Below are 121,896 nucleotides of genomic sequence, written 5' to 3'. Positions count from 1 at the left end.
GCCAGGCGCGTGCCCATTCGTACATTCCGATAGGATACCTCAGATACGAGTCTCGATAGGGAAGACGGCTTTGCATCGACTGGACCAGCGGAGAGGGAGGCAGAGAGGCCGTCCGTGTTTGGCCACGTGGCTGCGGCTCACAGAAGATGTGGCACTCGGCAAGCGTGGTCAGTTCCGTGGGCGTGGGCACCGGGCACCCACCACAGCCTCAGTCTTGGCAAAGCTAGGGCTCACGGGGAGCCGCGGCCCACGGCCTGGGCATGCTTACCTTCAAACCCCAGCCCCGCCCGCGAGGGCATCAGAACCCACCGTGGTGTGACAGCGTCGGAGTTGTGGGGACGTTAAACACAGCGACACGAACGGGGGCCGAGGAATAATCCATCGGAGAGGACTCCTGGCGCCCTGAGAGCCAGCCTGGCGCCCTGCCGTGGTTCAAGGTGATGTTTGGCCACTGAGGCCGGCAGCGAGGACGTCAGACGCAGGGAGCGAGCGGTCAGCCCGGCTCCCGCTCAGATGCCCTCCTGCTGGTCTCCACACACCGCATCCTGCCGGCCGAGCTCACACTGGGGCACCTGCTTCTCCCGTCCTTCTGTCCCCGCAGTCGTGGACAGGCCCCTCTGCTGGTACAGGCGGGCAGCCACGGCAGCCACGCAGAGCAGGACAAACACGACCACGGCCACGGCACCTGGCGAGGGGGGCGAGGGGAACGCGGTCAGGGCGGGAACGGCGTGTTGCGTACCCCAGCCCGCTCCCCGCCGCAGGCCTCTACGCTCCCGTGACCCCGGGGGCCTCGCAGCTGCGGGGGCCTCGAGGCCAGGCGGTGTTGCGGCCTCCTACCAAGCTGTGCATGCCGCTGTCCTGTGTCCCCATACGGTCACGTTGGGGTCAGATTCACCTGGCGTGTCCAGAAAGGAATACGTGCTTGTCTCCCAGACCACGAGCACCACGTCAGGGAGCAGACAGGCTCACATTACCCTAGAGCACAGGCTGCATCAGGCCTTCACGGAGCTTAGTACTTTTGTTAAGGAAACTACACTGGACACGCTTAACACTTATCTTAAAGTACCTGGACCACGGCATTTAGAGCCGCATGTGGGCTGTACATATGCACGTGTGGGAACGGTCTGTGTCACCTAACTCGTCATAGGAATGTAGCGAATACAGGAATTTATGGAACCCGTCATCCAAGATTTCCACTTGAAAATGTTGGACGATTAACACCAGACCTCAGCCTTCTGTGTGTTAGACGGATTTAGTCAAATCTCTAGTTGGGAGAAGTCAGTGACTTTGGGAAGGTTTTCAGCGCAAAACCTACGCAGATCGCAGGTGGGGGAACACTGAGCGTCCCAGAACGAAGCGATCATTCAAGCCATCACACCCATGAAAACGAGATGTCAGGTGTGAGTGCTGGGGACGGACGGGTTACAGGTGCCCTTTACTGGGCACACACACTGGGGGTCGTTGATGTTTCCGTAAGCGAGCATCACATATCAGAAAGTGCGGGTACCGCGTGGAACAGCACATCGCCCCGGGAAGGTGGCTGTAAAACCGTCGTGGGGTCTGCAGACTCAGCCCTGCCCGAACGAGGACCGCGTGTTCCGGGCACGTGCGGTGTCAGGCAGTGTCCCCGGCAAGCTGGGCGGGATCGCAGCCACCGGAGAGGCCGGCCCTTGCCTGCGGCGGGAGGGGGTGAGGGCGGCTCTGAGTCCAGGGGGGCGGTGGTGGCCGTCTGCACTCGGCATTCGTGGGCCCCCACGCATCCCCCCTTCACCTCGGATTAAACAACAGCGGGGAGAATGCCCTCAGTAGAGGTCGTTGCTTCAGAGAGAGAGATTTGATCCGAGCCCCGCATCGAGGCTGCTACCCTCCGCAGTGAAGCAGGAAGGTGGCTCTGCGTGTACGTGCACAGTCACCCCGTCAGCGCCATCCTGGCTGGGACCCCTCAGAGCCACACTCCAGTCTGCCCTTCATTCGGGGCTGCTTTCCCAGCAGGAGTGGTTTCCATCAGGGGTGACTGTCTTACCACCTGGCGAAGCCGGTATCACCTGAACAGGCTTCGGGGCACAGAGCGCAGACCCGGGGACCCCCGTCCTCGGACAGTGGGGCACAGGGGGCTGGGGTCTGCTCTCCGCCCACCCTGCTCCGTCCTGCACGGACGCTCCTGTCTTCCACTGGTCACTCCCTTGCAAGAAGAAATTCCATCTAACGCGCAAATCCAGGAAATGAAACACCCGGGTGGCGCCTACACGGTCAACAAGGGGTGGAAACCGGGGTCACACACGGTGCCCCAGACACACACCCCACACAGACGCACATTATGCACCCTTTGAACACTATGAAAAGAGCATGTTAGCAAATTCTGAAAACTCAGCCCCACGGAATATCCGATCTTTAAACGATTGGCTACCTGCTCTACTCCAAAGCCAGTTTTTTGTGGTGGTGAAAGCCCCTCTCGCCCCTGAATGGCACCGTGTAGACGCCGCACGTGCACTCATCCACAGCCGGGTCCCACCCCGGGTCTGTCGTCTTTGTTTGCCAGGAGGGCGCCTGGGGCACTTGGAAAGTCAGGAGAAGACAGGGAGCCGGGAAGGATCCAAGGTGCCAGTGACCCACACCTTGGGAACGGTTTCCTAGGCTTGAGGGTGGGGGGTGGGGGAATGCCTGGCCGTGGGTGGTGCTCAGCCCGGAGTCTGGCCGGGACGGCGGCTCGGTGAAGCCGGTGCCCTGGCAATGCTGCCCCGGGGGCAGGAGAGGCCACCGGGTCTGTGAGGCACCCAGGAGCCCTTCCCTGTGTCAGTGCAGGACAGACACCCCGGGGCAGGTGACCCAAGGGCACTGAGTCAGACGTCTGGCAATGTGTGACTTTTATGTCCGCGTTGGGTATGTTTCTGCCACTATTTCATTTGGAAATCATGGTTCTAACTCTTTAACTAAGAACTGTGAACCCCCTTCTGTCTGTCAGCCTGTTTTCTTCATAAAAACAACTTCCCGTGGAACGTGCATCAGCACGGAATCTAAACCGGTCCACGCCAGGCTCCCCAAGGACAGCACGGGGCGGACGGAGAATGAACCGGTTTTCAACCCCTTCTGCACAGCCACACGCAGAGGCCGACTCGGACCCACTTCCTTGAACGTGGTGCATGCCCTGGGCAGCCCGCTGGCCATTTGCAACGTAAGACTGTTTCACAGTTAGATATGTTTACGGTAATTCCTTAATGGGCACCTTGATGACACCACCAGGTACATGTACTGGGAGTCTCAGGGGGCTGGCTTGGCTAAGACGCCATCAGATAATGATCAAAATGGTAAGACTGCCCAGGACGGAACAAACACCCGGTGCCTGGGGGACACAAGGGTCTGGATCGTCTCCCGTCAGGCAGACGCTGCCCCTATTCCCGCGGTGAGTGAGCCAGGAAGTTCACCTCCTATCACGGCCGAGTCTCCGTGGGGCCCGTTGGCTCTGGGTTCCCCCTCATCCACGGCCCCGGGGTGTCCTGCAGGCGAGAAAGGAATGTGGGCAGGATGAGAAAATCAGCGGAATCAGCTTGTAAAATTGTGTTGTTTTAACTTGAGAATTGCCAGTTTGCGTGAGGACGCCTCAACTGGCCAAGGGCCGAAGGTCGAGGCTCCAGGAGCCCCTGTGGGACGCAGGCCCACCCAGCACCGAGGTCCTGCTGTTACAGGGCCAGGGCTCGGGGCCCCCTGCCCCTGCCTCGCCCCACCGCCCATGGGGCACCCCTGCCCTCGAGGGCCCACCTGCCCACACACGCCCACCTGCCTGCCTGTGCCCACCTGCTCGCGCGTGCGTGTGCTCCCTCGCCCTGCCACCTCCTTGTCTGGACCCACATTCTGACGAGGCCACCGGCCCCTGCACCAAGGTGCGCCCAGGATGCCCAGGATGCAGTGCGGCCTTCAGTGGGGCCACGCTTTCGAACTGCAGCGCAGAGAGGCAGCCGGAGAAGCCCCGGGCGCCGGCCTGTGCGGTGTCCTCGTCCACGTGGCTGCTGGGCTCTGGTAAGACAGTGTGAGGTTAGTGGGCCGCAGGTGGGGGTGTGGTTAGTGGCACATTTGTGGGGCGCGGGTGGGGGGTGTGTTAGTGGCACATTTGTGGGGTGCGGTGGGGGGTGTGGTTAGTGGCACATTTGTGGGGCGCGGGTGGGGGGTGTGTTAGTGGCACATTTGTGGGGTGCGGGTGGGGGGTGTGGTTAGTGGCACATTTGTGGGCCACGGGTGGGGGGTGTGTTAGTGGCACATTTGTGGGGTGCGGGTGGGGGGTGTGTTAGTGGCACATTTGTGGGGCGCGGGTGGGGGGTGTGTTAGTGGCACATTTGTGGGCCGCAGGTGGGGGTGTGGTTAGTGGCACATTTGTGGGGCGCGGGTGGGGGGTGCGGTAGGGGCACAAGGAACACTGTGTAGCTCATGTTTCCGAGCAGTGTGTTCTTATCCAGGGGTCCCTGCTCGGCTGTGCCCCCTCCCCTCTCTGTCTGCGCCCATTCGATTTATTGATCACTGATCTGGACTATTCTCCACGGTCTTCCCTGGGGGCCGCGGCTTCCTCGGGTCCAGGACCTGCGCTGGCGCATCGCTCAAAAGGAGGCGGCTCGTTCTCCGTGTGGCTTCTCCGTGGATGTGGGCTTTGTGTTTCACGACCGAGGCCGCGCCAGCGCTGGGATCCCTTGAACCCGGGACACAGTTTCGCTGCAGCTCGAGGAGATGCTCTCCTGTTGGTAGGTGGCTCTCTCTCCACATCCCTTCCCTGGGATCCCCCGTCATCTCTGTGGTTTTGGCCCGTGGTTTTGTGTATTTCTACCTGAATTCCAGCATCAGCAGGGACTGTCCTGTCCTTGGGGTCATTACTGACCCTGCGGCTGGACTCCCCACGACTTCTCTGAGTCACACCTAAGCCTGTCACGTGGCGGAAGCCTTGCCCCTCCCCCCGAACAGCTCTATTTTGCAGGGACTGTGGAGGGAGGTTTCTGTCTTCTCTCTCCTGTCTGAGCCCCTTGGGTGTGGACGCTGCCCAGCCTGTGAACTCCCCGGCCGGCAGGGTCACCCCTAAGATCTTCAGGCACCTCTGCTGTGCTCTCAGATGCATCCTGCCGGGTCCCTGGAGACACAAGGTCGGGGCCCCCAGGGTCCCCGGGTCCACAGCCAGGCCTTTTCCAAGCGACCCCGGGAGGCAGGCAGGCAGGCAGGCAGGCAGGTTCTGGCCCCGTGGCTTCTTGGTGCTGGCCTGGGTTCCCTCCCCCAGGAGTCGGTTCGTCCCCACCCCGCCTGCCTGCTCGCCAGGGTGACCTAAGTCTTGTGCCACAAATGCCTGGAGACGTACCATGAGTGTTTTCTTTAGCGTAACCCTTCTCCCATCCTGAATGGGTGTCTTTCACAGGTGCGAACACCTGTTGTACGAGCATATGCATATGCGGAGGGGCTCAGCGCAAGGCTCTGGTGGCCGTCCTGCGTCGTCTGCTCTCCGAGCCCAGGCGGACCACAGGGGTGGTGGGGAGGGCCCCAGGGAGGGTGGTGGGGGAGCGGGGGGTGGTGATCGCCCACCAGAGTTGGGGCTACGGCCTGGGGGTGGGGCCACGGGCCTTTCGTCTGCCCCGTGACTTTCAGGACCGGCTGCGTTGTTTGAAATGTTGCTATTGTAAAATCCTTCCTCCTTTAAGAACAAACTCTGAATCAAATTCTTGACACAAACTCAAATTTCTGAAATCTCAGGTTATGAACACTGCCAAGTCACTTAGATCTTAAGGTAGATTTTTCCTACTTATCAACTAGTGTGAGTTGTGTGTTCCGTGAAAGCTTCTGCTCTTTCCAAGAGCACATCCTCGAGGAAAACGTCTGGAAGAGCAACCAGGTTCCAGGACAGGACACTCGTGTGCAGAGTGTCCCCGTGCTCTGGGAGGACCTGGGGCCAGCGGCGGAGCTCTGGGGTCACCTCGCTGGGCTTCCTGCACCTCTCAGCCGAGGAATGATCAGGAGGCAGGAGCGAGTGGTTCAGCTCACAGGCATCAAGGCAGAAGGGAAAGGATGCTCACGGAGCCACCCTCCCGCGTGAGGTCTGCAGGCGGGCGCGGGTTGTCTGCACTGCCCTGGGTCGGCACCTCGGGGTTTCTGGGCACTGCTCACGTTCTCTTTGTGGTCAAACTGTGTTCTCAGAATTCTCCCAGCTGTGCATTGAGAATATCACACTTTCCTCTGTGTATGTCCTACTTCATGGGTTTGAGACATACGATGTCCTCACAGATGAACGGTTAAATGGAGATGTCCGGAAAGCATCTGATTTTCTGTATTTGGAGCCGTAAAACTCCAGAGATTGTAAGCACACAGTCTGACTTACAATTTCAAAGAACTCTTGGCGTCTGTTATCTCTCTTAATGGCTAATTGCTTAAATTATAGGATATTTTTCTTAAGGTTTATTTATTTTCTTTGAGGGGGAGGGGCAGAGAGAGAGAATCCCCAGCAGGCTCTGAGCTGCCAGCGTGGAGCCCGATGTGGGGCTTGAACTCACGAACCGTGACATCATGACCTGAGCCGAGACCACTCAACCGACTGAGCCACCCAGGTGCTCTGCTTATATTATAGGATTTTAAATTTGAGAAGAAACTTAGAAATAATCTACCTATTTTTACTTTGTTAAACTTTGGATACCACATAGAAGTACATGTCCCTGTTCTGAGAGATGTGGCTGTCCCGATTATCCCATTTTACAGATTTGTCACCAGAGCAAAGAGAGGACGAGTAGCTGGGCCTTGGCCGCACGCCAGCAGGTACGTGAGCGTGGGCTCCCATTTGGGACGAGGAGCCTGGGAGATGGTGGGGGCAGGCTGGCATCTCCGCCCTCCTGGGCTCCACATCCTAGGGCTTCCTCCCCACGAGGCTTCTTCCACACGAGCTAACAGCACGGGGCAGAGTCGTCCGTGGCCTGTGGGATGCAGGCTCCACGCCGTCTTCCCACGGATGGCGGAGGAGGCAGGGTCAGCACCTTCTCACGGGGCCACACGCCGCGTGGAAACCCCTCTGCTCGCTGGGGTGGCTGGGCTTGGAGTGCGACCGCTCTGTGCTCTGATGGCCGTAGACCACGTCTTCCTATCGCTTCAACCTAACAGCGGAAGACTGTCCTGGCTTTGGAAGAGTGTCTCTTGCTTGTTTGGGCTCATTTTTGCTCCTTTGCTTTATGGCCCATAAAACTCAGAATGGACAGAATCCTGATTATACAATCTCAGCGTCACCGACTTAACAGGAGGCTACACTGGTCTGATTGAGGGAGGGTGTTTTCAAAGCTTCCCTACATCAGGCATGCATTTTTGATCACAGTCGAAGCTACAAAATCTGAGTTCTAAAGCGTTTACTTTTTTTTTTTTTTTTTTTTCAACGTTTTTTTTATTTATTTTTGGGACAGAGAGAGACAGAGCATGAACGGGGGAGGGGCAGAGAGAGAGGGAGACACAGAATCGGAAACAGGCTCCAGGCTCCGAGCCATCAGCCCAGAGCCTGACGCGGGGCTCGAACTCACAGACCGCGAGATCGTGACCTGGCTGAAGTCGGACGCTTAACCGACTGCGCCACCCAGGCACCCCTAAAGCGTTTACTTTTAAAGGCATCTTACTCTGAAACAACGGCGTGTCTGAGAGAACGACCAGGGCAGGGTCAGCAGCTGAGGCCGTCAGAGAGGTAACAGTTACACGTGCACGTTACCAGTGAGGACGCTGGATGGTTGTGTCTGGAGTGCCCTGTGCTCGCTGGCCCCACACACCCCCAGAAGGGGTTTCCAGGGGGGACGCTGTGCAGCTAAAATCCGCACTGGAGATGCTCACGGAGTGCTGGGGAGGGAAGGGGGGAAACGCCGGGCTCCCAGGAGAAATGCTGGCTTCTAACCTCGGTGTTGGATGTGTCCCTCGGGAATGGGCCCCTCGCAGCAGTGTCCTTGGCTCAGGGAGTGAGGCCCATCATGCACGGCCCTACCCCAACATGAGGGTCAGTGTTCTTGGGCTTGCAAAATGGTCTGGAAGTTTTGTTGGGCTTTGGGCAAATGTTAAAATAGAGCCATCAAAACGTGGACAGTGTCATTAGACCTTGGTTAAAATCGATGTCCTCATGCATATAGTAAATGAATCCCGGTTGATTCAGCTGTAAACTCTACTGCTGGGCCTGAACTTCAACCTTCCTTCTAGAGTCTGAATAACGTGCCGACGGGTACACAGTTCGTGTGGAAGCGTCAGTATGCTCCGTCCCCCACTGTGGCCTTTACCCGTTTCCCTGAAGGGGACAGATTATCTACTTGCATTCTTCACTCCCTAGACGGGGCCGTTTCTCTGCTTTGCTAGGCAACGCTCTGCACGTTATGTCACACGGCCTTTTTGTGAGTGACTTCAACATTGCATTGAACGTAAGGTGTATTTAAAAAATTTTTTAATGTTTATTTTTGAGAGAGAGAGAGGGACAGAGCATGAGCAGGGAGGGGCAGAGAGAGGGGGAGACACAGAATCCGAAACAGGCTCCAGGCTCCAAGCTGTCAGCACAGAGCCTGACTCGGGGCTCGAACTCACGAACCGTGAGATCATATCCTGAACCGAAGTCAGACGCTCAACCGACTGAGCCCCCCCAGGCTCCCCTAACATAAGGTGTATTTTTAAAAACATTCTCTTGTTGGGGTTTTTTAAATACTGCTTAATGGTTTTAACTTTGTTAAATTATTTATGTGCATATTTCCTGTTGAGCTTAGCTGTGGAGTCTTCGAGGACAGGAATTTGTTACTTTTATCCTCTGTCTGCCATGGCAGCTGCTGTAATTTACGGAACAGAAGCACTTTGTCAACACGCGTTCTCTCCACGAATGATGGCCTGACTCACTGGGAAAGCCTCCTGACCTCCGAGCCTGGAAAGCAGCAATCCAACGAAAAGGAAGCGGGCCCAAGGTCTCAACCTGGACATGTCAGGGATTATCCACGGCTCACTTTGTTCCGGCGCAAACTGTAAACACCCACGGGGGCAGAGGGAAGAGCGTAAGAGAGTCAGGGTCGGGCCTGCCTGACTCGGTTTCTCTGACGGCACAGGCTCCCCTCCACCTCCGTTTTGCCGGGGTCCCCCTTGTCCAGATGGCCCGGCTTGTGAGCAGGAGAGGCTGGGGCACTCCAGGGGGTTTCGGTTGCTTAGGATCAAAAACAAACCTGTACCATGGCTTTAAACATGGAGTAACACACATACTGTTTTAGGGAGAAAACAAAAGTCCACATGTGCTGAAGATGCACCACCCAGTCTCGCCTCCGAGCTCTGTGGCAAAGGACCCGCATCGCCACCAGCGACCACGTGTCCCCACCCGACCTCACCACACTCGAGACCTGGCTTAGGAGCCGGCATCCGGTGGACACCCCAGGCCCAGCAGGCACAGAGCTGGGCCTCACCTGGACCCACTTCTGGGGGTCACCCTGCCTCCCCCCTACCCTTCCCCCCGCCTCCCCCTACCTCTCCCCCTGCTTCCCTGCACCTCCCCCCACCTCCCCCCACCCCTGTGCCCTGTGTAGGGACCAGATGGCACCTCCACAGGCCTGTCTCCCTTGCCCAGCTGGGAGACCGAGCGCTCAGCAGAGGCCACATTTCTTGGGATAAAGTCAGTCCTGGGACTGTGGTACCCACACGCCTATGTGGCTGTACTCCCGCCCTGTTCCTGGAGCCCACTGCTCTGTCGTGTCCTGCCCGAAGCTACGGGTGAGCCTCCCTTCCTCAGGGTTTGTCCACATGTCACTTCCTCTGCAGAGTGTATGCTGCCCTCCACACTTTCCGTACACGACCCCTCCCGCCAGGGCGGAGCCACCCCAGGGCACGGGCCTTGATGTGTGCTGACCGCCCGGGACACCCTGAGGTAGTCGGGATCTCAGACTGTGGGTTTGGGATGAAAAACAGTGACTCTCCTGTGGCTGCCGTGTTCTCCCACGGGAGCCCCGTTCGTGTTCCCTGGGTGTGGACGCAGCTGAGCTCACAGCCAGTCGGCATCAGTGGTGTAACCAGTGCCCATTTTAATCAACTTTGCTATCACAGGTTTACCTTCAAAGTCAGTTTTATAGGTATGTATAAAGTATATGTGCATTTTTATAAAATTTGCTTTCTCATGTATCTCAAGTTTAACTGAAAAATAACTTGTATGAAATATCCAAGCAGGCTCTACCTATCGATCTATCAAGCCCAGTTTGAATTTTCAATTAAACTTGAAATATATCAGTAGCACTTTTGATATATTATTTTTCTTCTATTCAGTGAAAGAACCGGGTAGGACATTACAAGTCACAACATTTTCCGCGTTGACTGAATAATGGGAACGTGTACTTTTAAGGCCCAACACCGACTGTGTTTGAAAACACATTAACACCGAGTTAAAAACCCAGCTTTTCCTGAGATTTATATTTCTACCGTCCGCCCGTGTGTACCCGTGCATGCTCAGGATGTTGAGCTTTCGTTCGCGGAAAATGTGAAAGCCCCAGGAATACAGATACAACAAAGGGAGAGATTAAAAAGTCATCCCCTTGGATAAATATCCCAGTGACAGGAAGCAAACCTCGAGAGCGCTCTCCCCAAAGTAAGGCCTGGAGCCCATGATGTCTACAGTCTGTTTGTAACCGAAAGGCCCTCCTAAGACCTCCTGCTTTCACTTCAGTACTTGGGGACGAGGGGGGAACGAAAGCGGGCCCACGACCCCGAGATGCCCCCGCTCTGCACTGACGCCCAGGCTGTGGCCCAAGAGAGGGGGTCCTGCGGGAAACTGCCCTCGCGGGCGGGGTTGCCTGGCAGGAGCAACTGCCCCTCCCGTGCCGCCCGGGTGGCTTTCTGGGTCTGCAGCTGTCAGTCTGTAATGTGTGAGCCCCGCGTGTCTGCACCCGGTTCTTTGAGGTCAGAGACTCGTGCAGCCCTCGTGCCAACGGCAGAGCGGGGGCCCAGGGCTCCGTGGTGTGGTGTGCACGTGCCTGTCCGTGGGAAGAGCGTTCGCAGGATTATGGGCGCACCGACACCTCGGCAGGTTTCCGCCTTGATCGGCATGAACGGTCTACTGAACATAGACCGTTGTGTTAGGGGCACCGGTGGGGGACACTTACCTGAGATCTTGCCCAGTACGAGGGACTTGATGGCGTTGAATTCTGTGCCGGAGGACAGGGTCACCGGGCTCCGGGCTTTCTGGTCCACCTGCCCCACGAGAAGCAGACACCAACACATTTGTCAGCTGCCAGGGACGCGGCGGTAAGCGAAGGGAGGGTGTGAAATGGCAACGACCCACAGGAAGGGATGGAGCGCCACGCCTGATGGCAGGACCGCAGGCTGAGAAGCTCGTCGACCCACGGGGAGCCTTAGTTCATGACAACTTCCCGACCCCCTCTGCCCGCACCCAGCCCCTGCCCTCTGGCTCTGCACGGTCCTTAGTGCCTCCTGACACACATGAATGATCTGTACTTGGCAGAACACACAAAAAGATGCACAAGTCCACAGCTTTTACCTTTACTTTTCCCAAATGAAACCTAAGGAGCAGAAGCCAAAGGAGCGTCCTCCAGGCAGAGAGCAAACCCGCCAAAGTGCTGACAGTGCATAACTTCACCTACTCTACCATGACTCGGGCCTATTTTGTTAGTGATGCAAGTCTTAACCACGATTGTATTTTATATAAGTCATATCCTTAAATTGTCCTGACATTTGTACTCTTATGGATTCTCCCTGGAGAATCATTTACAAAAATTCCACCTGTAATCACCATGACAGCACAGACAACATTTCATAGTAAGTCAGTTAAAGTAAATGAGGGATTGGGGCACGTGGGTGGCTCAGTCAGTTAAACATCCGACTTCGGGGGCGCCTGGGTGGCGCAGTCGGTTAAGCGTCCGACTTCAGCCAGGTCACGATCTCGCGGTCCGTGAGTTCGAGCCCCGCGTCGGGCTCTGGGCTGATGGCTCGGAGCCTGGAGCCTGTTTCCGATTCTGTGTCTCCCTCTCTCTCTGCCCCTCCCCCGTTCATGCTCTGTCTCTCTCTGTCCCAAAAATAAATAAAAAACGTTGAAAAAAAAAAAAAATTAAAAAAACAAAAAAAAAAACAAAAAAAAAAAACAAAAACATCCGACTTCGGCTCAGGTCATGATCTCGCCATTGATGGGTTCGAGCCCCGTGTCGGGCTCCGTGCTGACAGCTCAGAGCTTGAAGCCTGCTCGGATTCTGTGTCTCCTTCTCTCTCTGCCCCTCCCCTGCTCATGCTGTCTCTCTCTGTCTCTCTCTCTCAAAAATAAAGATTAAAAAAAAAAGTAAATGAGGGAAAGTTTAAGTAGTTCAATTTTATACTGTATCTGGCAGATTCCCATTTTTAAACAAATAAAAATCCTGGACTGTATTTCTTGTCCGCATCACATGGGAGATTAACATGGAAAAGGGACCTTTGTTATACGCTTCATTATCAAAACATACCAGGAAATTAGGGTGTTAATTAGTGTTTGTCTGACTATGTGCTTACCTCTACAAAGACCACTCCTCCCTCCCTGTTAATCTTCATGTGGTGAAGACGCCCGTCCGCCATGTTTTTGAAGTGAAAGTTAAAAACGTCAAGGTCCTGATGGACATCTAGCTTGTACCTAATCTGCAAACTCCCTAAAAGAGAAAAAGTAACATTTTTAAACAACAAAACGTTTTAGAAACTCCCTCTCCATATTCCAGAGAAGTGATTAGCATTCCGTTGTTCCTAGGAGCAACATTTTACTCCTTGAATCTAGTCAGCACAGTTCATGTGAAGCACCGGCCGCTCTCCACGCTGATCACACCCTTTTAAACTCAAGATAAAAGCTGTGAATAGGACCTCCCTTCCCCACAATTCTTAATTCCCTAAAAGAAAACACCCACCTCAAAGACATGCTAGTGCCTGAGGTCCACTCCGTCTTTGCAGAAAGAACGTTAAGAAATGCTGAGCCTGAGCCCTCCCGAAACGCTGAAACCTCTCTATGTTTCTAGCTTCACCTTCTTTGGTTGTATTTCCCAAATTCGGAGAGGCGGGAATTAGCAGGAGAGAGCGGCTGGTCCTGGGCACAGCTGTGCCGCCAGCGGCTGTTGGGGAGCCGAGGGCCTGGGAGGTGGTTCAGGTGGTGAGGCTGCAGGTGGTAACTGCCGAGCAGAGGGGCGTGAGTCTCCAGCAGATGCGCCCCTGCAGCGCGTTCCCCTCGCTTCATCGGGGTCCGGGGGTCCACCGTGCACCCCCGGGGCCCCACCCCCTCCGATGTGACAGTGAAACACTCCTGCATTCAGGCAGTTTGCAACTTACGCCTGCAACTAACATTTCCTCCTTAACCTCCTTCGTATATACCTTGGCTGTTAAGACCCTGGGGCCATACTTCAAATGACTGGCAGTGCTGTTTATTTTGTTTTCATATAGACAAATGTATTTGTTTATGCACACCCTGGAGGTCTTATTTCCAAAATCTGCATGCATGAGGGGCTGCGGGAGTGGAATACGGTAATGGTTCTTTGTGACACGAGTTCCCCGCACATCCCCATGGCTCGGCTTGGCCGCGCCTTCTCCCTGTCACAGGGGCTGGGCCAAAATCCTGTCAGCCAGAACCTTTTGCAAGTTTTCCCAGATACTGAACTAGCACCCTGGCTTTCCATTTGGCATGCCTAAAGCCCTACCCTCTTTGTCCACTGGAAGCATCGCTGTTGGCTAATGGTTGTAAACCTTTCATTTTCAAGTGGATACGAAATACCGGACTTCAGACCCACGGACAGAGGAAGACCCAAGGTTTACCCCGTGGGCAGTCACTGTGGCATGACCTTCCTGTGTTAGCACCCACCTTAATTCTTCCCTTTGCTTGGAAGGAGGAGAAAACGTTTTCCACATATAACTAGACACATCACACTTCCAAGAAGGAGCTCCCAGTGGTGACATTCCTGTTTACCCGAGATTTGCAAATTCATCACTGAATTTTTTAGAAGCTTCCTAATATAATTACTGAAATGACACATTTGAAACAATATTTCTGGAGTCCTGGAAAGCAAAGCAAAATGACACAAAACGGTATTTGCGGAGTAGGCAAGTTTCTCCTCGTCTGTAGCTTGAGAGGCTTGACCACTGAATGAATACCTCATATGTACGGTTCTAACGACTACAGTTTATGTTTGTAACGCCCAAACGAGACTCACCATTTTTGGCCAGGATAACAGAAAGGTATTCCTTGTAGAAGGAGTCCACGTAGAGCAGCAAGCTTGGGGTTCGCACTGTTTGGAAGCTGAATGTGATCGTCTCTCCAGCTAATGTCATGTCCCCGTGAAATGAAGCGGCGAGGGGACTGGAGTTTGTACTTAATGGATGAAACTCATGAAAACTGTAAGTCACTGAGGACCCAGGTCCAAAGTGTGCAGAAATCTCTGAAATGAGAAGCACATTTTGAAGTTATGAGAGATTAAGGACTAATTTTAGGTATACCTGTGGACATTTGAAGTGTTTTCATTTTCAGAACGTGTCAACAGATGGGAGAGCAGAGAACCACGTAGCAAGCGCTCACACATCAGAAATGAACAGCACGGTTACTCGCAGCTTCAGCAAAGTCCTCAAGTCCGAGTGTTAAAACCACATCTGCTGCTTCCTCAGTCGAACGTGGCCATCGAGGCACAGACATCTCCGGTAGCTTCTTTCCTTCCTACGTTTTGCTCAGGGTGCCTCTTCTCCTCGGCAGGCAGCAGTCTTGCCCAGCAGCGGTGAAGGGCGGGGGTGGAAGGTCCCTTGCCCTCCAAAGGCCCACCAGCAAGGGTCCACTCGTGCCCATTTTGTTGCTTACTTTACTGGAAAAGCAAAGCTGTGCCGGGGGTTTCGCTATGAATTTGAGAGAGGGGAGCCGTGCGGAGGCCAGAAACCGTCCCAGCTCCTCCTTCGTCGGTTTATGAGAGTGTGTCATTGACATTCCACATAAGATGAGGCTCCACGAGTTCGTGTGCGTGTGGATGGGGGTGCGGCATGGGCGGTGTAGCCGCTGGGTGTCCACGCATCTCCACGGCTGCGGCAGGGGCACACCTGCTGGCACGGCCACTGCGTCACTGTCTCACAAACCCACTCCCGGACCACCTCAGAGTTGTTTCCTCCTCGCCCATGGTGTCAACCTCTAAGGTAACGTTTGCCTCCACGGGGACCTTCAGACGGCTCTTAGTGGATGTGGGTACAGAGCCATACGGGAGGGGAAAAATACCTTTTTAATACCACAATGAGGGATAACTAAGGACGATAAACACACTCATTTAAAATGTAGAATTTGTAGAGTTTTAGGAGACGAGTGCACCCATGAAAGAATGACCACAGTCAATATTCAGAACACTTCCAATTTTCTTCTGCTCTTTGGGCTTCCCGGCAGTTGGTTTCTTCCTTAGGCCCCACGCTCAGGCAACCACTGATTTGCTTTCTGTTACTCTAAATTGATGGGTGTTCTAGAATTTCATATAAATCACACATTACGTTTTTGTTACTTTATTTTTTTGCCTCAAGTTAATATTTGTATACAGTGTGAGTTAAGCGTTGTTACATATATATACATGCATTCTCCATTTACATACAAATATTCGCTATTTTTTCCCACCATTACTTATTCTTTAAAATACTTTGGAAATTTGGGGCACCTGGGTGGCTCAGTCGGTTGAGCTTCCGACTTCGGTTCAGGGCATGATCTCACAGGTCGTAAGTTCAAGCCCCACATCGGGCTTTGTGCTGACAGCTCAGAGCCTGGAGCCTGCTTCGGATTCTGTGTCTCCCTCTCTCTCTGCCCCTCTGCCACTCATGCTCTGTCTCTCTCTTAGAAATAAATGAACATTGGGGCGCCTGGGTGGCTCAGTCGGTTAAGCGTCCGACTTCGGCTCAGGTCATGAAAGCAGTGTGGAGGTTCCTCAGAAAATTAAAAATAGACCTACTCTATGACCCAGCAATAGCACTGCTAGGAATTTACTCAAGGGATACAGGAGTACTGATGCATAGGGGCCCTTGTACCCCAATGTTTATAGCAACACTCTCAACAATAGCCAAATTATGGAAAGAGCCTAAATGTCCATCCACTGATGAATGGATAAAGAAATTGTGGTTTATATACACAATGGAGTACTACGTGGCAATGAGAAAGAACGAAATGTGTCCCTTTGTAGCAACGTGGATGGAACTGGAGAGTGTGATGCTAAGTGAAATAAGCCATACAGAGAAAGACAGATACCATATGGTTTCACTCTTATGTGGATCCTGAGAAACTTAACAGAAACCCATGGGGGAGGGGAAGGAAAAAAAAAAGAGGTTAGAGTGGGAGAGAGCCAAAGCATAGGAGACTCTTAAAAACTGAGAACAAACTGAGGGTTGATGGGGGGTGGGAGGGAGGGGAGGGTGGGGGATGGGTATCGAGGAGGGCACCTTTTGGGAGGAGCACTGGGTGTTGTATGGAAACCAATTTGACAATAAATTTCATATATTGAAAAAAAAAAGAAAGTAGGTCTTCAGAAGTCTCATTATAAGAAAAAGACTGTAACCACGTGCGGTGGGGGGGGGCAGCTGGATTCACTGTGGTCTTTCTGCAGTATACACGCAGATCAGTATGTTGTGCACCTTGGACTAATACAAAGTTATACATCAATTGTATCTCAGTAAAGTGGTAAAAATGTCACCAGGAACGTTTTTTAAAATTAAAATTAAATGTTAAAAAAACCCATTCCAGAAAAAGGTATGCATAAAGCAATGATAACATCTAACATCAAAATAAATATGAGACTGGTATCGTTCATTACTCTTGAATTATTTCCTTGGCATTAACTATGAGCTCCAGGACAGTAAGCCACACTATGGAATCTGAAGCAGTGAGACCTTCCAGCGTGGTCACTCTATGAGACACTGACATCATGTCACCAGCCCCCACCCCATAGGATAAGGCACACAAACAGAAAAAAACAAAAAAACAAAAACAAAACTCCTCCAGTTGGTATCCATTAAATATGTACATCTTTTTACATATCAATAATACTCCAAAAAGTGATATAAAAAATTAAATGTTAAATCCTGTCTCACACATATATAAAAATATTTTTAGATAGATCATATGCTTAAAAGTAACAGCTAAGAAATAAAATTACAAAATTTCTAAAAGAAAATATTGAAGAATTTCTTCCAAACCTGGACAGACGTAGATTTCTCAGATAAGACTCAAGGGTCACAATTTGTAAAAGAAATCTTTGATGAATTAGGCTTGAAGGTCTTTTTTTTTTTTTTTTTAAGTTTATTTATTTATTTATTTTGAGAGGGAGAGAGCACGAGCAGGGGAGGGACAGAGACAGAGGAAGTGAGAGAGAATCCCAGGTAGGCTCTGTGCTGTCAGTGCAGAGCCCGACTTGGGGCTCGAACCCATGAACATCGAGATCATGACCTGAGCCAAAACCGAGAGATGGACGCTTGACCGACTAAACCACCCAGGCACCCCAAGCTTGAAGGTTTTTAATCCAAAGTTTAACCGATATTGAAACTTCTGCTCATCCCAAAACATTGGCAAAAAGCTAAAAGCAAGCCTCAGACTGGTATTAACAATTGTGATTCATGTATTCAATAAAGGACTAATGTCCAGAATATATAACGTTTCTACAAATCAATAATAATAAGGCAGACAGGTCAATTAAAAAAGGGCAAGGGAGCCTGGGTGGCTCCGCCGGTTGAGCATCTGACTCTTAGATTTCAGCTCAGGTCATGTTCCCAGGGTCGTGGGATCGACCAAGCTCAGTGTGGAGCCTGCTTAAGATTCTCTCTCTCTCTCCCCCTCTCCCTCTCCCTGTCTCTCTCTCTCTCTCTCTCTCTCTCTCTCTCTCTGCCCCTCCCCCACTCACATGCTCTCTCCCTCTCTCTCTAAAATAAAATACCATAAAACCTTGGTTTGTGAGCATAATTCCTTCCGGAAACATGCTTGTAATCCAAAGCACTCATATATCAAAGCGAATTTCAAGAATCATTTGGCTCAGTTGTGATCACGGAACGGTGGGTGTCGGTACCACTCCTATCGCAAGACATAGCTCATTTATTGTGAGAAATAAGTTTAAGAATTCTCTGCTTACACCAATGAGTTAACAAAGCACAGAGCAGAAAGCCGCTTCCACAGGGCGAAAGCATCCAAAGACAGCTAATATATACAGGTCTTAATGGAATCTTGAGTAACATCATTCTCAGGATAGCTCCATTTGTCTTAGTCTGCAGAAAACTTAGATGAACAGCTACTGTGCCTGCAGGAAACGGCCATCTGCTTGGTGCAGAGATGTTGACTTGTCTTTACTCTAACCTCGGACACCATATACCTTTGAAACCCTTTTTCTCTCACACACGAGTTAATGATTACTGTTCCATTGTTTCTTCCTGCACGGCCACCACGTATATAAGCCTTCAAGATCTTAATAAATATGGAGAAAGGACCCTGACTCAGGGCTTTTGTCTCCCCATAGGCATTAGCCTCTCTTGTTTTCATTTCTGCTTCCGCTCTCTTCCTGGACAAGAGAGAACTCCAGACTCATAGCCTGTGACAATTTATCAAGTTAAAATTTATTAGGAATGTTTTTTGGTCTTGCGAACCCTTGCAGAACGAGTTACTCGCAATCCAAGGTTTCAGTGTAAGAAAAGAAGGGGGAGAAAACTTCAATAGGCACTTCACTGGGAAGGTGTTCATGCCAGGAACGATCATCCAGAGTGCGTCAACCTCACTGCGGTCAGGGAGGACGAGTTAGGCACACGGCGCGGCCGTCATGCACCCACACACTGACAACAAGACAGAGTCAGTGAAACTCTCCCATTTCTGGGGCAGGAAGGTAGAAAACCACCTTGGAAAACTGGCTGGTGATTTCTCGTGAAGTGAAGTGAAGATTCAGCTGTGTCCAGGAGAGCGGGTGCTCGTGGCCACACGGACGTGCACAGAAATGCCCAGTGGCTCTGCTGTGACCGTGCAGAGCTGAGGCGGTCCGGGGTCCCTCCGAGGAAGGCAGGTGGCGAGCCGTCATGTGTCGGGTTAATGAACAGAGACAGCAACTTGAAAAAATAGTGGAGCGTGCAGTAACGAGGATAAATTTCACAAACGTGTTGAACAAATCAAGACAAAGGAATTCTGACTACTTGATTCCATTAACAGGATGCTCAGTAGTGGGCGGACGTGCTCTCGGGCCTGCGAGGCGGAAGCCGCATGCTGCACAGGTGGAGTGTGTTTGAACTGCCGTCGTGTTTCCTCAAGAGTCACCGAGACCTTATTAGGTAGGAACGTGTTGTGTATTGGCCACGGAGTTCTCTGCTCAGCTTAGGGCTCTGCAACAGAAACCGTCCAGAACGGGTAGAGACGGAGGCACAGTGGGTGTTTCAGTTACTAATTTTGGTCGTATTTCCCCTGGCCACCTTCACAGGAGAAAGCACTCTGGTCTTCACGTTGGCCTGGTACACTGTCTTTGGAGAGATGCCAGCAAATAATCTTCTAAAATGTAATACCAGAACACCATGGGCCTTGATACACAGGAATAATAAAATGTAGAATATAATTTAAGTAAAATTAGCATTTATATGAACATGACTGCTATTTGTTCCGATGGAAGCGTTAGAGACCGCATCTCAAGTGACTTTATCTTATGCAAGAGCCTGAATCTCCCTGTTTCATATTTATATTCCAATTTAACAACTTTGTATAAAACCTGAATTTTTCTGAATGATTTAGGATATGCTCTGATAGATCTATTTTCAAGAGAATAGGGTCCAAATTGCTATGGACTGCGGTATGGGAAAGCCATTAACTTTTTCCTCCAACTTTTTCTTATAGAGACCTTTCTTCCATGCAGTCTCTGGATGAAAACGGTTATTACAAAAATAAAGAAATAGCAGTTCTGAACACTCAGTGTAATCTTAACAACCCCATGTGGATGTCGCATCCACAGAGGAAGACTCGATACAAACCAGTAACTTTCTTCTCAGAATCGGCAGGCTGACACACAAAAGCACCATGAGTTGTTACCCTACAAGTTACAAATAAACAAAACTAGAATTCCCTTAGGCATATTTACTAAAAACCTATCTTATAGATAGAGCTTGAGAGAGATTTATCACTCAGGTCATGCTCATCACTTGGCAGAGGGACGGTGTCCAAGACTCTACAACACGTCTCATGGGAACCATTTCAAGTAAGAGCTCTGCCTTCACTTGCTGCACTAGCCTGAGGTCCAGAACAAGGCATCTGATTTCCTGCACAGGGTGGCACCCAGCAAAGAGGGCAGGGCTGGGTGGGGGCTGCAAGAGCCTGTACACTCTCCTGATGGGAAGATAAGGTGTTGCCCCTGCTCAGTGGGAGCTCTGAGGTGGAGGCTGAGACCAGACAACCACCTCTTCCCAGTCAGCCATGTGGGCACCTCTGTTCTCAACTGGAAACCGCATTCAACACCACAGCTCAGCCCTTGGCACTTAATAAGTGATAATGAATAAATGATTATGTTCTATGACTACTCAGCTCTAATTCCAGGCAAACGTTATGACTTATTTTATTAATGCACCTATGGGGAAGAATGTGTTGATCTACAGTTGGAGATACTGTGGCTTGTTCAGTGGTCCTGTTGTAAGTATAACTTACCAAGTTGGTATTTTAGTTTATATCTTATTGATTTATTAACTTGGTTAGAGACTCTTTGTGGGAAAGTGGTTCTCTCTAAGAAGAGGGTTAAGATAGGTTGTGAGTGACCAACTGAGCCCACCTTCCCCCTCCACTGGTCCTCTGGGGATTCTGCATGGATAATGCCCAGACATCAAGCAAAGGTGATCTGTGGACACTGGCTTCCTCAATAGCTGCTTGGAATTGAAAGGACAGATGGATCTGAGAAACTGGACATGATGCGGCTGGATATTTGATCTTATTTTCATTATTAAGAATTTATGAAGAAAATATAAATTTCACTAAAGATAGACAACATTTCAAATGGGTGAACAAAGTCAAAAGTTGGAATATTTGGGAAGGTTTGGTAAATCATCCAGCTAGAAATTAAATCCCTCTGTTAGATTATTCCAGAAATCCTGAGATTTTTATTTACATTGCAGCCCATCTTTTATTTTTCTGATTGAAGTAGTTAAAAAAATGAGTTCTGAAATCAAGCTCAAGTTTCTCTTATTTCACAATTGAGAAATAAATTGCATTTTGAGAAAAGCAACCTTTCTGGGGCACCTGGGTGGTTTAGTCAGTTGAGCCTCTGACTCCTGGTTTCAGCTCAGGTCATGATCTCACAGTTCATGGGTTCAAGCCCCACGTTGGGATCTGTGCCTACAGCACAGAGCCTGCTTGGGATTCTCTACCTCTCCTTGTCCTTCTCCCACTCTCTGTCTCTCTCTCTCAAAATAAATAAACATTAAAAGGAAAGACAAACAGCCTTTTCAAAAGGGCCCATTGTGCCTATCTCCCATGATCAACGCCTGTAATTATTTGCATTGACGAATCGGGCCACAGACGTGAGGCTGCATGTCACCAAGGGACTCTGTACACATGGAGGTCTCCAAATGCCTGTACACACAACAGCTGCCCGGTGTGGCGGGAACCAAATCAAAGGGTACAGAGAAACATCCGGACATAGCATGGAGCCATGCCCACATGCCCACAAAGGCTTCCCGTCCTGGGCTTGACCACACGTGGGGACGTCAGGTTGAAGGAACTGGCTCCATGTGGAGAACAGCTTCCGTTTTCCTAGGAAAGTACATCCGTGCATTGGCCGTTGGGGCTGGACTGTCCCCACAGTGCCGCCGGCCCTGCAGGCTTGTTCTACCTGAAACCAGTTCTCAGCAGGACCACAGCAGACGCTGCGGGAAAGACAGGAAGATTTTACACAAAGAGCTGAGGATAATTCCCATCTGGTCCATTTTTCAGTCTTTAGGGTATTTCTGATGTTTTGAATTCTTTAAAATCACCCCACAATTGCACTGCTGAGTTCTGGGCAGACACTGATGTAGAATCTTATCTGAGATTTCGCATTAACACACAAATAAATGATTCCAGAATTTAGGATCAACTAATCCTGTTTGAAAACTGGGATGTGAAAGTGAGGTTCACAGACATTCGGTCATCACAGACACAGAGTGAGAAGTGAAATTACCCCGTGATGTTAGAGGGATTTCATGTCGTATTTATATTCACTCGAAGAAACATCTTTATGTACATTATTCAGGTCTGGCCATGTGATCACTGTTAAGGTGTTTAGTACAGTGTCTTAGGCGCAGAAATGTCAATAAATATATATCTCCATAAAATAGTAGAAAAGAGCAAAAAAAATAACAAAATACTGAAAATTGTGTTTGTAAAATGTCAGGGTAAGCCTCACCCTCTGGGAGGAGCCTGTGAGGCCTGTAGGAGGTGGGCAGGGACCCCTCGACAGTTCAAACCCAGGCCTGCTTCATATTTTGTTAATAGTTGGTGATTCTTTTCCATTCATTGGCATTTTCGATAAAGAGCATCTTCTTTATTTGAAGTGCATGGAGTGGCCCCGGGAGGGCTAATCCCTCACCTGACCCGTCCCACAAACACAATGAGGCCATTTGTGAACAACACGGCCAAACCCGAAACCCAATCAACCAGGGCCTGGGCTGCAACAGCCAACAGGGGAGCCAGGGTTGGGGGGCCGGGGAGGAGGGGTGGAGGTGGGGGTGTGTGTGTGAAGATGCCGCCTGGCTGCCCCTCCTGGTCTCTCTGTAGCGGTTTCTGGGGCGCCCGGGGGCGGGGGCGCTGCACTGAGAAGCAAGGACTGCAGCCCCCAGCGAATGGGGACCGCCGATGTCCACCTGCCGCTGGGCAGTGTCCCTGGGAGCCTGGCTGGGGCATGTCTGGGGCCCTGACCCTCCCTGCAGTGTGCAGGCTCCCCCGTCCACGGTGGCTGTGCCTTTGTCCGGAGGTTAGGGTCTAGCACCAACCACCTGCCCCGCACCTGGAGCCCACAGGTGCCTGACGGGGCCACCTCGGCCCACTGCATGCACCCGGGGGCAGGCCTGACCCCAGGAAGCACCCGGAGGCAGGGCAGGGCTTCAGGCAGGACCCCGGGCGGCACTCACCCACAAACAGCTGGCTGTTGAGCTGAAGACGCAGGTGTCCGTCCTCGGGGGCCGTGTGAGTCCCGGGAGGGAGCTGGTCCACCTGGAGCCACGCCTCCTTTGTGTTCCTCTCCGCGCGGACCAGGTGCCACCTGCCGTCATTGAGGGGGGCTGGCGCCTGCACGGTGACCTCACAGGGCCCATTCCCCACGTCGAAGGAGAAGGCCACCTCCATCGGGGCTGGAGGCATGACACAGGGGGCCGTGTCCCAGACAGGCCGCGGGGACTCGGGGACACAGGGCCCCCACCCCCACCCAGCGGAGGGACATGGGGCAGGAAATTACTTTTCCAGGTAGACCAGGGGGCATAGGCATCTTGCATTTGGGAAAATAACGTTATAAAAAATTAAGCTTAGAATGTGCTATTTGCTTTGATTTGCACTGGATTGAAACCCTAATTACACGTGCAGAAAAACTATAAAAAACACCCGGACCCCGTGTAGAACTTAGCCCAGACCCTCACCCAGTTTATCACGTAAGCAAGCTGTGGGTCAGGAGTTATCTGTCGCAGGCTGTTTGGGGGTCCAGTGAACACTCTGTGGGGACCTAGCTGAATCCAAACCCTGTCTACACCCAAAGGGTTCTTACTCCAGACCTCTGAAGACAGGTCCTTCCCACGGGCTATCAGAGACTGTCAGGCTCATGAGTTCTGCCGCAGGACTAGACATGAATCACTGGCTGGGGCTGATGGACCCACGGAATGTTCTGGAAACTTACAGCGTAGCTCCAGGCTGATGAAGTCTGTGATCCCCAGGTTCTCTAAGAACACCCCAGATGAAGCTCTCGTTTTGAAAAAGAAGGACACGTCGGCGCTGAGCTCTGCGTGGAAAGTGGGGAAGTGAAGGTACGAAGTTTCCGTGTGGAAGGAAGCTGAATTCCAGAAGGACCCTGGTGGAGACAGAAGGGGAGGGTCACACAGAGGAGCCGTGTCCTCCAAAGCCACCTTGGTTGTTGCTGCCGCTCGGAACTTGCCCACAGGACGTCTGGACGGCAAGCTCGGTGAGAGTGGGGTTCGTGAAGACCCTAACCCTTCATGGTGCACGACAGAGTAGCGTGCGGACCGTGTCCGTTGTCACATCACCGCATGGAAGGTCTCCCCTGTATCCAGGCAGATCACGCTGACAACACCCTGCACACTTTACAGTCAGAACCTGAATCTGCTCATCGTTTGAAATGTTAAGCACGTATATAACTGAACTTAACAACAATCCCGCAGAAATCCCGAGATGTTGTCATGACCGCGAGGACCCAGATGGTCAAAGACCCCCCTTGCCTGGCCCCTTCCCCAGAGCAGACACCCCCTGGCCATGCTGTCACCGACACACACTTTGACCTGAGCCCTGATGCAGTGGGGGAAGTGACCACCCCCCTCACACTGGCTTCTGCCACGTGATCTCCTTTCGCTCAAAGTTGATGAAAAATAAATAGCTTAAAACATCTTAAAGGTGTCCCATGGACAAAAAGCACCTTCCCAGGATTAGCACTTCAACAGAAAGCACTTGGGAAGAGGCATGATCACATGACGCGTCGTGACTTGGAGCGACCCCTGGGGCTTCTCTGCACTTCCCTGCAGTGTTTGAGTGTCCCCAGCCTCCACGTGGACCCAAGGTTGGCTGTCGCGCAGCCTGGGCCGGCGACGACCCTGCGTCCGGGCTCCGAGAGGCCACATTCTTCACAGCACGTGATTCAGCCTCACATCCGAATCGCTTTTCCTGAAGAATGAGTTCACACACGGGGTCAGAAAACAGCCACCCCAAACGCCTCTCCGCCCCGTGTCCGGAGGGCAAACGTGGGCCCGGCTCGCCTCCTGGCTGCGTGTGCACAGTTCGCCTCATCTCCTGCTGTGCTGGTCGGCTTTGCAGCCTTCAGTGGGCGTGCAAATCAACGAGTCGATTCTCAGGTTTTCCTGGGACTCACATGCAGACAACAGTGGGTTGTCAGTGGGTTTTCAGTGGAGACGCATTTTGAAGATGTTTTATGTTTCTCCAGAGCATAATTAGTTGAGGACAGAAGTCTGTTTCTCTGCACAGCTCTTCCCTGGCCGGGTCCTAGTCTGCTCCATGAAGGAGGAGGTGCCAGATGACCACCGGTCCCTGGAGTCCCTGCAGCCACGTGGGGCAGGACCACATGCTGTTCTAGTTGAACTCTGAAAAGAAACTGGAATTAGGACGCCCCTAAAGAAAACACAAGGGACCCCTCCCGAACATGGTCACTGGTCATCAGAATGTTTGGCCTTAAAACCCCAAATTAGAGAAAGCAGCTTTAAAAGAGTTCTATCTCTTGTTTCATTTCGATTTTCTAAGTAAATCCAAGAGCAGCCTTGGGGACTGGCTCAAACTAGTGGGCGAGGATGTTTTTGGCTGCACATAGCCAAATGATCGAGTCTATAGGGTCATCTATAATGATCGAGCCTAGGGCCATCTTCCACATGGTTAAAGCCTTCCAACAAATGTTGACACTGAGGTCACCGGGCCCTTATTGGTGGACCTGGATGGGGTAACCCGCCCGCTGCGGTCTCCTGTGCCCTCAGGGGCCTGGGTCCTCTGTGCCCCCGGTTTTCCTGTGCTGAGATGGGCTTAGGAACTCCCGGGTGGGAGCCGTGAGCTCTGCAGAAAATGACCCGCACATGCCGTGCTCTGGGGGTTCGGCGGGAGGACAGAAATTTTATCCGTCCGGGAAACTGTCACGCTATCGAGTGAAGCTTAAAGGTAGGGATTTGATAACAGGCTGCTTGAAGGCAACCTTTATTTCTTGTGTGCACGGGTGTGTGTGAGCCCCCGCGTGCCTGTGTGGTACAGAACGGTTGTAGAATCCAGGCGGTTACTTCCATAAGAAACAGATGTAATTTCATGTATATTTTATATACACAAACTATATAAGTACAATTTAATACTCGGTATGCATGTTGTGTGTAGCGTAGGCATATACAGCATGTATATATTGTGCACATATTACATGTATGGATTCATAGATGAGAGAAGTCGACACACAGACACTGCTTATTTAGGGAAATTAACTTTGCTAGCCTGATGATATTAATGGTGATTTCACAAATGTTTTCTTTTCCAAGCTTTTATTTGACCCGTTAATAAATTATCCCAATAACTAATTATTACATGAAAAGGAACAGAGACCATGTTAAAACTAAGATATTTACTTATAAAATCAAAGATACACAAAAATGAAAACTATCCTTCTTAAAACTGGAAGTATACATTTTGAAATTGCTAAGATGAGAACTATTTTTCTAGTCAAATTCATCTTTCGGGTCAGTTAAGAAACGGGTGAGCACAGCTTCTTAAAAAGAAGACGTTATGGTCGTTATAACTTCGGCTTTGAGAACTGACCTTCCACTTAGTGGCTCCTCTTCTGAAATTTGTAATGTTTTCAAATGTTTTGGAAAATCACAACTGGGATTGGATATAAAGGAGAATAAGAATAAAAGTGGCTCGATTTGATTACCGTTGTCGGCTCGTAGACCAGCTGGAAGAGAGCAAAGCTGTTCACACGTCTGCGTAGGAAAACCCTGTGCAGACACACACGCGGGATACAAGTGACAGCCACGAAAGGTAATCCACGTGCCAGGCAGACTCGGAAGCCGCCTCAGAGGAGATGTGTTCTTCAGGCTCCAGTGCCCACGCTGGCTCCTGGGTTTGTGTGCAACTCCAGCCGCTGCCAGGATTACCGATACTCCAAAGACACACGCAGGTACTTTTGTTACCTGCCGCACCTTTCTTACTCCCGCTGTTTATTCCGGTGCCAGCTGGGGCCAGCAGGTCCAAGGAGGAAGGACTCTGGACCCCAGGGTTTGCCGGCCTTCCCATCTCAGACTGGGTGCAAGACAGAGCGTAAGGTCCAACACTGGGTGACGTTCCCTCGTCTTGTGCACGCACCCGCCGTCTGCCGTGAGGGGCTGGGGCACGGAGGTCGCGACGCTAACGGAGTCCGACAGCCACTCTCACCTTCCCACGCCGGCTGCCCCCTCCCTGCACACGGCCCGGCTTCCCGGTTTCCTCCTGTCAGGCGCTGTCTGTCCAGAATCGCCGACTGCCCCACCCCCCCGACCTTTGCACCCCGGGGCTCCGTCCTTGGCCTCTTCCCTTCCCTCTGGACACACACCCGAGGGTCCTGTCCTCAGACGACTCCCGTGGGCAGCGGCCAGCCTCCCCAACGGACACTGTGTGAGCAGGGCCGAGGCCCCCCTCTCACCTCTCTGTGTTGGCCTCACAGACGTCTGGACCCACGTGTTCACATGGCCTCAACCTCCAGGCCATCACAACCCTTTTCACAATGGCAGCTCCATAATTCTGCACACGTTATTTGTGGAGCAAATGTGAGTGGGCAAGGAACACCGAGGAGGCCAGGGAAATCAGAGAAAAGAATCCGGCAGAAAGCGAGGCAGTCGGCTGCTGTAAGCATTTGGAAGTGGTGGACGTGACCAGACCCTGGGTGGGACCACCACCACGGAGACCCGTAAGGGCTGTCATCCAGGATTCTTGAAAATGGGACCAATCCACCTGCATCCGAAATGGTTTTGATATAGCTGTGCTGATGGAGGAGAGATTAGTGAATTCCTCTCTCTGTCCTGCGAGCCTGTCCTCTGCCACGGGGTAGTTTATGGCTCTGCACGCCTTAAATGTTAACGCGCCCTCTGTAGCCACGATTCCCACGCAGCTGTCCCAGCCCCGCAGACGGACCGGGGAGCCAATTCCGGGGGCTCAGGAATGGCTTCGCAGACCACGGGACGCTGAGGACAGGGTTTCCCGACTGCACGTCTCTGGTGGTACCCCGAAGGCAGATGCTTGGATTACATTTAAAATTGTAATGGAAAAATTATCTGAAAAAGATAGTTGAATAAAATGGGTCACAGAACGCCAGTGTCGAAGATTTTAAGACGGTTTGCTGCTCGGATCATCGGAACAGGAGGACCACCTCTCCCCGCAGGTGCGGGGTTTGCATGCGGACTCTGAGTACAGATGGTGTGACGCAGCTGGGGCACAGGATGTATTTCTCCCCAAGGCTGACGAAATCGAGACCAATTAGCAGAGGTTGAGAAGCACCACCGGCGAAGGCACAACAGCTCTCAAGAGGCTGTTCGGAAGCCCCGAGCCCCTGAGCTGACTCCCTTTGACGTCCAGCAGCTGTCCCCACGGCCGCGGGGCTCAGACACGACGGCTGTCTTCCCTCCCTGCACCCAGACTAAAACCCTGAGAAATGGAAGGGAGAGAAAACATTCCCGACTGTCTCGTGAGTGATCCTGAACTGCGGTTCTCCAGAACCTTCCCTCGGAGCATTTAGCCGCTCTGAACGCCGTGCGTTTCACGGCAATGGTTCACACCAGGCGTCAAGCAAGAGCAAAGCAGCCCTGACCCCTCTCCTGAGTTTTACAAGGGACGTAATTTCACCTTCATCAGCATGCGCGGCCCCCTTGCCTCTCACAGACCAGCCACTCCCCGGAAGGAGGCCGGTGGCCGTTACTCACGGTCCCCCTGGCACAGCAGAGGCCCCAGTTTGTAGGCCGCCGCGGAGCCCGGGCGGGCTGCGTCTGTGACCACGATGCGCGTCACGGGCAGGTGCTCCTTGTGGGACAGCACGCCTGTGTCGTTGGTCCTGGGGGAGAAAACAGCCGCTGATGCACGTGGGGCCGGCAGAACAGCTCCACGTGCCTGCCTATCGGGAAGGAGGGTGGCCCCCCGAGCACTCCACACACAGCACCTCTACCGGGTCCTTCCCAAGAGCAGACGGTGTCCATACCACTGACCTCGGAGAAGGCCGGCGGCAGATTCAGAAGCGGGGTCATCTGGGCGTGCCTGGGGTCACATTCAACCTAATTAAGCAGCCGATCTGAATACGGCACCAGCACTGGACTTACATGAAGCTTTTATACACTCGCACGGCACTAGGTGTCCTGTGGGTAAACCACTGCGTTGGGCGTGTTAAATATTAGCAACACCCACTAGCCTACGTAACACATGAACTAGTTTTTTTTTTTTTTTTTTTTTTTTTTCTTTGCTCAGGACTTTATTATTAATACCTTAAAGAACTATCTTGTTTTTATTTTATCCCTTCTTACTGATTTTGTATTTTTAAAAACGTATTTGAAGCCAGTTGGTGATAAAATTCGGTGCAATAGACTCTAAACTTCAGCCGATGAGATGGTTCGTGGGAAGGTGCTTGAGAAACGTGGGCTGTGCTCACGCTCTGCCTGGGAACAGGGACAGACCCCGCCCTCCGTCCGGGACACACTGAGGACGTGTGGCTGTCGCGCCCACTCTACAAAAGCGAGCATCCGGTGAGCCCCGTCAGTGTCTCTGGGGACGATTCGAGGTGGGCAGTGGGCTGGCGAGGCCCCATTTCTCTGGCACCAAGGGCTTGCTTTCATTTGTTGAAAGACCCTCCTCTTTTTATGAGGGGCTTCAATTTTGTGTGGATTTCTGACCTGTAGACAGTAGAGTGTCTCACTGGAGCTGCTGGGCCCTTGAATCTGCACTACCTTCTACCCTCCGTACATCTGCCGGTACCACCTCTGCTCAGACTGGGGAGAAAGATGAGAGCCACTGAAGTATAGCCATCTTATTTTTTGTGCAGTTAGAAGTTCCTTTATCTAACAGAGAAAAAGAGCTATCAGAGGTAAGAAGTTAGGCATCTCTTTTAGATCAGACTAAGATAGACTGTTATTTAAATTCTTCTTCCTGTGTTAAAAGCCGTCTTGTAGCTGTATTTAGTGCAGATACTGAGATAGGAGAGCATAAATACTGAAGTCTGAACAGTAAGGCCCGGCCGGTCGCAGGAGCTGGATCACTGGCCGAATTTGGCCTCCACTGCTTCACCTGGCTGAGCTTCACGCTGATGAAGAAGGTAGAACTTGGATGTTCCAGATCCACTGATACTTGCCGTTGGGATAACCCAGGGCAGAGGGGCCGGGAGCGAGACTTACGGCCGTGTCTTTCCCGTCTGTGTCGCAGATATGCAAGCTCGTCTCACCGAGGCGGGCGGGCCGGGGAGGTGCAGCGGACGTGGTTCATTAGGGGCTGTGGGTTTTAAAGAACCACTTTGCAGGAACCAGGGCTTTTTACTGAAGGTGTGACGCTTTTAGAAGATCGGGAACATCAAAGCCTCGTCTCACCGCATCCCATGCGTGCTGGGAAGGTCATGAAACAAATCTCTGCTTCGTGTTGGTTCAAAAACCGTGTTTTTGCCGAGTTGAAAGGATCCTGTTCACAATGCAGCGTAACTACGTCCAAGTTCCCATTTTGCTCAGGTGATTGTGGCTTTACCCAAAACCGCCTAGTTAACAGGGCCCACGATTCTTCTGTTTTCTCTGTTTTCCTTGAAGGGCCCGCTGCAGGCAGCCTGGGAAGTGGGGTACTTGCCGCGTGCTCTCACTCGCCGCCGGGCCAGTAGGAGAACCTCACACTTTATGTTTAGCAACTCCTAAAACTATGAAAACAATACTATGACTTTCCAAGAATGCGTTCGGTTGTCGTTTTGCAGGGACTTTGTGGGGGGTGAAGGGGGACTCAGTTTCGGGGTTGGCAAGGAAGAGGGAAGGGGTGGACCAAACTCCAACAGTGATGGTTTCGATCGACTGCGAGATCACCCAGAACAACGCTCACGATCAGCTCTGGAGGCTGTCCCAAATAAGGGGAGTGATTCTGACCTTCTTATAAGAAATTTTACTTATATAAAAATATGTTATCACTAATAACTATCTTGGTCAATTAAACGTTTTACTGTATTAGCAATATCTCAGACGAGACAGTGGCTGAAACAGTAACGTAATAAACACCAATGTACCATCGAAGTTTGATAACTGAAATATTACCAGTGGAAAAGAAGAAACAAAATTATAAGTAATTATGGATGAAATGGTTATGGGTGCAGAAAATCCAGAAGAATCTACAGACTATCAATGAAAGGTAGAAATGTGAGTCTAGCAGGGCCACAGGACACAGGGCCAGTTATGCAAACACTGATTGCATTCTGCATACCAGCAACACAGAAATGAAAACGAAATATAAAATGATACTATTCACATGAGCATCAAAGACAGAAAGTCTCCAGGAACAGGACTAGTGGAAGTTACTTAAGGCCTCGACACCGAACGCTGTAAACACATTAGTGAGAAGATTAGCTGGGAAACTCACTGCCATGAGAACACCAGCCCCCTTGAAGTTACCTACGGCGCTGGTGCGGCCCCAGTCAAGGGGTGTAACGTGTGCTTTGCAGAGGCAGCTGGAACCATGTGAGCGTGAACCCCCAGCACCTTCTTCTCAAGAAAGCCAATATGAATGAATAGACGTACAGACAACCTGGCATCTGCAAAGCTGGAAGTAACTGTAGATTTAAGACTAAAAAGAAGGAGATGAAGGCAGGTGAATGGCATTTTGTGTGATTTGTGCTGCACTGTGTTAGCACTATTTTCTGGCAAGACGGGAATGATAAGAGGGACGAGGCAGAAAAGAGAGGGAAGGTGGGGTAGGCTCACGGTGATCATGCAGGTAATAGGTAAGGACTAAAAGGAATTAAAAAAAAAACCCTACAAACCAGATAGTAATGGGTTAAATACGAAGGCCATAGGGTAAAATCTTATAAGAAAAAAAAGCAAACCTCCCTAATTACTGAAGAAATAGTTTTGTGGAACAGCAAAGAAATATGTATCTTGTGAAAAGGAAACAGCAAATATAACAATCTGCCTTAATAACTACAACATAAAATAATATGATAGGGTTGAACCCAAACACATGAGTTTTATCAATGAATACGAGTGGGTTTAACTCAACTTTTAAAACATAGAAGATTTCAGATTTGGCCCCCAAACTAAGACACAATAGTACACTGTAAACCAGAGACACATCCACACGAAGTGACTCAGAAAGGCCGAAAGTAAGAGGGTGGTGGCCCAGCTGCCATGTCACTGAACCAGGGAGTCCGTGGCAATCTTGGTGTCCCAGTACAGTTCAAACTCAAGGCAGCGTGTGACAAAGGAGGCTTCGTGGTGCCTGAGCCCTGAGCTGCAACACAGTCATCAGTACCTACACTCCACAATATCAGACCAACCACCTTTTGAAGCAAAATCTACAGAAAACGCAAGGAGTTGGGCGTAGAAACTCACTAAGAATAAGATAATTTAACACAAGAGGAGACAAAGATGAGTGAGATACGGAAGACCTGAATAATATAATCAGTGGAGTAAATCCTACGGGTAATATACCAAAATACACCCAATAACTACACCCAATACACCCAATAAAAAGAAGTACAACTTCTTTTCAAGCTCACATGGGACATTTATGAACATGATCACTTAGTAGATCACAGAGAAAATGACAGTAAGTTCCTTACAGTAGGAATATTCTAAATAACACACACCGATCAATCAGAATAAAACTGAAAATGTTAACATTTTTTAAAAGGCCCTTCCATCTGAAAATCTGATTAAAGCTGATGAAGGCTAGCTCACCTGTGAAGGTTGACGAAGCCTTCTAATTAAAATACCAGTAAGTAAAACATACGTAATACCACACAAAAAATGGTACAAGTTGACTCAGTGGAATTTCTTCCAATTTAAATATTAGAAAATTCATTAATGTGATCCACTAAATTAAGGTATCTAAGGAGAAAAATAATTTTCCTATTTCCATAAATGCTGAAAAAAATTTGACACTTGTCAACACTCATTTCTAAGAGACATCCAGGAAGATAAGAATAGGCAGGTACTTCCTTCCTTAGTGTGATTCCACAAATACATACGAGGTATACTCTAGGTCTATATCTCTGTCTATGTCTCTGCTATCAATGTCCGTGTCACCTAAATACCTTGGTCTTGAAACCAGAAGATCACCTAATGGGCACACGGGGGACATTCCCACTCAGATCTCAAGGCCACGGGCTTTGCTGCTATCCAACATATTCTGTAAAAACATGCCTTTGCACATAAGCGATAACCAGTTAGAGGATACAATGATAATTCCAGTTTTGATACCAAGAAAGAAGATAAAATGATCAAGGACTCAATTAACAGAAAATGCACCAAATGAGTAGAGAAAAACTTCCCTGAGAGCCACAATGATGATTTGCACATCCCTTTTGCTTGGATAAGAAAACCCAGCATCATGAATGGGTCACTTCTTACTAAATAAATTTGTAAACTTAATGGGATTCCCATTAAGAGAGGCAAGAATGAATTTTTTAATGAAGGGCTAGCATTTTAAAAAATGGAATTTATTATAAACTTCATACAGAAAGACAAGCCTCAAAGAATAGGAGGAAAACACAAATTTACAAGGGACATCTAGCCCCCTGATTACTAACAAGTTATCACCTGGCCTCAATAATTCAAACACTCTCCTGTATTGCCGCTGGGAGCATAAATTGGAAAGGACGCTGAGGACAATTTGGTAATGTCTAGCAAAACTTGTTACGCATTGCTGAATTGTTTGTAATTTGCCATAAGCAAACTACATGTCCATACACAAGACTTTGCTTGAATAAATTATGATATGTCCACACAATGGAGAGAGCTGTGAAAAAGAACAAAGTGCATAAAATATTGATGATATGTTATCTTTACTGTAAAAAAGAAGAGGAAAATAACAAACTACACAAGTGTTTACTCATTTTTGCAAACATAAACATAGGAAAGATAAACAAGGAAATAATGAGATTGGCGACCTGTAGGAAAGGGTAAAGGAAGGGAAAGAATGGAAGGGAGAGAAATGGGTCCATGTTGGGGAGCCTGGGTGACTTGGTGGGTTAAGCATCCCGCTCGATTTCAGCTCAGGTCATGATCCCAGGGTCATGTGATTAAGCCCTTCATCGAGCTCTGCGCTGGGCATGGAGCCTGCTGAAGATTCTCTCTCTCCCTCTCCCTCTCCCTCTCTCAAAAATGAATCAGAGTTAGAGGTAGGGAAAGAAAAGAAATGGAGATGAAAAAGATAGAAGGTGGAGACAGAGCCTGGTAAGGAGAGAGAGGAGGTAAAAGTGGGGAGGTGAGTTTGGGAATGGACAGGCGATGGAGTTGGAGAAACCTCCAGAGAAATGTCAGCTGTCTCCGCAGGCTTCCTCTTCCTTCCCCAACCCCCATCCCGCACCATGGGCGAGAGGTTCTGAAACTCCTTCTTGCAAATTATAGGACTGAGAATAGAAAAACATGTTCTGTAGGAAATGAGGACCAGGCTTCTTGCTGCTGGAAATAGGGTTACAATTATAGAGAGAAGAAGGTTAGAATTTATCCCCTGGTATTGCACTGGAATTATGCAATCGTGCAATCGTGAGAAGTGATTTTTAAGACATTCCAGTGTCAATGAGCACACCTCATTCCTAGTACTGGTACCTGAGTACCAGGTACCTGAGTACCAGTTCCCAAAAGGAACCAGGGCTCCTTAGAGAAATGGCAGATTCCAAACCTAGGGCAGAGAAAGTGCAAGACGAGTCTGGAACCTGTCATTGTGCCAAAAGGTAAGAAGATGCTCAAAGAAAAGCGGCATTCAAAAGGGCATAGTTTGAAATGACGTCCGCTGGTCAAATCCGGAACAATTGAAGCATGAAATTAAATAATGATAGTACGGGATTATAGCACATTGAATTAAGCAAAAATTCATGAATCTACACTGATAAATAAGTAAACAAATTGTGAAGAAGAGAGAGAGAGGGAGGGAGAGAGATTAGGGCACATGTAAAAATGTGAAGTGTTACCCCTGGGAGATCTGGTTCCAGAAAATGCTTGCTATGTTTTTTCCTAGAATCTTTACCTTTTCGCCTTTGATGTTTGATCTGAAGTCTGCCTCAAGTTGGTTTTTGTGTGCTGTGAAGTAAAGGTCCAGAGTCATTTGTTCGTACGGATGTCTAGCGACTCAGCCCCGTTTATTAAAGGACCCTCTTTCTGTGCTTGGCTGGCCCGTAGTGTGTGAGTCTGTCTGCAGACACACTGTCCTGCCCTGTGATCCATTTATCTTTGTTTCTACATCATGCTCTCTTTAGATCCGGTAGGAAAGGTCCTCCAGCTTTGTTCTTCTTCAACATTGTCTTCACTATTTCTGATGCTTTTCCTTCCATTTAAATTTTAGAACCAGCTTGCTAATTCACATACACATGCGCGGACACACGCACACATATCCCTCCATATTCATTTACAACTTTTTAATTTTTCATTTTGACAAGTTTCGGACTAACGGACACACTGCAGCCATAGTGTAAAGAATCCCCATACACACCTTGTCCGTCCTTCACAAATGCCGGGGTGTGCTGGTTGTGTTTGCACTCTGGTACATCTGCCTGTCCTGAACATCCCTGTGGCCAGTGACTGCCTCCAGGCAGAGAGCAGAAGGGTATTCTCGGCGTGCACAGAGCCTCTGGGCAGCCCTGGCAATGTCCACTACAGTCCTCCCCTTGCACTCCATTGATCCACTTGTGCCCACATTGAATCCACTCTGTCTTGTAACTGACTCTTCAGGGCGGTGGCCAGGAGCGGTCCCCAGTGGGCCAAGCAATGGCCCCTGCTGTTGGTTCTGAGGTCTTAAACAGCATTCACCAGCTCCCTCCACACCACCCATCTTAGACATCCCTCTGCCTTGAGGCGCTGCCGCTGGATAGGCTGCCCACCCAGAAGCGAATCTAATACCGCATTCCTCAGGATCTGACCCTTGGCCTTCTTCTGCCGGGCTGTGGTTGCTGTGATTGCCATTTCCTGGGCCAGTCAGTGCCAGGGACGAGAAGAGAATTCCCTGGGTTCACGGTGTACTCCCCACCCTGTTGGATAGAGGCAGCCCAGCTCAGCATGACAGCCACAGTCCTGTGGAGCCAAGAACACGAACTCTTTCTTTTGCCTGCTGGTTCGCCGGTGTGAGTTGCCCAAAGGGGCCAGGTGGTGTCCGTGGCTCTGGATTAGTGTTGCCCCCATGGGCTCTAACCACAGGACTCCACATGGTGCAGACAGGAAGCAGAAATTCTACAACTGGATCATTGGAGTAATACCCAGAGGGTTCAGTGATGCTGCCCCATAACTGGAAACATCGTTTGCAGTGGGATGTGTCACAGGGACCACGGCACAGGCATCAGGGTGTCCGAGGAAGCTGGCTCATGCCCTTTGGACAAGACACTCGGTCTTATAGCTGTTTGGTGGTTTCTCCCCGGTGGACAACCTGCTTGTCACTGACAGGAGACCACACATACACAGGTCCCCCTATGTCTCGTCCTCACATCTGGTCCATAGGTTGTCCCCAGTTTTCCAGTCTTGCTCCTTCCCAGACCCTGACCATCAGAGCCACTCACCCCCGCCCAGGAGCCCCTGCACATCCACTCTTGTCCTACGTCATGTTGAGGACCGAGGGTCTGCTCTGAATGATGCCACCAGGCACATTTCCTGTCTGTTACTCCTTAGGTCGCCCCCCACCCCACAGCAGCCCAACTTTGTCTTGATTCCTGAGTGTAACAGACATTCTGCTGCCAAACCTATCACATGGATCAAACTTTGTTCTTTTAGAAGCGACTTTGGTGTCCGTGACCCATGCTCAGAGAGTAGCATAGAAAGGTAACCCCCGAGACATCAGAGTAAGGGAAACATTCTTAAATTGATGGTACATTTGAAACACGGATCCTAGAGATTCCAAAACATTTTCACTTTCCAAATAAATAGAACCAAAATCAATATATAATGCAAGTCGTTTAGCCTCATGTTTAGTGAACTAATTTTCTAATTTCGTAAGTTTTCTATCAACATGAGACAATCCTTCTGTTTAATAATGTGGACTTCCATTTTTACATCCGTGATACTCCCTGGGCTTTTACTCCCAAGTGTGGTCTATATCGCGATACGTACGATTTTAAACATAAATTGACTTGACCAACTACGTGATCAGACCATTTGGGCACCTGAGGAGCTGGGTGGAGCCCTTCTCAGAGCCTGTGGCCAGGCCTAAGGTGATGTCCCCCTAGCCATCGTTCCCTGCACCTGTTGGATCAGGGACCCCTAAGTGTCAATCACATCAGAGGGACAGTCTTCAGAAGCTGTCCTGTAACAAGGAGATCTCTTAAGTGCACTTAATTTGGCAGAATTTAAAGCTTTTAAAATTGTTAATGAGGCTGAGGTCACACTGAACAAAAGGTGTAAATGATTCACCGTGGGTTTTTCATGACAAGGTAACGGAATGTTGATGGATGAAATGGCAGGATGTGAGGTGTGGTTTCCTCAACAATAACCCAGGCAGGGGTGAGGAGGCGGGAGCCCACCCGCTGAGGTCAAGGGGAGCTGGCAGCTGGAGATGGGCACAAGGGGTGTGTTCGCGCTGCCGCCCCTGGGGGGGTTTGTCCTTGCCCGGGACCAAGGGGTCAGAAATAAGAAACAGGAAGTGAGGACAAGAAGGAAAGGAGGCCAGAAAATCATCGATCTTCACAGTCCAGATGGACCGTGTCTTGTTTTATCACCAGGCACGTTTCTGACTCACTGGGACGGAATGTAACTGTCTTGTCCCCAGCCTGGACCTGAACACGCACACTCTGGCCGACAGCAAGGGCACGTCTCGCGGAAGGAAATCACGCGCAATTCACCATTGGTCCCGGCCGGCGTCGCAGTTGCAGTGGTACTCGGGGTCAATGCAGCTCCCCGCGGATCCACAGGCGCACTTGTGCGCGTCGGGCGCAGACCCTCCCCAGTAGGCGTGTGTCTCCTGGGAGCGTCCAACCCACCAGCTCAGGGGGGTTCCGTCTGAAAGACAAGTTTGAGAAAGGTGACGTCTGCTTGGCCTCCCGCCACCCCCAGATGACCCTCCTCTCCCAGACCGTGGTGAGAAACCCGCAGAGCCAGGAAACACTCTATCTCAGAAATAATCCAATCTTGGCACTAACGGGATGCTGTTTCTGCGAGAATCTAACCCAGCTTTCTGTTGGTCTGATTACATCCCTTGAAAGACTTGAGCCAGTGCTGCGTCTCGTACCTTGAAAATAAACGAAAGCATCGAGGTCCTTCAGTCGCGCTGTTAAATGATTTCTCATCAGAAAAATTACATGATTTGATGGCGAGTTGCCATCACAATTAAAACGAGAGCCGCTCACACGTGTGGAGGCCGCACGTGTTGCAGATGACAACCCGGCGCAGACAGCAGGTGCCGGACGTGCTCTCCGGGGCCCTGGCCGCAGGTGTCACGGAGTCACTGCGTGGGGCTTATGCCCGCCAAGGCCCCGGGGAGGGGGCGGTCTGGGGGCATCGCTCTGCGGGAAAGCGGGTCTAAGCCCCGGCAGAGTGAATGCCTTCCCCTGCCTGAGCAGTGGCCGTCTTCTCACGACTCCTCCTGAACGCCCAGGGCCACGGAACAGGAGGAACGCTGTCTGCAGGAGCCCCCACAACCCCAAACCCGGAGCAGGCGATGAGCGAGGGCACACGGGGGCGCACCCATGGGGCCGGTGGTGCGCGTGGTCTTTCCTCCACGCCTGTGGGTGGCGTTCTGGCCACCACGAGACCCTGAGCATGGTGTGTGGCACTGCCGTGGTCCCTCCCACTCCCTGTCGGATTCGGACCCTCCACCGGAGACCGACAAGTGCTCACAAGAGGAAGGGTGGCCACTGCCAGCGAAGAGACGTGTGCAGAGGCAGCCAAGAATTTCCTCCCAATGAAGCTGAAAACTCACTGCAGGGAGGCTGACAGGATTTAGCTACTTAATAGCTATTTTGATAACGACGCTTTACGATTGTAATCCCTTCACCATCATGCTTTCAACCCAGAGGAAGCGTCATCGTCATTGGCTGCAACTCTGTCCCTCACCTCTCCCATGAGCAAGGATTATCCTAACATGGTAATAACATCGGGGGCCTCGGGCTGCATTCGTGACTTGTTAGGTGCTCCAGAGATGTGGGTGGCAGGGGGGGTCACACCCATTGGCGCCCGGGGGGCAGGAGAGCCTGACCCGCGTGCCGAAGCCCTGGGAAGCTCCTCCCTTCGATCTGCTCCTTTGTGGGAGAAGCCACCTTGAGTGAGTGGCTTTAGTCTGAGGCTACATACGCTTTTTTGCCATTTTCCTCGTGGGTAAAAAGAGGAGTGGTTTGCAAAATTCAGGGATGAACTGGTATCATAAATCACCTGCAGCCTCCACACCCCGACCCACTCTGAGAAACCAGGAGCTGGGGAGCCGGTGTGGGGTGGGGCGAGGGCGGCAGTGCCCCGGACCCTGCAGGGGAGGATGCGGCAGGGCCTGAGAGCTTCCCAAATAGGGGCACGCACGGTGAAAGCCGTGTCCAGAAAGACGCGTCCTTCACAAAGAGTGAAACATTAGATGGTTTGAAAAGTCAGGGCCAGATGCAGGGGCCCAGCTGGGAAGCCCTGTAGCAGTGAGGACTGACGCGAGGCACGGGCAGATTCCAAAGGGAACGGTGACTGGGTGAGGCGATCAGAAGGAAGGACTGCACAGCCCGAAGCACCACCGAGGGGCAGACGGGACACGGCAGGGAAAGGTAAGCATCAGCCCCTGGATCCAGCTGGACCTGCTCCCCATGCTGCCTCCACCCGCACCTCAGCAGGTAGGGCTGGGGCTGGCAGGGGCCGTCCGCGGGCGGACGCCTACCTCGTGAGTCCTGCAGCCGAGACCTTCTGCAGTAGAACTCCAGCAGCTGCTGGCAGTGCCTGGAACGGGCGACGGTGGCCAGCAGCTGCCCCAGGCTGGCTTCGTACTGGAACGCCGCCCAGTGTGGGTGCTCCGGGTCCGCGCCCTTGACCCTGGTGAGGGCTGAGCCGTTGTGCTGCATGACGGTCCACGGGATGTCTCATGGGCGGAGCGGGAGAGAAAGGAGAGGGGCGTCACTGAGCTGGGCACTCGGCACAGCCGATCACCTTCTAGTGGCAGATACAGAATCATCGCAAATGGGACGCTAACCCTTAAATCACGGGAGACAGTGGTCTTCCTGTGATGACGTGTGTCATGTGTGTCTGAGCTGATGCTTTCGTGAAAGTGAGTATTTCTGGGTATTTAGCAAGACAACATTTATGGGAGAGAAAAAGTATAACTAAGTTATTACTTTTCTCCAAATGCCAACAATGGCTTTTCTGCCAACAAAACACTTCTTCGCTGGAGAATGAACCCGACACCATCAGCGACCTGTGGTCCTCTTGTGTGCATTGACTGCCAGGCACTTTGCAGGTCACTGTGGCATCGTGGGGTTGCAAAACTCAGACCTGAGAGTCAAGGAGATGTCACATTCCTGGACCTGATGTGTGATCCAGCACTGCAGGGAGAGATGCCCTGCCTGTGACAGTGCATTGTCCCAGCCATTTCTGTCCACCCAGGTGCACCTCTGTCTACTTGGGGCATCTGTCTACCTGGGGCCCCTCTGTCTCTCTGGACACACCTCTGTCTTCCTGGGGCACATCTCTGTCTCCCTGGGGCACCTCTGTCTCCCTGGGGCACATCTCTGTCTCCCTAGGGCACCTCTGTGCTCCCTGGGGCACATCTCTGTCTCCCTGGGGCTCTCTGTCTCCCTGGGGCACATCTCTGTCTCCCTGGGGCACATCTCTGTCTCCCTGGGGCACCCCTCTGTCTCCCTGGGGCACCCCTCTGTCTCCCTGGGGCACATCTCTGTCTCCCTGGGGCACATCTCTGTCTCCCTGGGGCACCTCTGTCTCCCTGGGGCACATCTCTGTCTCCCTGGGGCACCTCTGTCCCCCTGGGGCACCTCTGTCTCCCTGGGGCACCCCTCTGTCTCCCTGGGGCACATCTCTGTCTCCCTGGGGCACATCTCTGTCTCCCTGGGGCACATCTCTGTCTCCCTGGGGCACCCCTCTGTCTCCCTGGGGCACCCCTCTGTCTCCCTGGGGCACATCTCTGTCTCCCTGGGGCACATCTCTGTCTCCCTGGGGCACCTCTGTCTCCCTGGGGCACATCTCTGTCTCCCTGGGGCACCTCTGTCCCCCTGGGGCACCTCTGTCTCCCTGGGGCACCCCTCTGTCTCCCTGGGGCACATCTCTGTCTCCCTGGGGCACATCTCTGTCTCCCTGGGGCACCTCTGTCTCCCTGGGGCACATCTCTATCTCCCTGGGGCACCTCTGTCTCCCTGGGGCACCTCTGTCTCCCTGGGGCACATCTCTGTCTCCCTGGGGCACATCTCTGTCTCCCTGGGGTACCTCTGTCTCCCTGGGGCACATCTCTGTCTCCCTGGGGCACCTGTCTGTCTCCCTGGGGCACATCTCTGTCTCCCTGGGGCACATCTCTGTCTCTCTGGGGCACCTCTGTCTCCCTGGGGCACCCCTCTGTCTCCCTGGATCACCTCTGTCTCCCTGGGGCACCTCTGTCTCCCTGGGGCACATCTCTGTCTCCCTGGGGCACATCTCTGTCTCCCTGGGACACATCTCTGTCTCCCTGGGGCACCTCTGTCTCCCTGGGGCACCCCTCTGTCTCCCTGGGGCACCTCTCTGTCTCCCTGGGGCTCTCTGTCTCCCTGGGGCACATCTCTGTCTCCCTGGGGCACCCCTCTGTCTCCCTGGGGCACCTCTGTCTCCCTGGGGCACATCTCTGTCTCCCTGGGGCACCCCTCTGTCTCCCTGGGGCACCTCTCTGTCTCCCTGGGGCACCTCTGTCTCCCTGGGGCTCTCTGTCTCCCTGGGGCACCTCTCTGTCTCCCTGGGGCACCCCTCTGTCTCCCTGGGGCACCTCTGTCTCCCTGGGGCACATCTCTGTCTCCCTGGGGCACCTCTGTCTCCCTGGATCACCTCTGTCTCCCTGGGGCACATCTCTGTCTCCCTGGGGCACCTCTGTCTCCCTGGGGCACATCTCTGTCTCCCTGGGGCACATCTCTGTCTCCCTGGGGCACCTCTGTCTCCCTTGCACTGTGGCTGGGATTTGAACCCTGCATGCTGAGTGCTGGTGCAGAAGGGGACGTAGGATTCTTCTAATCCCGACTGCTGGGCTCTACCTGTGTGGTCCAGTCACCCAGCATGGTCTGTGAAAAGGAACTGGTAAATCGTCCCTGTTTGTGGGGATTTGTCTGCTTCCAGGCCCTGGGAAGCAGTCAAACCGACTTGGTTTTCTTCGTTTGCTACTTTGGGTGACCCCCATCCCGTGTGTCTGGAGCTCTCGCCCGAGACACGTCCACAGCCATGGCTGTCTGTGCGCGTCAACAGAGGACCTGCGGCCCCTGAGCAGACGGGATGAACTGTTGTGTGGGTCACCGGTGTGGGTCCGCGGTGCCGGTGCCCTGGGAAGCTGTGCAGCTGGTTTCCTGAGGGTTTCCAGAGCCCTGCAGCCCCAGAGTCCGGGAAGCGGGGCGGGCTGGCGTCATCGACATGTGCCTCCGCGTTCTGGGGGGAACAGACTGGGACCGCCCGGGGGGCAGGGCAGTCACGGTTCACACCGGAGCCACGACGGCCACAGGGACACGTGCAGTGGGCCATGCTGGTCTCTGCTCCAGCCCTGGAGCCCGTGTGATCCAGCTGGACACAGCGGGAGCTGTCCGTTGGGCACATGAGGCTGGTCTCATTCAGGGGCTGGCGTCCCCGAAACAGTGACGCTCACTGTACCAGTAAAATGCCCCATAAATCCAAACAAACCAGTGATGGGGGCACAGCTGCTCTGTTGGGCTGCGTCCCCAAGAGGAGACAAGACGCAGGGCGCCACTGAGAAAACACGGGGCTTCCCAACGTGGAAATCAACCTCGAAAACACGAGGGCATCGCATGGTCCTCCGAAATCCCGAGAAGACGTCGGGTCTGTGCCAAATGGCAGCCGCCTCCTTCCTGGTGACAGGTGGAGGTGCCCACGGCGATGTGGGTCCCGCGTCACATGGCCCCGGGCCCTGTTCTGTCCTGGGCTGGAGCACACGGGCTTCGTTTGTTCAGGAGACGTGTTGGAGATGTGGGCCCCACCGGGCACCCACTTCCCTCGTCCCGAGCACACCAGCCTTCCTGGTTTTCCTTCCCAAATAGTCCGATTCCCGCCGATTTTGGCAGATTTTGTGAGCACGGTAAACACATCTGTTACCTCTCCCCTGAACAAGGGATGAGCCTTCGGCCCCTGACCCTGTTCTCTGGGACCAGGGATGCAGTGACATTGCCGCACCTTTGGAGCCGGGCTCCCAACACCACGTCCTCAAAGTGGGGGTATCGCGCAGCACCTCCAGAGATCACTCACAGGGCTAACCCGAGGAAGACCCTGAGGCATCCTCAAAGCCCTGATGACTCTCAGCCCAATGTTGATACAGGGTCCCGATTGGTAAGTGCAGAGGGACGTGTGACTCCTGGGCCCAGGGAGGTGGGGTGAGCTCTGGGGGTGGGGATTGGGGAGGGGAGAAACTCTGAGGGGGGAGCCCGGGGAGGGGTGTGAGCTCTGTGAGGGGTCCCAGGGAGGGGCGTGAGCTCCAAGTGGGGGGGGCCGGGGAGGCAGGGTGAACTCTGGGGGTGTCCTGGGGAGGGGTTGAGCTCGGGCAGGGGGGCCAGGGAGGCAGGGTGAGCTCCACCGGAGTCCCGGGGAAGGGGGTGAGCTCCAGGGGGGTGGCCTGGGGAGGCAGGGTGAACTCTGGGTGTGTCCTGGGGAGGGGGGGTGAACTCTGGGGGTGTCCCAGGGAGGGGGGTGAGCTCTAGGGGGTGCTGAGCTCTGGGGGGGGCCTGGGGAGGCAGGGTGAGCTCTGGAGGGGGGGGGATCGGGGAGGGGGGAAACTCTGGGGGGGGGAACCCGGGGAGAGGTGTGAGCTCTGGGGGGGGTCCCGGGGAGGGGGATGAGCTCTAGGGGGTGCTGAGCTCTGGGGGGTGCCTGGGGAGGCAGGGTGAGCTTGGGCAGGGTGGCCGGGGAGGCGGGGTGAGCTCCAGGGGGGCGGCCTGGGGAGGCAGGGTGAGCTCTGGGGGTGTCCTGGGGAGGGGGGTGAGCTCTAGGGGGTGGTGAGTTCTGGGGGGTGCCTGGGGAGGCGGGGTGAGCTCGGGGGGGGAGTCCCGGGGAGGGGGATGAGCTCTAGGGGGTGCTGAGCTCTGGGGGGTGCCTGGGGAGGCGGGGTGAGCTCCGGGAGGAGTCCCGGGGAGGGGATGAGCTCCAGGGGGGTGGTCTGGGGAGGCAGGGTGAACTCTAGGGATGTCCTGGGGAGGGGGGTGAGCTCTAGGGGTGTCCTGGGGAAGGGGGTGAGCTCTAGGGGGTGCTGAGCTCTGGGGGGTGCCTGGGGAGGCGGGGTGAGCTCCAGGGGGAGTCCCGGGGAGGGGGTGAGCTCCGGGGGGGGGGGTGAACTCTGCGGGGGGGGCCCGTGGAGGCAGGGTGAGCTCTGGGGGTGTCCCGGGGAGGGGGGTGAACTCTGGGGGTGTCCTGGGGAGGGGGGTGAGCTCTGGGGGGGGGCTGAGCTCTGGGAGGAGGTCCGGGGAGGCAGGGTGAGCTGGGGGCGGCCGGGGAGGCGGGGTGAGCTGCACACATGCATGAAGGTGCGTTTTCCATTCTTCTGGAGGCTTTTCTTGGCTGAAGGAGGGCAGCCACACCCACAAGGGTGGACCCCAGGAGGACTCGGTGGGCAGACAAAGCGGGGCCAGGCCTCCCCCTTGAGGCTGCGTGTGGCTGGCTGCACATCCAGACGTGGCTCCCGGCGTGAGCGTGCTCGTCTGCACAGAACATCGGGTGCCCCAGTACCGGCGGCCGCGCTGCCTCAGGGCAGGAAACATGCGAGAGGGAGTTGTGTTTACCTCCCGGACAAGGGGGCCGCCCGGCACCAGCCTTGGACTCTCCTGCCACTTTTTGTCAGGCACGGACCGGTGTCTCCACCGCCCTACGTGGTCTGGGCGCAGGTGCGCAAATGCCTGCACACCACGTCCTCTGCCAGGAGCACCTGCCTGACTCGCGTTTGATCAAATAATGTGATTAAAGGCAGAAACAGATTTTATCCTGAGAACTGAGAAGACAGAACATAAAAATTTCATGGGAATTGTTTTAAACTATTCAAAACTCATTAAAAAAATCTATCCAGAAATGATTCTTTTCTCAGGGAATTTATACTCCTAATGGGCTCTGTTGGCTTCCCTGGTGACTGAGAGCACAAGGGTGACTCTCCTCCCAGAACCCGGGGTCAGGATGCGACAGGACAGTGCCCTCCGGCAGCTCTGCTGGGGCTGGTGTTGGTCGTCCCCCATCGTGTGTCTGTGCCCCCATTTCCTCCTCCTTGTCAGGACACCAGCCTTTGCCCAAGAGCCCACCTTCACCCGGTGCCACCTCATCTCAGCTGGACCCTGTTTGCAGAAACCATGTTTCCAAACCCAGTCACATTCACAGGTGCCAGGTGGGTGTGATTCTTGGGGGGACAGCATCCGGTCTAGTGCACAGGGAGACATTCTCTAACAATCCGCATAATGGGGCGCCTGGGAGTCTCAGTCGGTTGAGTGTCCGACTCTTGATTTCGACTCAGATCATGATCCCAGGGTCATGGGCTCAAGCTGCTGTCAGCGCTGAGCCTGCTTGGGATTCTCTCTCTCCCTCTCTCTCTGCCAGCCCCACCCCCATCCCAGCTCATGCTCTGTCTCTCTGTCTCCCAATAAATAAACTTACAAAAGATTTAAAAATAATAATAATAAAATAAAATCTGGATAATGTTATCTGAAACTTGGGAAGGTGGAAAATCTAAAGAGAAAGCCGTTCCATCTGGAGACTGGAGCTAATGTTCCACAGCGATGCGGAGACAGCAGCGAGGAAGGTGTCCTGCCTGGGGGTGAGGGCCTGAAGGCAGAGTGGGGTGAGGGGTGGAGGCACAGACTCCCACGTGGACGAGACACAGGGATGTGGCCACAGCCACAGGAACAGACGAGCGAACAGAGAGACAGAAGGCCTGTGGACACGGGGATTAAGAAGCCCAGAAGCACGTGGATCGTATGGCATCTAAGCTCACTGCAAAGGCCGCTGGGTAAGGAGTTCACGACGCACACAGACGTCACATACGCTGCATGCAGGGTGCGAACGTACACGTAGGTCAGACCAGCATGCGGTACAGCTTAAATACACACAGTGTTCTTTAAAGGTGAAATGCTTTTGGTTTGCACTTTCATTAATCCAATAAGTCTTAGAAAACCCTTCGTTTTAGGATTTAATAGGCAAAATGGTATTCTTAAATACTTCACAGAGTACACACATGCAAATGATGACATAATTACAAATGTTCACTTTTGACCTGTTTTTAACAGATTTGTACCAGATACTTCCATTGAATAACTATTCACTCTCGTCAGGTTGTCCTAACGGAACGGCCAGCCAGGTACATTCCTGCTCACGCGGCTATGACTTTGAGGTGGACGTGAGTGGAGATTGTTAACTCACCTGTCATGTTGCAGAACGCGGGGAAGGGCCGCAGGGGGCCGCTGCCGTCCGGGTCGATGTAGAACCTCCCCGAGGACTCACCCCTGTGCTTGTACGCCTCGCAGGACTGCTCATGCAGCGCTGGGGGAAACCACCGGCCGGTCAGTACCGTCGGCCAGTGAGCGGAGCCCGGGGGTGCCCGGGGGTGCCGTGAGCACCCTGCACAGAGCCGCCCCGAGCCTCAGGGGTGCTGCGGTTGGGAGACCCACACCCCGGCAGAGAATGCTGACCAGTGAGAGAACAGCTGTTTCCCACCAGAAAGTGGGGTTTTGGTCCATCGTGGGGATGGGATTAGGCAACAGAGCAGGGCCGGGCACGTAAGAAGTCCGACAAAGGTACCTGTGGTTACCACCACCGTCAGAGGACCCCCAGGCTGTGGGGCTTTGAAATCTGACCCTCCACAGCACGGGAGAGGCCCCTGCCCTGATTCTCCTGGGAACAGGTTTACTTTTAGGAACATAAAAACTTGGGGGCAATCACATTTCCATCGTCTGGTGTTGCCAGGAAGCTCAGGAGAAAAATGGGGTCAACTCAAGCATCCCAACCCGAGGTTAATGTAGGCCTGCTTGACTTTGTTTCTGGCTTCTCTTTGATTACAATTGATTTTCTCCGGTTTATTACCCCTTTGCTTTAAATGAGTCTCTCTTGTCAGTGACTTTAAATGAGCCTAGAACACAACCAGCCGCTGATGCACGTGTGTGTGTTGTGGCTGCAGATAAGCACGCACGTGTGCATCCGGAAGCGGACGGAGGAGGGGCGGGAGTGGCGGGGGGGGGGGGGTGCGGAGCGCTTACGGTGGTGGCACGTGGCACCCGTGTAGCCGGTGCTGGAGCAGTTGCAGTAGAAGGCGGTCCAGGTCTGGGAGCACCTGCCGCCGTGCTCACAGTGGTTGGGCAGACACCTGAAACGAGAGCACAGAGGGTCTCTGTTTGACCCCTGGTCATCGTGAGATGTGGGTCCCCTTAGGCCACACGCGGGAACCAGCCAGCCCCAAACACCGGCTAACACACCCTGACCCAACTGCCTGATGTGCACCTGGGACGGCTGGGCCTGGGTGCTTCCCTGTCCGCCGGGGAAGCACTTTTCCTGCTGTGGGAACACGGTGTGGACTCTCCATGTGGCCAGCAATAGAAATCGCTTGCAGAAAACAATAGTGACACCGTGTCGTGCTGGATTGTTCCTGCACTTGGATTCTTAAGAGAAAGAATGGGAAAAAAGCAGAGACTAAGAAGGAGCCGGCCGCCCCCAGGGCATCTACCCCGGGCTCACTGTTCTGATTCTTGGTCCACCTGGAGTGTGCAGTGAAAGGCCACGTGTGATCAAGGGTGTACACGCATTATGTTTCCCCAAGGGAAACAAGTAAGTAAGAAAGTGCTCAGGAAAACTCAATACCATCTATGCACTATGGATATTTTGTCATCGGCCATGAAAATGAAGAATGGGACACTTGAAATTTCACTCGCAGGACCTGGGTGAATTTCAACTGATTACAGTAGAGCTGATTTTCTTGAATCTCAAGAGCAAATGTCCATTATCAGGTATCCACCCCGTCTAGAGAGTACGTAAAGGGGACCCTCGCTACGCAAATAACCAGCAGTCGTTCGTGTGCTTGCATTTGCACATAAGCTTAGAAATGTAATCACACACGGTACAAACGCCACCGGCACGCTTCCGCAAGTGATTCATTAATACGTCCTGAGAATCCCACGTCAACAAACTCACATTTGCATTAGCACTTTCGATGACAAAAACCCATGAACATAGTTACTGTAACTTATTCAAGACGTTATGTATGTGCCTGTAGGATGCCGGTGGTGTTTGCTGTTCTCCTGCCCCTAAAGAAAATGCTTCTACTGTGTGAGGAACTTGATCAATTTGTGTTGGAAACTAAAGACTCCATCTTTCCTTCCATGGTAAATATGCCATTTCTAATTGACCTGCATGTCACAATCCACTGGCTGAATCCATTTTTCCTATTTTCAGATTGGAAGTTTTGGGGAAAATTTTGGGACTTTTACTGTCATTGAATAAAAGGAGAGAGTCAACTTGGTCATTCCATCAGGATGATCCCCATGTTGAAAGAATTCGCTAATGGCTGGAAAGGTGAATGCCAATGGCAGCCTCAGACAGATGAATAGTGGCCCAAGATTACGATTACTATTTAAATTCTGTTAAAAGAGAATCGACTGTTTAATTCAGGGAAGAGCTTACAGTGAGAGTCAATAAAATGTTTGGCAGGAAAATCACAAAAGCTGGAGGGAGAAAGGAGAGGACATTTTTAGGTTCTTGTACCGAACAGGGAGGGGCTAATTCACCCCCACCTGATGTGCAGACTTGACAAAGTCCTAGGCAAATTCCGCGCAGAATTTTTAAAAGAAGCTCACAAGACAGTTCCAAAATTCCTATGAAAATTCAAAGATGTAATACAACCAAAACAGTTTGGAAAACAGAACAAATTTAGGAGGGCAAACCGCCTGATTTCAATAATTATTGTAAAGAGACCATAATCATGAACATGTGGTATTGGCAGAAAGATAGATGAATAGATCAAAGGAAGTAAATAGGGAGCCCAGATAGAGACCTACACACATCACAGCTGGGTGTCCACAAAGGCACAAAGACAGTGAAAGGGAGGAGGGGTCACCTTTCCATCAAACGGTGCCGGGTGTCTGTATGCAAAACAAACAGACGGAAATCCCTGCCTACCTTACACCATATATTAAATAATATTCAAAATTGATCAGCTATAAATCAAATCTCAGACTATAAGACCTCTGGAATAAACACAGCAGAAAGTCTTTGTGACCTCAGGTTAGTCAAAGACTTCTTAAATACGATATCAAAGGCACAATCCATAAAAGAGAAAAAAACGGTGTATTTGACTTTGCCGAAATCAAGAGCCTGTGTTTTTCAAAAGATGGTGTTTAGAGAATAAAAGAAGAAAACAAAGCTGAGAAAGAGCATTTATACAGCGCGTATCTGATAAAAGATTCTCAAAACTCAGTAAGAAAACAAATTCTAAAAAACGTGCAAAGGATTTGAGGAGACGTTTCTCCACATCAGGCCACGGTGAACGCCCCGCGTGGAGGGGCCGGGATTCCCTTGCGCTGCCGGTGGGCTGGAGACGCAACACCACCGTGGGCAAGCGTGGCTGTGCCCCCAACCTAGACCTGTCCCCCTGGTGTGGACTCACGGACACTGGAGGTGAACCCTTACAAAGACGTGTTTGTGAACATTCACAGCAGCTCTGTTTCTAACAGTCAAAACCTGGAAACAACCAGAACGTCCATGAGCCTGGAAATCAAGAGCCAGACCGTGTCCTTCCACGTAAGCGGTTTCAGCAGCAAACAAGAAAACGCTATTCACATGCGACGTGGAAGGACGGTTTCGCACACATTTATTTTCATTTTTCCAAGGCAGAGCATGTAAAGGTGATACAAGAGCGACTTTCAAAGCGGGAAAGGCATCAAAACGAAACCCTGTGCGGAGACACCGTGTGTAAAGGTACCATCGCCCCAGACGCCCGGCAGCTTTTATTTCCTCGGGAATCTGAGACTGAAGTCTTGTTTTAAGACCTAACTTCACATCCATGATCTTTCTGAGAATTGATACATGTGATAAAGAATCTTTATATGTCAAATGGTGTGTTTTCTACGCTTGTATTAAAAGACCTGTTTTTACTCCAAGAGTTTTACGCACACGTGTCCCCACAGATCACTTGCTGAAGGCTGTGTGTTAGAGAGCTTTCCCGAGAGCTGAGGCGGCAGCTGACCGGGACGCTGGAACCAGGTCCGGCCACCCCAACACCACCTTCCTGCCCACAGCCGTCCCCCGAAGGTCCCTCCACCAAGTGCGGGTCTGGGGGGTTGCCCCACGGGCCAGGGGGGCTGGTGGCTGTGCCCTCCACGTGATGTGGTGGTTTCCCCCCAAGGTCATGCACCAGAAATGGAGGCTGCCCTCTCCTTTCAGTAGAAGGATCACCCCAGCCGCCACTAACGGAGTGAGCACGTGTGGGGAAACCATGTCTAGAGCGAGTGAGTCCAGGGGTGGGACGGTGCTCTGTCGGTTATTGAGGACGATGGCCGGGTGCTGAGCATGGTTTCTTGATTACTAGTCACAAGGACTGAGATGTGACAGCAGATCGAGCACGTGGGTGTGAATTCAGACGGGATGGCTCACACTAGGGAAGAAGGGGCTTCTCAGAATATAGTAGCGTTTTCAGGGAGAGCAGCATCGGCCAGCCTGTCTCCCCAGGCCACCCCCGTGGGAGGCCTGGCTTTCCCGCCACAGACATTGGCGCTCTTGCTCGTTTGCCCACTCCTGGCATTTCAGGAGTTTCTCCTCCAAGGGACACCCCCGAGGTCGTGGTCCGCAGTGGAGTGTGTGTCCCTTCCATGGTCCCAGCAACCTGTCCCCAGGCAGGCCGGAGCTCGCCGTCCCTGTGGACCCGGGGTGGCTCGGGAGTCCACCCTGGGGACACCCCGGCCCGACCACGTGGGCCGTTGGGTTCCTGCATTTGACAGTCATGATCCGTGCTGTCCAGCCACGCATTGCGACTTATTTCTCTCCATGGAAAATTTCAGCAACGCGCCCGTTCTGAGTCAGGGGGCTCACAGACGTGACCACACGTGGCACTCATGAGCACACGCCTTCCACCCACATGCTGGCGTTTCAAAGAAGCTTTCATATGGTTATAGACACGGTTTCCCCTCTCTCCCGCTGGAAACGGGGCTGACTCCCCACGGACAGAGCGGAGAGAGGGGACATCTGGGGAGATGGGGGCAGGGGCGCCAGGCCCCGCCGAGGGTGCGTGCCCCGCCCTTACCTGTCCAGGAGGCCGCAGGAGTCTATTTGCAGGTCGCTGAAGCTCCCGAGCAACCCCCGCTGTACTGAAATCAGGTCCACCTCTCGGGCGTTGATGGAGATGAGCCTCAGGCAGCCCTGGAAGCCAGCAAGCGATGCCTGGCGTTCCGACCCAGAGCCTGGAGGGACACACCCTGATGGCTCAGAGGCGGGGACACAAGAGAGAGACGGGGTCAGGACAGAGGCTGAGGCGTCCCGCTGTGGAAGGCAGGTCCTGTATGGACCCTGGCACTTCCGCTCACTTGGGGGGTCGCGAAGGCTAGGTCTGCGGGGTGCAAGGTGACGCTGGTGTGGGGACTCAGAAAGCAAGCTACCTGTACACTTCAGAGCCTGAAGCGTGACCTTCCCTAAAGCACATGCTAGAAAGTTTCAGCTCCTTTAATGTGTATCGTAAACAAAAACAATTCAGACCTACACGGATTTAAGATTGGAAACGGAAGAACAGATCCTTCTAGTAGAAGTACAAATCCCTGGGGCGCCTGGGTGGCTCAGTCGGTTAAGCGTCCGACTTCGGCTCAGGTCACGATCTCGCAGTCCGTGAGTTCGAGCCCCGCGTCAGGCTCTGGGCTGATGGCTCAGAGCCTGGAGCCTGCTTCCGATTCTGTGTCTCCTTCTCTCTCCGCCCCTCCCCTGTTCATGCTCTGTCTCTCTCTGTCTGAAAAATAAATAAATGTTAAAAAAAAAAAAAAAAAAAAGAAGTACAAATCCCTTGGGGCTCCTGGGTGGCTCAGTCGGTTGAGCGTCTGACTTCAGCTCAGGTCATGATCTCACAGCTCATGAGCTCGAGCCCCGTGTCAGGCTCTGTGCTGACAGCCTGGACCCCGCTTCAGATTCTGTGTCTCCCTCTCTCTCTCTGCCCCTAACCCACTCACATTCTATCTCTGTCTCTCTCAAAAATAAATAAACATGACAACAAAAAAAGAAGCACAAATCCCTCAAGTTACAGAGGCTGAGCGATGTTGTTGGGCCAGAAAGCGAGGGGCGCTTCTGCTCTCGCAGAAGCAGCGAGCAGCCCCCACCAGGGACCCCCCGTGCCCAGGTCCTGCTCCCAGGAGGGTCCTGCTCCTTCTCGGAGCTGGCGGGGCCTCCCCAGAGGAGGCTGTGGTGCCCGGGCCACAAGGTCAGTGGGAAGCCGAGCCACACGGGACTCCGCTGGGCCTGTCGGGGCGATTCGGAGCCCGGAGCCAGAGGCCCCCCCAGGGCTAAGGCTGGGTGTGGGGGGCGGGGAGGACGGTGAACGTCATGGGCAGAATCCGAACGTGGCAACCGGTGCCGCTTTCCCGACTGGAGGCCAGACCGCACCAGCCTCGCTGACCCTCACTCTCGGGAGCCTAACACACGGCGCCCTTGAGAGACACGCCACCAGCAGTTCCTGTGACCCCGGCGGCCTCTGGTACCAGAGGGAGTGTGGGGACTAAGCCTCCAACACATGCAGCTGGGAAAGGACACCCAGCGACAAGAGGACGCTCTTGAGGAAACGTAAACCCCACCTCAGCACAGCCGCCTCAGCTCAGCCGCTGGGATCACAGCCACGGGGAGCACTGAGGCCTCAGCAAGGCCACTGGGAGCACAGCTGCCTCAGCACAGCCACCGGGAGGGAGCACAGCCACTGGGAGCATAGCCACGGGGAGCACAGTCGCCTCAGCAAGGCCACTGGGAGCACAACAGCCACCGGGAGCACAGCCACCAGGAGCTCAGCCGCCTCAGCATAGGTGCATCAGCACAGCCACTGGGAGCACAGTCGCTGGGAGCACTGCTGCCTTAGCACAGTCACCTCAGCACAGTCGTTGGGAGCACAGCCGCCTCAATATAGCTGCCTCAGCACAGCCACCAGGAGCACAGCTGCCTCAGCAAGGCCACTGGGAGCACAGCCGCTTGAGCACAGCTGCTTCAGCACAGCTGCCTCAGCATAGCCGCCTCAGCATAGCCACCGGGAGCACAGCCACCTCACAACAGCCACCGGGAGCACAGTCTCCTTAGCAAGGGCACTGGGAGCACAGCCGCTTGAGCACAGCTGCTTGAGCACAGCCCCCTCAGCACAGCTGCCTCAGCACAGCCACTGGGAGCACAGCCGTGGGAGCACAGCCGCGGGGAGCATAGCGAGGTCCCTCCCTCTGCTGAGCTGGTGGGGGACCAGCCACACGCCACGCCGCAGTGGGGAGGGGGGCAGTCAGGGCCCTAGCCCCTCACTCACCTCCGAAGCAATAGGCACCGCCGGCAGGGGTCTCCAGAGGCAGCGCCGCCTGAGCCACGGAGGCCCCGGCCTGGTCCACGGCCACACTCAGCAGGTTCCCCCGGGCCGTCAGGGACACCGCATGCCACTGCCCGTCGGCCAGCCCGACACCTGGGGATTGCGGTCAGCGAAGGTCACCGTGACACAAACCTCACCATCCCTGAGTCCATGGGGACAGGGACCCAAGGGCCAGGCCAGCCCCTGCTTCAGAGCACCCCAACCGCTGCCCCATTCCTGCCAGTGAACACCCCTGCGGAGGGCGCCCCCTGCCCCGTCCCTGCCTCTGAACACCCCTCCCTGCCCCATCCCTGCTGCTGAACACCCCTGCGGAGGGCGCCCTCCTGCCTCGTCCCTGCCGCTGAACACCCCTCCCTGCCCCATTCCTGCCGCTGAACACCCCTGCAGAGGACGCCTTCCTGCCACGTTCCTGCCACTGAACTTTCGGGACCACAGGGGAGAGTGGCTCTTGCCTACACTCCAGTGTAGATACGAGGAGGTTTGATGTTGTTTTCCTGCTACTCTCCCGTCCCAGGAAGATGGAAACCCCTGCAGGGGTGCACTGTGGGGGCCGCCCCGTGCCCCGCTCCCGTTCCAGCCTGCTCAGCATGTGTCTGTCCGCGAATACCCCCTGACATAGTGCCAGAAACAGCTGGGACTTGTGGACCTTTATGTCTCCAGGCTGCTCGTGTCACCGGGAGTGCCGCGTGGGGGCTCTGACCCTTACCGCTCCACCTGGCAAGGTCAGGGGGCTCCCGTGGGGACAGGCTCTGGGCGGAGGAGGGGCTGAGGGGCTTCTCCTGGGGGGACTCTGGTCCCAGGGTCACGCAGGTGCATTTTAAACATGGTAGGGTGGACAGGCTGCTGCCCCGATTTTCCCCAGTGGCCAGGCGCCCCCGTCCCTGGGCCTGGCTGAGGTGGCAGCTGGGCCCCGTGCGGAGCGTTTGTCTCTTGTGGTTCCCGGATTTCCAGCTTCTTATTGGAAGCCGGGCGTCTGGATTGATTTTGCTGTTAAATCTCCCGATTTTTTTCCACTGATTTTTTTTTTTTTTTTTTTTTTTTTAATGGAAAAGGAAACCAAAACATCTCTGAGTCATTGTCTGGGGTTGGTCGTGGTTCAGCCCAGACAGTAAACACAGAGCCAGCTGGAAAGGCACTTAAACGTTTCCACATCCCCAAGTGGCTGTCGTATGTGCTGCCCTCTGCCCTCTGCCCTCTGCTGCTTCAACATTCAAGGGGGGGCGGGGCAAAGCATGAGAACACTTTTGGTGCCCCGCGGAATGCTTTTTGATCTCTGGTTGAAATAATATTTGTCAACGATTTAAAATGAGCATTTACAAAGTTGGAAAGGATGTTGAAAATGTTACCTTCTATTCAAACGTGTTTTCAAATTGTAGCCCAATTCAGCTTCATGTTCCGCACTATTTAACGGGACTCTAGGCAAGAACCTTAATATCAAATTCCAACTTAAGTGTCTGATAACCAAGGGAAAAAGCTACCCTTGCTTAACAGAAAAGTTTAATTTATTATAATTCATGAATAAATATCCTATTCCCATTAAAGATGCTGCAGAACGTTCTTCCACCTGCCGTGTTTGAAATAGTCAACCGCTGGCCGTGGGCACCGCTGGAGGCCTGACGGGGGTCTCCTGCGTGAAGGCATCGGGGGTTCCTCCTACCTCAACTGTGGGCTCTGCATTGATACTCAGTGTTCCAATAGGGGTGAACATAGCCATCTGGTCACTTTTCAGAGCACCACAACTGCCTCCAGTTTGGCAGTTTCCTGGTGGGGTCTGGGTGCGGCTGGTGCCCCTGGTCGCAGTTGGGTTTCTCGGGTCATCCCCGCAGGCATCGGCTCAGCCTGGGGTCCGCTCTGAAAGTTCAGTGGGGCAGGACCCTGGGGTTGTCGTGGGGTCGGTCCCCACGGGCTGCTGTCTGAGGGTCTCTGCTCCTTGGTGGACGTGGGCTGGTGGCCGCATGCAGTCTTTGGTGCTGTGGGCCTCTCAGGGGCCCTCACAGCCCAGCAGCGCCTGCCCTCAGTGGGGATGAGGGGGCCTTCCAGGACCAAAGCACCAGCGCTGTGCTCTGGTCACAGAAGCAAAGCTCTTCACTTTCCCACATTCTGATCCCTGGGAGTGAAGCCCTGGGCCCAGCTGGTGGGTGGATGGGGGGCCGCACCTGCAGGGACTTGGAGCCCCAGGGCAGGGCGAGGGGGCAGCTCAGGGGCACCCCCACTGGGTGGAGGGAAACATGAGTGTAAGATTTGAAAGCCAATTGACTAGAAGTTAAACTGGCTTCGTGCCTCTTATTAAAGTCATGTTGCCCTGAAGCCGTTTCTTTGAGACCCTTAAAATGAGGCCATGACTGAAACTTCTTCAGAGCACATCAGATTCATCACAACTTATTTCGTGCTCGTGGCGCAATGACAGAAATTAACCTTTTTTCTGATGCCAACTGATCTCTGAGCCAGCTTGTGGTTGAGACACTGAATGTGATCGATTTCCTCCTCATGAACCTACTCCTGTAAATTTGCCCCGTTGTCCGCATTCGATACGCCGTATGAGGGCAGTCCTTCTGCAGATAGTTGGAGGAAACACTGGTTCTGGAGCTCCCGCCCTCTCGGTGGCAGGCGAGGCGGAAGCAGAGGTAAGTCGGGGGCTGCGTGGAGCGTGTGTCGGGTCTTCATAGTCAGCAGCTTCCCGGCGCCTTTCCGCCCCATCCATACCGCTCCTGCCGTGGGTTCTTGGACGGATAGAGTGGGCCGTAAGCCTAAGAGTCCGTGATTAGGTGAAGGCCGACAATGCCTTCGTGGCCCTGCACGGCGCCCACGGGGACCCCCTGTGCCTGCCACATCAGAGACCCTGTAGCTGCCTCACTTGTGAGCTCACAGATGGCTCAGCGGCACCGCGAGTCCTAAGGAAGCGCGGTGCAGGCCGGCTGGGTCTTCTGAGAAGACGTGCGCACCCGTCATTTTAAAAATCAGAGTCAGTGTGCGGGGGCCCAATGGCCAGGCTGTGGTTCTGTCTCTGTTCCGTCCCTGTCCCTGCCCGAGGCTCTCAGATCCAACACCAACCCGCAAACCCGACAGTAAGCCCACTCCTCGTTGGGGGCAGTGGGCGGACAAGCCCCGCCTCTCCTGTCCTCCGTCCCCAAACGCCCGCTGCTCCAGAACGTCAGCACTGACGTCAAAGGCTCATCAAAGCGTTTGTCCAGCCAGAATGTCTCCTCGCCGGGGAGCTGTGTGTCCCCAGGATGTAGGATTTCCTCCGACCGTGCCGCCACATTTCTGGGTGCACAGCTGGGGTTGGGGAGGTTAGCGGGTGCCGTCGAGTCTGACGCCAACACTGGAGGTCGGGAACGGGCTCACTCTGCTGTGTTTCCCCAGAGGGAGCAAACGCACAGGGGTGCATGCGGGACACGAGCCTGGTGTGTGGTCAGCGCTGCCAGGGCGGGGCTCAGGGGGTGGAGTGGGGGGCTCTCAGCACTCCCGCCTCCCTGGAGGCTGGGCCGGGCCGTGGCCGTCACCTGTTATGACCACTTTGGGCGCGAACACTGGTGCCACAGGGGTGTGAGCGGCGTCCGGGGGAAATGGGGCACAGCTTCCTGAAGTGGGGCCCCGAGTGTCTTACGGGCTCAAGGGATCATCGTTAAGATCATAGCGTGACACACGTGCGGGCTGCAGTCTGGGGACGTGCATTACCTGTGGTGACGTCACTGCTTGCTTGTCCTGGAGACGGGGACGGCCCCAGGCTGAGGGCCCCGTCTCTGAGTGCGAGAAGAAAGCCCCCAGAGCCACGAGGGGGCCAGCTGGACAGCAGCAGACCCGCAGGGCTCCACGTCCGGAACTGGAAGCTGATGCTGGAGGCCCCGTCCCGGGTGGGGGAGCCCGGCAGCACCAAGTGACTCCCTGCGCTGGGAAAGGTGACCGGCACCGTGTGTGGCCGCGAGCAGGAGAAGGAGGCGTTGCCCTGAGGACAGGAAGCAGATCTGAGGAGGCCCTGGGGGAGGAGATGGTCCTCACCCCAACCCCCACCGGGGCCCCCAGCCCCGCACCCCCCCAGCCAGAATCGCAGGGCCCCTGCCCACCTCCCCCCTCCCCCCTGCCAGCCTCAAGAGACACAGGCCACACCAGCGTCTCACCCCAGAGCAGGTGGCCTCTGGGCGAAGCCAGGACAAGCCCAGCGCCCGCTCAGCCCGTTGGGACAAAATTCACGTTTCGGGTGACAGAGGTCAGGGACAGGCATTGTGACCCAAGGCAAGAGATGAGGCCCCAGGTCTCGGGACCCAATACTGGGAGGCAGGTGGGGGTTAGGCCTCTGACGTGAAGACACCACATGGAACCTCCTTATCATGTCCCCAGGGCCACAGAAAACACAACTTGTTGAACACGCGCGTGTCCAAACTCCCACGGCAAATGCTGTATTTACACGCGAGGAGAAGCAGGGCCGGGCGCCCCGTGGGGTGGTCCGTGGAGGAGACCCCGTCGCCAAGGGGCCTGGTCCCCGCAGGACCACCTCTCTGCTCGCCGGAAGCTAAGACTTCACCTTCTGCTCACATGTGAATGGAAAATGTGTTTCTTCCTCTCTTATTTACACAAATCACTGTCGGTTATGTGTGTTTTGATCTGTGTTTCTCGCTCAGGTGAGGAGGCTGTGACGAGAGTCACCCTAATCGGATGTCACCCAGGGGCACCTCTGAGGCCCCGCCCTCTGCCCCCAGGCAGACTCTTACCCTGAGGACGATCTGGGGTCTGCGCCTCTTGGCCAAATCAATGACTTCCTCTCCGTTAAAATTAATATTTTCTAAACATCCGTCAAAGTTTTTTCTTTGAAATGCCACAGACTTTCCAGGTGCTAAAATCCCTCCAAAGCTGATCTTAGAAAGAAAAATGACATCAATCATATCTGTTAGTGATTTGCCAGTAATATGCTTAAACTTCATGACTCGGGTATGGCAGGAAGGGGCACAGGGGATGTGTTGTGTTCGCTGATGTTAAATGAAACCGTGAGACGCAGATTCCGAAACCATCTACACACAGCTGACGAGAGCCCCTCCATCCTCCGGGGAACGTGCGACTCGGAGTCTCACTGGGACCCTCGGGAGGTCAGGGTGACAGATGTTCCTGACGGGCCGGCAGGTTCAGCGCGGCCCGGACTCGGGGCCAGAGCAGATCACGGGCCCCAGGCTTCCCCCCAGCCCCGCACCTTGGTGTGCTGCCCTGGGCGGGCCCCCCAGTGGTGGCAGGTGCAGGCGGGCAGCTCAGGGAAGCAGCCGGCCCTCCAGGGTGGCCGCAGGACCCCCGCCCTGTCCTGCCTACCTTCCCTTACAGCTCTTCCCAAGGGCTCATCCTGGGGTCCCGGGAAGCCGCCCACGACAGCCGCCCCATCTCAATGTCACGTATTAGATTAACTGGTCTCCTTGGGGGGGCTTGTCAAATCGGCTGTGGTGTGTCAGGTGAGGGGAGCATCACGAGTGTGTCCACGGCACAGGACACCCCATCCGTGTGCAGCCCCAGACCCGCGCAAAAGTATAGGCAGAAAATTGAAATGATTTTCTTGGGGCGCCTAGGCAGCTCAGTGGGTTAAGCGTCTGACTTCGGCTCGGGTCAGGATCTCACGGTTCACGAGTTCAAGTCCCAGATCAGGCTCTGTGCTGACAGCTCAGAGCCTGGAGTCTGCTTAGGATTCTGTGCCTCCCTCTCTCTCTGCTCCTCCCGCCCTCATGCTCTGTCTCTCTTTCTCTCAAAAATCAATAAACATGAAAAATTATAAAAAATGATTTTCTAGTTGACATACATCTCTGGATGGAATTCACATTCGTCTGTGTATAAAATATGATGTTATTTTTGCCATTACGTAGAGTTTAGGGCAAGAAAATGAAGGATGACGCAAAGTAAGACAAGAATGGCCTACTGTCTATGCCTGCCAAACACGGTTTTGTTTAGAATTTTTTAACGTTTATTTATTTTCAAGCGAGAAAGAGAGTGCAAGCATGGGAGGGGCAGAGAGACAGGGAGACACAGAATCCGAAGCAGCTCCAGGCTCGGAGCTGTCAGCACAGAGCCCGACGCGGGGCTCGAACTCACGAACCGTGAGATCATGACCTGAGCCGAAGTGGGACGCTTAACCGACTGAGCCACCCAGGCGCCCCAACATTTTTTTGTTTTGGCTTTAGTATTTAGCTTGTTTTTAATAGTTCCTGAATCTGCAAATGTCTTACAAAAATGGAATAAGCCTTATATCGTTGTATATTTTCGTTTTTTTTTTTAAATTTTTTTAACGTTTATTTATTTTTGAGACAGAGAGAGAGCATGAACAGGGGAGGGTCAGAGAGAGGGAGACACAGAATCTGAAACAGGCTCCAGGCTCTGAGCTGTCAGCACAGAGCCCGATGCGGGGCTCGAACTCACGGACCACAAAATCATGACCTGAGCCGAAGTCGGCCGCTTAACCGACTGAGCCACCCAGGCGCCCCTATCGTTGTATATTTTAGATATTCTTGTGCAAAGGGCTGCAAAAGTGTTAGGTGGGTTTAAAAGCTGAAGGATAAGAAAGAACATGTGAACTGGTTGCTGACTTGGGTATCCAGCTGGGGTGCAGGATTAGGTTCCTCAGGTCAGCCCAGGTCAGCCCAGGTCAGCCCCTGTCGGCTCAGGCGGGACTTGATGTGCACTCTGTTGGCAGCTCTGAGCACAGCTGGCCGTGCTCCCAGTCAGGCTGTGGGAGCACCCAGGACAGCGAACGCTGGCTTTAGGACACGGCTCAGCTCAGACTGCACGTGCCAGGAAAGGGCGCATCTCTTCAGGATTCCTCCTCCCATCCGGGCTATGCTGCATTTGACCCCCATGCCCTGTCATAACCCCCGGGAGGCTCCCCACCTCGGGATCCAGGTCCTCGTGACTCAGCTGTCCCGGAGCCTGGAACCGCCTCGAGTGCCTGTCCACTGAGAGGGTCACACGCTGGCGGGCATGCTCGAAGAGCACCGAGTGCCAGTGTTGGTCGTCCAGCAGGCTGCCCAGAGCCACGCCACCGGGGCCGGACGGGGAGGGCTCAACGTCGCCTGGCAGGGGAGACGGGTGCAGTCAGGTCTCGCCCAGGCCGAGGGTCCCCAGCCCCGTGAAGCTGCTGCATCTGACCCTGGGACACCCTGTCCTTCAGGACTGTTCTCGGCCACTGCCCTTCACCACTGGGGCCGCTGCAGACTTGCTTCCCACGGAAGCACCATCTTTGCTGAGAACTCTTGGATGGGGGCAGGGCGGAGGGCCTGAGGGGGGTGGCTTGGTCCCCCAGGGGGCTCTGGTCAGGGCTGGGGTGTGAGCCCCGCTACCAGTCTGTGGCGGGTCGAGGGCAGGGATGTTGGCGAACACCATCCAAGGCACAGGGCAGCCCCCACGCAGAGTCGTCTGGCCTGAAACGTCAGTGGGCAGAGCGGTTGGGAGGCCCCGGGGACCAGAGAGGGAGGCGTGGTCGCTGGATACAAAGAGCGCCAGTGAACTGCCCCCGGCACGGTTATCACATGTTATATATATATTTATGCCAAAACCGAGTCAGAATCTGTAAATATAAGCACTTATCTACCATGCCTGCTAATAGATTAGATATAAAAATACTCGAGTACAAATTACATCTAAGTATGCAGATTTCTGAGCCCCTTGACTGATCACTTTACCTGAATTGACGAACAGAAGGAGTTTCCCTTTCACTAATTCCAGGGTGATGCAATTTCCATTTCTTCCCTGTCTGTGGAATAGAACCCCACCACTCTGCATTGTTTTAAACTTCAAAGAAATGATGTCTTTTACTGGACTCCTGCCACTTTGAACAAATCTGTAAAGCAGGGAACTTTTTCCATCAAAGTCGATCATGTCTGATCCTGCAGGAGAGACGATAAAAGTTGTTCTAAGTATTAGCTTGCTTCTCATGAATATTTTTTAACGTGTGGGGCCTTACACATGGATGTAGATGCACACACACAGGTGCACGCGCACACACACAAAGGTGCATAGACACACGCACAGGTGCACACACACATGAAGGCACACTAACACATACACAGGTGCACACACACACACACACACACACACACACATAAATAGTACCTGTCTGACCTACTCAGCAGATGACACATTTCTCCCAACAGGTGTTGATACACCTGACAATTTTTCTCACCTGTAAGAATATTCTGTTTGGATGGCTACTGTCTGTTTGCACCGTGCTCAGTGTTGATGGCATGGAACCCCTCGGAACACTGCTGTTTTATCAGTGCCCCCGGAGACTTTGATGCTACTTCCTGGTAGTTGGAACTAGAGCCCCTCAGGGTAGCAGGTCTGCTCTCCTGACTCCTGCTCCCTTCGCAGAACTGTCCCACCTGCGGTGACCGTCTCACCTCAGGCTGACCCAGGGCAGCAGGACAAACAGTAAGGAGGCTGTAGACAACGAACCGCTCCTTCTCCCCCTGAGCCAGCGGCTTGTGGCTCTAAAGGGACTCTGATCTCACCTCTTCTCTGCCCCGCCTGGCACGGGTGTCCTCTGTGGAAAACGTGTCCACGTTCCACGCACACGGAGGACAGGGTCTTGATCAGGGTGCCCATTTACAGAGGGGGAAAGTGGTTATCTTGGAAAACCCCCGACAGCAAGGACTGTGGCCCCTGGGAACGGGGCGCCCTGTGGAGGGTGTGTTCACAGGACAGTGGAGAAGCCGGGAGGGGCCCGTCCAGAGCAGCAGCAGCCGTGGGAGGAGACAGAGCTTGACCTTGCCCCCTCACCCCATTCCCAGCACCCCTGTGTCCAGACCCACCTGGGTGGGGCCGCTGGTGGCCTATTTCCTGCAGGTGACACAGTAGAATCACTCCTTCACAGACCGTATTTCTCACAAAACCAAAACTACGGTAGACTGTTACGCAACGTAGGGTTTGGGGGCACCGACACCCAAGGGGCCAGAACTCTGTACATAACGTTTGACACACCCCAAACTTAACTACCGAGGGTTGTCGACCAGAAGCCTGATAACACACAGTCGATTAACATTCACCTTGTATCTCATACATGCTGTCCACCAAGTCACTACAGCACAGCAGGCTACGGAAAAGGTGTCATTGAGAAAATCACGAAGAAGAGGAAATACACTCACGGTACTGTACTGTTCTTACTGAAAAGAAATCAGCAGGTAAGTACCCCTCACCCACCCCAGCTCAAAGCCCGTGGTTAAGGGGTCGGCTGCACAGGGATGTGCGTGCCACTTAAAGGGAGTGTCATATGCAAAATAAGCCATTAAATGACTCTTGCCCATTTAGGGGGCACCTGGGGGGCTCAGTCAGTTAAACCTCCGACTCCTGATTTCGGCTCAGGTTGTGATCTCACGGTCGGTGGGATAAAGCCCCACATGGGGTTCTGCACTGTCAGCACAGAGAGAACCTGCTTGGGATTCTCTCTCTCCCCCTCTCTGCCCCTCCCCTGCTCCGGGGCTCTCTCTCACACTCACACTCTCTTTCTTAAAATAAACAAACACTTAAAAATGAGGGTATCTTTTTAAAATTCATGTTTTATTTTCTTACGTCTTGTTAATGTACGTAGAATTAATTTATTTACCAGGTGTACAATGACTAAATATTAAAGAGGGGGTTATCTGCCCAATTATTTCTTCTGAATGAGGAGAAACACGGACGACAGGTCAGACCACCAGGCCTGCACGAGCGCAGCCAGATGATTTCAGGGTCTCTCAGCCACGCCCACCTTTCCTTTTTTTTTTTTTCCCTGCGCCCACCTTTCAACAACACTTGTGTCTGCTCTGTCCTTGGGTGAGGGTGCCTGCGGACCCCTGCCTGCAGATCTCATGCCCAGGACCTCCCTCCCGCCCCCAACCCCGGGAACCCACGCCCCTGCGTGACCCAGGGCCCGCGGATCCCCCCGCCTGACCCCGCGCCCGCACCTGACCCCGCGCCCACAGATCCCCGACCGTGACCCCTGCACATGACCCCCACCTGTGGCCCCACACCCCCGCGTGACCCAGGGCCCGCGGATTCCCGCCCGTGACCCAGCACCCGCGAACCTCCGCCTGTGGCCCCACGCCCCCGCGGACCCCCGCCCGCGACCCCGTGCCCGCATGCGACCTAGCACCCGCGGACCCCTGCCTGCTCGCAGCGGGAACCGCAAGTCCCCGCCCCCCACGCCGTCGGCACCCCCTGACGCCCACGCTGCAGCAGACGAGGGACCGTGCGGCAGGAAGCTCCGGCCGTGACAGAGAATTCCAGTTGTGGGGCCGCTCCGTCTGCAGCTTTGCTGGCGTGAGCACAGGCGCGGGTGGGAAGGGGTCCCATTGTGAGGCTCTGGCGGCTCCGCCAGTGATTCGTCCTGCGCTTTGTGTTTCCTGGTTCCGGGTTTTACCAGCACGTCCGTGTCCGCGGCGGTGATTGTTGGAGACAAGGGTAAGAAGGCGGTTAAGGGACCCCAGGCCCCACCCAGGACCCTCTGAGAAAGGTCCTGTCGGGAAATTACCACCTGCTGCCTCCTCAGCTGCTCTCCCCAGTGAGGGACACATGCACACACACGCACACACATGTACACATGTGTGCGCGAACACAGGGACATGCACGAGCACAGCTTTCGCACACACACGCGCGCACACAGGATCAGGTGCACACACATGTACACACACGCACACACAGGAACACGAGCGCACACATGTACACAAGCACACGCACGTGCATGAATGCAGGCACACAAAAGCGTGCACATACACATGTAAGAATGCGTGCGCACATGTACACAAACAGGCACACACGTGCATGAACGTAGGCACACAGAAGCACGCACACACGTACACACGCACACACAGGAATATGAGCGCACGCATGTACACAAACAGGCACACACATGTAAGAACGTGTGCACACACAGGAGCATGTGCACACACTCAGGCACACACACCAGGGAGGTCATCCGGTGTTTAGATGTAGTTGTTTTCATGGAGGGTCCTGAAACCCTACAGGTTACAGGAGGGTTCCTACAGAGTTATGACTGAGAACCACTCCAGCGCCCGCCGGCTGCTCTGGGGCGGCCGGGGCGCTAAGCCCCGTCCTCTGCAACGCCTGCGGTCAACTGGAAACCGGTCCACAGGTCCACTTCCAGATTCTTGCTCAGGGAGCCGTGCTCCCGACCGTTCCCGGTGCTGGGGATAACCACCGGGCACCAGGCTGCCGCTGGAATGCAGTCTGCGTGCCGTGGGGGTCTCACACCCGGCTTCGTCCTCCAGCTCACGCCTGCATTTGACAAGAGGCTTCACGCGACGGAAAGACCTAAACAGCTTTCCCGTATTCTTTGTCAAGGCGGGAATTTCTCCCTCCCACGATGTCTCATTTCCTTTAACATATCCTCCGTGGAATCCCGCTCACAGCAGACCCCGCGCTGGGCCCAGGTCCGCCAGTGGCTCCTGCCGGTTGATCTTGCGTATCAAGGCGGCAAGGTGATCCTGGCGGCAGCGCCTACCCGCTGCGAGAGAGAACTCGGGCTCACAAACAGTGCTTGGAGATGGTTGGAGGGAAGGCTCCAAGGTCAGCCAGATGAGGTGTCCCAGAGCTGGCGTGGACAGTGGTGTGGGGGCACAGGTGGGTGTCAGTGAGCAAAGTGACCGATGCCATGGAAGGAGCAGTGCGAAAGCCGTGAGGCGGGTGAGCTGTGCCCTGGAGGCTGGTGGCTCGCGGAAAAGACCCCCCCGGGCAGGTGCAGCCCGCAGAGCCATCCTCGGTCCAGCCGCAGCAAGAGTCTGCCGCATCCATGCAGAGAGAGCCCCGACCCCAGCGTGTCCTCCTGGTGACTTTCCCTCCTCTGCCCCTCACTGGCCCCGGGGCCGTGAGCACAGCTCCCTGGCTGTGCCCTCCGTGTGAATACCCTCATGTTCCTCTCGTCTCCACGAGCTCCGCTTGGTGCTTCCAGCCGCGCGGAGTCCCGACCATGTCAGGGAGCAGCTCGGGCGCCTCGGGGACCAGACCAGGGCAGGCCCTGCCCACGGCCCTCATGGCCCAGCTGCAAAGGCAGGAGTGTGGAAGCCGAGTGTGAGAGAGAGACCAGTCTGTCCGGGAGTGCCACACGTGATGGCTGCGAATGGGTGAGTGGCGGGAGTGGGTGGGATTCCTCTGGGATCTGCAGGCAGAGGCACTGTGTTGACAGGTGGGAGTGTGGACGAGAGGTCCGCGGGCACGGTCCACACATCCTAAGCAGCGTGGACGGGAGTGTCCACGGGCATGGTCCACACCCCCCGGGCAGCGTGGACGGGTGGTTCGTACCTCCTGAGCAGTGTGGACAGGAGGGTTGACAGGCACGGCCCACACCTCCCGAGCGGCGTGGACGGGAGGGTCCACGGGCACGGTGCACCCCCCCTGAGCAGCGTGGACGGGCAGTCCACACCTCCCGAGCGGCACTCTGAAGAGGCCTGTGCTTTCCCAGCACTTTCAACATGGAAGTGGCTGTGTCTCGTGGACACTGATGACAGGCCGCGTGTCCTGCATGTGTCTGAGGAGGCTCCAGGTGGTTTTCCAGGTCACGGTGACAGATTGTCACTTTGTTCCCAGCAGCGTGGCTTTGTGAAATTCAGGGCTGCTGGTCCCCTGGGAAGGCCACAGCCACGGCCCTGGGAGGAGGGTCTCGGGAGGCCTGACGCGGCCTTGTCAGAGCATGTGTTCCCTGAGGGGAAGAGGGAGCCCCTCGTGGTCTGGGTGTCCGTGGCGTGAGGACACGGATGGGGCAGGAGGAACGCTGGGGACGACGTGTTGGCACAGGGGCATCACTCGGTCCCCCACGTGGTGCTGGCTGTGCCGGGCCACGCGGCCCCCAGGCTGGATCCCCACCCAGGCGTCCCCGGGGCTCCCCGATGCCCGACGGCTGCAAACCCGCCTCCCCGAGCCAAGCAGCTGACCACCCTCAAGCTCCCTTTGTGCGTCCCCTCCCGACACGGAGAGCGGACCCACCTTCCACGGCAGACCTGCCTAGAGAACAAGTCCTGACCGGTGTGCAGGTGGTCAGTGAGCGGGCAGTGGCCCTTGTGACTGTATCACATCATGGACAGGCAGGCCCACCCCCTGGACCCCGGGCTTGTGACATCACTGTGTGTCTGGGGACAGAGGGACAAGGAGGCGGAGGGACAGAGATAGACAGGGGACAGAGACAGGGGAAGAGAGACAGAGGAACAGAGAGATAGAAGGACAGAGACAGAGGAACAGAGATAGAAAGGGAGACAGAGGGACAGAGACAGGGAAGGGAGAGAGGGGCCAAGGCTGCCTACGCGAGCAGACAGACAGAAGATCCTAAGAACAACCCGAGGGTTTTAGCTCCCGTTTGTACAAGAAAATGGAAGAGAATCGACTGTCCTTGTTAAGGAATCTGAGAAAAGCCCCCACCAGTCTCTGAATTTGTGCCGAGGTCCCGGTGACCCAGGGGGGCGGCGCGGTGTGGGCACTTACGGAACGGGCACCCGTACACCTCCACACGCATCCCGATGCGGCCGGCCGGGCTCCAGGCGGAGGGCAGGAAGCGCAGGTGCCTGGCCTCCACGGGCGGCCGCAGCCGGTGCTGCACCACGCTGTCCGCGCTGGCGTTCCCCGGAAAGCCCTGCAAGAGAGTGGGGCCTCAGCGCGCCGTGGGGTCCCCTCTCTCCTCTCCGCTTCCCCGACCCCCTCGCCCCCGCCCCCAGACACACCAGCAGCCCAGCAGGAGGTAGGGGACCTGGAGCCTTCTGCGGCCACCCCGGGCGCTGGGACGTGCATGGCGTCCTGGCCTGTGTGGGGCTCACACGTGCTCACGGCCCGGCCTCAGGTGGGAGGCGGGCCCTGAACCCACTGAGGGCAAACACGTGAAGTGTGGATTCTACACGTGACCTCACACGAGTCCTGGGAAGTCCTCTTCCTCGAGTCCCTGTGATTTTGCACAAGCGGGACCGGGTCAGGAGACCAGGAGACGTGCCGAGTCCTCACGTGGCCTGGCCCAGGCCCTCGCAGGCCTTCCTGCCACCCTGGCCCCTCTGTGCCGGGGAGGACAGGTGTGCCACGTGCAGGGACAACACAGGTGACAGCCCCGGTGCTCAGTGGTCAGGCCTGCGCCACACAGAGGAGCCTCTGTGGGAATGAGACACGGTGACCCGTGGGCCCTGTCGGGGCCCACGTGGAGGGGACGCCTTCTGTGAACAGCAGCCCTCCCCCCACCCCGGGGGAAGCTCCGTGCCCCCTGAGGACCCAGTGGGCACCCCCGGGCTCACCCAACCCTGGTGAGAGTGTGTGTGTCAGTGTGGGCGCACCGGCACGTGTGTGTGAGTGAACACACGTGTGTGAGTGAACACGTGTCTGTGTGTTGTATGTGTGTGAGCATGTCTGTGTGCCCACGTGTGCCTGTGAACATGTGTGAGCATGCACACACCAGTGTGTGTGTTTGTATCGGGTGTGTACACACAAGTGTGCACACATCTGGGCACGCGTGTGCGAAGATATGTGCACACACGTGCCTGTGGCCACGTATCTGTTGTGTGTGTGTGCACACGCGTGTGTTCAGGTGGGTGCTCGTGGTCAACACATCCGCTCAGCACCGAGGGCGTGTGTGAACCGAGGCCAACTCACAACTGACTTTCCACTTGGAAGGTAAACATATCGGGGCATCTGGGCGGCTGAGCGGGTTCGGCGCCCAGCTCCTGGTTTCGGCTCAGGTCACGATCTCTACGAGTCGACAGCGCGGAGCCTGTTCGAGATTCTAGCTCTCCCTCTGCCCCTCCCCCGCTCCACTCTCGCTGCCTCTCAGAATAAACAAACACACTTCCAAAATAAATAAATAAAAATAACCGTATCAATTACCATATAAATGATTCACTTTTGGCTAATTAAGAAAAATTAGTGAAGAAAATAATTAAATTCTGCTCGTGTTCATTAAAAAGCAGGAAAATGTATTTATGAGGACGCCTCGTCAGTATTTGTTTTGTGGCTTTCACCAACAACTAAGATCATTCTAGGGGCCTTTTAACTTCTGACTTAGGTACTATTTAATAATGCAAAAGATAGTTCAACTGTAGTATAAAAGCCCCGGAAACAGCATTAATTTATCATTCAAACTTCAGATGGGAATGCACTCTCACGGTCACTGTGGTCATCCTGAGGACAGTCCCAGCCTGAACGGACCTCTGCGGGGCCCTCGTCAGGCCCACCTGCCCTCGAATCTGCACACTGCACACGGCTTACAGCTCAGCCAGCAAAGAACTCTCCCGATCCCTCTATTTAAACTCATCAATCAGGGGCACCTGGGTGGCTCAGTCAGTTAAGCGTCTGACTTCAGCTCAGGTCATGATCTCACGGTTCGTGAGTTCAAGCCCCATGTCGGACTCTGTGCTGAAGGCTCAGAGCCTAGAGTCTGCTTCGGATTCTGTGTCTCCCTCTCTCTCTGCCCTTCTCAGGCTTGTGCTCTGTCTCTCTCTCTCCCTCAAAATAAATAAACATAAAAAAATTAAATCATCAATCAGATGTCCAGTGGTTTTCCTAGGTGGAAATTCGAACCTGCAGTTTAGGAAAGAACCACAATCGATGATGGCCCAGCTGCAGCTCTTGTCCTGGGAACAACGTCAGCATGTTGGGCGAAGAGTGGCAGTGGCCCGTGTGGCCCATGTGGCCCGTGTGGCCCGCTCAGGGTCAGAAGCCCAGGCTCTGCTCTGGGGGCTCCACGCTCAGTGTCATCCAGAGGCCCATGCCCTCCTGTGACCCTAACGGGTCCCCGCACTGGCAGCGGGGAGCCAAGCAGCCCGCCTCCCTCAGCCTGGAGCCTGAGCCACAGCAGGTGCAGAAAGGGCCGTGACCTGTACGGGGACACTGGGCTTGTCCCTCCTGTGGCCCTGGGAGCCTGGGCTCTGCCCCAGGGAGAAGGGCCACGACTGTCCCCAGGCCCTGTGCCCCTCCTGTGGGTTCGGGTTAACCCCGACATCACCCGCGAACATGGACGGAAAGCAGAGGGCCGCCTGGTTAGAAACCGCTGGTTTCCTGTGGCTCCTGTGGCCGCATTGAAGACCCGGGTGTCGGTTTCTGACTCAGGAACGTGTTTGTGGGGTGTTCCTTCCTGCTGGGTTATTCACGTTGAGATGGCTCAGCCTGACCCGGATCAAGTGGGAAAGGTCACAACAGCAGAAACCCCGCAGAGCCTTCTAACACCCTGGTTCTGTCCTTGGTGAGTGACTGAGTGACAATAAAACCCAGCAACAACAATGAATCAGCAAGAGATAATTGAGATGGGCTGTTTTAAACTTAATTAACATGCAAATAAAATTCATTAGAGTTGGTATCTTGCTTCATTATGAGCTGTAGGACAATAACGAATTAAGATGATTGTCCCTCATGGAACATCCCGAGGCCTGGTGCCCAGGTGGTGATTTTAACCAACAAACGGAGAAAATACTCGCTTGTCGGTCAGTAAACGTGCAGACAGCCTGGAGGCCAGTGCGTGATTCATCCACGGCTGCTTCTTCTCTTTGTGAAAACTTGGAAAGAAACTGAAATATGGACTCTTCTGTTTTATTTTCAAAAGAAAAACATTCCGCTTCTCGAACGGGGAGCGATGAATGACCAGCCCTCGAATGGAGACGACCAGTGAGTTCTCCTGAAACGTCTCCTGTTTTACCGCATCTCATCGGCACGAAAATGCCTCCTTTTTCCCGCGACAGCGTGGATGAGTCTGTCTCCTCCTGGACAAGCCTGGAGAAGGAATGTAATCTTGTCTCTGTGCTTCCAGACAGCGACAATCCACGTACAGAGAGATGTTCGACATTCAGACGTGATGAAGCTCAAATAAATGTCGTTTGGAGGAAAGAAAAGGCCACCAGATGAAGCATCCATGGACCGCTCATTCGAGTGCATTTCAGGGGGAAGGATGCCGTTCCGGGGAGGCTCTAACCCCGTGTTTGGGAGGCTGGGAGCCCGGGCACAGGCTGTGGAGCCATTGTTCAAGGGTCTGGGAAGGAAGGCCAGCTGGGGGTCCGGCCCTGGGGTCCTCTCACGTCAGGGATGGGCCAGCAGGACATCTGGGGCAGAAGAAACACGATGCCAGGCAGGCCCTGGCACGGGGGACTGGCAGAAACCAGGGTGTCACCAGGGGGGCCGGGAGGGCTGGGGTTTCCTGGCCCGTGGTCAGCAGAGGCTTGCATCAGGGAGATGGTGGGCCACAGATTCGAGCACCACGGAGTGTTTTCACTACCAGGCACACTGATCCGCACAGCCAGTAACTGACCTAGTTGCTCCGTGGGAGGTCTGCACAAACCTGAAGGTGACCAAGGAAACCTGGAGATCTAAGTGGCTTCCTCGAGAGATTCACCAACTGGGCAGCTCCCTGCTTGGCAAGTAGAGGGGGGCCTGGAGGACCTGAGGAGGACGAGGCAGGGACAGTACCAGCAGGGTCGCGTCCCCTCACCCCCCCGGGATAGGGCAGGGGATCGTGTCAGGCGGATCCCCTCATCCTCCTGTGGGGGAGGGCCCAGGGGACAGACCGGCGCTGACCAGAATTCTCCACTGGCTACTACGGCTACGTGCCAGGGCTTGGGTGAACCTGTACCCACGTACAGCCCGGAGGGTGCCTGCCTTCCCGTGACCCAAACCACAGCCTCCAGTTCCGTCCCCTCCAAGAGCAAACAGAATGAATGTAAAATAACATTTGAAATAAGCACTCTGGTGGGAGGGCCTGCTGTCCATCTACAACGAAAACCTAAAATACCGATGAAATGCTATGCGAATTATTATTTTTGTGTTGTGAGTGTTCATGGTAACAAATGTGGTCAAATGTTCAGCCTCAGCACTAAGGACAAGAAGAGGTTAAAGAAACAGAACAGAGTGATTTTAAAAGGCGGATGAGGAACAGAGTACAGGTCCGAAATGTTGTTTCTACGGGTATTTTCGGTGTGAACCAGACCTATTTGAGGGAAGAAACGGAATCATTCTCTCTGTTGTTAGCTGGCGGGTATTTGGGCCCGTCCTTCTGGCCTCTGTCGTAAGGAGAACGATGGTGCGGTTTACAGCCCCGGATCGCGTGGCTACCATTGCGGCCAGAAGGAACTAAGGCTACTAATCAGCTGAATCTGAGATTTCTTTGGGCCATCCAGGAGGGTCAGTGCCATCACAGGGGGTGGGTGAGAAGAGGGAGGCAGTGGAGAGGGCACCAGACCCCGCGGGCCTCTGGAGATGGAGGGAAGAGGCCCGGAGCCAGGACAGCAGGCTGTAGATGCCGGGAAAGGCTCCCCAGGGCCTCCGGAAGGAACAGCCTCGCCGGCACTGAGATTTCAGCCCAGTGAGACCCGTCCCAAGACCTTTGGCCTCCAGAACCGTAACAGAAACATAACAAATTTGTGTGGCTTTATGCCTCTAAATTCTTAGTGGAATCCGTTAGAGTGGCGGTGGGAAACTTGAAGAATAGGAAACTTGTCCAACTTGCAGAAGAATTAGATAATCAGGGTTAGCAGACCCATGAACGTGGATATTTGTGACAGAAAGCAGGTTTTCCTAGACGAATAGCTTGGGGCATTTAAAGGTATGTTCGTATCCTCAGGCTGGAATGATTGTGCGTAGGGCTTGTGATGCACGTGGAGAGAGACCGCCTGTGGTTCCTGGCAGTGGACAGACAGACTTCCCACACGTCTCACATGGGAACATGCCTACAAATCTGCCTAATGCTGCCAGAAATTTTACTTTCCGCGCAGTTGGTGACCACTTACAATACTTCATCAAAAGAAACGCAGGGATGTTGGGGGTAGGGAGCCGCTCTGGGTCACTGAGAGGCAGCGGCTGACTCACCGTCTCTGCGGTTCAGTCTTGCAAACCCGGGGCCGTGGCTGCTGGTCAGCTCAGAGCTGCTGCTGAAGGCCGACGCAGGCAGGGCGGACGTCAGCGGCTGGTTGCAGCTATCTGCGGGGGAAACAGCCACTCGGGTTAGCACGCCCTGCGGCCTTTGGGTTCCTAGTAACCTAAACGTTGCAAACCCAAGCGCGAAGGCCAGTCTTTACGGGGAGGGTTAGGGGTTCCCAGGGAACACACGGGACTGACGACCCCGGGAGCACAGCCAGAAGGGAGGGGGCGGGCATTAGAGGCAGGAGGGCTGAGAAGAGCCACTGTGGGGGAAGCTCAGAACCAAGCGCACAAGCAAATCACTGTGACCAGGGGTGCGCGGGGCAGGCTGAGGGCAGAGCACAGGCTGACAGCACGCCCCCTCCAGGATCCTGTGACATACAAGAATTCCTTTGGAAGTCTCCTTCATCTCAATTCCCCGAAGATATGTGCTGCAATCATCCTCCAGGCTTATGGCCCCTGATAGACAGCTGAAGGGTCTCGTGACTGAGGCTTTACTAATAAACGGTGTTTCCCTAGCAACAGCTAGCCCCTCAAGGTCCTGGAAACCTTGCTTCCAAAATTCTTTAGAGACTTAGAGTATCCCTGACCCCCTCCCAACCTGAGGGGATATGATGAGTTTCCCATCACAAGCCCAGTGCAGCTCTTTCTGCCCACAGGTCCTGTCCCCGGGCTTTAATAAAGTCACCTTTGTGCACCAAAGATGTCTTCAAGAATTCTTTCCTGGCCGTCGGCTCTGAACCACCCCACCATCACCCCCAAACTTCATCATTTAGAAGCAGTGAGATCACAGCAGGCTGGGTGTATGACCAACACACTGTATTAACCACACTTTTGTTCCAAAACGGTGAAACTTTTAAAATAGTCATTTATAATGACAATAAAAATGTAAGGTCCCTGAGAATCTTTCTGGAAAGATCTTCAAGATTTCATGGAGAAAACTGTAGCATTTTGTGGATGGACCTGACACAGATGTACTTAAGAGGAGGAATGAGCCACACCTGTAAACAGTGTAACCGCCCTTCAGATGCAAACAGTTGGCCAGCTGCCAGCCTTGGCAGGGACTGCGTGCTGACCGTGCAGGGGACCGTGGGCCGGAGCTACCCTGCCCAGCCACCAGGTGGGTGTGGCCTGACCCCCCTGGTCACAGAGCTGGGTGTGCGCATCGGTTCTCCGTCGTCCTGTGGAAGCCGGGAGATGGGCACAGGCAGCCCTGAAGGCACATGTGAACTCACGGAGAAGTAGCCCAGGTGCCCCTGTGTCCCCTACACTTTGTCTCCCAGCCTGTGGCTTCACCAGGACTTCCTTGTGATCCGCTGACAGCGGGGGAAAGAGTGGGGCCTGATCTGTAGACGACCCAGCAGACAGTGGACAGCTGTGGCCCACGGCTCCTCTCTGGGACGTCCCTGTGGGGACAGCAAGTCTTCCTGGTGGGCAGGACTCGGAGAAGCACACCACCAAGTGCCCCGTCTGCCAGCGGAGACCCACACTGAGCCTCCACGTGAGCTATTCTCTGGGTGGACTGGCCAGCCGCCCGGTAGCGAGTAAATTACACTGGGCGGCTTCCATCACGGAAGGGCAGTGTCTCGTCCTTTGTCCACTGGGACAGACCTGCCTTCCCTGAGCGCAGTGCTTCTGCCCAAACCATCATCTGTGGACGTGTCCACCGTCCTGGTGTCCTGCCAGCAGTGCTTCTGACCGAGGAACTAACGTCACAGCGCAGGAAGGTGGCTGGGGGTCCACGCTCACGGCACTCACTGGTCTCCACGTCCCCCACCGTCCTGAAGCAGCTGGCTCGATAGCATAGTGGGATGAGGTTCTGAGGCCTCGGTGACAGGGCCAGCTAGGTGGCACTACCCTACAGGGCTGGGCCGGGTTCTCCTGGAGGCCGTGCACCCCAGATCAGCGCCCGGCACTCAGGGCTGTCCCTCCTGAGCCGGGACGAAGGATGGACATGGGAGCGGCTCCCCAGTGACACTTTCTGTCCCTGCGACTTTACACCCTGGAAGTCTGGGGGTCTTAGTCCTGAGGAAGGAGGGTTGGACGAGGACACACAACAACAACAACAACCCCACCGAGCTGGAGGTTGTTGTTGAATTTAAAACCATGGCCTGGCCACTCTGGAGCCTTGTGCCTCTGGTTCCGTCGGTAAGAAAGGGGGTGACAGTGCTGGCTGGGCGACTGATCTTGGCTTCTAAGGGGAAATGGAACTCCTGGTCCACAGTGGAGGCTGGGAAGGGCCTGGCAAATGCAGGGGTCCCTTAGCGCATCTCTTCGGATTACCCTGCCCTGCAATTAAGGTCAGTGGGAAACTACAGCATCCCAGTCGAGGCAGGGCTAACAGTGCCCCAGACCCTTCAGGCCTTCAGGCCTTCAGGCCTTCAGGAGTGAAGTTCTGGATCATTCTACCCGGGAGGGCCCATGACAACCTTACAGCGCCTGCACGGAGATAGCAAATCAACAACGGAGACCCCACAGAAAGTTTCAGAAATCCCTGCATACAAACGGCACAGCAAGTCTGGGGCACGATATGCAGAGTCAGCCGGATGGCGGAGAGAAATCCCTGTGACTCCCGGGAACTGCTGTGGCCCCCGTGGGCTCAGGGCCTGCCCCGCGTACTGGCGGACTGGGCACCACCAGAGGGCTTCCTGGCTGGCCGCCGTGGGGGGCGTGTTGTGTGGACAGGCTGTGGCTCGGCTGAAACAAAGGGGCCCACATGTGGCTCCCACGGATGCTCACCGAAGGACGGTTACCCCAAGGGCTCTGCACGCCTACGATAAGAAACGATGTGAAGCCGTCGAGGACGGGAGCTTTAGAGAAAGAAGCGACTGGAAATGATCTCCAGAGCGTGGCCAGTCAGCACCGCACATGTTTGCTCAACGGATAAAGAATGTGCTTCTTCTCTTACAGCAAATCAGTGGAGAAGGTTGTTTAAATCTGGCCCCCGTCTGCGGTGATGGATCGTTAACTTCAGCCCCATTACGTCTGGGCCGTGGCCTTGGCTCCAGCAGGCCACTGGGGACAGCAGTGTGGGCAGCGAGGGCGCAAGCCGCCGGACCCGAGGACGCAGTCACAGCCCCGCACCTGTCTGGTGGGCCCGGCCTGTCACCCGCCGTGGGCTGTGGGCGGGGGGGTGGGGGGTGGGGGGGCGCATTAATCACAGAGACAGAATAAATAAAGTGTTGAAAATATATCTGGGTATTTTGGTAAATAATATTCGAACATACATTAAAAATGAAAATTATGGAATAAAACCACGGGTACCGAGAACTAATGTCACCTGTCAACTGTCACAGCCTCCTGACCACAGGGTTTTGTGCTGTAAGAAAGTCTGTGACTCAAATATACAGAAACATTTTCAAGGAAAGAAACATGCTTCCTCTGTTCTCTGACAGCAGCCACACGGCTCGCTTGTGAGAAGGGAAATGGGTTTATCTACACCCTCGCTGAGGAGGCAGACACGTGTCCGGGGGCACGTTCCGGAACCTGGCGCTCCCCCGGTGTGTCACCTGAAGGAGGCAGGCGCCCAAACCACGCGGACGAGAGAGGGGGCGTGGCCCATCGGCTCTGCCCGTGCTGATGACACCGGGGCCAGCGTCGCGGGCCCCAGCACGTCCGAGGTCGCGGAGAGAAGAATGTGCAGGTGGCTCAAGCCGGGACCGCCTTCTGGGCTGCAGGAGCCCCGCCTGGCTGGGAGGACGCACAGCGCCCTGCCTGTGAATCCCCTGGCGCCACACGTCCACGTGTCACGCGTGTTCACGCCACCGGTACACACACAGGTTGCACTCGTGTTCACACATGCGCTCACACACCCACACGTGTTGACAGCACAAATACACACACACAAATAAAAAATTATTGATGCTAAACTACGACGGGTTTACTGTTATTCCATCTGAGTTAATAAGTTAATATTTTAAAACATTCCTAATTTTAATGGCTACTTTGACGAACCTTGACAGATGTAACCCCAAAAGCAAACACGTCAGGGCCTCAATAATTTGCAAGGGTAAAGGAATCCTGAGATCAAACACGTTGAGAATGGCTGAATCGTGCTGTTTGGTGCTGTTTTTAGCGTCTTTTCTCTAAAAGTTCTGTAAATTTACATAATCAAACATGCAAATATTAGGCAAACTCTGCAGTAACTTCTACAGCAGAATCATTTCACTTAATTATTACATTTATCCAAAACTAGGCACCATTCCCATGACAAAAACAGAAAAAATAAGGAAAACACCATTCCCTTTACAAAAACAGAAAATTAAATTGTTTAGAAGGGGTGTGTGTTTGGAGAGCCCAGGGATATTAGGTCACTTTAAATAAAGGGTGTCGCTTCTCGTTGAATGAACTCACATATGCCAAACCAGCACAGCTGACGTGTTTCATGTTGTTTTCATGCACGAGTGGGTACAGGTGAGAATTCACCTGCAGAGGCCCCTCACGACAATTTTTCTGGTAGACCTTCCCAGGTGACAGTAAAAGGTTGAAATGCCGGTTTTACTCAGAAATCAGTAGGATTAAAGGTGTGTGCATTCCTACAGTGTGCGTACCTGTTATTTTCCTGTATCAGTCTGAACATATATCCAGAGATTTTAGGAATTATTTGGACCAACAAAATTAAATTCGTATATAGGCACATTCAGATCTTTCTCGGAAGATACAGCTATTATATGCTTTTTGAACTTAACCAAAAAAATAACAAAAACAAATTCACGATGCCTGATAAAATCTAATGTTTTATTCCAATTATTTTTTTAAGTTTGTGTATTTATTTTGGGAGAGACAAAGAGTACGAGCAGGGGAGGGGCAGAGAGAGAATCCCAAGCAGGCTCCACACTGTCAGCACGGAGCCCGATACGGGGCTCGATCTCACAAACTGTGAGATCGTGACCTGAGCTGAAATCAAGAGTCGGAGGCTTAACTGACTGAGCCCCCAGGTGCTCCTAGTGTTTTATTCCACTTAAAGGACAATCAACAGAGCTGACAATTTGAAAACTTCACAGAATTTTAATGATAGTCATTGCTAGCACCGTGTAACGATACTGATAACCTCTGGAAATCACTTTTGTGTGGCAAAAAGCATGATTGCCAGGATCTGAAATCGGGGAGGAAGATGAAGGACAGCGGCACGAGGTGCAGTGTTGTGAGTGGTTAAGGAGAAAGCACGTGATCTCACCATCTGATGCGGGTAGACTCAGCTGTAATCATTTTACACCAAGAAATAATGTACTCAGTTGATGAGATGTGCTTTTTTGTTGCTGAACGTGAAGGCATCTTTGCCAAGACACTGCCAGTTGCCTGGTTGATCGAGCTGCTACAATAATCTTATCAAGCGCACAGTGGTCCCTCCTGCTGTGTAGACTTTCCCGGAACCCGCCTGTGAGCATCCCGCAGCCTGGATCCCACCAGTGAACACCTGTCCCGGAAGGAAAGCTGTTGTGAGAAAAGCCCCGAGTGCTCATATTTAGTGATCTTACCCAGCAAGTCACAAAGTAAGAAAACACTGTCATTGTTTTAACGTAACTACTTTAACAATGGATAACAGCTGTTCCATTTGTATCATATCCAGTAAAAACAATGCAGTGAACGTGAATTTTCTTTCCAAAGAGAAATAATCCGTCTCTGATTTCAACGCCCCAGGTTTCACACGCACCGCGGGCACACTTCCCAGACCGTGGACACACCGTCGTCTGAGCCCTTCGCGAGCTGCATCTTTTTGCTGGAGGAGGGTCTCGACCGGATGTTGGTGGCCGCTACCGGTCAGGGTGGTGCCTGCCGGAGGGGCGACTGCGGCACTTGCCCAGGACAAGCCCACAGTGACGGGCTTCCTGTCACAAACAGCTGCAGCAGGCGGTGCTGTGTGGCCCCGTTTCCCCCACAGAACTTCTGTCAGAACCGGACTACACGCTCTCAGACCCTCTGCCCGGTGTATGCGATACTCGGATCCCTCGCGGTCCCTCCGGCAGTCTCCGCAGCATCGTCACCGGGGATGGACCCCATCTCAACCACGTTCCTGGCTCGTCCGCGAGGGGTTCCTCCTCCTCCGTCCAAGTCAGATCGCGAGGGGCAGTGGTTCTGAGGAGCCAGGATGGGTCCTGTCTTCAGGCTCTACTTCGATCCTCCCTCTCCTGCTGTTCCCACCGCACCTGCAGGGACTTCTCCTCCTCGAAGGATTAACCTCCAACTCCTAAGAAGCCCCAACACGTGCAAAGGGCAATAAAACGAGGTCTGCCTGCGTGTGCTGGTGATTCGCGCAACAACCCGTTTTTCAGCTGTGTCTGCAGGAAATGTGCGCCCCTGCCTCGCCGATGGAGGCTTGCTCCGATCTGCTCACCACGCCCCGGGGGTGCTGGGGCCACGTGGGATGTTAGCGGTGGTGGAGTTTGCCCCCGCCCAAGGCCCGTGACCCTGAAAAACAGAGGCCCCCACCCACTACATTCTGCGCTGCTGGCTGCAAAGAGCGCTCAGATGAGACCCATGTCGCTGCCCTTTAACCGGAACTCAGATCTTCCACGGTCCTGCCTGGTGGCTGAGAGCTCAATGCTTGTCCCCTTGATCAATGTGGTCACCACACTCTGGTTCTGCTCCCCTCCTGTGCCCAGACCCCTGCACCGGCTTGAGCCAGCAGGGACCCCTCCCAAGGGCAGGCCGCCTGGGGAACACTCTCTGTTGGTGCCCCGCTGGGCCAGGCCAGCTCATCTGTGTCTCCACCCCGGCCTCTAAGCCACACTCGCTTCTCCCCTCCGCAGAAAGCCCTCTCCATGCCTCCCCTGGAGGCAACCCCCGTACAACAATCACTTCGAAGAGTGTCCGCCTGCCTTAGTCGAGATTTGTTTTAGTGAGCATTGTAAAAAGTTACTTTTAATATTAAATGCAGATCTAAACATATGATTTTGTTTTACTATTTATTTTTTCTGCAAAATTGCCTCTTACTTCTCAATTTTCCTTAGGTTTTTTTTTCCTTGTCTTTCCCAAGAGTGCCTGCTGGAGTTTTTTGTTGTTGTTCAGAGAGCACCTAAGACTGGTTAAAATTCTACGCCCTTGAATTCTACGTCCTTGCCTGTGTTGTGATCTCCTATTTGTTGGTAGTTTTCTTGCATAAATAATTCTAGTTCAAATTCATTATTCCTAAAAGTTTTATAGATAGCATACACACCACTGTCTTGTGGCCCATCTTCTGATAAGACGTCTGACTTTCCCTCTGCAGGTTATGTTTGCAGGTTATAGTTGTTGCTTATTTCTGCATAAAATTTGGAAGTTTTCTCTTTAACTTAGATGGTCATGGGCTTTTGTTTGTCTGTTTTTTGTTGTTCATTTCTCATCATGAGCTAAGAATAATTAACCTAAACCCTCATGCTCCCCAGCTTCTGGTAAATTTCCCCCGTGTTTCCGGGACTGGGGGCTGTGCTCAGACATGTATTGTAGCACATGGCAACACGGCAGGGGTGTGGGGTGGCGACTGGCACGTGTGCTGTCTGGGCTCCCCCACAGCCCAGCAAGGTCTGACCTCAACCCCCATGGAGCCACGCAGGAGAAGGGTCTCCCATCCCACCTGTCCTGGACTAAGCCCCACACTCTGCACCCGCCCCCCACATGCACGCACCTGGTTAGAACAGCCCCTGGGCCCAGGGAGGCTGCCATGACCCTGACAGGCACGGGCTCCACTGCTCACTGTTCTGTTTGGATGCACACTGTCCCCTCACCGCCAGCCTCTGCGGGTTTCTCCGAATTTCCCCATCAACTCAACAGTACATTTAGCCTGATCATCAAATGTATTGTCCAGGCATTCTGGTGCTCCCCTGGGATCACTCCGTCCACTCATATGCCCATCTTCATGTCAGTAGTGGCTTCATTTCAGCCCCAGGGGCAGGTGTTGGTGTTGAATGAGCAGGGACGTCCTTGTGTGCAGGGTGGCTGCATTCACTGGTAGCAGGATGGTGACCTCTGTTCCCTTCTATCTCCTAAATAAACTGCACAGATCATGGATTCGACTTTCCTGATTTCCTAGTAGCTCCTCCCACACCCCTTATCACACTCACACTACTGAAAAATATCACAGTTATCACCATCACCATTATCATCATAACCGTTAACACCATCACTCGCCACCATCATCACCACCACCATCATCACCATCATCACCATCACCATCATCCTCATCCTCACCATCACCATCATCGCCATCATCATCATCATCATAACCATCAACATCATCATGACCATCATCACCTCCATCACCATCATCATCATTATCAGCATCATCATCATCACCATCATCATCATAAACATTATCACCATTGTCACCATCATCACAATCATCATCGCTACCACCATCATCCTCATCATCACCATCTTCATCATCACCATCACCACCATTACCATCATCACCATCATAATCACCACTATCATTATAACCGTCACAACAACCATCATCACCATCACCATCATCACTGTCATCATATCAAAATCACCATCATCGCCATCATCATCATCATAACCATCATCATCATGACCATCATCACCTCCATCACCATCATCACCGTCATCACCATCACCATCATCATCATCATAACCATCTAACATCATCATCATGACCATCAACATCACCATGACCATCATCACCATTGTCATCATAACCGTTAACACCATCATTCACCACCATCACCGTCATCATGACCATCATCACCTCCATCACCATCATCACCGTCATCACCATCACCATCATCATCATCATAACCATCTAACATCATCATCATGACCATCAACATCACCATGACCATCATCACCATTGTCATCATAACCGTTAACACCATCATTCACCACCATCACCGTCATCATGACCATCATCACCTCCATCACCATCACCATCACCATATCATCATAATCACCACCATCATCACTCCTTTTCCTCGAAGTGCCACATGTACCTTAACTTTTATTGGTCACTTCCTTTCTTGAAAATCAATCAATTTAAGTGGATTACTACTTTTGAATACTTCAGATAGATCTGACTAATGTCTCATAGGTGATAACTAGCATTTGGACCAAGCCACTACAGTATTAGCTCAAAGCATAATTAAACTGTGTCTTTAGCAATTCTGGAAGTATCTGTTTTGGGGTGAGACATAGGTTTACATGGAAAAGACAAACATTAGGATCTTTGCACACATGAACAGCTTTCAACTGACCTGTTCAAGCTCCAGCCACTGGTGATGGCCAAACCTAAGGTTCACACAGATTCCAGACATTATTTGCCAATCTCTTTTACAGTTCTCAGAAAATGCACATTATAAAACCTCACTCAATGGATAAAATCAGAGGATACGTCAAGTAAAGAAACTGACACTTAAATGTTTCCCAAAACTACATAATAGATGTACTTTTTGAAGGCAAACATATCTAAATAATTAGTGTGTTTTGATCTAGTAAAACTTCTCTTTAAAGCCACATTTGTAAATCCTATAATTTCCAGAAATATAGGCCATGACGTCTTATTGTAGTGGTGATCAAGTAATTATCTATGTTCACACACTGATACATGCACACATGCGAATACTTTTTTATTTTGGGATTTAAAATTGTGGGCATAGAGGTGCCTGGGTGGCTCAGTCAGTTAAGCGTCCAACTCTTAATTTCAGCTCAGGTCAAGCTGTCACAGTTCCTGAGATTGAGCCCCGTATCAGGCGCTGCACTAAATGTGGAGCCTGCTTAGGAGTCTCTCTCTCCGCCTCTTTCTGCTCCTCCCCCACTCATGCTCTCTCTCTCTGTCTGTCTCTGTCTCTGTCTCTCAAAATAAATAAGTAAAGAAACTACACCCAACTGAGTGTGCTGTGGCTCAGAAGCTGGACTTATGTTGTAAAACCCGCATACAAATGTCTTATAATTATTGCTAAATACCGGGATTGCACTTACCAGATAAATAGAAACTACACACAGACATTTAAGCGAGAAATGACATGCTGTATAAATGTATCTTTACTTATGCAACACCATATCATGTTAGACCTGGTCATGCTCCCTAGAAATGCACGTATGTGTGTGTGTGCACATGCGTGTGGATCCACACACACACTGCAGTTATGTTAAATACTATTCAAGCAAAATGACCTGGGGCTATCAGAACTTCATTTTTCTCCCCAAGAATGTCTTCCCCTGGGAAGCGTTTGTAAAACCACAACGCCCTCAGGTGTCTGAGTGCTGAGGACAGACTCACAGTCCTTGAGTCCGTACAGGAAGGGGCGGGACAGGCTGAGGTCAGCACGTGCTATTATTCTCCTTTTTTAAAGTTTATTTACTTATTTTGACCGAGACAGGGAGAGCACGAGTTGGGGAGGGGCGGAGAGAGAGGGAGAGAGAGAATCCCAAGCAGGCTCCCCATAGTCACTGCACAGAGCCTGACGTGGGGGTCGAACCCACGGACCATGAGATCACGACCTGAGCCGAGTTCAAGAGTCGGACGCTTGGCCCATTGAGCCACCCAGGCACCCCTCAGCATTTCTGAAATGTACCCACACTTGAAGGAAGATTAGTTCTCTTTTATATCCTGAGCGGATGAAACACCTTTTCAATGACTTCACATTCAACCTGCAGTTTTGCTCTGAGGGAAAAGGAGCCCATTCAAACTCATTTGACTGCTTGACTTCATATGGTATGGACACGTGGTCTCTGTCCCTCTGAATTTGTTCCGCTTCAAGTGAGCAAGAAAATCTCAATTTAGCATTTCCTATTAAATACAATTCAAAGGCCCTGCATACTGCTATTAATGGACTTTTTATTAGTTAGAAAATCAGTATCTTAAAGAGTAATTCTAAAAGTTTATAACAGAAATAGTTGCTTACCAGTGGTCTCTATATTTTATGAGAGCATTTTCCCGAGCTCCAGTTAATTCCCTAAATATCTATTCTGTTAGCATGTATTTTGTGATATATTCACTAATCATATTTCCAAAAAGAAACACAAATAAAGCCTGATCTATCAAGCATAGAAAGCTAATAAGAAAAAAATGAAAATGCGAAGATATTTATAACAGTCATTAATTAGATAAATTAAACCATTGAAAACATCCATCCACCAGTTCCAATATGAAGAAGATGTGGAGATTGTTTCTGGAGAGTTTATGGTTACTTTTTGAGCATTTTCAGAAACTAAAGACTCAGTGTCCTTTCTTCTTCTAACGGGGGAAGGTACATGGAATCTTGAAACTGCTGTGTAAGGTCCATTTTCACAGGTGTCTACACTTCCAAAAGAGTAGCAGAAAATAAACTCCAGGGTAACAGTAGCTGCCTGAACCCCATTTCTTTGCACAAACACATACATAAACAAACTGTACAATGACCAAGGATCACAGGTGTAGCCACATTTGTTTGGCTCATCCTGTAACATCACCAAGAGGTACAGCCACGTGCTTCACGTTAGGCTAACGGAGAAGAAATAAAAAAAGCAAATAAAGCAAATCTCAGGGAATAAAAACACTTAAATACACATAAAAGCACGGTGATTATGCCATAAAATCCTAGCACAGCAATGACCCCCAAACATATCAGCCACACCAATATGTATGGGCTTAACACAAGTTTTAAAAAGAAAAAAAGAGTAAGATTTTGAAATTGGCGACTAAAGCAAATCTCATCCACTATGAGTATAATAAACACATCGAAAACCACATAATTCCGAAGGACTAGGAGTGCATGGTGGGCAGACATGTGCTGACAGACAGGAACAGAGAGCGACCAAGTGGCCCTGAGAACACACAGTGTGGAATTTCAGGCGTACAGCATTCCACCAAGCAAAGATCAGTCTCTGAGGGCAACAGCGCAGCCCACAATGGTGACGCAATCAGTATAAACAGCCGGGACCAAGTGACATGACCGGCCACACCAAGTGGAGATCGTGGGGAAACATAAACACTAAGGACAGATTTTAAAAGATCACTCTGTGAACAAGATAAAAAGTAAGTTAAATATAAAAGATGATATAGTATAATCTTCAAAGAAATTACGAACGATACCCAGATAGGAAAGATTATTCTCTTAACCACAAAAGCAACATCCACAAAAAAGTGGTCATATAATTAGTCACAAAAAAAGCATCAGTAAATGTCATAAAACAGGAATATTATAGATACCATTCTCTGATCATGATGCAACAAAAGAATCCTTCCAGTTGGAGAAATTAAAACCTCCCATTAAGTAACTTTTATGTAAATGAGGAAACAGAAACACAATATGAAAATTTCTGAAAAATCACGATAATGGAAACTGCATTTCACATAGATTCTGTAGCAAAAATGGACCCGAGGAAATTTCTTGGCCTTAGGCATCTGTCAGTATGAGTAGAGGAGTAAAAAGGAATCAAATACTCCACTCAAGCTCAAACATAATGATGAAAATCACAGTGACAAAGGCTGTTAGACAACAGGAAAACAGAGAATTGAATTAACAAATTAAAACCCTGGGTCCCTGAAAAAATCAACATAATAAACCACCAGACAAATGATGGAGGGAAGATGAAAAATAGTCAACATACAAAATTAGGAACGACCCTGCAAAAGAAACCATAAAAACGTGAAGTATGTTTGTATGCTTCTATGCAAATATTTGAAAAGTAAGCGGAATTATAATTTCCAAGTAAAATACAGTTTATCAAAATTAGAGATAAAATTCTTAACCAAACTGGTGTTTGTAAAAGAAAGGAAAGGTCATCGGAGAACAAATCCACGGAAAACAGGGGGAAGGCACAAGGCCAGGAGGGACTCACGGTGGCTCTGCCACACTGAGAGGGGGACGGCACTCCTGCAGGGAAATCACTGCAGAGCAGAGAAAGCAGGGGAGCCCATTCCTTACGAAGGCGGGCGTGACATTAGGAGCTGCCTCCGATAAAGACCGCGAAAAGAAAAACAACATCACCAGCCAAAATCACCTGTGAATACTGAGTTTAAAATACTAACTACAGTATTATTGGCTGGATGACAAGCTCCAGTAGGCAAATGGTGTCCCGGGACCCTGGGGCTTATCCCAGCGAGGGGAAGACCGTTCACTGTTGGAAAGTCTGTTGACATAAATGGCCACATCGACAGTCTAGGGAGAAAAGTCGCATGGCTGTCCCCAGATGCTGAAAATGTGATGGGCTATTCTGATGACGACCCCGGAAAATAAGGATGGAGGTTTACCTCACCTGCGACTTACCAGGGGCACTCAGGGGACCCTTAAGGTCAGGAGCGAGATAAGAAGCCAGCTCTCTACCAATCTACCCTGTGTTGAGGAGTTATCCAGTGCAACCAGCAAGAGGAAACCACAGAGGCAGCATAAAAACAAAAATAGAAGAAGTCAGCTGTCTCTATTTTCAGATGAAAATTAAATCCTAGAAACATGCAGCCAATGCAGGTGAATGTGTGCAAAATGGTAAAATGCCAGGGAGGAAGTTTGGCGATTGTCCCTTGAGGAACTGACCCTGAATGCACGCATCCTACGATTTAAAACACAGCTGCTCAACGTTATTCATTACATCATTATTTTAGGTGCAGAATATTGGAAACCACATTGATGTGTATAAGAAAGATTACACAGAAGATTGATATATACATGTCCAGGTGTGTGTGTGTGTGTGTGTGTGTGTGTGTGTGTGTGTGTGTGAAATGATGTGAGAATGTTAAAGGGGAGGAGGGAGACTTTAATGAAGGGATACACAGTAGTTTCTGGGATCTAGTGTTCATTGACAAGTACAAAGGAAGACAGTAACGCGTATAGCACTTTGTGTAGTAAAGGAGGAAAAACCCACATGAAGTTGCTAATGTTTGCAAAGAGAAACATGGGAAGTGTAAATTAGACACTAGTGAAAGTGGCTGAAAACCACAGCACGGCGGAGCTGGACAGAAATAAGGGAACCCTCCATGTTTCAAACAGAGGCCACGACCGCCCCACGGGCTGACGGCGAAGGCTGGCTACAGCCTCCTCGCCACAAGCTCAGTTACCAGGAAGCAGGCCACTGCGGAGGCGTCTGGAATTCTTGGTGCGGGCCTGTTTTCTGCATTTGGACGCCAGTTTTTATACATGTAGGAGTAAAGAGTGAAGGCACTCGTGTTGTTCAGAGCCCGGGTCCCCTAGGAGAAGGAGATGCGGAAGGGACACAAGATACGGGGTCTTGGAAGGCAAAAGAGAAGCTGTGGGTGAGTGGGAATTGGTGAAGGCAGGACCCACACGGCCTTTGGTCGCAGGGACCCAGTGCTCATGCGGCCCCGCTCGGCCTCCCTGGTCCAGAATGAGCAGCGCCCCGCGGTCGGGAGGGACCTTGCCTCACATGGGCTGGGTTTGCGGGTCCCGGGTGGGACACGCGCTCTTGCTGAGCCTGGCGGCGGGTTAGATGGGCCTGGGCCTGTGAGGGCCTGAGTGTCCTAGGGAGCAGGCACACTGAACCTGGTGCAGATCGGGGTGTCCGCTGACAGCAGGTGTGTGATTGTGGGGGGAGGGGAGGAGGAAAAAGGGGGTCCTTTCACATCTACAGACATCGGTGTGCAGGGAAGCAGGGAGAGGGTCCCCAGTTTGCAGGAGGCAAAATGTCCCGAGGCTGGGACATTTCTGGTCACAAAGGAACTGCAGAGGGTGTCCAGGCACGTGCGGGGTGCACCCCCCACTCCACCCCTGTGAGCAGAGGCGGTTGGGCTGGGAGACGCCCCCCCTCCCCCCCCAGAAGTGGGAAGGAAGAGAGTGCACGTCCCAAAATAGCCCTGGACAGACGTTTGCATTTTACCCACGCAGGTGAGACCCCCGGGCTCGACTAGAGAGCCCACGGACCGGGCAGCTTCACAGTGACCCCATACGGGCACCGGTGCACCCGTGACCCACCCACGCCCAGGGGCCCTCGAAGAGCATCAGGGGGGCTCCTGGGCCCGTGTGGGGACAGCTCAGCTCTGCTCGCGTGCCGTCCTCTGCCATTGCTTGATTGCGTCCAGCGGAAGCCCTGTCAGGAAGTCATACAGTGGTTCAGGCTGTTTCCAGAGAGGGGAGAACTGTGTGCCACTTGCGAGCTTCTGCACAAATCTCGTTCACGTGGTAAATTTCATCTTTGCCGGAAAACACGGACTCCTCATCCCCAGAGACTCAACTCCTTACGGGACTTCAGAGCGACTGGCACTCATCAAGACCCCCAGGGGGTCAGCAATGAGGCTGCTGATTCAGACACTTGGAGGTCGGTCCTTTTTCAGCACTTCTTTCAATGAATACAATGCTCTCGAAACCAGATTAACTAACGGAGATTATCACATGCAAATCCCTAGTTTCCAGAAGATAAACTCTGCTCAAATAAAGTCAATGGGTTTGATTTCAACTCAAGAAGAACCGTGATTTCTACCATACTTGTGGAGACAAACGCTCTCACTTTTACATCTGAAATGTTCTCTGTGATTTAATTTCATAGGGACCTGGAGGTTTGATTCTTTAATAAAGGGACTGAGCACTTTCTGAAGACAAGACACATAAGCACGTGTACCAGAACCTTCGCCGTAAGTGCCGAAACTGAAGCAGGAACCCAGCCAGGCACAGCCTCTCACTTCTCATAACCCCTGGATTTCAGGCACGAGGACAAGCGAATAAACACCTGAACTTGTGCTGCGCTGACCACAGTCACAGCCTGAGCAGCTCCGAGAGCGGAGGGCGGCCTCCAGCGTCCGCTCAGGGGGTTATAAGCTTTGCCCAGTTACCTTCCTGTCCTTCCCAAAAGGAACCTTTTAGGCTCTGTTTCCAAGAACGACCTCGGTGCCTGGCCTCGTGTGTTAAAGCTCCGTGTCAGCAAACCAGGCGGTTCTCAGGAAACACAGACCCGGTGTGGACCCACGACAGCCCCGCACCTGCACACAGGAACCGAACACCCCGGGCTGGGATGACGGACCTGAGGCTCCCTGGGGGCCCTGCCCGCTGCCGCCAAGCCCCGGGGACAGGAGGGGCTCCCTGTGCTGCGGGTCTGGGGTGCTGCCCCCTAGTCCCGGTCCTGCTCCCACCCCTGTAAACACTCCTGGCCCTGAGGCCAGAGCCTGAGGGGGGCGGGGCACATGAGCAGGGAAAGCAGCAGCGGGCTCTGGGAGGGGGGCTCCGGGAGCGGGGGTCGGGCACTCTGTCTTCCCAGGGTGGAGGGGGGGCGGTCAGCACTTATGAGGAAGGGACGGGTTTCTTGCACAGACTTTGCCAGCCAAGTACCACTCAAAAACTTCTAGATGTGGCGTATGCAGGCAAATTGGGGTGTCCTGAATTATTTTGGGTAATACCTTTGGGTTAGACCCACAGATCTAGTCTAGAAACACGGACTCAGGTCTCCCTGAATCTACAGACAGGACACTGAGCGACAGAGAAGGAAATCAAGTGTCAAAATCCAATGTTTAGATCAGAATCCTCAGGATCATTACAGTGTCCAGCTATTTGGGGGAGGGGGAGCACAAGGGTTTTTGTCTTCCTGTAAGTGAGAGAAGGAAGGGCTTTGGGTTCCGTTTCTTCCAGGGCATCAGAGCAAGGCCCTCTCCGAGGCTGGCCCCTCCTTCTGCCAGGCCCAGGGCCGCACAGGAGGACGCCCCTCCTCTAGGTGAGGCCCGCCTGCCCCACCTGCAGACCTGTGAGCCTCCCGCCTGCTGTCAGGTCCCTTCAGACCTGATCCCTGCCGTGCCCTCCCCCAGAAAGGAGCCGAAGAGTCGCCGGCCGCAGTGAGTCCCCAGATGCCCCTTCCACACTGACCACAACGTGAGCTTTCCTGGTGACACGGCAGTGTCGTTTTTAGACAAAACCACGAAAACACACGTAATCGACGTGGACCAGACCAGAGGGAAAGAAATGAGAAATGTGTCCTATTTAGGGCTGCATTCAAGCAGATTCTTGCTGATTTCTTCAGGACGGCTCATTTCCAGAAACTGCTGTGATCCCAGCTCTAAATATTAACAATTGAATAAAAGCAACACAGTTTAAAGTTTCAAAAGAGCCCCAGGCAAGTTGTAAACCATCGGCTGTACTTACATGTGCTTCCCGCCGCGGCCGGACCGCAGCTCTGTGCACACAGAAGGAGGACGGCCCACAGGAAGGCCCCAGGGACCGACCCCATGCTCCCGGCCTTGCTCCCTGAGGCCCCAGAGCCCTGAGCTTCAGCCCTCCAGCCGCGCGGCTGCTGAGTGTGAGCTCAGCGCCCTTCTCCAGGTTTCCAGGGCTCCTCCCCTCGCCCCTCCCTCCCTCTCCTCCTCCCTCCCATCTCTCTCCTCTCCCACTTTCTCCTCCCTTCTCTCGCTCCTCCCTTTCCCTCAGCTCTGCCTCTCTCTGGCCTGCCTCCACCCCTCCTGACCACCCTCCAGAGCCTGCCCCCCCCCCCCCAGGGGCTGTCACCTCCTCCTGCAGGGTCCCCTCGTTCCTGACAAGACTGCTCACTTGTGTGTACGCAGCGGCTCCCTCCTCCCGGGTCCCCTCACAGACAAGCCTCAGCCCTTCCCAAGCAGAGGAGGGGAGGGGAGGCCGCCCTGTCCGTGGGCCGGTACTGAAGGGAGGGGCCCAGTGCCATGGAAAGTGTGTGGGCTCAGAGGAGGTGGGACAGGAGAAATGCCCGCATCACCGTGAACCTGGGCTGCTGCTTCTGGGAGAAGAGCGTCTTTCCCTGATTGTATGAAAAGTCCTGTCTTCAGATGGAGCATTTTCACCTTCTAACTGCCAGTTACAGCCTCAGAGTCTGAACATGGCTGGTGCACAAGGTGGGGGTGGGGTGGGGAGAATAATGGGGGTGGGGGCAGGGGGAAATTATGCCAATTACGTGAGTCAGTTCCAACGTTTTAAATGAGCTCTGTTCCCTGGGAGCGCACAGCCCAGCCCTGCGGTCAGTACCACAGGGTGGGGGGACAGGGCACAGGCAGGAGGCAAAGGGACAGGAGAAGGTCACGGGGTCACAGGGTCACGTCTGAGAAAAGTGGGTCCAGTGGCTGCATCCAGGGACAGGAGGGTTCCGTGAACAGAGCACAAACCTGGTTAATGACATCTCTCAGAGAATAGTCCCAGGAAGCACATTCCATTCAGCAGGTGAGGAGGCTGTACCTCGGGGAAGGGGGGGGGAAAAGGGGTCGGGGGAAGGGGTCATGAGGCTCAGCCCCGCGCCCCAGCGTCGGGGGTGGGGGATGCCTGCCCACAACACACCCACCAACCCCTGCAGTGAGGGGCCCACAAAGTGCTTGCCCCACAAAAGCTCTCTGTCGGGTTTTTCATGTGAAAACAATTCAGAAAAAAGGTTGGCAGGATTAGCTCATGAACACATTGAAATGCAAGTCGACGGGATCCTTGATCCTGGTTCATTGGGGGCAAGGGGGACTTTGCACCTGGGGCGTGAGACGGTCATACAAAGGGCTGGACGTGTCCAGTGTGAAGCACCCTCCCCCCCGGGGCCCACAGCACCAGCAGCCACCTGCAGTCTACACAGTCTACACCTGCGGGGGGCCCCCAGGCTTTGCCCAGGGTGCACCTGGGCCTTGGGCAGCTCTACGCTGGGTCCCCCTTCACACTCCCTGCCCAGGACCCAGCTGAGGCCATCCCAGGGTCAGAGGCGCCCTTGGCAGACAGAGGAGGTCCCCCCGCTGTCCAGAAGCCCAGGCACAGCAGCCTAAGGTGGGGGGCAAGAGCACCGTCCTCGGTGGGGCGACAGATCTGGAGGCCAGCAGGAGGCCACATCCCTGGTTCCCTGTCCGGAGACCATGAGTCATTCGCCTGCGATGGCAGGAAACGGACCCTCTAACCCGGGCTTTTGCGGGGCCAACGTGCTGTGGCCAGAGGCTCTGAGGCTCCAGGCTGCCTGTCTGCAGTAGGGGAGGGGCGGGGCGGGCGCCCAGGCTCCAGTGGAGGACAGCGAGCCGCTGGCAACATCTACCTGCATCACCGCAAACTCACCAGGTTCATTTCCCACTCAGCAACACCCCTCTCGGTTTTTGCCTCAGCATTTTCTGTTTAAAATTTGGAATGCTCTTAATTCTTGCTTGCAAACAGCCGATGCCTTCGCCATTACACCCTCTGATGGCTGAAATTATCGTCGAGACACAGTGGTCTGTGCAGGTTTAGACAGATCTGAGTTCTTGCCTAAGCACCCAGGGATGAACAACCGAGAAGAGTCCACAGACTGCTCCTCTGGGCTCCCGGAGGGGCCCTCGCGCTGGACGTCCACACGCGCAGGTGCGTCAGGGGACAACTTGCAGGGAAACCGATGGACTTCTCCGTGCGTTTGTGAAACACGGTCCTCCTTCATGCAGTAGGACTCTGCACACTCCTCCCATGGCAACACGCCTGGGCAATGGTTCTCACATCCCCTAGAGTGTGAGAACACGTCTCAGGTCATTCGTGCGTGCACACGCACATCCACGCTTACACACATACTCACATGCACGCACACATTCCCATGTACACACACACATCCACACATATGCACGCTCACCCACATCCGTGCACACACACTCACATCCACCCCCACACACCCACGCTTGCACACACACTCACATACATCCACGCATATGCACACTCATCCACATCCACACTTGCACACTCACCCACACCCATGCACACACATCTGCACGCACACACACTCCCCACATCCACGCACACACTTCCATATGTGCACACACACTGGCCCACACTTATATGCACACGCATTCAGTGGACACACACACTCACTCATTCACTTCTGCTGACTTTCTATCTTCCACAGACTCGTAGACACTGATATGTGGATGGATTCTGCAGCTGCCGAGTCTGATGCAGAATCTTGACAAAAACGCTCCTGAGAACGGTCACCGGGCACACTTGTGCAGATGTCCAGTCTCACGAACCTGCTGCCATTTATTAAGTGCTTCCACTGCAGTGCGGGAGAAGGAAGGAGAAACCTATCTCCCTACCTTCCCAAAGCAAATCAGAGATTGACAAGTTCTTTGGAATCAACTACATGAGTTTCAGAAAAGATGTTTTCCCAACATTATGAAGGACATCAAAGAAAAATTACCTCGGCCCTTTGGGGGACGGAAGACAGGTTTGTATTATCCTGATTTTTTCTTATCTATCACACGTAATCTAAAATACAATCCCATAGAAACGACCTGGTGGACGTACCTGAAACCCTCACTGCACGACCGAAGAGTCCTGGGCAGGCATCCCACACTCGGCACCTCTGCCCGCGCCTCGGTCCCCAGGATGGGGTGAGACACACAGGATTGCTGTTGTGTTTTAAGTTGGCGTTATTGTTACAAAAGAAAATCTATGATTTTGTCAATTGTAATCAGGTATTAAAGACATTTTTAAAAGTTAGAAGCTTCACTTTTGAAATTATGAGGCTTACTGGCCAGTAGCAGACATTTGCAACAGTTAAATTTCAGCGTCTTCAGAAAATCAAAAAAGAAATTATTCAGAAGAACATTTTTTTTCTGTCACAGGAAAAGTGAATTGAAAATAAATACCCGGGGATTCTATGCTCAGATACAAAGCACGTATCTCTAGAACTAGTCGTCCACCGAGCTCACGCAGGCTGGGATCGACATCTGCCCACAGGGGGCTGGCTGCTGGTCCGTGTGGGGACTCCCCCGCCTGCCAGCTGTCCTTCAAGAGGCCAGACGGTGGCCTGGGGTCATCTGCCTCTGGGGGTTGAGCTTTGTGTGGTGTTTAAGTTGACTCTGGTCCAGGGACTCAAAGTCCTTCAAAATGAACAAACGTGTAAAGTAGATTTTGTATTGTTCTGATTGCTCCTGCCAAGCTGTGAACTTTTTTTTAATGTTTATTTATTTTTGAGAGAGAGAGAGAGAGAGACAGACAGACAGACAGACAGACAGAGCACGAGCAGGAGAAGGGCAGAGAGAAAGGAACACACAGAACCTGAAGCAGGCTCCAGGCTCTGAGCTGTCAGCACAGAGCCTGACACAGGGCTCGAATCCACGAACTGTGACATCATGACCTGAGCCAAAATCAGATGCTTAACCTACTGAGCCATCCAGGCACCCAGAAATCGGTGTTTTGTTTTCTTTTAATTTTTTAATGTTTATTTATTTTTTAGAGAGAGAAACAGAAAAGTCGGGGGAGGGGCAGAGAGAGAAGGAGACGCAGAATCTGAAGCAGCTCCAGGCTCCAAGCTGTCAGCACAGAGCCCGACACGGGGCTCAAACTCATGAACAGAAGATCATGACCTGAGCCGAAGTTGGACACTCAACCGACTGAGCCACCCAGGTGCCCCCAAGCTGTGAACTTTTAATCAAAATTAGCAAAGTTCATTACTCTGCTAACACCATGCTCTGGATTGATCGGACTTTGGGGCTCTAAAGCTCTAGAGATGCAAGTTATTAATATCCTTTCAGCCCAAACTATTGTACAACATTGATTTAACCAGCACAACAAACTGAAAACTACAGGTGGGTCTGTGTCAGCCACGCTGGACGCCGTCTGCTGAGAGATGCAAACAAAAGAGACAAAAATAGCTGTAAATGTACTTTCTCCTACTTTATTTTTTTTTGTTTTTTGTTTTTGTTTTTTTTTCCTCCTACTTTAAAAACTACCCAAAACACTGAAAAGTTCTTGCTTCTCTAGTTAACAAAACTAAGTAATACTTTTATTTTATTTTGGCTGCTCATTACATAATTCAAATAGAGTTACAAAGAAATAGGGTTGTAAGAGCAAATATTTTTCTTTCAGTTTACCATTTTTACTTATTTTTTAAATTTTTAAAATGTTTATTCATTTTTGAGAGACAGAGAGAGACAGACAGGAGCAGGGGAGGGGTAGAGAGAGAGGGGGACACAGAATCCGAAGCAGCTCCAGGCTCCGAGCTGTCAGCACAGAGCCCGACACGGGGCTTGAACTCACGAACCGTGAGATCACGACCTGAGCCGAAGTTGGACACTCAACTGACTGAGCCACCCAGGCTCCCCTAAGTTCATTTATTTAAAGCACCATGACCCATTTCCCAGACCCCCAGACCAGCTGGCCGTGGACCGCCTGGCCCCCAGAGGCCCCATGGTGTGTGTGCCCATCGAGTGGGCTTTTTATTAAACTCTCACAGGAGAAAATGCTATCCTTGTCAGCACAGATTACAGACATGGAGAGTTCTGAAAACAGTGGTTTCACTTCATGATTCAATATGATCATCTTCCAAAGGCAACTTGCCTGCAGGAGAGTCAGACGCAATCTGGTTCAGAAGAGGGAGTTGTCCCAGGGAGGACTCAGCTCAGGGCTGTCGGGTTTGGTTGGGACAAATCACGGGTCCGGGCGAAGTCCCCTCCCTTCTACTGAGGACGGATCTCCCGGGCCACACCGGGGCATGTTCAGGAGGCACGCAGCGGTCAGAGTCAGTGTCTGTCATTCCCAGACTGGCCTCTGACGCCCCGCCCACTCAGGCCCCTCCCCACGTTTGTAAACCAGGGTGGTGGGTTTGGGATCGCTCACCACCAACTTTCTGCTGAAACCTCGTATCTTTGCAATTAACAGGGGTTTGACACTGGCCTCGGTTAGTGGTGTTTTCCCAGGTCGACAGCAAATCCCTGGCCTCCTGACTCTGACCCTGAACACGACTCCACTCTCTTCCTGTCAGCTGACCTTGGCTCCCCCCCGCCCCTGCCCCCGCCACCTGGGGACGAATGTCCGCTCGCCCAAGGGTCACAACAGAGACCACACACAGCCTTGCCCAGGCTCCAAAACAGAGCCGTGGCGGCTGAGGGCCAGCTCTCCCTCCTGCTTCTGCCTCCGGTCGGCAAGGTGCTGTTTCCCTCGACGCAGAGCTCATGTTGAGGGAAGCTCTCTGAGCTTTCTCCTGAGTGGAGGCCATGTGATGTTGGGCTCTGAGTTCTGGTTCTGCCACATTGTCACCCCGACTGGGAGTAGCTGGTCCTGGGGCTCCATCTGGGGGTGTGTGCTGGGAGGGTGACGTTACATGACTCACATATCGAGTGAAGTCACACGAGACATTAGTGCAAATGTGTGACAGGGACTTTGTATCCTGGCATAAAAGTGAGAGGGTTTGGTGTTTTATGTTCCGCTCACAATATTAAAGCCCATTTTCCTGTAGATGCTTACACCCACCCCTTCCAGAGCCACGCGGTTTGAGCACGTGTCCCCCACCCAATAGCCCCTGATTTTCCGTAACCGTCGAAACATCTACAGAATCAGTCTGGAAGACGTCTCCTGGAATATGACGGCGTCTATCACGCTAACACTACGAGGCTTTGTTTATTTTGCTCTACAAAATATTATAATGGCCGAATGAAGCAATTGGGCAAACTATTAAACATTTAAGTCATTACTTTATACATTTTACACATTGTGCTATCAGCTTACGTTTTAAAATCACTCACTGTTAATTGGAGGAAAATAGTTTTTAAAACGGTAAATAAAACTCCATGTGGAAATAGAAAATAAGACAATAATACTATTTTTATTTTTTAGAGAAATGCAATACCATCGACTACACTTGACAATAAAATCGCGCACCCTGAGAAGCACACGCGCTCTGTCCACATGGAAGCATCTCCATGTAGAAGGATCCCCGCCCTTCTACTAAACGTCGTGTTCTCACATCAGAATCAATGCCTCCAGCACTCCAACCTTCACTGGAAATCAACAACAGGGGTGCCTGGGGGGGCTCAGTCGGTTGATCGTCTGAAGTCGGCTCAGGCCACTATCTCATGGTTCCTGAGTTTGAGCCCCGCGTCGGGCTCTGTGCTGACAGCTCGGAGCCTGGAGCTGCTTCAGATTCTGTGTCTCCCTCTCTCTCTGCCCCTCCCTGACTCGTGCTCACTCTCTCTGTCTCTCAAAAATAAACTTTAAAAAACAACAACAAAATGTCCCTCTGTCTCTAATGTATAAACTCCAATGAAAGCCTTAAAGGATGCATTTTACGTCGTATTTGTTTATTTTTTTACCACGCTCTTTCACCCCCAGACATGGCGGACGGTGGAGCCTGGCTTCCAGGGAAGGGCGGGCAGGGTGCTGGACCCCGCGACCGAGATCTCGGCCAGCAGCCTCTCCAGGCTTGCACAGTACGCTTCGAGCCTTTTACTAAATGTGTGTTTTCCTGGTTTCCTCTGAAGAAATGGACAAGAAGCTTCCTTGATGGAAATAATCCTGGCGTTTCCGTCGGTGGGGACCAGAACATGGAACAAGTGAACCCATTTTTTATCGTTCTTTGTTTTCCCAGACCTCACTTTAATTTAAAATCGATTTGCAGCTGTGTCGGAAGGAGTAGTGCCCAGTTAGGGCTGTCGGATGAGTGGTGTTCAACCACGTGGAAGTGCGTGTCAGGCCTTCCTCCTTTCTGTGGTGGGGCAGTAGACCGTATACCAGAGTCCTGGGTGGATGGACCACTCGTCCCTTGATGGACATCCGGGCCGTGTCTCTCCTTGACCTTCACGAACAGCGCTGCTGTGGACTCTTGCACAAGCCCTGGGGCTTCCACCAGGCAGTGGGGGGGGGGGGGGGATCGGAGTCCCCAATCCTCCCCCATCCCATGCACCCTATCCACGCAGTTCAGATATATTGCACTTAAAAGTAAATCAAGGGTCACTGCTTGTATTACCATTGCAATGTTGGTTAGGGATTCTTTGAGCTATAAATAGGACCACACCCAAGCAGCTGCAATGAAAACAGACACATGTTTATTTTCCACGAAGTCTGAAGAGTGTGTGTGTGTGGCCCGGGGTCTGTCCAGCCTCCTTGGTGTCCTACGAGCTGGGAGTTTATCCCTCAATGTGTCATTTGTGGTGACAATGTGGCTGCCAGGGCACCTGGCATCATAACTGCCTCCAAAGACAGGAAGAAATGTGACCGCGTAGCAGAGTCCTTCCTTCTATTCTTTGCACTTACTCAGCATTCTCAGGGTCCCAGAAGCCTGACCTGGGGGTCTGCCAAATGTCTAGCGGGCAGATTACGAGGCCACAGAAGACCCAGTGTCCAGTATGCACCTGGCTGGTGCTGTCCTTACCTGGGAGTGCTGGTGAAGGTCATTTCAGCCCCTGATCTCAGCTCGATCACTGGCCCACCCAGACGTGGCTGCAGGACTTAGCCCAGAGCCACGCTGGCCCAGCTGGCCCAGACACGGTCCCCAGATGCCATCCTGTCAGGAGAAGTTGGTGACAGCTGCACAGGTGGATAGGTGGGGAGGGGGCTGTTGGGCCCCACCCTGGAGCAGGGACTGGCTGAAGGGGAGGGCCTGGGGGTTCAGTGCACAGAGAGTTTCTCCTGCACCTCCTGGCCCCTGTCCCTCTGGAGTCTCTTTCCTGCCTTCCAGGGGTCTGGGGACGCCAGAGGCGGTGCGTCAGCCAGGCTGGAGTCAACGGAGACCCCCTTCCCTCAGCTTCCGTGGACACTGGGGACGCCATTCCGTCCCTCTTTTCTTCAGGGTTTTATGCCAGAAAGTATGGCTCTGAAACCCTATGCTCTCAGAAGCTCAGTGACTCTCAGCCGGGACCACTTACTTGGGTCTCGCTGTCGCTCTTAGCAACACACTTGGGTCTTACCTCCTCACTGGTGTTTTACAGACACGAGAATTCATGAGAACCTCCAGACACAGTCACCATGTGCTGCTGGAAGGTTCCGCTGCGTTCTGACACTTGGACTTGCTGGACCACTGCTGAGAAGCTGTCACAGCTCGAAAAACTTTCTTTATCAGACTGTGATGTCAAAGGAAACCCTACCATGCATGTGGGAAAAACCAGGTGTATCCAAGTCAATGTTTCAAAACTTGATTTACATATTTCTTGCAAACATTTCAGTCTTTCAATAAAATCTTAGTTTCTGCTACTATTTTACAAATGAGAAAATTAATTTTCAGTTTCTTTCGGTTGTTTTTGAATACTTAACCCTTTATCATCAGAATAAATGCATTGCCATTTTCATTTTTTTCAAATTTTTATTTGAATTCTAGTTAGCTGACAAGCAGTGTAATGATATTGGATTTAGGAGTAGAACCCAGTGACCCATCACTTACATGTGACACCCAGTGCTCGTCCCCACAAGTGCCCTCCTCAGTGCCTATCCCCCATCTAGTCCCTCCCCCACCTCCCTCCATCAGCTCCCCGTTTGTTCTCTGTGGTTAAGAGTCTCTTATGGTCTGTTTCCCTCTCTTTCCCCCCATCTTTCCCATGTGTTCATCTATTTTGTTTCTTAAACGCCACATAGGAGTGAAAGCATATGGTATTTGTCTTTCTCTGACTGACTTATTTCGCTTAGCATCATACATTCTGGCTCTAGCCACGGTGTTGCAAATGGCAAGATTTCCTTCTTTTGATGGCTGAGTAATATTCCATTGTGTATATATACCACATCTTCTTTATCCATTCATTAGGTGATGGACATTTGGGCTCTTTCCATAGCTTGGCCATTGTTGATAGCGCTGCTATAACCATTGGGACGCATGTGCCCCTTCGAATCTGCATTTATTTATCCTTTGGGTAAATACTTAGTCATGTAATTGCTGGGTCATAAGGTAGTTCTATCTTTATTTAATGTTTATTTGTTTATTTTGAGAGAGAGAGAGAGGACATGAGCAGGGAGGGGCAGAGAGAGAGGAGAGAGAATCCCAAGCAGGCTCTGAGCTGTCAGCACAGAGCCTAACACGGAGCTCAATCCCACAAACCATGAGATCATGACCTGAGCTGAAATCAAGAGTTGAGAGCTCAATAGACTGAACCAGCCAGGTGCCCCAGGGTAGTTCTAATTTTAATTTTTTGAGGAGCCTCCATACTGTTTTCTAGAGTGGCTGCACCGGCTTGCACTCCCACCAACAATGCAAAAGAGATCCTCTTTCTCCGCATCCTCGCCAACGTCTGTTATTGCCTGAATTGTTTACGTTAGCCATTCTGACAGGTGTAAGGTGGTATCTCATTGTGGTTTTTGATGTGTATTTCCCTGATGATGAGTGATGTTGAGCACTTTTTCATGTGTCAGTTGGCCATCTGGATGTCTTCCTTGGAGAAGTGTCTATTCATGTCTTTTGCCCATTTCTTCACTGGATCATTTGTTTTTTGGGTGTTGAGTTGGATAAGTTCTTTATAGATTTTGGATACTAACCCTTTATCTGATATGTCGTTTGCAAATATCTTCTCCCATTCTGTCGGTTGCCTTTTAGTTTTGCTGATTGTTTCCTTTGCTGTGCAGAAGCTTTTTATTTAGATGAGCTCCCAATAGTTCATTTTTGCTTTTGTTGCCCTTGCCTCTGGAGACATGTTGAGTAAGAAGTTGCTGCAGCCAAGATCAAAGAGGTTTTTGTCTGCTTTCTCCTTGAGGATTTTGATGGCTTCCTGTCTTACATTGCGGTCTTTCATCCATTTTGAGTTTATTTTTGTGTATGGTGTAAGAAAGTGGTCCAGGTTCGTTCTTCTGCATGTCGCTGTCCAGTTTTCCCAGCACCACTTGCTGAAGAGACTGTCTTTATTCCATTGGATATTCGTTCCTGCTTTGTCAAAGATTAGTTGGCCACACATTTGTGGGTCCATTTCTGGGTTCTCTATTCTGTTTCATTGATCTGAGTGTCTGTTCTTGTGCCAGCACCATATTGTCTTGATGATTACAGCTTTGTAGTATAGCTTGAAGTCTGGGATTGTGACGCCTCCTGCTTTGGTTTTCTTTTTCAAGATTGCTTTGGCTATGCGGGGTCTTTGTTGTTCCATACAAATTTTAGGATTGTTTGTTCTAGCTCTGTGAAGAATGCCGGTATTATTTTGATAGGGATTACATTGACTGTGCAGATTGCTTTGGGTAGTATCCACGTTTTAACAATATCTGTCCTTCCAACTCATGAGCGTGGGATGTTTTTCCATTTCTTTGTGTCTTCCTCAATTTCTCTCATAAGTGTTCTGTAGTTTTCAGAGTACAGACTTTTTACTTCTTTGGTTAGAAATATTCATAGGTATCTAATTGTTTTTGGTGCAGTTGTAAATGGGATCGATTCTTTAATTCGCGGCCTCAGAGGTTGTCTGAAGAAGAAAGGCTTCACATCTGCTGGTGGGTCTCCCTGGGGTTCAACTGAGATTAACAGGATGTGTGAGAGTGGCCGTCCCCCCGGCTGCTCGGACGAGACCCAGGCTCCAGGGAGGGCAGCGTCTGGCTGCCCAGGTGAGTGACAACTAACAACTTCTCCCAGAAGCCATCAGAATCTCACTGCAACATTACAGCCTTTTAGGATGAAAGAATTGTTTCTCAACAATTTTTCACATAAAATTCAACAAATTGTTCTTTTTTTTTACCTTCTACAATTAAAAAATTGTTACAGATGCTGTATTCATGAAGCACTTTATGAAAACCAATAATTTGCCACCTGTTTATTTTTTTTTTAATTTTTTTTAACATTTGTTTATTTTTGAGACAGAGAGAGACAGAGCATGAATGGGGGAGGGTCAGAGAGAGAGGGAGACACAGAATCTGAAACAGGCTCCAGGCTCTGAGCTGGCAGCACAGAGCCCGACGCGGGGATCAAACTCATAGACCGCGAGATCGTGACCTGAGTTGAAGTCGGATGCTTAACCGACTGAGCCACCCAGGCGCCCCAATTTGCCACCTGTTTAAAAACAGATTTAATTTCGTTGTACGCCTTCAGGATCATTTAAATTTTATCCACAGGCTGTTCAAATAAGTAGCGCTTAATTAAATAGAAACAATTATACAAATGGTATTCTAATCTAAACAGCACCAAGCTCCCATATGGCAACACAGGCACGTATCTTTGCGCACACCATACTCCTATATCCTCGAATGCAAGAAATTCTAGTTTTAGCTGACCTTTCTGTTAAGAAATTGTCTACATTAATGGAACTTAAAAAACTGTCACTTGATATCTGAAGATGAACGTGTCACGTAAATTAATTAGTAACAGCACCTAACATTTGCAAAGCCTCTATGATTAAGGGCATGTTGTTTATTTTAAAATCTTAGGCCATGTTTCTAGGTCCATGTGGCCTTTGGTTTTAAGGTGTGGGTATGGAGGGGCCACCGAGGAGGCTGTGGGCTCCAGGCTCCCACCCGCTGCCTCCCAGCCTGTTGTGGGTGGACAGTTGGTAATCCTGCTCCAGGCCCTGGTCCTCAGAATGAGGATGGAAGTGGGAGGCGCCTGGGGGACTCAGTCTATTGAGCGTCCCACTCTTGACCTTGGCTCAGGTCATGATCTCATAGTTTGTGAGTTCAAGCCCTGTGTCGAGCTCTGCATGAACCCTGCTTGGGATTCTCTCTCTCTCTCTCTCTGCCCATCCCCTGCTTGTGCTCTCTCTCTGTCTCTCTCAAAATAAGTAAATAAACTTAAAAGTATTAAGAAGTCCAGAAATATGCTAAAAATATGAGGACTGGGATGGCTCACAAGCCTGCACAGAACAGACTACCTGGAAATGTTGGTTAAATTTTCACAAAAAAATTTAGACTCATAGCTTCTGGAACATTTGTTTTTATTGTTTTGCTCCTGGAATATAAAAACTGAAGTGTTTTTTAACTTGCATAAATATATATAAATATATAAAATTCAGAATATAAAAAACTGAACTTCGTTTTCTCTGTAAGTCAAACGATTTAAGCAGAAATGACACAAGTCCTAAAGCGTGGGGTGTGCCTGCCTGTTCCTTGCCCTTCAGCTCCTCTGGGGGTTGGAGGAAGGGTCTCTGGCTGGCGCCCGGGAGGGCGGTCTGGCCTGGGACCTCCCTGCTCGCAGGTGCGCCCCAGACCAGGCCGTGCAGACCCCGCCAGCCGCAGACTCCGCTCACCTCGGGGACATCTCTCTTTACCTCCTCCTCTGTTTCTTCCTTAGACTTACTTTGTAAACAAAGCAGGAAACTGGCAAACAGAGCAAAGGAAACATCTCTTGTGCCTCAGATGTGTTAAGTGTAGTCCCACTTAAAACGTGTCTCTATAGGCAAAGGGTTTGTCATACATTTTAAGCAAAAAGTACACATAATTCAGCCCTGTGGGTGGTCCTACGTTACACTTTTCAAGCCACATCATGTCTCCACCTGTGTCAGCAGGTGTGCTGGGCCCACGTGCACAGGGGCTTGACTGGGGGTTTGTGTATCACCGGGGGCAGCCGTGGCCAGGCCTGTGTTTCCTCTTCTGTGCACTGCCATCACGAGTGTGGACATCGTGGGGGTCCTGTCTTGCCACAAAGCTCCTTGAACAGTGCTGGGCAGAGTGAATGCCCACGTGTTTTAACTGTTGCTACTTTTTCCTCCCCATTTTAACCGGAGAGTTACCGATGCATGAAATGTTCCCACTGGTTGTGCTCTGTCTCTTTGGGTGTGTTCGTGTTTGATCTGATAAGCTGTTAGGGATGTGAGTGGGGCTGTAAGCGGGTGTCTCTTGGGCTGCTCCCCTGTGGCAGCCCGGAGGTCTCGGTGGGACGGGCCTCCCTTGGTCCCAACCTCATGCCACAAAGGGCTTTGATTAACGGTAGGTTGAAAGTGTGTTTTCGCTGTGTGGCCTCACGGGGGATGTTTCCTGGAGCTCCCAGCCCATATTGTAGCCTCGAGGGAAGCTAGCTTAAGGGTGAAGCTGGGGAGAGGAGAAGACGGTGCTAAGATAATCTCTAAATGTGGGCCCAAGTCCAGATGGGCCCAAGTCCAGCCCCCTAAGGCTGAGAATGTTCCAGAATTCTCCAGTTAAACCAGGTCCTTATGTTGTGCACGTGACCCATTAAGCTAATTTCCCCCCTTACCATTCAGTACCTTCACAAACGTCTATTACCTTCCCTGCGTCTATGCAGTCTGCTTAGACAAAAAGTCACAACACATTTCCCGTTAAATATGACCAATCTTCAACGAGGTGGTTAATATCTCTGATGGCCTTGGTCTTCCCCTAGGAGGTAAGCATTTATTGTTATTTTTATTGTTATTGTTAGTTAGGAAATATAAAAGGGTGGAATATTGTTGAATGCTACATATACAACTCGGGTGACTTAAAACTTTTTAATTGTTAGAATAAAATATTGACTTAAATTATTACCATATGCATTGAATGAGAAATTATCTATTTTCAGAAATTTCTATACATATAGAAGTTGGAACATCATTTAAAATTACCAAGGACTCTGGCAACAGTGGCTCCAACCCTCACAGAGAAAATGACGTAAAATCTGAAGCATATGCTGAACTGTTTGGAGACATTGGGGAAAGTCTGAGAGCAGATGGAAACCAGAAGAGCCTGGAAATTTCCGGAAACGTTGCCACTGGAAGGGTAACACACTTCCCCAAATGCACGGCAGCAGCCGCAGGTGCAGAAACCACAGAGAGGCGGCTTGAGCTGGGTGGGGGAGTGGTGGGCACAGACCAGCTGGAAACTTAGAGGAAACTCTGGGCCAGAGAATCTAGCACAAGCTCAGACCCAATGTCTGAGGGTCCCCTGAGCAAATTCTGGCTGATCCCAGGACTATGTGTGTGGTCAGACCCAGGGGTCTTACTGAAAAGTGACTAGGCCACCGTCACCAGTGATGGGGGCGGGGCAACAACAAGGGCATCTGTGGGCTTGCTGCCTGTGGCATCCGTGTGTTCCCAGCCTGCAGCAGCCCCAGACACAGAAGGGGATGCCTTTCTGTCCTGAGGTGCCAGAGGGTGGAGCCTGAGGTTTGTGGGTCAGCTGAGAACTGAAGCCAACCCTCAGAACCAGCGGGCTACAGCCACGGGCCCCAGACGCTTCTCTAACTGTGCCCGGCAGACCCAGGAGATGCCAGCTCAGCAGCCAGAGGCTCTCAGAGCCCTGCAAGGTGATCAGCAGCTGGCAAGCTGGCTTTGAGCTGAGTGCAGGAAGCTAACTGACATTTGGGGCAAGAAACAAACCCTCAGAGAAGCACAACAGAGGCCAGAGCTGCTCTGACATAGTATCTGCAAAGTTCATTTCAATAAAACAATAGAGGACACACAAGAGACAGGAAAACATGACCCAAACTCCAGAGAAAACTGGTCAATGAGAAACAACTCCAAGTAACCCAGATGTTGGACTTAACAGACTCAGATCTGAAGGCAGCTTTTATAAATATCTTTAAAGAATTAAAGGGGTGGAAGGTATAAGCAGCCCAAGAGACAAATAGAAACATAAATTCATGGAGATGCTCAGTACGGGGATTGTTTAACTTAAATGAAATCTTCACTTAATAGACTCATAGATGTGGGAAGCAGGGTAGTTAGAGCATGACCTTGAGGGATCAGAAGAAATTACACAATCTGCAAACAAAGAGAAAAAGTGATTAAAGAAAATGAACGGAACATGTGGACACTGTCAGCGGCATAAAACGCATGTACTTTAACTTACAGATTCAAGAAGTTCGATGACTCTGATAAGGACCAACACAAAGAGACCCACAACTAAGCCCTGAGTCAAGATGCTCGGAGCCAAGGCCCTGAAAGAAGCAAAGGAAAACTCGTTCTGCACTGGGGAGAGGAACGTGTCAGAGCTGGAGACCCGCTCTGGGAGCAGTGGAGCCCAGACAACACTCACAGCGCTATTCCAAACAGGAGAAATCACTAACCAAAAACTGTGTGAACTGGAAGTATTTGAAGACCTCTTGAGATTAGAAAACAGCAAGAGAATCTGTTGTTGTGACCTATGCCATAGAATTGCTGAAAGAAATTCTTCAGGAGAAAGAGAGGACACCAGAGCCATAGGGAGAAAGCACCAGAAATGGTAAATGTGAACCTTATTTTCTTTAAAAGGTGAATTACTGCTTGAAGAAAACACCTGTGTTCATTTTATAATGTGCAGAAGATGACAGTAACACTAAGGGTGCTGATGGGGAATTAGCAAAACTGCATGATGTCAATGTCCTGTGATTTTCCTGAAGTCATTTCATGTCAGCTATGGGTAGGAGCTCTTCCCTCTGGAGGAAGTGTTTAAAAACAGAAAGGGAGGGGTGCCTGGGCGGCTCAGTCTGTTGTGCGGACTCTCCATCTCAGCTCAGGTCTTGGTCTGGGGGTCATGAGTTCAAGCCCCACGCTGAGCTCTGTGCTGGGCATGGAACCCACTTAGGGAAAAAATAAGTGGAAAAGGATACAGTGTGAAAAGGAGCCAACACAGGTATTAAAGCGGAATACTAAAACCATTTAACTAACACAATGAAAAGCCAATAAACACGTGAAAAGGTGTTCAACGTCGGGGCGCCTGGGAGGCTCAGTCGGTTAAGTGTCCGACTTCAGCTCAGGTCATGATCTCGCGGCTCATGAGTTCGAGCCCCACATCAGGCTCTGTGCTGACAGCTCAGAGCCTGGAGCCTGCTTCGGATTCTGTGTCTCTCTCTTTCTCCGTTTCTCCCCCACTCACATTCTGTCTGTCTCTCTCTCTCTCAAAAATAAATAAAGCTTAAAAAAAATTAAAAAAAAAGAAAAGGTGTTCAACACATTTAGTCGTGAGAAAAGTACACAATAAGATATAGTATGAATGTACAATAATTTACTAATTAGTTGGTTCTTTATGGCATTTTGTATTGATATTCTACCAATAAAGAATGAACTCATATTTATGTTTCCTTAAATATCTGCTAATAAACCAAACAAGTCTGAATATCCCCGTCGTGATTAACTGTGGACAGAGTGCCTTATTTTACTAAAGCATAAAATCACACGGATTATACTTCTGAACTCTAACTCCGTGGATGCTTTAACTAAGAATCAACTTCTTTATTTTTGTAGTCAAATATCATACATATTAATCTGCCATGTTTCCCCCAAATCTAGCTGTACTTTTTGTACTAGAGAAGAGGGGACATTGTCTGAGAAGCAGCAGGCTGCCGCGGGTCCTGGGGGGGCACCTGGCTGGCCTCCACTGGCTCTGTTGCCGTGTTCTCTGTGGTTCGAGACTGTGCATGGTGCCCATGCTCCGCCTGAGAACCTTATGACTCTGTCTCTAGGGAGTGAGACAGGCCGTGTTCCCACGGAACTCGCAAGGCCCCGATTGGAGGCAGGACCCCGTAGCCCACAGCCAATGGGGCTGTGCAGGAAGCACAGCCACAGCAACCCAGTCGGCCTCCCTCTTTTGCTCACCCCCGAGGACCCTTCTACGCAGGCCTGCAGCCCCAGGATGATTTCTGTTCTCTCGCAGGACAAACAGACTTAAAGATGGACTGTGATCAGGAAATGGACTTCAAGTGCTGGGAGCTGGTCTCTCCAAGCCGCTTCTCTCCAAGCAGCATCAAGACACATGACACTTCTGGAAGCTTCCAACCTGAGCTCAGGCACTGACTGGAGGGCAGGGAGTGAGCTCAGTGTAAACCCCATGTGGACACACTCCCGTGTGGGGCTGGGGGTCACGTCCCTGGTGTCACAGAGCTTATACCCCAGGGGGAAGGACAGGATGGAAATACACAGGCAGGGAAGTCCGCCCGTCAAAGAAGGAAATTGACACGGGGATGGTGGTCGTGATTCTGAGCCGCTGGGCCTTCTGTGGGGAGGGCACGTGGGCAGGAGCAGGTCGGAAGCATGGAGTGAGGCTCAAGGAGTGTGTCCTGGGAGAGGCAGGAGCCCCGGCGTGGGGGCCAGCCGGCTCGGAGACCTTCAGAAAGCCCAGGGAAGGGGCACAAAAAGTCCCTGGCCGGCCAACGGAGCCCACCAGCGCCCCCCGAAGACTCACGCGGAAAACGCCTTCGCTAACACAGGCGCTTCTCAGCTTTAACACACGTCCTAGGAAGTGTGAGCTCAATTCCGCGGACTCAAGTTGCACTTTCACCCAAATGGTGACCCCTTTGTGTATCTGCGTTTCCATGTTTGGGTTATTGCTTTTCACTGTTGCTCACACATGTTGGGGGAGGGAACGTGAGAGCTCACAGAAGTACATGTTTGGTTCAATATTTTAATTCAAAACAGCAATTAAAAACGCTCCACTTCAGGACGTACGTTCGTTGAACACAAATAAACCCTATGGCGTTCTGTTGGCTCACAGGCTTCCCTGGGGGAGGCCCGTCTCTAACAGCTTTGTTTACCCAGCGGTAACTTTTGGAGAGAATGTCGTGGTCCTGAGGACTCAGCTGTGGAAAAGGCGTCACCAGCTGTGACTACAACAAAAGAATATTCTGGCTTGGAGGGCAGGGCGACCAGCTTGTGCAACAAGTGAGGCATTAGACTCTGGGCCGTCGGTGTCGGAGGGTTAACGGACCAAGTGAATGACTTGGTCACCTGCTGTGCCCTCCGGCCAGGCAGAGGCCAGCCTGGGGACTGTCACACGGGAGCCCACGGTTATCCTGACGGCTGACATGTTTTGTGCCACACAGTCTAAGAGAGCGTAACAGATTTGTCGTGAGCAAGGCCATCCCACTGCCCGCAGCAGGAACCGAAAACAAGCCTGTCCCTTACTTCAACTGCAGGGGACAGCCCTTTGATATTTCTGCCCACAGGCCATCGACTTCCCTGTTAGAGTGAGTCTGTCTCACAAGTAAGAGTCTCTCCTGAGGGTACTCGTGCCCTGTTACTTGGGTCATGTGTCATCAGTTGAGGTGAGAGTTGATAAGAAAATTCTGCTTGTACACCTGCCTTTGCTGGGAACCTTCCTTATGCTGGTCCTCACCTGGAAGTTTCTCTTTCTTCATGAGGATCAGGACACAACACCTTCCTCGTGATGGACTCAGGAGAGGCAGGGAAAGGGTAGAAATGCAGACAAATAGGCCAGTTCCTATTTGGAATTATTCTATTCCTCGGGTCCTCGAAAATGTTTTTGACAAAACCAGCCTTGTAAAGCAAAGCAGAAGAGGTGAAACACTGCTGCTAACACTGTGCTGGGAGGGATTGACAGACACCGTGCGTCTCGTAGTTCCCAAAGCAGACCGAGCGTGGAACCCAGACGTGGGAAAGGACACGGCTGTCGGAAGTCACGGATCCCCCCTCTGGAAAAGTAGGCGGTGATGCTCACAGGCTCATGGGGGCCACGGAGCCTGATTGATGACATCTACCTGAACAGGCGCGCTCACAGGCTGAAGGGACGGGCCCCCGCCGCGCAGTGGCATTGGCCACTCACTCCCCCGTCCCTTTTCTCAGCTGCTGCCCTCGCGTGGTCACCGTCCCCCACCACGGCGGCCCCGAGGGCGGCGCTGATTGGTGTGGGCGCAGGGTGTTGGTGGGCCAGCCTCCCGCCAGCCTCCCGCCAGCCTGCTACACACGCACAGGTGAGCTGTGGTGATGGAGGCGGCCGGGGCAGCTCCACACACGGTGGGGTCCTGACCACTTCGCGTCAGCGGGAACTTCCAGGATCCCTGGCTGCATACGAGCTGCATTTCGGAAGCGTGTTTGGACCACTGTTGACACAATCTCCTCTCCTCAACTTACTTCATAGACTCCCCATAAAGAGTACCGTGTCCTTCCCTGAGCATCACGTCTGGGCCCTCGTCTGTCTGTCCCCTCCTCTTGGTGTCCCCACCCAGAAGCAACAAGGCTGGGCAAGTCGACACCCAGGCAGACGACTCTGGATGTTACTATTTTTTATTATTTTTAAGCTCTGTGGTGGTGCTACCCGTTCACAAACTGAACAAAAGGAAACAGTTGTCAGGGTCTCAGGCGAATACTACCTTCTGTCCTGAGACCACACAGGTTTACTCTCTGGGGATCAGCTGGTGGCAGGCACCCACGTGAGATGCATGTATTTATCTTAGACTGCTACATCATCAGCGCGCCCAGCACAGTCGCTGGAGCAAAGTCTGACAAATTCTGCACAATTGCTACAAATCACTCTTTCTCAGTCAATCACAACTGTTCCATTACAATGCTTGTTAATTAAAAATATTTCCTGCTTCTATTTAATAATATAGAAAAGGGAATCATCAACAGTACTGTTTTATGTTTCCTTCCCACATTTACTTTGTTAATAATTTTAGATGAATTACTAACTTTAAAGATACCAGGCAGCTTACACAATTCCGCAGAACTTTCGTTTTACTTCTGTATTAATAATCGATGATATAATAGTAGCAAATATCCAGTCAACCCTCTAGAGATGTTAGGAGTTTTGGTTGAAATTAGGGAAAAAAATTTGAATGACTCAAAATGATGTGATGAGACCACGTGCTGACAACGGTTGACATGCTTCCTCCCTGACAACATCTCAGAAATGAACTGATACCACTTGGGATGTTACCTGTTTTCACAAATCGCACACGGAGGAGAACAGGTGTTTGCTGTCCCAGCTGCCTGCAGATGGTGAGTGACACCTGGGGACAACGACCTCGGTGTCGGAACTGCTCCTCAAGCCTGGGGGTGTGCTCCCTTCCGCTCTGCTTATCCTTTCTGTGCGTGCCCTCCCTCACAGCTGCACACCCGACTGCCTCTCTGTAGGCTTCTGCGCCTGCCTTCTGCACGGGGCTTCTAATTCACAGTTGTCACAAATCAGTCCCTCCTGAGGTGTGTGGGTCTGGTGTTGACTTTCAGTCCAGTTCCGTTGCCCGATGTGTCTGTCCACTTGCCGAGACCACATGGTGTTGATTCCTACAGCTTTATAGTGAGTTTTGGAACGAGGTAGAGTGAGTCCCACGTTGTTTTGAGCATTATTTTGGCTCTTCCAGTTCCTTCGCTTTGTCAAATAAATTTAGATCGACTTGTCAATTTCTACAAGAAAATCCTAGAATGTTCAGAGATATGTGTCGAGTCTGTGTATCCACTTGGACAGAAGTGACATCTTAAAAATACTGAGACTACAGTCCGTGAACAAATGTAGCTCTCCATTTATTGGGTTTTCTCCGACACCCTCCATCCGGCTTCTGCGGGTGTTGGCATGCAGATACTGCACATATTTTTTTATTGATGTTTACACCTAAGTATCTTGAGGTATTTTTGGTCCTTTCAAAACTGTAGTTTTAAATTTCAGTTTCCTTTTGTTCATTGACAGCATACAGAATTACAGCATATCTGCCTCCACCTTGTTCCCTGAAATTTGCCCCAGTCCCTCGTTAGACTCTTCTAGAACTATTTCAGTATTTCCTATGTAGACAATAACGCTGTCTGCAAAGACAGGCACTTTCCACTTTCCTCATCCGTCTGCAGCCCTGTCATTCTTCTTTTCTGCTGTGTTGCTCCAGCGAGACCTGGGCTATGATGCTTGGTAGGAAGGATGAGAACACACGTCCTGTTCTCGGCTCGGGACACCATCCGTCCACACCGCAGCGCGGGAGGTGAGCTGCGGACTTCCACAGATGTCCCTCAGGTTACGAAACGCCCTTCACTTTTCTGGTTTGCATGTTTTCTCACAAAATGATGCTGAATTTCGTCAAGTGGTTTTTCTTTACATCTTGAAGTGATCATATTAATTTTTCTGCTTTAGTCTGTTGATGTGAAGAATTAAAATCTAACCCTACATTCTCAGGATAAACCCCACTGCCATATTTTCCCCTATATATTACCAGGTTTTATTTGCTAATATTTTATTAAGGATTTTGCAATTATACTTATGAAGGATATAAGTCTGCAATTTTCTTCCAATGTATTTTTCTTTAACTTTTTTATAGTTTTAATTTTTAAAATATATTTATTCATTTATTTTTTTAATCAGGGTGTCACTGGCCTCATACACTTATGGGAACTGCTTCCTCCTCTTCTGTTTTATGGAAGGATTTTGTAAGCATTGTTTTTTTTGTTTTTTCTTCTATGATTATTTAGTAGAAGTTTTTAGTGAAACCAGATTGACCATGAATATCTTTGTTAGAAGATTTTTAAGAAAAAATTCAATGACTCTAATAAATATAAGATACATCTATATTTTTATGAATGTTTTTTGGAAGTTTTTATCTTTCAGGGAATTTGTACATTTTGTCTAAGTTATCAAATGTATCGGCATAAAATTTTCATAATATGACTTTACTATTCTTTAAATGTCTGTAGTGCACAGAGTGGCCAGATTAGTAACAGTGGTGGTGACGGTAAGGTGACAGCCTAATTCAATCTAAACTTCAGATTAAAAAAACATAAGTAAGTGTGTCCCATATACATTTTTTATCTGAAATTTAAATTTACCTGGGTGTGCTCACTTTCACTGAGCAACCCCCAGGGGCTACCTAGTAATACCTCTTGTTTAATTCCTGTTAATCTGTATCTTGAATCTTTTATTTTCATCATTAGTCTGGCTAGATATTTATCCATTTTACTGATTTATTTTATTATTTGTTTATTTGTCTGTTTATTTATTTATTTATATTTTTAGAGATAGACCTGGGGAGAGGGGCAGAGGGAGAGGGATCGAATCTCAACCATGTCCCATGCTCAGCAAGGAGCCTGACGCAGGGCTCGATCCCATGACCCCGGATCATGAACCAAGTTGAAATCAAGAGTCACTCAACCAATTGAGCCACCCAAGCCCCCAGTTTCATTAATTTTTCTCTGATGCTTTTCTATTTAATTGATTTCTGTTCTTTCTGGTGCTTTGGGTTTAATTTCTATTTTTCATGAGCTTGTTTAGAGTGGAAGCTTAAATAATTGATTTTGCTTTTCTTCTTCCTCTAATATAAGCAGCTGATGCGAAAAATACCCCTGAAAGCCCTGCTGTGTCTGCACACACAAGCTTGGTGCAGCTCAGCCACCCTCAAAGCTGCTCAGAGCACCACGTTTACACTCACGCGGGCTCCATGCTCCGTGCCCGAGTCTGTGCATGTTCTCTGCACTGTCCTCGCCCTGTACATTCATCACGTGCTGTGCAATGGCATCTATTCCCCTCTGACTTAAGTATTGACTGACAGGTTTTTTGCAGGTGGGTTACTTAATTTCCAAATATTCTGAGGTTTTCCAGATGTCTTTCTATGACCAGTTTCTAGGTTACTCCCATCGTGATTAAAGAACATACTTTGCATAATTTCAATTCTGTAAAATTGTTCAGGTTTGTGTATGACCTCTCAGATGTTTGACCTTGGACTGGCTCCATGCACACTTAGAAGAAAGTGCATTACGCCGTGTGCAGTGAGCGGGCTGCCCCTGAGTGTCCTTCAGACCAGGCCCCGATGGTGGCTGATGGGGTGCTTGCTCTCCTCCGGCCGCGCTGATTTTCTGTCTGGCCGTGTCCTTCCTGAAGGAGTGCTGGGTCTCCAGCAGCCGTGCCGTCTGCCTTTCTCCACCATCCGTGTTTGGCTCGCACACTCAGGGCTGCACACTTGGAATCTCCCTCCCTGGGCGGCGGCTTTCCTTCCTCCAGCAGCTGCTCCTTGGAGATGGGGTCAGGTGGGCGTGGGGCTTCCCGGAGGAGGTGCCTCGAGGTGTCACTGTGCCTGCTGGGGTCCTTGAGGAGGAGCCCAGAGTGGCAGCGAACCTCCCGTCCCCTCTTCCTCCTCCAGGGCCCCTAAACTCTGCCGGGGGTCCCCTGGTCTGCAGCCAGGTCCCACGCTGGGCCTGCCCTGACGCCCAGGGCCGCCTCTTTCGGGTCGTTGTCTGCCCCTCGCTCTCCTTGGAAGCATCCTCGGGTCTCAGGTGGATTTGGGGCCGTTCTCCAGTTTAGCTGGCATTTGCTCGTGTCTGATGCCAGGAGCCTCCCGCCATCTGTGGCCAGAGGACGGGGAACTTCCTCCGCCTGCTCCCCTTCAGCTAAGCCAACAAGACTCATCGTGATGTTTGAAGCCCTCCCAGAGTTCTCCCAGCCACGAAGCACGAAAATTCTCAGAGATATTTTGTAACCTATTGTTTTTCTTGTAGTTAAATGCTGTCCTTGCCTTTAGTGATTAGAGTCATATACCTGAGACGGGAGCGGCAGTTCAAAGAGTTACCTCAGACCTCAGACGAGTTTGTGTTTGATTTCTATCCACAGCTGGAATGGATCCTTCCTCATGTGAACCCTGCATGTGTCTCGGCTGAGGCGTCTTCAGAGAGGTTTGCTTCGTGGAATTTAATGAGTGGAATGAGTGGGAAGGAGTATGTTGGACAGCATACCCTACGTACACACGGAGAACATTCAGACAGGTGAATTTAGCTCCAATTTTAGTAAAAGGGAAAGCTCCTGACTTCTGAAATGATAGACGTCAGTCGTGTTGGGTGAGGACACACACCGCCAAATCTGCATCCCTGCCTGCAGGCCTGTGCCTGACCCCCTTCTTGTGGGAACAAACCAGCCTGTTCATGTGCTCCCGCAGGCCCCCTGCCCCCCGCTCAGTGCCAGGCAGTGAAAAAGCATCCTGAAGAAGGTATTCGCAGCTGATATCATTATACCATATGTGATTGATGGGTTACTAATTGTAGAGTCAGGATCTGCCTTTAAGTGGGGGGACCTGTTGGACACCACATTAGCCAGCAGGAGCCAGCCCTGAGGGAGGGGTCTGGGGTCCTGCTGCCACCCAGCACGCTGACAGGGACACAGACAGGCAGCTGTCCCGGACTGTTCAGAAACGCAGGGTAATGAAGGGGGCAGGGGGCCTCATCTACATAAAGCCAGTGAAGGGGCAGGTCTGGAGGCAGAGCCGGGAGGGGGCCACCGAGGTGGGAAGGCTCAGGCTATGTCAGTGTGTGTCTGGTTGCTAGGTGACAGGTGCTGATGCATTTAGGGTGAATTGTCCTCGTGTCTGCAGGTCATGCTCAGATTATTCAGGAAAAATCCTCCAAAATGTGTAGACGGACTGGGGCAAGGGGGTGAGAAATCAAGAAAATGGGGTAAAGTACTAAGACCCCCCACCCCCGGTCTTCCCCCTGGTCCTCCCCCACTGGTCCTCCACACTGATCCTCCCACAGTGATCCCCTTCGATCCTCCCCCACTGGTCCTCCCCCACTGGTCCTCCCAGACTGGTCCTCCACAGTGATCCTCCCAGACTGATCCTCCCCACTGATCTTCCCCATCGGTACTCCCCACTGATCCTCACACAGTGATCCTCCCCCCCGGTCCTCCCCCACTGGTCCTCCACACTGGTCTTCCCACACTGATCCTCCCCACTGATCCTCCCCACACCCTTGTCGCTCCGCGTGGACACCTGTTCCTCATCCACGGGACTAGCTCCCCTCCCCCCAGCTCCCTCAGGAATCTGCCTGTTGGGACTGGTAGGTGGGAGGTGGGGTCCACATCACATGGAAGGACCCTGTCCCATCCTGTGAGGTCACATGAGACCCTGGCACCCTGCAGACAAGCTCCATGGAAGGAGGTGGGACAGGGAAGGAGGGCAAGTGGAAGGTCACACGTGACAGGGACAGCACTTCCTGGAGGGTGAGGTGACAAGCCCATGAAGGGGGAGTGGCCCCAGGACCTGGCCCGGTGCTGCTCAAGCACCTGGTGCCGTGTCTGCTGTGGGTGGCCCACGTGCTGAGGGAGGGATGAGACCCCTGAGCGTCGGCTGTCCCCCCCCGCCAAGCAGGGGCAGCACAGGTGTGTGCAGATTTCAGCAAGACACGGCTCTCTTGTCTGCGCCCACCCCAAACGCCAGAATGAAAGCTACTTAGCGCTTACTTTTCCATGTTGCATTAAAGTTGCATTAAAATGCTTGGTTTTCATCTGTGCTCTTACTGACTTCCCGCCTCGAGGAGGTGAAAACGGGTGGGGTTTGATGGGCCCTTGACGATCCAGAAATAAAAGGGAGCTTTTGCATTATTAGTGGAGGTTCTCCCATTATTGCCTCCAGGTTCACGATTTTATTTCAAATACACCTCTCACAGATGGTAGAGCAGCAAAGGGAGATAACGAAGGGTTCAGTATTTAATCTGCAAACATAAAGTGCTAATTAAAATCTGAAAGATTCCACTGAGCTTTTGAAATTCATTCTGCCGTTAGGATTTCAGTTCATTGGTTTTCTTTTGTTGGTTATATATTTAATTTGGACCTTAATCTGAAAGGGTTGGGGGGGGGGGGCTGTAAGAACATTATAAAAATTAACGGTCAAAAACATTCATTTAAATATAAACGGCTTCCCAGACTCAGTGTGGTTTTGAGTTAGCCTCCTCACAAGGCCAGACGGCTCACAGCACAAGTGACAGAACTTTCCTCAATGGACAAAGGTTTGGTGAGGGTGAAACTCCAGACTCTGGAAAGGTTTAGCCTCACCCTGGACTGTTTCAGGCGCGATCCTGTCCATGGTGACAGGATGCATGTGGGGCCCATGCGTGCTCTGGGGGGCCCAGCCCGGCCCATGCATGCTCTTGGGGGGCCCAGCCCAGGAGACAATCTTCCTCCTGCTGAGACCTGTGTGCCCTGTTCCTGAGTGACCACATCTCCTGTCAGGGAAACAACACATGAGTTACAAATCGAGGCACACAAGGGTGGGAAGGTGACAGCAGAACAGACAGACAGGTGAGAGGGTGACAGCAGTGGACAGAGAGACAAGTGGGAGAGTGACAGGCACCAGGCACTTCAAAGCCACAAGTGCCAACTTGCACTGCATTCCTGTTTTGAGGAAGAAGTCGGTGAGGCCTCAGGAGCCCGTCTGAGAGCAGCAAGGTGAGACCAGGAAGCCAGACACGGAGGCGGGGACGTCCCCTCTTCCCCACTTGAGGTTCTGCGGTGAATTCGGGTGGGTGAGGTGTCTGCAGTCAGCTGTGGCCGTGAGCCCTTCTCTCTGGGTCGGTGCCTGAGGGGTTTGGGTAAGGAGCCAGCGTGGGCGTCTGTCCCCGGTAGATGTCTGTCCCTGGTGGAAGTGACGTCTTGGGCCCACACACGCATCCTGCCCGGTCAGAGACAGTGCAGAGAAATAAATCTAAAAAATGGACTGTATGTTTTCACTGACTTTATAGAAAAGTCCCAGAAGCAAATGCACAGCATGAGAAAAGATTTGTAAGGAAAAATAAATAAATTGAAGAGAACACTTTCCATAAAATCACAAGTTCTGTGAAAGTGGCCCTTTTGGTACAAAACAATGAGAAGAAAATCTTTTAGTCTCTTCTACAGAAATCAAACCCTGAAGGAAAAAACTACATTTTCTCCTAGTTCTCCTAGTTCTTGTTACAACTTGATAATTCACAGGCTTTACAAGATTCAAGCAGACCCCCCCAAATTAGCGCAGCGATAACACAGCAGGCTGGTCTCAGGATCGGGGGGTCTAACTTTGGTGTGCAGAGGGGGGTTCCTTTCATTCTTCACCTTGAAAGTCTGTCCCTCTTATAATTTTTTTTAAATGTTTATTTATTTTTGAGACAGAGAGAGACAGAGCATGAACGGGGGGAGGGTCAGAGAGAGAGAGGGAGATACAGAATCAGAAACAGGCTCCAGGCTCTGAGCTGTCAGCACAGAGCCCGACGCGGGGCTTGAACTCACGAACCACGAGATCATGACCTGAGCCGAAGTCGGACGCCTAACCGACTGAGCCACCCAGGCGCCCCCCTCTTATAATTTTTAAACATTTTTATATGTTTATTTAATAAAAATTGATTTCTTTCAATTTGTTCTCCAGAAAACTGGCATTCGCAGGATTCCAGTTTGAGACCTGAATCCCTCTCCTGTTGAGGGAGCTGTGCCCAGAGTAAGCGGGGACAGGGAGGGCCTGGCCGTCTACACATTCGGACCCTCATTAAGCTGACATTTCAGAAGGGTTACGCCTCACCACGCAGACCTGAGGCTCGAGGGGGAGGGCTGCTGGGCCTCCCCCAATCCCCCAGCCCCCACCTCCAGCCCCCCCCCAACATGAAGCAAGACCCTGTGGTTCTCGGGACGAGTGTCAACACGAGTTGGGCCACCCTCCTCCCATGTATGGTCCCCACAGTACAGAATACTTTGTATTTTTAGATGTTCACTCACCTGGAAACAAATGTTCTCTGTCTCCCCAAATTCTCCTAGGGGTTCACGTCCTCCTAGGAAAGCAGTCCCACTGCGAGGGTCTGAGGAACCACTCAGTACAGATGTATAAATTTATTGATTCCTAACCTTATCATTTGCTGTTGAAACCTATTTAATTTAGGGGCACCTGGATGGCTCAGTTGGTTAAGTGTCCAAATCTCGATTTCAGCTCAGGTCATGATGTCATGGTTTGTGAGATCGAGCCCTGCATCGGGCTCCGTGCTGACAGCGTGGAGCCCGCTTCGGATTCTGTCTCTCTTTCCCTCTCTGTCCTTCCCCACTCTGTCTGTGTTATATCCAGAGATTAATTTTATGGTACTAAGGATGCATTTTTCAAGATGTACGGTGATTTATCAACAATCTGTTGATGTATTCTCTTGCCTACTATTAATGGCATTTCTTCTCTCTTGAAACCTTTTCAATGTTAGCATAAATGTAGGTGTGAATATTGTCACTGGAGCATTTTAATACATATACATATATGTATTTTTTCTTACCAACTAGTGTAGAAATCCTAACTCAGAGCAGAGAAAATTATAACAAAGTAAACAAATACAGTCGTGTAAAACCACCGGGTCAAGAGGTGGGCGTTTCCAGGCCACAGAAGCTCTCCCGGTCCAACCCCCACACCCTCCCCAGAGATGACCTCTGACCTCCCTCCTAACTTGCATGTGTGCACTTAGTTATGCTTGTTTGACTCATTATGAGAATATAGTGAATGTATGTTTGCTAGAGTATTGTTTCTACTTGTTTCTGCATCATTTGCTCAAGCAGTGGTTCAGTCCCTCAGGGTCGTATGTAGAGACCTTCCTTTCTAGCACCCTGCCACGTTCCCCTGCAGCAAAAATGCCACTCTGCTGTGTGTGGACGTACCTGCTGCGGGCTTTCTGTACGTGTCCTTAGTGCAGCAGTCATGACCTACTAGTTTTATCTTACACGCTTAATGCCGTGTTTGAGAAAGATTTTGTGCTATTTGCTTATTTATTTATAGCCACCTCCCCCGTGTGACTCAGTTCCCTGAAGGTGAGATCATAGGACACCCTCTGTACTCTCCGTGTGGTCAAGTGACCAGATGGAGCTGAGGCCACCCTCCACCTGCAGAGGGTCACCTCCTAGAAGGCAAAATTCTAGGGTCACCCCTAGAAGGGGATGTGGGCCTTCTGGTTCATGTCCTATCTTCAGGGATTTCTCTGCTCGCCTTGTTTTCATTATTTCTGTTCTCTTTTCTAAAAAGTAACCATCTACTTATCCTGATTGCAAAATAGGACTTGTGAATAAAAGCCAAACAGGAAAATTTTTCTCAGTGTTTGCTTTATCATCATTAAAAAAACTATCCTTGATGCAGAAAGAACACAGAGGCTTGGCTACTTCCAGCAGGGTGAACAGAATCACAAATACTCACCCGTCTTGTTCTCTTTGATTTGTCTGTAACAGTGAAATAAAAATGCAAGATAATATCTCACTAAAATATTCTCCCTCGGTTACACCAAGTAACACAAACTTCCAAGTGGGCTATTACTGTCCTCTCGTCGCACACAGCAGACTGTCCCTTCCTGGTTTCTGAGGCTTCCTCTTCTACCTGAGACATATATTTGCTTGTTCCTTCACTGAAAATTTCACCTGGTCCTCACTGTTCCATAGGTCTATTCGTCTATCTTGACTCCAATACCATATTGTTTGGATAGCTCGAGATCAGGAAGTGTGATGCCTCCTGCTTTGTTCTTTCTCAGGATTCCTTTGGCTCTTTAGGGATTTCTGTGGTTCCATAAACATTTTAGGAGTGTTTTTTCTACTTCTGTAAAAAGTGACATTGGAATCTTGCTAAGGATTGCATTGAATCTGTAGATCACTTTGGGTAGGTACTGACATTTTAACCATATCAATTTTTCCAGTCCATGAACACAGAGTGCTTTTCCATTTATTTGTGTCTTTGATTTTGTTTATCAATATCTTGTAGCTTTCAGAGTACATCTTCCAATTTCTTAATTTATTCTTAAGTGTTTTATTGTTTCTGATGTTATTATAAATCAAATACACTTCTTTGTTTCATTTTCAGAAAAGTCATTGCCAGCCTGTGGAAAATAGTGTATAGAAACACTACTGTTTTGTACATTAATTTTGTTTCCTACAACTTTACTGAATTCATTGATCAGTTTGGTTCTTTTAATAGAATTCATTAAACAGTTTTTCTGGTTGAGTCTTTAGGATTTTTCTATATATAAAATCATATCTGCAAATAGAGACCATTTTACTTCTTCCTTTCCAGTGATTTTTCTTGTCTGATTGCTCTGGCAAGCACTTCTAGTGCCATGTTGGATAGGAGCGGTGGGAGTGGTATGCTCAACTTGTTCCTGTTCTGCGAGAAAAAGCTTCAAGCCTTTCACCAAGATGAAGTGAGCTGTGGGATTGCCATATGTGGCCTTTTATGTTGAGATATTTCCCTCTATGCCTAATTCATTAAGAGTTTTTATCATAAATGAATGTTGAATTTTGTCAAATGCTTTTTCTGAAACTACTGAGATAATCACATGTTTTTTCTTCCATTCTATTAATGTGATTATCACACTGATTGATTTACACGCACAGAACCATCTTTATAGCCCAGGGATAAATCCCAAGGATACATGGTTGTGGTGAATGATCCTTTCAGTGTAGTGCTGAATTGGATTTGCTAGTATTTTATTGAGAATTTTTGGATCTTTACCATTAGGGATATTGGCATGTAGTTTTCTTAACTAGTAACATCCTTCCCTGGTTTTGGTTTCAGGATAATTCTGACCTCATAAAATGAATTTGGGAATGTTGCCTCCTCTTCAATGTTTTCGAAGAGTTTGGAAAGGAATGGTATTAATTGTTTGTCATGTGTTTAATGAAATTCACCAATGAAGTCATCTCATCTGGTTCTGGACTTTTTTCATTCAGAGATTTTTGATTACTGATTCAGTGTCTTTACTAGTAATTGGTCAGTTTGGGTTTTCCATTTCTTTTTGATTTGGTCTTGGTAAGCTGTATGTTTCTGAGAATTTTGCCATTTTTTTCTATGTTTTTCAGTTTTCTTGGAGCATAATTGTCCTACCACCGATTCTTACAGCTGCTTGCCCACAGTTTTGGACAGTGATTGTCTGTCATGCGACAGCAATTCAAAATCAGTTCACAATTTTTAAGATATTGTGGGTTTCCAGTGGTGGACATGTGACGGATAAGTCAGCCATGCTTCACTATAATCCAGGTCAGGGAAAGGGCAGACAGGAGAGAAAACAGGAAAGGACCTTCAATATGTAGGGGTGAGGGGAAATGGTGTCCCGTTCTGTCATGAGCACATTTAGACGCCGTTTACTATTTTCACCTACACTGAGGAGCTCTGAGGAATCCTTACCCTGTAACAACTGGGCCAGTTTGAACTTCAAACTACAGAAATTCCCAAATCCTTCGTCAAAAGCCTAGCCACCTGGGAGGTGCAGCCGTATGCAACCTTCCTCTTCCCATGAAAGACGCCCTCTGTCTCTGATGCCTTCCATTCCAAATCTCAGCTCTTACCCTCTACTTCAGCCTGGGAGAAAAGGCCATTTATTTTCAATCTGAGAAAATTGCTTCACATGATAAGGGGGAAAATTCATGTTGCTAAGATTTAATAACAAATTATTAAATTCGCATTATTCAAGGACTTCTTGGAGTCTCGTGTGCAATAACCAGGTATCATAGGCAGGCTGAATATTGGAGCTATCTGGGAAATTATCTCCAAGGTGTAGACTCAGTCAATTAATAGGTATCTCCAAAGTGCAATGGGTATGAAACCTGTGTGGACATTAGGCCGCACACACAGCCCATCAGAGGGGTCTCCCAACCCTCCCACAGATCTGCACCAGCGGGGGGAGGCTGACCTAACCCTCAGTCAGAGAGCCGCTGGGGGCTGGGATAGGAAGGGTCAGGAGGGTAAGGCCGGGTCTCAGACATCCTGCATCAATGTCCAGCCCTCAGGTTTACGGACTAAGGACATCTGCTCATGGGCAGCTGGGGCATGTGGATTTTCCTTAGAACGTGGTGCATGAGCCACCCTGTGTGGACCAGGCCGTGGCAAAATGCACACTGGCTTCCTTTTGGGAAATCTCTTCATTTGTTGAAACAGGAGCCCAGGTATTAATGTTATAGCAATAAACCCAAAATCAACAAAACGCTGACCATTTTCAACATAGGTGATGTGATTTCACTCACCACTTCCTGGCTCTGGTGGCAGTCTTGGCTCACTGGCCCGGAGCCCGCGTGTCCAGACCCAGCGAGGGACCCTGACCTCCAGTGGCACAGCCGTGAGCAGTTTTGTGAGTCGTCCCTGTAATTGTTGCCTCTAAAAGCAGCTCATCCAGGGCTGCAACAGTGACGCTTCCCTGCCCACGGGACGTGTCCTCTGAGCGTGGTCTCTGCTCTAGGAGCGTGTCGCTGCTGGGCCTTCCTTTTTCTTACCCCCCGAACTGAGATTCAGGACAAGAAATACGGTGTGAGGAACACTCTGCACGGGAATGTGTTGTGCGATCCTTTCACTTTTCCACCAATCTATTCAAAGGCCAAGGGCAGAAGTGTTCCCCAGTGCAATGCTTGCATTTGAATAGTGGTCTTATTCATACTCATTAGAGGAGGGCAAGGAGAGAGGCCAGAAACTCAGTTTCCCACGAGTGAGCCTTAAACACAAGCTCCAGAGGCTCTCCTCGTCTCACGTGCTTGAGGCAGGAATTGCAAGAAAAATGACTTTTTCCGGGGAGGTTTATTGCCCTACTGCTGTTTAAAAGCTTTTAAGAGCAATTTTTTCTGCTCTCCCAGCACCAACAAACACAAGTTGCAGGGAAAATATTCTCTGTTGGGTTTTTAAATAAAACAGCTTAGACACAGAATAACTTGGCCCGAAGAACTTGGCAACTTTCCAGCGGAGTGGCGAGGGTGGGTGTGGCTCTGTGGGCAGAGGGTCACCGGGTGCTA

The 121,896-nt window shown here is 51.8% G+C and overlaps 1 protein-coding gene across 1 annotated transcript; it reads right to left on the bottom strand.

Annotated features, from left to right (window-relative positions):
* Positions 1–509: 509 nt before the first annotated feature.
* On the bottom strand, positions 510–81,014 carry LOC132671098 (contactin-associated protein-like 4). Its single transcript, XM_081796533.1, has 24 exons — positions 80,921–81,014; positions 72,263–72,373; positions 70,480–70,598; positions 66,923–67,070; positions 61,138–61,341; positions 60,347–60,528; positions 58,201–58,344; positions 57,170–57,437; positions 53,435–53,584; positions 51,203–51,374; positions 47,172–47,278; positions 46,339–46,458; positions 39,644–39,841; positions 37,638–37,794; positions 28,573–28,700; positions 23,808–23,978; positions 23,053–23,271; positions 14,154–14,378; positions 12,481–12,614; positions 11,088–11,175; positions 4,521–4,524; positions 3,793–4,004; positions 3,423–3,494; positions 510–685 (listed from the first exon to the last, which is right to left on the bottom strand). The coding sequence occupies exons 1-24, from the start codon at positions 81,012–81,014 to the stop codon at positions 510–512; spliced, it is 3,603 nt and encodes a 1,200-aa protein (XP_081652659.1).
* Positions 81,015–121,896: the final 40,882 nt, after the last annotated feature.

The sequence above is a fragment of the Panthera onca genome, chromosome C1, assembly GCF_046562875.1.
Source record: "Panthera onca isolate mPanOnc1 chromosome C1, mPanOnc1 haplotype 2, whole genome shotgun sequence".
NCBI classification, from domain to species: domain Eukaryota; kingdom Metazoa; phylum Chordata; class Mammalia; order Carnivora; family Felidae; genus Panthera; species Panthera onca.
Note: the sequence above shows the minus strand (reverse complement) of the source record. Positions and strands in the feature narration are given on the sequence as shown.

Excerpts from the sequence above, each read along its gene's own strand:
- LOC132671098 (XM_081796533.1), bottom strand. The coding sequence starts at position 81,014 with ATGATGGTGATGGAGGTGATGATGGTCATGATGACGGTGATGGTGGTG. Across the intron at positions 47,279-51,202 it reads TCCTGCGGCCTCCTGGACAG|GTGTCTGCCCAACCACTGTG; the intron begins GTAAGGGCGGGG and ends CTCTCGTTTCAG. Across the intron at positions 23,272-23,807 it reads CATCAGCCTGGAGCTACGCT|CCCCGATGGAGGTGGCCTTC; the intron begins GTAAGTTTCCAG and ends TCATGCCTCCAG.